The following is a 136,372-nucleotide window of genomic DNA, read 5'->3' on the forward strand; positions in this document are numbered from 1 at the left end:
TCAGACTGCATTCTAAATTTAGAATCCTATGAATAATTCTTCTATAACAGACAAAAGGTAAACATATCAAGAATTAAACATATTTAGTTATTTACCTTTCACGACTTCTTCGCCTCATTGTTTCTTAATCTTTACTTCCAAAACTATGACGAGCCGTTTTAGTAATCTTGAGATATTTTCGGGTATTAGAAAAAGAGTTGCTACTAAAATATTAAAAAGTAATTTGTGAGATCAGAAATTTGATATTTTTATATTTTTTTATTTCAAAAAGTCATTTTTGATAACCAAAAAAAAAAAAAAAAGATTTTTTGGAAATTATTTTTATTGACATGATTTTTCGACATCAACATGAAATTCACGATATCAGCAATTAAGTCAAAAATACAAAATGACACCTCATACAAAACAGTTGATAAAGCTACATATATCATGTGACAATTGATATCTTTTTATGGTCAGAGTGGTGGTTTCTGTCCAGAGCGACTATTTCAGATAGGCGAGTTCATTTATCAATAAGTCGGGCATTGTTTTAGAACATAGAGTACTGTAATATATACTCGGTATTTTATTTTAGAGTGAGTTGTTTAAATATATTTAAGGTGTTCATTTCTTCTTACCTAACACATTCATGCTTGGATGCTTGATTGTTTTATTTGTGAGTGACAATATAATGTAGGCAACATTAGTATTAAGGACAGATGATACAAACAATTTTTTTTCTTTGGAGGAGACTTAATATCATGTCACAGCTTTAGAAAAGTGGATAATTCTTTGAATTTTTTCTCCCTAGACTTGGAGAATGAAATACCTTCCATATTTCTCCCCAAAAGTACACAACTAGAGTAATCGTGGTAACACTGTTTAATCTTCATTCATTTACCCTCTTTTTTCTTCATTTTTTTTTCTAAAGGAGCACAGAGTGAACTGATATTATATTTACTCAATAAAGTGTTGTATTCTCCTGCATAAAAGAAATGGCACTTGGAAAATATTAGTTGATACTTCAATAAAATTACAAATATGGACAAATCACACTCAGTAAAGGTTTACAGATGAAAATAAATTTCAGAATATGCTAGCTTGTTGCTAAAAGTGTAATATAAACTTTAAAAAAATATACCAAGCCAGGTGAATTTTATGAGGAAAACAAAATGGTAAAAATCACATAGGCTGACGGTTATCTGTTACTTTCTAAAGTTAAAAGATAACATTCAACGTTTCAATCAAATCTCTGATGCTTTTAAATCATGCTTTGCCTTACTGTTAAAATCTGTGTTAATTAGTGAATATCATAAGATTAAAAAAAAAGAAGATATTTGTAGCTAACTGCTTGTTGCGTTTATTTTGCTTGTCAGTATACATACATCAGTAAAATAAAACACATCCACTGGATGTAAATGGAATATCTCTTTTTTTCAAATCCTTGATAGCAACTATTCTTTCAAAGAATAGTTGCTGTTACGGGTTTTAAAAAAAAAGAGTGATTCTTCTTTCAGCCAATGGATAAGTGTATAATTACTCAAGTTTAGAAACATACTTCATTGTACAGTGCTCTACTTATTCCATGATTCCTAAGCATCAGATTATATGCGCACAATGAAATACACACATAAAACTCTGTACGATATTCTAAACATAATTCACACAATAGAACTTTAGCCAAGACTTTCATTAAAAAATCATTTCATTTACAAGTTCTTTCACAAATCAACTGTTACTGTTGTAAATGCACAATATATATATTTATATTGATGTGGATTGTCCATCGGAACTTTCAAACAAAATACCCGGATCAGCTTCTACAACCTGTTGATAATCATTTACAGGGGGTTTACATTGTAGATCCTCTTTATCAAATCCGGTCACTTTTACTCCACTGCTAGGATTATTGTATATGTTTGGTTCTATCCTTACGGAATCACGTGATCCCATTGCAGGGTCTTCTGGGAAATAATTATACGGTAACAGAAAGAAACTGAGGTCCATGCCTGGCGTATGGGTTACCGGGAGATCCTCTGTATGGGGGATGTGCTGGACTCCCATACTCACCCAAGCAACCAAATCCTGCAAAGAAACAGCAATAAATGTACTTATGGAATTACAAATTTAAAATTTACAGCACGTATACAAACGCAGAATGATATTTGGACCCTTCAAAATTATGGGATTAAATATATTCTATAATAAGGTTAAAATTATTTTATAATATCTGTTTAATTATTTAATTTTATTAGTCAGTGCAAGTGAACTATGAGATACGGCCTTGCCTAAAATCATATGATTTATCTGTAAGTTGTCAACAACAACCATTTGGAAAATAGAATGTACAGTTATGGACATGCACAACGTGGTTTTGAACTTTATTTACTTATTCCCTGTTTAATTTAAGAATTCCGATAATTGAAGGACTGCTTTATTAGTCCCCTACCGGTGAAACCGGAGGGGACTATAGGTTTCCTCTGAGTCTGTCCGTCTGTCTGTCTGTCCGTCTGTCTGTCTGTCTGTCTGTCTGTCTGTCTGTCTGTCCCTCTTTCTGTCTGTCAGTCTGTCCCACTTGGTTTTCCGCACTTTTTTCCTAAACGCTTGCAGATATTGAGCTGATTTTTGGTATGTGAGTGTATCTTGATGAGTTACAGATCAAGTTTGCATTTTGTTCCGCTTCATTGATTTTTGACGGGATTACGGCCTTTTCAATTTTTAGGGGTTTTCCGCAATTTTCTTCTAAACGCTTTCAGATATTGAGCTGATTTTTGGTATGTGACTTTACCTTGATAAGTTATAGATCAAGTTTGCATTTCGCCTCGCTTCATTGATTTTTGACGGAATTATGGCATTTGCAATTCTTAACGGGAACCAGATTACACTTGCCGGTTGGGGACTAGTATTGCTAATGCAATACTTTCAGAATGCTTGTTTTATTATGCATAATGATGCTACAAATTTTGAGGAAAAACTTGTTAAAACTTGTTAAAACTATTTGTTTGATTAAGTTTTCTTTGAAAATCACAAGGATTTTCATCATTTGATATTTTCAAAACCCCTGGTAATGAATGTTGATTTTTTTTAATCTAAGAAAATCTAATTGTACTATGCTTGTATATCAAAAATATAGTTAAAAATTATCGGTGGCAAAGGTATATAGAAACTCTAATTAAGGCCCGGGAACGATTTCAAAATCTTACTATGAGTGACCTTCAATTTTGGGATATGACATTCAGTCTAGATTATAACTCAGCTTTGAGGACATGGGCAGCAACAGACAAAACTATGAATTCTTCCAGTAGCTTGGGAGTGAGTTTTTATGAAACAGACAAGTAGACAGGTAGACAACATGGAGAAAGTGATATGTCCATTAGTTTTGAGAGACATACGACCCAGACAAGATTTTATAGTACAAAACCATGTAAAATGCAGTGTTTTTCCTCCCGTATTGGGAAAATCTAAATTCTGTAACATTCACATGTTGTTGACCAGTTTACTCACGTGTTTCCTAAGGCATATGCTATCACTAATTCATGATAAAATACTTTATACCTAAAACAAAAACTCACCTCATCTACAATATTTTCATTGTCATTTAAGAAGTCGTCAAAATTGACAACTGGTGATTTGGCATCCAAATCACTATATATAGAACTGCATATCCTTTCATTTTCTTTCCGTTTGGTGACTGCCATTTGATAGCGCATCCAGGCCATCGCCGGTTCATTTCCCTCGCCTTCTGGTAGCAGTTGTTTACTCATTCCTCTACTCAATAGTCTGTATGATCTAGGAACGCCAAATTTGTTATTTTTCAAGTTGGTGTAAAATAAGTGGTACTTTGGGGTTTCAAAATTAAATTTGTATGCAGCTTCTCTTTCCGTCTTTTTCTCAGAAACCACGAACTGACCTTGAACAATTTTTGCATTAGGGTCTGGATTGAATCGGTTGGCAGAAGCTTTAGTGGAAATGTCCAGAGTTCTATAGCGGTTGTGGGGCCCCTCAATATCTATATCTACTTTATAGCTAAACATGTGATGGTGTAGGTTACCATTGATGTTTTCGCTCACCTGTACACCAAAGTTCGCAGCGTTGGTGGTAAACGGGGTGGCTAGTATGTAACCAGTTGACACTATTTTAACTTCCACTGCCCCGGTATGGTAGAATATAAAGTCAAGGAGATAGCTGTAATTGACCACTGTAAGGATTGATCTCAGTATAAGAATAGTATTTGGCAGTCCTTCATAAAATGCGCCATGGAATGGAGAGAAAGAGTGATGTGTTCGAAGAGGCATCCCTGTGTTGATTTCAAACACACAAAAAGAGTTTTTGTATGTGATCATCTTTTCAGAGGATTCCAGTACATGGGAAGCAGGCATAAATGTGGCATGGGAAGGGCAATCTACGCCTGGAACCAACCCTTTATCCTGGGGACCAATTAAAGCGGTCGAATCAAAATAATTTCCAAACATCTGTGTTGGTTTATATCCGGAGTAAAAAACACTTATTTCTTGTAAAGCAAGTTCGTAGACAATTCTTTTGTTTTGAAAACGGATATCATATAGCTGTGGGCCCCGAGTACTAGACATTCTGAAGTCAAATTCCCAGTTCATGTATTTCACATGCTGACCTTCTACACTGTATCTGCGACCATCTGGTTCGATAGAAATGGGTGGACGTTGTGATGTTTGTGGGAATTCGGTACCACGTCTGTATAATCTGGAAAACAGAGTCTCGGACAGCTCGGGAAAAAGTAAGTGTTTCTTTTGCAATTTGTCCTCATTGTATTGTTTAACAAGAGAGTCAAGGGTGTCAAAAGAATGGTCATTGTACCATACTTTCACAATCGAATAATTTGGATCATCCATATCGACTAGCACAGCGAAGTCAACAGGATGGAGAATGTAAAATTCTACAAACTGAGACATCCAGAACCAGTATAAACGTCGTTCTTGTCCACTGACTGCAGATGACATCATTGATACATATTTATAAGCAAGACAAGTTTCACCACAATTTGTAAGTGACCCACCAAAGCTTTCTTGTAAAAGTTGGCGCGCTTTTCGATCAGTCTCCAGTGTGATTTTTTCTATAGCACCACCATAATCTGGACCAGTAATAGGGCGGTACTGGAAAGGAATGTCATCCTTCCAGATCGTGTAATGAGTGGGATTAGGGAGCGGAGTGACGACTATCTCCATAATTTTTGGTATGAGTAAGTCTCCCCGAAATATTATAACCCGCGCTTGTCTTGGTGGTTGCCGCTCAGAATCACTATCAAGAAAATAAGTTGCGTCTGCTTTATCAGGTAGATGGAGTTCTGCTGTAAATATGTACGACGATCTAACTTGGGCTTCTGCAGGTCTTGTTAAATTAAGATCTTTTTGTTCAAATAAGAACCCCATCATTCCTTTAACTTCCTTGGAAGTTAAATCATGAAACATTGATGGATTACTCGGCTCCGATAGATCAACAGTCTGGCCTGATGAACAAGGCGGAATCTTCTCAAATTTCTTCATGACACCCACCACTATAACTATGATTAACAGAAGAAGTATTATAATTCCTGCTGCAAACACCATGATGCGGAAACGGCCGATTGCCCGTCTGTGTTTTTCAGACTTTTCTTCATTGTGTACCTCTGGTTTGTCCTCTTTCTGATTGTCAAGAGGAACATTTTCCTGGTTGTTGTCAATGTCGGAATCAGTGTTTCTGCAAGACAAGAAAATAGAAGTATAAGAAAAGGCTTCTGGGCTTCTGGGCCACAATGCTCTCCTTAGTCACTTTAGTCGTACTGTTTTTTTTTCAAAAGATTCTTAACTGAGATGAGATAACTGAGTCACCCAGGTGGCCTTCTGTTATCTGTTTTTGTCCGTTGTTGTGAATTAATATTTGAAATTTCAGCTTCTTCTCTGGAGCCACTGAACTAATTTTAATCAATTTTGGTATCAGGCTTGGGGTAATGATAAACGTAATGATTATGCATTGCAACGTATTACTTTAAATCGAAGTAATGCTAGTTACGTGTAATGACAAAAATGTGCATTACATTTAATGGTAACGTTACGTTCTAAAATTTAGTGTATATATATTTCATTAAATTAATTAAAATGAATTAAACATTTTTATTTACTTATTTACATTCAAATACAGTTTTACTTCAATAATATCTGTTTGAACAGAGACTTAACAGTTATTTATTTCTCTAATTCAATTTACTAGTAACCGCTTGGCATTTAAATTTTCATGCTTATTTTAGGCAGGCCTTGTTTCCAAAGAATACTCAATAGACTTTAAATATTCTTTAAAATTGCTATGAGGGTTATACTGATTAAAGGTCCACTGTATCACAAGACACACGATGCCTCAAGACTATGCAACAATCCAAATAATGTACATGTACTCTTTCGAAAAGTGCTCAACATACTAATCTTTTTCTCCTTACTGTATATTCACTTGGTCACTTGGTATATTCATTTGGTTTCTTTACAAATCTTCTTGACTCCTGAACATTAAGCAGTAAAATTGTTGTCATTATTATGATGAGCATTGAGTCCTCTACCAAACAGGGGCGTAGCTTGACTTTAAATTCTAGTGAGGCAAAACCATAGAGGCAGGGAGTATGGGGCGAAACAGGTCCAGGGCAGTGCCATGATGGGGGGGGGGGTTAGAGGGGGAGCACCACACACCCCTCCGGACATAAAATGGATTTTAGGGTTTAAAATGCAAATATCAGACTTGTCCTGCACAGAATTTTAGTTAATTTTACCGGTTTCATATCGTGGATATGATACCACACATTATTAAATTATTTAAAAGAGCATCGTCAGAAACCCACGAGGTAGAAGCTAGACCGACCGCAGGTTTCTGACGAGGAAAATGAGTTAATAACTATGTTTACTAAAACTTGTAACACATTTTAAGATGAATGCACGTTTTCTTTAACTTTGTTTTTAATTCGTCAAAACTATAACTGTCAAACATTTTTCAATCTTAATATTTTCCAATCATTACCTACTTGAAGTTTTCAGTAATGGAGGAAGAGCCCGAACCTTGATGATATGAACATACATTATAAAATTGGTTAAATCATAATTTTTACAAGATATTTTCTGCAATGTATTATTAACTATGGGAGGGAGTGGTGGTGGTGGTTAAAAATCTAGTGAGGCAGTTGCCTCATTGCCACAATGGAAGCTACGCCCCTGCCAAAATTTTGAAATTCATAGCCCAAAGATCACGGGGTGGGCTCTATAGATTTATAATGAAAATGCATTAATTCTTTGAAAATCTTTTCTTTTTCTTGATATATAGCAAACAAACTGCATGGTCATAATGAGCAAGAGTGCTTCTTTCAAAATTGTGAAATTCGTGGCCCCAGGGTCAATGGTTCTGGAATTAGAGTGTTATTTGTTTGTAAAGTTTTCATCAGTTTGTAGTGGGTTTTATGTAAAGGGTCTGTTCTTCATAATTGTGCATTAATTAGATGATTTTTTATAACCTAGAAGGAAGGGGACACAGAGTATATGTTGCATATCGTGTTAATTATGGATATTTGCAAGGAATTTGGAGTCCCATTGGCTGATGAGAAAACCGATATTCCTACAACGGTTATTAAGTTTTTACTTTCGGTGATTGACAATAATAAAAACAAATCAGGATCACAAAGGATAAAGTAGATAGGATATCAGTTGCATTGTTAAAAATACTAAGAAGAAATAGGTTATGCTTAAATATTTGCAGTCTTTAACAGGGCTACTTAATTTTTGTTCAAAGGTGTTTTCTTCAGCAAGTGCATTTAAAAGATAGACAGGGTCAGTAGGGATATGAAGGAAGAGATCAGAATTTGGTAAATTTCTTCGAGAATTTCAGTGATGACTGTTACTTTCAGAGTTAGATTCGTACTCTGATGTAAATTTGCATTTGTATACTGACAGTTTAGAGTCTTCAGCTATGGGTGACTTTACTTTTTAGGGCTTTGCAAATATTGGGATCTATGTCTGCTTCAATCAGATTATGTAGATTGAACAAATTCCCTAACAGAGTTCTTCTTTATCTTGCTTCAACAATTGTGCATAAATAATTTAATTGAATTAAAAATTTGATTTTTGATCAATGTACAGCAAACCCAACTGAATGATGTTGTATTTATGTATTGAATAAAATATGATTTTAACCCCAGTAAGAGTTATTTAAATAAATTTTAGACTTGCCTTGGGATAAGTTCATTTCACTCAGCGCAACCAGGTTACTTTGCTTGTACTATATATTTGTCTTAAATGTGTTAAAATACTTTGTTATTTAACTTGAGTATCAAAAATATCAAATGGATGGCACCTTAATATCAGCTATTTGAAGATAGCAGAATTATAAATGGCTTATATTATAAAGTTGTTTAATTACATATACATGTATATTTTACTTTTACTAGTATTTTATTTGGCTTTGAATTACCCTAACAATGTTCCCCTAAATCTATTTTCTCCCATTTTGATAATTCATTGCAGTTTAAATGATTTGTAAGCAATTGTCATAAATAACCTAGCTGGTTCAAAATGTTCTCTTGATATTACATGATATGATATTGTTAACCTAACAACAAAGCTTTATGATAAACGTGATGACTTCAACTTTTTAATCGTCAACTTCCCTTACTTATGTAGCAATATACCCTTATCACCTGCATATGGGGTTTATGTCTCTTAGTTGATTCGATACGCAAGAGCATGCTCTACGTATGAACAATTTCTAAAACGAAGCAAGCTATTTACAAACAAGTTGACGAAATCAGGATATCAACAGTCATCTTCTCGCAAGTTTTTTGGTCGATACAATGACCTTGTCAGCACATTCAGCCTATCATTGGGTCAAATACTCACTGACGTTTTTCATACTAATTGTTAGGCCATTATTTATACACTGAACTGTCTACGGATTTTTCCGGTTTTTTGTTTCCCGATCATGAAAAGAAGCACACGGCGGTTGTGACCGGTCGGCAGGGGATGCTCACTCCTCCATGGCACCTGATCCCACCTCTTAATTTTGAGATCCGTGTTTGCTTTCTTCCAAATTTGTATCGTTTCATTGGATTCTCGAGATTGGATACTGTTCGTTATCTTCATATTTCATTGTACAACAATTTAATTTCCTTGATGAAATATCTTTGTTTTTTTGTTTGTTTGTTTGTTTGTTAAAACAGTTTTTGTAAGTTTATTTAGTGTGCAAATTTAGAACTACTGTATATGTAAATGTAGTGTTGAGTCCAAAATAATGTTTTGTGATATTAGTCCCCTCATCCTGTGATTATGATTACAATGATTTGTTATGTTAGTTCCCTCATTTTTTCACATATGAATGCAATGATTTTTAATACCAGTATTAGTCCCCTCAGTTCGTGACATATGATTGTAATTATTTAACAATTCATTATGTTGTGCATTAAAGATAATGGCTGATACCTGAATTTGCTGATATTTGAAATTAAAGGATTATGCAAAGTTACTACTAAATGATATTTTTTATATTTTTTATTTCTTCAATTTTTTTAATGATTACAGGAATATTTTAGTCTCTACCCAACAAATGTTTTGAATATTAAACTAATTATTATCATCAAACATATTAAATTTATATATATGTAATTTCGAATTCATCTTCAAGAAGTATTGCAGTAGTCTTTTGTGAAAAAAAAATCATGAATATATTTACCATGTTCTACTGTGTGGATATAGAAAGAAGTCTTTAAAGTTCACTGACCCTCTAATAAGAGAGATAACTCTCATTATCAAGTTAAAGTGCAATTCCACTCAAATTTTGCCCGGTAAGGTATGCTAAAATTGTGTGAATTTTACTTGTATAAATTTGATATCTTTAGGAAAATTGTTAGCGATAATTAAAAATTTTATATAAGGGACGATGAACTCAAAAGGTAAACCCCTCACAATTTAGATTTTTCTATTGATTCCATGCAATGACATAATTTTTGTTTCATATGCTGATAAAAAGAGTTTTCTGTAATATTTGAAAGTTACATTTTTAAAAAAAGTGATTATCTTAAAATATGCAATATTTTGGAAAGAACATAAACTGCAATTTGATTAATTGATTTTATTTTTTTTTTTCGTTGATGACATCGCTAGTTGATCGACCTTTACAATTTAAACTGCGCAGTTGATAACAGAAGTCCTGTATTTTGCCAGTATCAATAACTAATCCAACCTCAAGTATATGATAATGGGAAGAGTATAAGATTAGAAATATTGTTGCATCTTTTAATTCATTTTTTGCAGAGGACAGACTTCCTATTCTTTAATTTTCTATCTGCATATAATGCCTGGGTGACTCAGTGAACTTTGTGGCCCTTGGGCCTCTTTTTAACTACTGTTTTCTAAAAGTCAAAAGAACGACTTTTCCGAGTCGTAATAACCAATCTTATTTAGTGATTACGACTTCCTTCAGTCGCAATAACGATTTTTTTGTGTAACTACTTTCTTCAATCGTAATAACTTTTTATATCGTTATTACGTCTTTTATTTCTTAATTCCTTAATGAATTATATATTTTTCAATTGTGCTTTAAAATTCCAATTATAGATTCAATAATGGATTCGTGAAGAATCAGAACTTCATATAGACACTGTACGGAGCAATATTGTGCTGCGATATCTCTTAATTAAATAAGTCAAGAAATCTGATGACGGAACTGTTTTAAGATATGTAGGAAATCTTTAATTAATAAAATACAAAATATGAAAAAAATTCATAGATTTTTTTTCCAGCTCAAGGTGTTCTTCCTCCTTAAAATGGTTGATATGACACACATTTATTGTATACTAAAACGACTATCTTTACTTTATGAGATACTAATTTATACATCAGCATCAAAATAGCCAAATTTCTATAGGATTTTTACATTGTCGTCAATCGCAACTTCTCGAACATTTTTGACCAACAGAAATACATTTCTGGGCTTGTCGGAAAAGGCAGAGATGATGCCATTGACCTTTTAAAGAACTATCAACGTTCATTTAGGGGCTTATATAATGTTCACATATGTAAAATCTTATGTGTAAGAATTTAATGGGAGATAAACTCTCTGCCAAATTATCTGACAAAATTTTAAGTGGATCTAGGTTTGCGGTTATAAATAAGATCAATGATAAAGGGGTTATCATAAGAGATGTGGCTTAAAATTAGGATAACTGTTCTAAACAAAAAATATTTAACAAAATTTTCATACTTTTCAAATTGTTCTAAAGAATTGACCCCTTTGAGCAAAAGAATTATTCATCTGCAAGTTAAAATTGTATCGACGGCGTAAATTTCATCCTTGTTTTTCAGAGGGAATTGCTATGGCCTTTACGTTTCTCATTCATTTGCGAATTTCTGATATGCTAAAGAACATTAAAACAATAAATAAAAAAAATTGGTTATAAAAATTATTTTCAATGGAATTCCGCATAGGGAGAGAGGGCTACGTATACCCGTTCCATCGTCGGATACATACGCTTGATCTTGTCTTTAACTCATCAGCTTATTAATGAGTAAAAGATGAGATTCACGTTGGTCTCTGACGATGCATCCGTCAATAAGAAAATATTTTTTTCAAAAAATCTTGAAGGTTGAGCTACTAATTGCGACTCTAATGATATGATTTAACTGACTTTTCATGTTAAGAAAGGAGTTCTGGAAGTATCCTTAAAGGTTTTCATACGTTACAATACACACATGAAATTAACCGTTCCTTGGGTTGCTATTAAAAATCTGATTGTAATCTGAACGTAGATTCCTATGAATAATTTTTAATTGTTTTGAATCCCGAGAAAAAAATTATATACATGAATAATTAAGCAGATTTACCTTTCACGACTTCTCCGCCTCATTGTGTCTTTATCTTTACCTCCAAATCTATGAAGATCCGTTCAAGTATTTTTGAGTGGTTTTTTTTCTGATATAAGGAAAAAAAAGTTTATTACATGTAATACAAACAATAATTAGTGATATCAAGGATTCGATATCAAGAAGTAATTTTTCTGATGGTTAAAAAAATCGACTTTATGTGAAAAATATATTTTCTGAAATTATTTTCCGAAAAAGAAATGAAATTTATGATATCAGCAATTATGTTTTTCTAAAAAAAAAATCAACGTTAGATATATATATATATAAAAAAAACCCCAGTCTTTAATATCAGAAAATGTGTTAAAAATACTACAACTGTGCCTTATCAAAAACAGTTGATAAAGCTACACATGTCATGTGATAAATGATATCTTTTATGATGATGGTTTTGTCCATAGTGACTTATTGCAGATAGGAGAGATAAATTCTCAGTGCATGAGGTACTATAGTTAGTACTTAGAATTATGAGTTCCTTTCTGTAGAACATACTCAGTAACTTATTTGAGATAACGTTGTTAAAATATATTTTAAGTTGTTTATTTCTTTTCATCTAAACGAAAATTATAGGGAAAATGTAAACAACGAAGAAAAATGTTCTTCCTCCGAAATAACAATAAATGCTTGCCTGAATGACAGATATACAGATATATTTGCAATGTTTTGTTAAGTAACACTAGAATATTTTTTTTTTACTTTGATTTAAACTATATCTAGCTGATCAATCAATTTTTAATATATATCTGTTAAAATGAAACATAAATCGTATCAAAATTAATTGTGTGATCCTGCAACATATGCAGATAATTTTGAGCCCTCTTCAAATTTTCATTCTGTTGTGAAGGCAACGATCAAGGTTGCAACACTTCATCAATTCATGCCATTTTTTCTGCTCATGAATTTTAGGAAAAACTCATCTTTTATATTGTACCCATTTAGTAAATATCTTGTTTAATCTCAACGCCTCCATGATTTCATATTTATCAAATATATATTACACATTTTTGCATATAATAATAGAATATTTTTCTTTTTATTAAAGGAATTTTTAAAATGGAGAAGTTATTTTGATTTTCTTTCTGAAAATGAGCATGCCTTCCAAAATTCTAAATTTTTGCTCGATCATAACAAAAAACAAGGGCGGGTGTGACTGGTCGACAGGTGGGGATGCTTATTCATCTATGGCACCTGATCCCACCTCTGATAGTTTTAGAGGTCCGTGTTTCCTCTGCTTCCCATTTGTATTCTTTCAATAGAATTTGGGTTCGATATGTGTTCGTTTTCTCCATTTCCATGTGATATTCTTTCAAACCTTGACAAAATGTCACTTTATTAAAAAATATACTTACATTATTCCACTGTTGAAAATATTATAATAAGAAGTAAACCATAGACATATATTTTGAAATATCAAGAAAATGTCTCATTATTTGTCATTTTCCATGCTAGTCTTTTTATGAGTTTTCTAAAACTTTGAAAACAGTTTTATAAACATTCCATTCAATTTGTTAACTTTGGTATACAGTTAGGGGCTTGGCACTCCATTTTTAAGAAACGCACTAAAACTGTCAATCTGTTTTTCAACATGAAGGGAAAAAGTTTTTTTTTTTACTATGATCAAAATTAATCAAGAGTTTTTGTGAGAAAAGCTTCCGAATCTTACAATTAATGGGAAAGTATGATTCGTCATTTATCCTTTATTCTATCGTTAAATTTTTAAAAGACAAAAGATGATTGTCACACTTAAGACAATGAAACAATTTAATTTTCTTTCAAAATGACCGGAATTGTTTTTATCAAATTAAAAAAAAAAGTTCATAATTTTTGTAAATATTAAACAGTGAATCACTTCATTATTTGTCATTTTCTATACTTGTCTGTTAGTATAAAAGGAAACAGTCTGCATCGAAATACATTATTATGTAATTATTTTAACATTTTGTTTTCTATCATAAACTTTTCCAACTAAAATGTCAAATTCACACATGTAATGTTGCAGTTTGTCTGTGCATTAACTAACAAAACTAATATTTTGTGAATTTATATTTGTTTCTTATGGTTAATTTATGTTTGCTTTTCCAATTGTTTTTCTTTGAACGTTAGGTGAGTTGATTTCTCGATAATTACAATTGAATGTAAATTTCGCCAAGTGAGTCAAGTGCCTAATATGCATGCAAATCTCTCGCGGCTGTGTGTCTGACGTTAGGGGGGGGGGGGATTTGGAAATTAACATGGAATGTCTGATACATTTTGAATCTATTAGACAGCATTTTAAAATTATATTTACACTTTTATTTCACATATAAATGTAAATATAAGGAATCACTGTCTTCTTTTTTTTTGGATACTGGTATGCCAGGGACATCAACGACAGTTGGAAACGTGAGATAATTTATGCATAAAGGGCGAACAATCCCATTTTTCCAACCATCGTCGATGCACTGGCATACACAACAAACTAGGCAGTGATTCCTCAATTATACATAAAATTTCAGTTATTTTAACATTTGTTAAACTAGATGCTGTCATAAGACAGTTATACATGCAAAAGAGTGTTTGCCTCTAAAACATTTTCTCCGTTTTTTCTCCAGGGTAACTAGTGAAGAAGTAATAATACTTTTTCCATAATTAATTTAAATATATGTGTATCAAATTGAGCATAAAATGTTCAGGTGAGTTTGCGGCCCATGGGTCTCTTATGTTAGTGTTCCATGCGATAAATTCATTACCCGTCTGACACTGAAGAATTTAATAAAGCATAAGTTCTGTTTAAAAAAAGGAGTTTTATATTTTAAAAAAAGTTTAAAAAGAAGTTGTATTTTTACCCCTATTGGCCCCTAGATGACAATGAAAACTCCGAAGCCTTATTATTTATGGGACACCATCAAAATTGTTCTAACAGTTGATCTGGCTACTCAGTAAAATGTAAGAGAAATTCCAGGAACATGCTTTTGTAGAGGACTTCCGGGGAACCAGGGTTTTGCAGAAAAATTTCGTTTTTGAAACCCGTTCCCCTATAAAAATGAAAATTTTGAAACCTTAATGTACATCTACAGGACACCACCAATCATATTTCAAAAGTTAAATTGGCTATTGCGTAAAATATAAGATCTCTTGGGACAGGTTTTCGTAGAAAAATGACGTTTTGTACGCCAATTAACCCCCAAGGTAAAATGAAAATTTAAATACCTTATTGTACATCAACAGGACACCACTAATCATATTCCAAAAGATTATTTGGCCACTGCATAAATTGTAAGAGGAATTTGAAGAAGATAGTGTTACAGACGGACGGACAATCCATTAGCTAATCTCCTGAAATTCTTATCAGAGGGAACTCAAACTACATTGCTGGAAAAGAACTTCAGTCTCTGAAGGTAACTTAATAACCGAGGAGTTTCCAACATCACAATCAGTATATGTATACATACATACCTAAACGACTCTTCATTTATTACTGCTGCTGGGGATTGAGTTAAAATCTAAATACACGTACCCACTGATTTTCTTTTCTTTTTTTCAAGCAAAATATTCGCACCAAAACAATTCTCAATTTACAAAGACGACTCACAAAACATGTTTTGACATGTTTTCCTTAGATTTCAAACAAAATACCCGGATCAGCTTCTACAACCTGTTGATACTCATTTACAGGGGGTTTACATTGTAGATCCTCTTTATCAAATCCGGTCACTTTTACTCCACTACTAGGATTATTGTATATGTTTGGTTCTATCCTCACGGAATCACGTGATCCCATTGCAGGATCTTCTTGGAAATAATTATATGGTAACAGGAAGAAACTAAGGTCCATTCCTGGGGTGTGGGTCACTGGAAGATCTTCTGTATGGGGGATGTGCTGTACACCCATACTCACCCAAGCTACCAAATCCTACAAGAAAAAGCAACAAGTTCACACTTTATAGAAATTCACACCGAACTCTATATAATTTAACAAAATATGTGAATTAACCAAAGGGAAAGGGAGAAAGATCATTAGCAGATCTATAGACCAGTTACTACATGTAACTGGTCTATAGATGTATGTGTTTTAGATTTAAAATCTGATGCTAATTAATGACAAAAGATTACCAGTTTTTGTTATATTTGCTCTCCGTTATACTATGATAAACTGGTTTTGGAAGAAAAAAAAACTTTAGGGAAAAAAAAGAAATAAGAATTTCAACCTGTATAAGCTATGGCTCAATGAGTCAACACCGGTAGACAAAACACAATGTTTATTTTTGAATCTATCAAATCAAGAGTCTGACAGTTAATAGGTATGGAAATGGTTTGTGAGTGAATGTCGGACAAATAATTAAAAGAAATCAAACCAATATATTTTCTTGTTGGACAAACATCAGACCCTAACAGTATTTTATTACAGACAACCAGATTCTAACACATTTCCCTTCAATGTGAGACATATTTTAGCTTTGATTTCAATTTTTTCATACCATTTTAATGTCACTTATTTGTAGTAATAAAACGCTCACCTCGTCGACAATACTTTCATCATCTCTCAAGAAGTCCTCAAAATTAATAACAGGTGATTTGGCGTCCAATGCACTATATATGGAACTACATATTCTTTCATTTTCTTTCCGTTTTGTGACTGCCATTTGATATCGCATCCAAGCCATGGCCGGTTCGTTTCCCTCGCCTTCTGGTAACAGTTGTTTACTCATTCCTCGACTCAGTAGCCTATACGATCGTGGAACACCAAACTTATTATTTTTCAAGTTGTTGTAAAACAAATGATACTTTGGGGTATCAAAATTAAACTTGTATGCAGCTTCGCTTTCGGTCTCCTTCTCAGAAACCACGAACTGACCCTGGACAATTTTTGCATTAGGGTCTGGATTGAAGCGGTTGGCAAAGGCCTTTGTGGAAATGTCCAGAGTTCTATAGCGGTTTTGAAGACCTTCAATGTCTATATCTACTTTGTAGCTAAACATATGATGGTGAATGTTACCCTTGATGTTGTCGCTTACCTGTACCCCAATGTTTGAGGCGTTGGCTGTAAAAGGGCTGGCAAGTATGTAACCTGTTGACACTATTTTAACTTCCAGGGCTCCGGTATGGTAGAATATAAAGTCCAGAAGATAGCTGTAATTGACCACTGAAAGGATTGACCTCAGTATAAGAACAGTATTGGAAAGTCCTTCGTAAAATGCACCTTGGAAAGGAGAGGAAGAATGGTGTGTTCGAAGCGGCATTCCTGTGTTAAATTCGAAAACACAGAAGGCGTTTTTGAAGGTAACTATTTTTTCAGAGGATTCCAATACGTGGGAAGCGGGCATAAATGTGGCATGCGAGGGACAGTCAACACCAGGGACTAACCCCTTATCCTGAGGACCAATCAGAACAGACGAATCGAAGTAATTTGCAAACATCTGCGTAGGTTCATATCCAGAGTAAAACACACCTATTTCCTGAAGAGCAAGTTCATAGACAATTCTCTTGTTTTGGTAACGAATATCATAGAGTTGTGGGCCATGAGTACTAGACATTCTGAAGTCAAATTCCCAGTTCATGTATTTCACGTGTTGACCTTTTACAACGTATCTACGACCGTCTGGTTGTATAGGAATGGGTGGATCCTGTGACGTTTGTGGAAACGCATTACCTCGCCTGTACAACCTGGAGAACAGAGTCTCAGACAGATCCGGAAAAGGTATAGATATCTTTTTGAGTTTGCCTTCATTGTATTCTTTCACAAGAGAGTCCAGGGAGACAAATGTTTGCTCATTGTACCATACCTTCTCAATGGAATAATCTGGATCGTCCATATCGACTAACACAGCGAAGTCAACAGGGTGGAGAATGTAAAATTCTACAAACTGAGACACCCAAAACCAGTATAGACGTCTGTCTCGTCCACTGACTGCAGATGACATAACTGTTACATATTTATAAGTAAGACATTTTTTGCCACAAAATAGTAATGAACCACCAAAGCTCTCTTGCAAAAGTTTTCGCGCATTTAGTTCAGTCTCCTGGGTGATTTTCATTAATGCACCACCATAATCTGGACCAGTAATAGGGCGGTACTGGAAAGGAATGTCGTCCTTCCAGATCGTGTAATGTGTGGGATAAGGGAGTGGAGTGACGATTATTTCCATAATTTTTGGTTTGAGTAAGTCTCCCCGAAAAATTATCACCTTTGCCTGTCTAGGTGGTTTCTTTCCAGAGCGACTATCAAGAAAAGAAGTGACATCTGCCTTGTCAGGTAGATGGAGTTCTGCAGTAAAAATGTAAGATGAACTCACTTTGATACTTGCAGGTCTTGTCAAATTAAGATCTTTTTGTTCATATAGGAATTCCATCACTCCTTCCACTTCCCTGGAAGTTAAATCATGAAATATTGATGGATCTATTGGTTCTGATAGATCAACTGTCTGACCAGAGGAACATGGCGGAGGCATTTTCTGTTCCATTTTCTTCATGACACCCACAACTATAACTATGATTATTAGGAAGATTATTATTATCCCTGCTGCGAGCACCATGATGCGGAATCGGCCGATGGTTCGTCTGTATTTTTCAGATTTTTCTTCATTGTTAGTTTCTGGTTTGGCCTCGTTCGTGTCATGAAGAGGAACAGATTTCTGATTTATATCCATGGCAAGACTGGAGTTTCTGCAAGACAAGAAACCATTTACAAAAAAACCCCCAGTTTTTATTCAACCATAAAGTCTCCTGCTTCATTGTTATTTGAATTGGTTCTATTAACCAGTGACCTTCGATTTACCCAAAATAATTTTTTCCATGGACTAATCACGGTCATCTTTTAATCAATATTTTAAATAGCTCTGGAGATCATTTATTTAAAATGATCGGAAAACTAACGACGTCCTAGGGGTGACACAAACTGTATTGAATATTCGCCAGTCTAATGTATGTAGGTGATTGGGAGGCAAAGTGTTCTCTGATCGGAAAACATTTGATCTAGGAACATAAAAAAAGACTACACACGTATTTCTATTCTGTACGGATACAAAAGCCTAGGTTAAGTCATGACAAGTTGATGTCCATTGCAATTGAGGCATATTATCATTTTTATTGTCGGTCTAACAGCATTTGTTTTACACATTCAAGGTACTTTGGATCAAATACTAGTTAAAGAAATATTGACATTGAAAGAATTACAAAAACTAAAAACTTATTTAATTCATCAGGAGTTTTTTTTTTAAAAAATCTTCATCGAACTAGTTAAGTTTGAAAATTTTGTAAATCTGGCAAGGCAACTCGCTTTTTTCAGATGATTGAAATTTTTAACACATTTGAAAGCATCATTGATTCAAAATTACTGCAGTGTATGTATGATGAATAAGAATTTCTTTATTCATTTCATCGATAACAACAGATAGATTGGTGTTACTTTTCAAGAATCATTTTGTCCGCTATTGTTTTCATTTTAAACATAATTTTTTTCTACTTTATGAATGGACATCTACGTGTTTTATGTCTTGTCTCTGTGCATTTTTAAAAATTCAATTCTGATATTGTATTCGTCTCTATGTTTTTTTTCTTATAAAATATAAATAATCGACAGCAAATGAAGCAGTTATAAAGTTTATCGTAGGTTATTATACAATATGTATTGTCTTATCTTTGTGTATACATTTTACTATGTGTGCTTTTCTGTATTATTACCTAAAGAGATATATCAAATCAAGTAGCATGGAAATTGTATTTAAATATATCAACTTACCACCAACGTCCGGGAACAGTTAAAAAAAAAAGATCGAATACAACCTATATAAAAATGGAGAATGGTGCTTTTTTAACAAATAGGTCACAATGTCTAAAATTCAGTGTTTTTGTTTATATGCTGACAAACGATAGTAAACGCTTTATGCGCCACTGAGCAGAAGACACACATTGCCATATATTTCAGAGGTCATCAGCTGTAAATCTGAAACGCCTTATACATAGGTACAGAGGACAGATAGTAATAAGAAATTCTTCAACGGCGTTTTCAGATATTGTTTCTGATTGGACCCGCTCCTTTTACTCTTTGTTATTTTTTTGGGGGGGGGGGGGGCAGTAATCCATTGGGGCACAGTTATTGCCAATTTGGCATTCAGAAGTTTGGTAGACAGTGCAAATGCAGTTTCCAACTTACCGGACGATAATTCACTTTTCAATTTTTTATTTGCAATATCATATAAATTTAAGGTTAACAGCCAGATATTTAAAGTGACACCGTGACGGAAAAAGCGAAAATCGACAAAAGTAGAATTTGTGCATGACACATGCAAATTTTGTTCAGTTCTTGAAAGTATTAGGTTTCAGAAAATTACAGGTTTCAGAACCTAAAAATCTTCTTTAATGCAGAAAAATAAAAGTTAAAAAAAATCTTTATTTAACCCAACACAAAAATATTGCTTCACTTCTTCATCTTTATTGTACGCATGCGCTGAAAAGGTGAAGAATTGGTTTCAATTCCATAAATATAAATGTCGGATGACCGAGAATTTTTAAACAATCTTTAAAAAAGATGATCAGAACTTACTTAATTCTCACTTCTGCTTGCTCCAATTTAATGTTGTTTACAAGTTTCACGGTAAAAATAAAGGACGCGTGTCCTTGACATTGTGGACATTGACGATAAAAACAAAGCGATAGTTACAACATTTGTTTTTCCGGCACTTACATTTTGCAGCTTTTTTCTTGCTTTACAGTGCAGTTGAGTTGCCAAAACTTCACTATATTCATATTTCACATAAATCTTTTGTTTTGTGATTCCTGATTATGATTCCTGAGAGGCAATGTTGTTGATTGCAGTTAATCATATGCTGGTTCTTTCTTATGTTCATTTATGTAAAAATGAATCCTGTATATCGGAAAAATTTACGAAGACTTAATTCGCTAGCATCACCATATATTGTACTTATTGCATTAGGATTTCTTTATTGGTAGGTCTAGCGAAAGATGCCGTTGCTAATTTTCAAAAGAAAATCATACAGAGAGGGGTAACCCTTTGTATTCAATATTTTTCAAGTGTAAATACTTATGCATTGGGGAGTCAATTAAGAAATAAGGTATCATTTTTAAACATCTATCGGGATATAAATACGGGTTGGTCACGAGATCAAATTCCATAAAGCCCGAAGGGCTTTATGGTAAATTTGATCTCGTGCCAACCCGTATTTATATCCCGATAGATGTTTAAAAATGATACCTTATTACTTATATTTACATTTGTCACTTATTTATATTTTATATTTGCCTAATTATAATTTTTAACGTGTGAAGTGTTTTAATTTTCAAACTCAACGGCACGTGTCTAATCCACTGATTGCGCGTCGACCCTTTATGACGTCACTGAGAAATTACGTCGAACGTTTATGACGCGAGGAACCCGTGTTTATACGGATATAGATACGCATTGCTTTCAATAGTGTTATATAAGGGAAAGCATTTGCAAATGTAAATATATGAATTATAAAGAATAAAAGGGAAAAAGATTACTATCAAAAGTCTTGTCCTTTTTATGCACACCGTGCACAGCGTGGAAACAATCTTCACCAAAATATAGATACCTACAGGGGTTCAATGTGCCCCTGTCAAGTAACATAGGACAGATACTACAAATACTAGGAGTTAAAAACCCAATTCTGTGTATTAAACATACATATGTAGAACAGTAGATATGCATATATTTTACAGTCCTATTTTAATCAGACTGCAGAAAAAGTCAGTCTGAATTAAATTCAAAATAATGTCTTCATTCACTAGTATTTATTCCATGAAAATACTTTTATAGGCGTTATTTGATGGGAAGGATCCTCAACCCCTTCCATTCCTTTTGCTCTTCTTGGTTTTATTAAAAAAAAACTAGTCCTGTTTATAAATCGCACCTAGTCGCCCGCGTGGCGCAGTGGTTAGAGCGTCTGCTCTAGAGTCGCGGAGCAAGGAGTTGATCCTTACGTCGCATGTTCGAATCCCACTGCGGGACGTGTAGACCGGTCCTTCGAATGAGTCCGTATAAACTGAGGTCCCGTGTCGCAGTAGGTGCTGACACGAAAAAGATCCCTCACTGCTCAATGGCCCTGAGTGCCGAGTATAGGTCAAAATTTGTAGCCCTCCACCGGCAAGTGGTGGCGTCTCCATATGAGTGAAAAATTCTCGAGAGGGACGTTAAACAACAAACAAACAAACAAACAAATAAATCGCATCTAAAACGTGTCCGAAAAATGGAAATTAAAGTAAAATGATATAAATGTGTACTCTATTCACCACTGACTAGTGGTTGGGTTTCTATCATTTGTACAAACACAAGCTTGTTGTTATCTGTAATTCTATTACAATAAAACACAGCGATTTAAAATTCCTTAAAGACATACCATGAGATAAAGAAAGTGACGTAACAAGAAATTGACTGATAATTTTGAACCGTTTAGTGAATGTTCCGCACAGCAAAATTTCCCTGGAATAAAGCAAATCTTCCTCCCAGATACGCTACTAAAGAGTTAATCCCTTTATGCATATAGAATTATCCCATAGGATAGGATTTTATTAATCGATTAGATTGATTAATTGTATGTTGTTTTACGTCCCGTTCGAAAATTTTTCACTCATATAGAGACGTCACCATATACCGGTGCAGGGCTTCGAATTTAGACTTCACTCAGCACTCAGGACCATTGAGCAATGAGGGTTCTTAATCGTGCCAACGCCTACTCAGGTCAGTCGCGGCCGTCATTCGAACACAAGACCTTCCAATTACGTAGCGAGCGCTCTACCGACTGAGCTACAGTGACGGCTAAATCGATTAAATACATTCATCATGTTATGATTATTGATAACAATCAAAATTTAAATGATGGATGCACAAGATTTCGAAGTTAAAAAATGGTGTAATACTAGTATATTGCCTAAAATTCTGGTATTGAAGTATGGTTAAAGAGGTGTCAATATGTACCATATGTAAAGTTTTAACATCTACTGATGCCAATGGAAATATATTACATTTACGGATAAATGGTGGGTGAGAAATACTATTTAGCTAACTTCTTCCTCCGTGAGAAAAAAAGATAATTACTATCTAATCATAGTTTATAGTTAAAGTTATATTTATATATTAATATTTACATTTCCAATGTCTTTGTCTGAGATAAAATTTCAAATAGTAAAAATACTTTATTTCTACATAAATCTACTGGTTCATCGATAGGCGTAGTGAAAAAAAAAATCACGTGCGGGGCGGGACAAATAGAGACAGAAGCGGGGCTTGTAGCACGTGAATTTGCAGAATCAGGAGCATGTAAATATAAGGAATAACTGTCAGATTTTTTGGTTTCATGAAGATGATCAATCGATTGGCTTGCGTGATAATTTTATGCATAAACGCCTTCGGCGTTTATGCAAATTATCACGCAAGCCAATCGATTGATCACATCATGAAACCAAAAAATTAGACAGTTATTCCTTAAATAATGAATGTACAAGATTCCAAATAAAAAATATTATAAAACTAATATACTGCCTAAAATTCTGGTACTGAAGTATGGTTAAAGAGGTGTCTATATACCATTTCTAAACTTTTAACATCTAAATTATGATTTTAAGGTTTCGACTGAAACACCAAATATCCCAACACAAATTATGTACTAATACTAAAATATAAAAATGGGAGATACTTAAATCGAATGATTAAAGTTACTGACACAGCAAGATACACAATAGCTGTTGACCTTGACCTTACAGGATTTTACCTGAGTGGGGCACCTTTATATTATTAAGAACATTATATTCAAGTATGAATTATTACCATGCAAGTTTTCTTAAGCCTAAACATGATTTCATTATCCCATAGCCCAATGACAGTGACCATTGATATGTATGATTTGAGGCAACAACATAAAACATCTATGCATTATCAGTTGAACAATTTGAAATTGGAATCATTACATTCTACGGTCCCAGAGTTACAGTATGAACACCGTTTCAATTTCTTATTTTGAAGTGACAGTGATCTTTCAGATTTGACATTGACGCAAGATTAAGACACATCTTTTGATCATAGGATACAACATTCTAAAGTTAGATACCATTTTAAGCAAGGGTACAGAGCATCATTGCCGAGATACAAATTTGAGAGAGGCACAATGTTAAAATCATTACGTCTTCTTCAATATATCGTCAAACGTTCTATTACATGTAAGTCTCCTAAAAATCAACATAACTTTTACTGTTAGACTTATTTCCATGGAGTATCATACATCTCAATAATGTATGTCTATAACTTACTCCTTCCAAAACATCTCTCGATTTAAAATTCTAAGAACATCGATCTGTCTTCCTTAGGTTTCAAACAAAATACCCGGGTCAGCTTCTACAACCTGTTGATACTCATTTACAGGGGGTTTACATTGTAGATCCTCTTTATCAAATCCGGTCACTTTTACTCCACTACTAGGATTATTGTAAATGTTTGGTTCTATCCTCACGGAATCACGTGATCCCATTGCAGGATCTTCTTGGAAATAATTATATGGTAACAGGAAGAAACTGAGATCCATGCCTGGTGTGTGAGTCACTGGAAGATCCTCTGTATGGGGGATATGCTGTACACCCATACTCACCCAAGCAACCAAATCCTGCACGAACAAATCAACAAATTTATACTTCATTGCATTCCATACTAAAAAATCATTTGATTTGAAAAATAGAATATAAAAACCCATTGTAATAATAATAAAAAAAACAATTAAAGACTTAATTAAATTGAATTTTTTATATACTTGTTGATTTTAAGACAAAACAAGGCCCATAACTCATCGGTAAAGTTTAACTAGACTTTTTCTTCTAAGCTACATTATGAGTTCATTTTACATGGAACATCTTCCTTCACAATTTTTTCTCTTATCTTCACTGAATGACCCTGAATTGTCTTGAATCAGATAAAATTGTTAAAAACATGTAATGTTATTTACAACATTTCTTTCACAGTTCTATATATTTTGAAGTATAAACCTTGCACGAAAGACATGGCAAACCCTTGGTGATCAACAACCAATCAAATCAAGGAATAAAAAACATGGACTATACATGATTTCTATATTTGCCCATTGACCTAATTTACATGTATTAAGGAAGCTCTAAACACAGCACAATAAAAAGTTCTAATTGGAGGGTTTCTTCATGCAGTTAGAGTGATAAGCCTTTGGAGGTAAGATAGAATAAATTGGAATAACCAGTCGACAACACAATTTGTAATGGATTAAGGTATACTTAACATTATATTAAAGCAAATGTAAGTTATTAAATTCATTGATTTCCCAATGTAATTAAACAACAGTGTTTTCTGTTAATAATAGTTCATTGTCTTCATCATTTTTCCCGGGGAAAATAAGGCAGGTACCCTTTGTTGAAAATGAACTATAGAACTCAGTCTATAGACCTTTATATGATAGGATTTTTCTCGAATTCCAAAAGCATTTTTCATTATTGTTTAGAGCTTCCTTTAAGATATTACTTTGAGTCAAACCTACAAAAACTTGATGGATATTTAAAACATCAAACAACTTTTTTCTGTCAAAACAAAACACAGACTTGAAGGTTGACACCGGACAAAGTCGAGAGGTAAATTGTCAAACAGATAAGCACAACAAAAGCATTACTTCTCCCTCTTTTGGGGGAGACAAATTCTGCCAAGACACCTAAGAAAAAAATCAGCTTTAGTTAAGAAAGTTCTGATTTTTATCTTTTATGTTATCTTGTTCAACCCTTTAAGGTATCCTAATTTTTAGCTCACCTAGGCTGAAAGCTCAAGTGAGCTTTTCTGATCAAAATTCGTCCCCCGTCTGTCGCTGTGGGTTTTGTGGTTTTCGTCGTCGTCGTTGTAAACTTTTTAAAATTTCATCTTCTTCCCCAGAACCACCGGACCAATTTTAAACAAATTTGGCACAGGGTATTACTGTGTGAAGAGAATTCGAGTTTCTTCAAAACAAGGGACTTAAAAGGAGGAATAATTAAGAAATAGTGAAAATTGTGTGAGGTCTTTTAAAAATCCCCTTCTCAAGAACAACTGGGTCAGAAAAGATTTTTAAAAACTTCAGTGAAGGCTTCCTGGCATAGTGTCAATTCAACTTCGTTCGAATCATGACCCCCGGGGCTAGGTGGGGACACTTTGGTTGATCAAAGTTTTATATAAGAATATTTAGTGAAAAAAAATCTTTAAAAATCTTCTCAAGACTAGCAAAGCCATGATCAGTCAATTAAATATGGAAGTATCCTCAAGCAGTGTACATTCAAGTTTGTTCAAATCATGTCCCCCGGGAGTAAGATGGGGCCACAATAAGCAATCAAAATTTTACATTGGAAAATATTGGAAATCTTTAAAACTCTTATAAAGAAAAGCAAAGCCATGATTAGTCATTATGCACATGTATATGGAAGCATCCTCAAGTAATGTAGATTCAAGTTTTGTTTTCAAATCAGGATAGGGTCAGAATATGTTATCTAAGTTTTACATAAGAATACACAGGAAAAAGAATCCGTGGATGAAGAACAGAAGGTCATAGTTACTCCGCTGAGCGTTGTGGCCCATGGGCCTCTTGTTTGCTATTATTATATTCAGGATTTTTAAAAAAAATCCTATAAAATTGGAAAACTCACCTCATCAACAATACTTTCGTTGTCTCTCAAATAGTAATCAAAATTAACAACAGGTGATTTTGCGTCCAATGCACTATAAATGGAACTACATGTCCTTTCGCTTTCTTTTCGTTTGGTGACTGCCATTTGATAGCGCATCCAGGCCATGGCCGGTTCGTTTCCCTCGCCTTCTGGTAACAGTTGTTTACTCATTCCTCGACTCAGTAGCCTATACGATCGTGGAACACCAAACTTATTATTTTTCAAGTTGTTGTAAAACAAATGATACTTTGGGGTATCAAAATTAAACTTGTATGCAGCTTCGCTTTCGGTCTCCTTCTCAGAAACCACGAACTGACCCTGGACAATTTTTGCATTAGGGTCTGGATTGAAGCGGTTGGCAAAGGCCTTTGTGGAAATGTCCAGAGTTCTATAGCGGTTTTGAAGACCTTCAATGTCTATATCTACTTTGTAGCTAAACATATGATGGTGAATATTACCCTTGATGTTGTCGCTTACCTGTACCCCAATGTTTGAGGCGTTGGCTGTAAAAGGGCTGGCAAGTATGTAACCTGTTGACACTATTTTAACTTCCAGGGCTCCGGTATGGTAGAATATAAAGTACAGAAGATAACTGTAATTGACCACTGAAAGGATTGACCTCAGTATAAGAACAGTATTGGAAAGTCCTTCGTAAAATGCACCTTGGAAAGGAGAGGAAGAATGGTGTGTTCGAAGCGGCATTCCTGTGTTAAATTCGAAAACACAGAAGGCGTTTTTGAAGGTAACTATTTTTTCAGAGGATTCCAATACGTGGGAAGCGGGCATAAATGTGGCGTGCGAGGGGCAGTCAACACCAGGGACTAACCCCTTATCCTGAGGACCAATCAGAACAGACGAATCGAAGTAATTTGCAAACATCTGTGTAGGTTCATATCCAGAGTAAAACACACCTATTTCCTGAAGAGCAAGTTCATAGACAATTCTCTTGTTTTGGAAACGAATATCATAAAGTTGTGGGCCATGAGTACTAGACATTCTGAAGTCAAATTCCCAGTTCATGTATTTCACGTGTTGACCTTTTACAACGTATCTACGACCGTCTGGTTGTATAGGAATGGGTGGACCCTGTGACGTTTGTGGAAACTCATCACCTCGCCTGTACAACCTGGAGAACAGAGTCTCAGACAGATCCGGAAAAGGTATAGATATCTTTTTGAGTTTGCCTTCATTGTATTCTTTTACAAGTGAGTCCAGGGAGACAAATGTTTGCTCATTGTACCATACCTTCTCAATGGAATAATCTGGATCGTCCATATCGACTAACACAGCGAAGTCAACAGGGTGGAGAATGTAAAATTCTACAAACTGAGACACCCAAAACCAGTATAGACGTCTGTCTCGTCCACTGACTGCAGATGACATAACTGTTACATATTTATAAGTAAGACAATTTTTGCCACAAAATAGTAATGAACCACCAAAGCTCTCTTGCAAAAGTTTTCGCGCTTTTAGTTCAGTCTCCTGGGTGATTTTCATTAATGCACCACCATAATCTGGACCAGTAATAGGGCTTACTGGAAAGGAATGTCGTCCTTCCAGATCGTGTAATGTGTGGGATTAGGGAGAGGAGTGACGACTATCTCCATAATTTTCGGTTTGAGTAAGTCTCCCCGAAAAATTATGACTCGCGCTTGTCTTGGTGGTTTCTTTCCAGAGCGACTGTCAAGAAAAGAAGTGACGTCTGCTTTATCAGGAAGATGGAGTTCTGCTGTGAAAATGTACGATGAACTCACTTTGATACCTGCAGGTCTTGTCAAATTAAGATCTTTTTGTTCATATAAGAATTTCATCATTCCTTCTACTTCCTTTGAGGTTAAATCATGAAATATTGAAGGGTTATCTGGCTCTGATAAATCAACTGTCTGGCCCAACGAACAAGGCTTAATTTTTTCCATTTTCTTCATGACACCCACAACTATAACTATGATTAATAGGAGGAGAATTATTATCCCAGCTGCAAACACCATGACACGAAATCGTCCGATCGTCCGTCTATGTTTCTCGGATATGTCCTCATTGTGAGACTCTGGTTTGTTCTCGTTCTTTTTGTCAAGAGGAAAAGATTCGTGATCGTTGTCCATGTCGGAATCCGGATTTCTGCAAGACAAAGCCATATTCGTAAAAAAAAAATAATGTTTCACATAATACATTCCCTCCCCAATCCAAAATTAAGTTGATTTCCATTACAAGTGTCTTTACTCCTCCTACCTGAAGCTCTGTAGTATTTTACACTAATCACTTCTACGCTGTATCTTATTTTTATAATTGCGAGGGGATCATTTAATGGTCTGAAAACATAACTATCAACTTTGTCTCTGCAATTGCTCTACAGCTTTGAAAAGAAGATATTGAATATGTCCGAATGTTTGTAAACCTGTTCACTTTATGCAGTTTTATTGTTGTGAAACAGTATTCTCTCATTTGTCAGAAGGCATTTGGTCTAGAGACATCAAATTGTTCACAATTTTGTATTCAGTAGAGGGATCAGAGTCTAGGGTTATCAATGACCATATTTTTGTTAGGTAACAAACATGTATTGAGTTATTGTCAATCAGACAACACTTGTTCTTCCTAAGCTTCCTAAACGTTTGCATTAAATAAAAATAATTATAAACGCATCACCTGGTAGCAAAACTCCATGTTACCTCTTAATAAGGGGTAGAATTTACGTTGAATTACCGGTATTTTAGCAAAAATTTGTTAATGTGTGTAATGTTTACAGGCCTGTTGGCCGTCAACACCTTTATTTTTTTAAGATGATTGAAATCTTCAACACCATGATTCCAATTACAGTGACCATGTGCCTTCTCTCAGAAATGTCTTGTGAATTAAGGATTTTTGATAATACACATAATTGATTTCATTAATAAAGGGGTCAGAAATAGATGAATATAGTCATCTCTCTTTGGTAGAGCTAAACAAAAGTAGTGAAATTTCAATGTTATCTTTCTGTTATTTGCTTTAACATTAAATGATTCGTTGTTGTTGGTTTTTTTTGTTTTTTTTTTTACACTTTATGGTTCTATAAATCACATGGATGCGCAACACACATTGAAACACATCATTTTGCCTTGTGAAAGTTTTTTTTTTTTTTTGGGGGGGGGGGCATCTTTTTGATTTATGGCACCATGGACTTCAAAAATGAAAAAAAAATGTTTATACGTGTCATTTTTTCAATCAAATTTAGCCAAAGATTTTCTTCATTCCCATAGCATCAGTTTTACAGTTGCATTATGACTTGGATGTGTCATTAGTGCTTAAGAAGTTTATATGGAGATGAAAAGTGAAATGTAAATATAAAAATATGTTAAACAAGCTTAACGTGGGTGTTTAAATGGGAAGTAAAAGTGGAGTGTAAATATGAATAAAAAATGTTTTCCAAAAAGTTGAAAGTAGGTGATGTGCTGTATAATCGAATTTAGCACTACTCTGTTAAAAGCTCTTCTGACTTATTTCTCTCTGGATTTTTTTTTTACAAGTTTTACATTCTTCTTGACCGGGTTCTTTTTTTCAATTTTGTGAGATAGTTTGGCCTTGCTATATTTTTTAATGTTTTTGTGGAAGACAAATTTTACCTGATGCGACTGTTCAAAATGTACCATCCATTTAGCCTGTAACTTTGTAAATAAAAAAATTACATAAGGTCATGCATTTAAATGTGCAGCATACGGATAAAAACACAAGGAGCGACACTTGTAATTTCAGTTCTTTAAAACACTGCGTCAATTTTTCCCCTGTATGAATTTAAAAATACTTTTTTATTTTAATTTTGTCATGCAAATGGGATTAAGATAACAATGCCGTGTACTTTCAGACTGCAGTCATTGAAATGAACATTTATTGTTCGTAAGTCCAATTACATGTGAATTTTGCATTGGTCGAAAGTAATTCGAGTAATGTCTATGCTTTTGCAAATAGAAAGGAAATGAAAAAAGCCACCAAAAAAAATATCGGATCGTCGCTGTTATGTTTTATGTAATAAAGACCTATTAATTTTGAATAACCCAGTAGCAGGGCAAAGCAATCGCTAATTATGTTCCCCAAACGAAGTTTGGGAACATATTGTTTTTACTCTGTTTCTTATTAGGGTCTTCCGAGCTTCCTTCGGAAGACCCTACTGTTATTCTACTGTTTCTTATTATTATTTTATTTTTTTTTCCCGCCGATTTTCAGCAGGCGATTTCTCGGAGACCTTTTGTCCGATTGCTATGAAACTTTCAGGGTAGATACAATGTATTATTGCCTAAAAACGGTTTTTTCAAATTTTTGATATGTACCTCCGTTCATGAGTTATTGCCCCTTAATCGATATTTGGAGGGTCTCTTGTCCAGTAGAATTCTCAATAACGACACATGATATTTGCATGAAAACTGGAGAACTTGTAACTAATACATTGCAGATGCGCAGAACATTAAAATTGTAGGCTAATTTTTTTAAGTTTGGAAGCTATGTGACGGCAAGTTTTAGGAATTATTTTTCCATGAAATTTTGCTGCTTTTTGTTTAATAACTTTTAAACTGATAAAAATTTGGTAAGACATATAGAATGAAAGTTGTGTGTAATTACGAGAGCTTTCAGATAACATCAAGAAAAAGGGGCTGGTTCCTATATTCAGGGGACAGCAGGTCATAAAAGTATTTTTTTGATAGCTAAAAATATTAAAACATTATGAAAAAGTTTGAATGACATAATTTCTAACATATTAAATCTTGTCATGTGGTATAAAGAGAAACAAGCTCCGTGCTATATTTTATTCTATTTTATATAATAATTATTCGAGAATCGTACAGGAACAAGTTGTCTACAAACCAGCCACGCCTTTTAGAGCATCGTAACACGTGCTTGTACGGTTTTAGATAGTTGTTGTGTTTTAAATAAATTGTTTTGATTCGATTTCTCTGTTTTCTGTTATCTAAATCGTTTATAAATGCAAGTTATTTACACAAGTAAAGGTAAATCAACATTTACAAATGCATCCGTATAGAAAGAGTCCTAATCGGGGCCTCTTGTTTGTAACCTAGATGTAAACAATCACGAGCGGCATTGTGGGAAGAAGACACTAAAGACCCGATATACGGAAAACGTGATTTGATCTGATGCTTTGTTGGCAAATATTTTAAAAAAAAGTGTAGTTTAGTATAGCATAATGCTTCATAATCAATAATTTTTAAAAAATAAATCATGTATAACACTCAATCTGATTATTTTATTTTTTGAAAAATCATCAGGTCGAATATCAGGTTCTTTAGTATATCAAGTCTTTAGTACGTCCCCGGAAGTAGCCATGCAAGTCGGAATTACAGAAAATATGATTATATGTGAAGTTGACAGTTGTACATTTTCTTAACGTACGAGCCGTATGTAGAAATGCACGTTTAATCCACATCTACGAAGCACATAAAATCCTTGGTTGCGTACAGGGAGCATTAGTTTTAAAGGGATATATATATTCTTGTGCAAATTGTTTACGAGGAAATTCTGACGATCACATTAACAGCGATGAACAGTCTTGTGTCGGAGTTTTCTGTGATAAATGTAGCGAGTGATGAAAGAGTTCACGGTGACATTTTAATATATGATTGGCGTGGACCATGGAAATGAAGGTTAGAATTTTTCTTATCTAAAATTTAACAGCTGCTTACAGCACTGATGTTTACATGTATATGCCAGCAAATGTATAAATGTACGCACAAACACTGAAGTATGTTATCTATTTTATGGTTCAGTCTCTGTCTGTTAGCCCTGACATGACATTGTCAAATCCCCATTGCTTTTCCTTATATTTAAGTGCATGAGAGCATGTAATTTCACCAATTTATTTTGAATACTGAATTTCATTTCATTTGAATAAAAACTTTATCATATTTTTCTTAAAACTAGACAACAACTTAATAAAATAAAATTTGTAAAGTAATAAACTGGGAGAAGGTATTTTTTCCTGAATTAAGGGGGTTGGATGGTCTTTAGCGATTTGAAAAAAAATGTCGATAAAAAATCTCCAGCTTTGAGACCCAAACTCCAGCTGAAAAATTTCAAATCTCCAGTTGTGGTTTTTCAGTTCTGTCACATGTATGGAAGCCACTACAAAATACATGTATGTCAAACAAAAAAAGAAAGTAAAAGATATAACAAAACATTTATTGACCATGTTCTCGGGGTAAAATGCAATTTGCTTACCCCTTGAACCAAACTGTTTCCCTTCGGCCTAATGGCCTCAGGCAAACAGTTTGGTTCTTGGGTCCGACAAAACACATGTTGCCCTCGAACCCAGTTAGTAAATGTGTATTATTATTGGAAAATCTCAAAAATGTCACTCAGTTAAATTGCAAAAGAAATTTGGAAATATATTTATACATAAAAGTTTGAATTATTTCTGTGATAAGACTGCAGGATTGATTTGTGTTTTGTTTATTGCCCCTTCAAATTTTTTTTAGTCATATTATTATGCCACCACTTGCTGGTGGAGGCCTGCAAATATAGACCTGTACTTGACACTTACGGCCTTTGGGAAGTGAGGGATCTTTTTCGTGCCAGCACCTTCTGTGACACAGAACCTCGGTTCATACGGTTTCATCCGAGGAACCTATCTCCACATCCAGCTGTGGGATGTTGTTTTACATCTTACTTGAGAATTTTTCTCTCGTATAGAGACATTACCACATACTTGTGAAGGGCTTCAAACATAAACCTTAATACTTGGCACTAAGGCCCATTGAGCAGTGAGGGTTCTTTATTGTCCCAACATCTACTGTGAGGTTTTTAAGGTCTCATCTGAAAAACCTTTGACTTTCATTCTAATGCTGGGCGCTTGGTGAAGGAACCTTCATTACCTGTATGTTTATGTCTTAGGTTTGACACAGCAAATGAGAATCAAGCCCAGGCCTCCTGATTACAAAATGAATGCCCTACAACTAGGCTACCATTACAGATAATGAACTAGATTAATTACCGTGTAAAACATTGTTTAGTAAAAAATTAGTTCTTGAAATTAGAAAATAGAATTTTTTATGATTGGGGTATGTAAACTTAGAGTGGTATTTGGGTTATACAGTAAAACACGCTTACTGCGAACAGACTTAAATAAGGAATTGAAGCATATAGTGAAGTGATTTTCATTCCCTGTGGTTTTAAAACATACTGAAAACTAAACTGAAAAATGAATACATTTATAATGAATCAAAATTATTTGTCCCTGGCACTTATAAGCATGTTTTACTGTAATGACAAAATAATGGGGATTTGTTTTCACAGTGGCTGTATATTGTGAATAATTTAATAAGTCGATAGCAACTTTTCAGTTTTAAACTAATCTTGTTCAAGCAGATGCTTGTCTGTCTCCGTAAACTCCAATGAGCAGGAGTTTATGGAGACAGTTGAGCATCTGCTTGAATGAGACTAGTTTTACACATGCTATCTACATGATCTAAGTGGTAATTTTTTTAAAAAAAAATATGTATACTGGTATATTATTTAAAAAGTACATATTATACAAAAAATACCAACTAACCGGTTATGAAAATCATAACCCGTCATCCCATACTAAACCGGTTACTATATTTCTGACTGATTAGATGGTTACCCAGTTGATCATTGCCATCCCTAATAAATTTTTTACATGTATAAGTTATGTGCATTTCCTTTGTGAAATCATGAAAAAAAACTAACTAATCCCTATTTATATTATATTTTGTAATTACATCCTCAAAATTGACTGCATGTAAACATCTATTTAATAGAGTACTTTTTACAAATAATACACGGAAAATGTGACAGTATCTTTGAACTCTGTTTGATGGTTTCATTAGGGGTGTCAATGAATTAATATTCGAGTCCTCGACTATCATTCAATCATATTGACTATTGACTAAAATTTGTTAAGTCGGTTGTTCGTTTAAAATTTGTTACTCTTAAATTCAATGTAAAAAAAAATTGGATCTGCTCAGTTCATTTATTAACGTATAAGTGTTCAAACTCAGGGAAAGGCTTAACCAGTCTTTGTTAATTGTTCAAAGGAATTTTGTTGTTCGACAAACATGCATTGGCATACTTTAAAAGATGTCGGATCCAAATTGTAAAGTTTCAACCTGCAATTTCGTAAGATCTCAGATCTCATATAATGCAACTACCAATTAATGAAGAATAATAAAACTTTATAAATACATGTAAATTGGGGAATGGTTATGAGCATAATTCAAAGGTGTTTCTTTCTGATATTAATATCAATCATTTTTAAATTGTATTGATTGAATGCAAAAATCTCATAATTAAAATTTTTGTTTTTATAAGAGTTACACTTTAATTGTTCAACAATCACGGGTCACTGACAAGACACATTCAAATGGCTTCAGGTAAGAAATCAAAAACGGGTACATGTACTAGCAGCAGGAAAAGAAAGGATAAATACGAGCATTTGATGTTCTGTATATAGATAAAATGTCCAGTCAGTGATTTTTTTAGAGCCGACTTGGGGCCGAAATTCGGCCCCAGTCCCAATTGAAAATATGCCTGTATTTTCCCAAAATGTAATGGAAGTTTTCCCAAAGAAAAACTTACAAAATATGTGATCAAATTTAGTTTGTTTATTGCATGTTTTTCAAGCAGGTTTTGTTGTTCAGGTGGCAGGGGATAGTTTCGTACTAAAGACTCGGTCAAATTTCTTAAAGAATTGAGATATCCCTTGTTTGATGTGATATTTTATGTAGAAAAATGATTAGAATAATTATGGGACACATTTGCAGTGTAGTAGAGTGCTTGCTGAAATAAATGATGTGCAACTTGTAGGTGTCACTATGACGCTTATATACAGAGTTGTAAATGCGAACCTAAGACACATGGTCAGTTGCAGAGGAAATTCACTGAAAAGCTGTAGGCCATAGAAGAAGGTGTGTATCTCAGAGGGAAGATGAATGGCCCCATATGAATTGGTGAATTTTCATTAGGGCATGCATTGATTTACAGAGTACTGGGTGTTTTATCCTGCTCGCTCGGGCCTGGGGGTGGGTTGTATGGGTACGACTGAGGCCCAAATCTTGGAAAAACAAGCCAAAATTTGGGGAGACCCCAGGTGTATTTTTGGTACATGTGCACTCTACTAGGCAAATTACATGTAATTTGTTGACATAATTTGTGAGCCATGGGCATATGAAGTGTAATTAATTAGCCCCTGGAAAACTGTCCCCATGTACATGTTTTTATGGATCGCATGTATGTGTGTACCCCCTCGGCACATGTTTGGCATTTAAAAAAACTATCCTCTGCCACCTTCAAGAAAACACCAATTTTCAGAAATATGTTATCTAGTCTAATTCTTACGATGGCCGATATCAGCCTGTTTGAAATAAAATTACACGGCCTATAATTTTGTCTTTTGTACATGTACATTTCTTGAAATTTGTACATGTACAAAAATATAAAAAGTTACAATTTTGCTTAAAGACAAAATGTACATGTACAATTCTTTAAAATTGCACAATGTACAGACAAAAAAATCTATAGCAGTATATAAAAGAACTTCTTGAGTTCAGATCACACCTTCAAACAGAGAATAGGAGGTAACTGAGACTGACCCAATTATTAATGAATCCTTGGCTTTAAACAGAGTCATAACGCTACATAAAACCAAGAAAACAAAGGAAATACCGAATGTTCCAATAACAAAGTATGACCCAAGAATCAAAGGTCTGAAATCCAAATTATCAAAATACTGGTCATTGGTTTTAAAAGATGAAACACGCAAATAAATCTTTCAAACAAAATTAATGATTGCATATGCTATACATAAAAGTATTGGTAATTTGCTGACAAAAGCTATTTTGCCATATAGAAATTACGGTTTGATCCCTGATGAAGGCGGAACCGTGATATATATTTTTAATACACCATTACGATATCAAACCGCCGAAACACATTGTTGTCACATAACAATTAATACAGTCAATATAAAAAAGGAAATAAAATAATCGCAGCACTGTGTCGGGTCCTCTAAATTTTGAATGGCGTGGCTGATGGATGTTGCCTAAATGCACCTGCTACAGATTTTTTTGTCTGTACATGTACAAATTTAAAGAAATGTATATGTACATTTTGTCTTTTTGCGAAATTGTAACTTTATATTTTTGTACATGTAAGAAATGTACATGTACAAAAGACAAAATTATAGGCCGTGTATTTTATTTTAGACAGTCTGATATCGGCCATCGTAAATTCTTCTCTAAATAAGTTTATTGATGTATGCCATTTTCAAAACTCACCATATTTCTTTTATTTGACTCTTATTCATTTAGGTAGAGAGACCTAAACACAAGGGGGGTAAACCTTTCCCAGTACACATTTTCTCAGAGTTTGAAGCATCAGCATAACAAATCTTAACAGAGTAAGGCAATTTTTGTCTGAGAAAAATTTATTTGTTTGAAAATAATAGTTTGGGCACTGTCACATATATTTTATCAAATTTTGATGCAATCACTTAGTATTAATTAAAATTAAAGGGGCTCAGTTATTGCCATATGACTGAAATTACAAATTATAAACTTGCTCTTTTTTACATGTATTTTCACTAAATATCATTATTTTGAGAAAAGAATGAGTCAGTATGCAAAAAATATCAGTTCACAGAACCACATTTATTCAAAGAATTGCTGTGCTTTAATTTTTTTTCAAATTAGACCCATCTTACTATTGATAATTACATAAAAAATAATACCCCCCTCCCTTTCATTTTCCCCCTCATTTGTCTTCTATAATGTGATAGAACTTAAACTTTTCATTATTTTCATATAGATTATATATTTTTCTTTAAATTATAACAAAACAGATGGTCTTTTTGCATATTTAATGAACAAAATATCAGAAATATGTACATTTTCATGTAATTATTGGATTCTACTTAACACCTGAAATTTACTCACAAATGCCAAGTAAGGACAGGATGATCACTTTAATTATTCAGGGGAATCAAATGCATGTATTTGATCACTCAGGTACATTGAAATTGAATGGAAATATACTCAGAAAAAGGACAGTCAGTAAAATCAGATTTCCACAGTATATTTTCTATAGAATCAGGTAATGGTTGGAGGGGCAGGGTAGATAACTGCAATTTTCAGGACACTTCTTCTTGAACCTTTGATGCAAGAGGGGTTTTTGTATATTACAATAAATATCCTGAAAAATAGATTAGGTTTTCTTTTTGGAAACAAGCTATAGATGTATAAATTCAAGCAATTAAGAGGTAAAATGGGATTTCTCAAAACATCAAAAATAGGAGAGTATGTGTTTCATGTGAGTACATTTCATGAAGGCATGCAATTCTTATTGAATTTTTTATATGTAGCTGCATTTGAAATTGATCAAAGTTACCATTAAACACTGTTTGGATAAGAAATAGATTCTTTTGGATTGTAGGAGTTGGTCATTTTTGAAGTAACACAAAGAATATGGGGTTAAGGTGGTTGACCGACAATTGATGGGGTCACTTATTTGCCTCTAACATTTTTATTTTTCATTGAAATAAGACATATTTAGTATATTTTTACTCAGAATTGATTGCACTTTCTAAATATGGAAAGTTATTTTAATTAAAAAGCAAACTTTGAAAGTTAAAGGTGGCAGGGGATAGTTTTGTACTAAAGACCCGGTCAAATTTCTTAAAAAATTGAGATATCCCCTGTTTGATGTGATATTTTATGTAGAAAAATGATTAGAATAATTATGGGACACATTTGCAGTGTAGCAAAGTGCTTGCTGAAAAAAATGATGTGCAACTTGTAGGTGTCACTATGAGGCTTATCATATACAGAGTTGTAAATGCGAACCTAAGACACGTGGTCAGTTGCAGAGGAAATTCAGCTGAAAAGCAGTAGGCCTTAGAAGAAGGTGTGTATCTCAGAGGGAAGATGAATGGCCCCATATCAATTGGTGAATTTTCATTAGGGCATGCATTGATTTACAGACTACTGGGTGTTTTATCCTGCTCGCTCGGGCCTGAGGGTGGGTTGTATGGGTGCGACTGAGGCCCAAATCTTGGAAAAACAAGCCAAAATTTGGGGAGACCCCAGGTGCATTTTTGGTACATGTGCACTCTACTAGGCAAATTACATGTAATTTGTTGACATAATTTGTGAGCCATGGGCATATGAAGTGTAATTAATTAGCCCCTGGAAAACTGTCCCCATGTACATGTTTTTATGGATCGCATGTATATGTGTACCCTCTCAGCACATGTTTGGCATTAAAAAAAACTATCCTCTGCCACCTCAGCCAAGTTGGATTTCTTCATAATTAGATAATTCATACCACTATTGTTCTTGATGCAAGTAGGTAATTAGATAATCCATACCAAGAATAGTCTTGATTAGATATAACAATTGTTTGTTAAAGTAATACAAAGACAAAAACAAAGCTTTTTGACAATTGATTTTTAAGTGATTGGGCTTTCTGGGAGATTCCCAATTTAGCCTAATTGATGCTGAAATTCCCAATTCTGAGGGCCCCAGCCCCCAATCCCAAAGTCCTGTAAAAAAAACACTGGCAGTAAAAATTATATTTGAAATCAAATACATTTGATACATATATTTATTACTACAAAAATGTTAATGATTCAATAATTTGTTGTATAATGGTTATAACGTAGCTTAAATATTGTACAGGCTAGCAGTCTCTTAAAGACAAAAAGGAAAATGACATGAAAAATTAATTTAAATTTCAATGAGTACTCAACTTTCATTTGACTAAAGCCTCTGACTGTGCGACTTAGCTGTCCGAGTAAAATTAACATCGCTATTTATCATTTATAAGTTGTACAGTTTTTTTTTAATTTTAAATGAGAAATTTCAATTTCTTTTGGATAGGTGTGACTGCCATCTGATAACTGAAATTTGATACCAAGCATGACCATATTTGCCAGAAGAGCATCTGTTTGGAGATGACGAAGAATAAGCAGCATAGTGAAATTTAAACAATCACACAAGGATAAAAGTCCTTCCATCTAGGATTATGGACACATCAGGCCTTAATACATTAAGAACTTGTAATATATGTATTTTTACAAAAAAATTTAGAGAGAACTGCTATTTTGGCATATACAACAACAAATGTTGACATATGTGCATATTTCAAATGACTTCAGTGCTAAGGGCATGTACATGAACGAGGATTGTTAGAAAAGTTTGCGGACACATTGATTTAAGGAAAATTTACTGTGCACTTTGAAAAATGACCTGTCTGAAGAAATAATTTTTTAATAGCTCGGTGTTCTCCAAGACTTTCAATGACATTGCAATTTTCAACTTTGTGTTTTCGCATTGATCATCTATAATTAGCGAAGAAACAGTCATAACCCCTCTAATTTAATTCAAAATTTTGCAACATGCCCTCTTTGAATATTGTAGCGACATGTAAAATATCATTAATTTTTTTGCACTACAACAGTGCAATTTTTTATTTCAAGAAATTGGTCTGATTTTAATATAGCTTTGATTACAAATAGATAACTCTAAGATACATAATTCTTTTTTATCTTTTTAGCTCTTGTGAGCCAAAGGCTCAAAGAGTTAATGCTATGGCCATTTGTGTGGTGTACGTAAACTTTTTAGCTCACCTGAGCTGAAAGCTTAAGTGAGCTTTTCTGATCACCAGTTGTTCGTCGTCTGTCCATCTGTGTAGCTGTCTGTCTATCCGTCTGTAATTTTTTCATACTTTCATCTTCTTCTCAAGAACCACTGAGCCAAATTTAAGCAAAGTTGGTACACAGCATCCTTGGGTGAAGGGGAGTTTGTTAAAATGAAGGACCAACCCCCTTTACAAGGGGAGATAATCAAGAGAAGACAAAAATAGGATGGGGTCATTAAAAAATCTTCTCAAGAACCACAGGGCCAGAAAAGCTGAAAGTTATGTGGAAGCATCCTGGGGTAGTGTAGATTCTAAATTCTTCAAATCATGGCCCCCAGGGGTGGGGCGGGGCCACAATAGGAATCAAAGTTTTACATTGAAATATATAGGCAAAATCTTTAAAAATCTTCTTCTCAAGAACCGCTGGGCCAGAAAAGCTGAAACTTATGTGGAAGCATCCTGGTTTAGTGTAGATTCTAAATTCTTCAAATCATGGCCCCCGGGGGTAGGGCGGGGCCACAATAGGGAATCAAAGTTTAAAATATATAGGCAAAATCTCAAAAATCTCCTTCTCAAGAACCACTGGGCCAGAAAAACTGAAACATATGTGGAATCATCCTGGGATAGTGTAGATTCTAATTTTTCAAATCATGGCCCCCGGGGGTAGGGTGGGGCCACAATAAGTATTACAAGGGAGGGAGGGTCTGGTGAAGAACAGCAGGGCCAAAGTAACTCAGGTGAGCGTTGATAGAATATGGGCCATAACTCAAGAACCCCTTGGCCAATTATTGTCAAATTTGTCACAGTGTATCCATGGCCCAAGGGCTCCCGTTTATAGTAAACTTAGGATTGTGACCCTTAAACAAGGGGAGATAATTAGGTAAATAAAACCAAAAGTACTGGTTGCTAAAAAATCGTCTTCTCAAGAACCACTGGGCAGATTATCACCAAACTTTCACAAAAGGATGAGGATATATTGTAGATTAAAATTTGCACAGGGAATCGCACTGGGACAAAGGGCTTGGTCTCAAGGTCACTTCAAAGTTGACCAAAAATTACATTTATTAAAATGTTGATATTTTGCTTACTATAAGGACTAGGATCATCAAATCTTGTCAGTTGATGCATCGAAGGACCTCGTGTCATGTTGACTCAAAAGTAGTTCATGGTTACCTACTTTTTAAATTTTGCAGCCATTCTTTTTCAAAATGATTTAAAGGCATATTTTGAACAGTTTCAGGCCTATTATCATCAAACTTTTTTAGTTGACAAATGACAGAATGAGACCACTATTCTTTAAATTTGCTTGTTGTGTCTTAGGTTCATAATTCACATTATATCTACTGCAATCAACTTCAATGGATTCAAATATTTTTAATGAATTCTTATTAAAAAAATTTACTTGAATATATGTGTAATATACATGTACATGTAAAAGATTATTTTAACATGTTACAAAAATTAAATACATGTGTCTTTTTCCCCCCTTGTAAAACATTTGAATAAATGAACCCAAGAAGTACAGTAAAACCATTTTTTCTCAATTTCAACTGGACCAAGATTAAACATCAAGATACCCAATGACTCCAGATAACCATGCAGGGTAAAAAACTAAAAGAATAAGGGGTTGGGAGTACCAACTCACTTCACCGTATAAATGGTACATGTATTTAAATATCGGTTTTTGAGATAATGAAGTTTAACTTTTAAGTTAAAGGCTAAAAAACATGTTATGTTAAAATTTTCCACAAGTGACACCGTGTCTTACTGAAATCATCCCTGTGCATTTCTTGTAAGAGTATTTTTCTACTTACTGATTGTCAAAGAATGGATATCCTCAATCAGTAACACATTTGGATTACTTACTATGTAGTTATGCTGTGTAAATGTTTTGTCAAGCAATTATTATGACAGTGATGTAGCAAAACACTGATGATTCTGTAGTATGACACATGTTACTAACATGATTGCATCAGAGATGTTAGATGAATAGAAAAGTCTAGAAATTAAAAATCAAAAGTCAAAGTTCAAGAAATGAGGGTCTGGGAGTATTAGTGTTTTGGATACAATTTCAGGAGTACTGTTGGAGAGAGTACAGTTGAATTGTATATCCTCATGCTCACTCCAGATTCAGAGATCAGGAGATGAGGTCTCTTGATATTTTGGTCAAAGAAGAAAGAGAATGTTAGCAAAGTTGACAATCTAAACAGAAACATGTAACCTTTAGGTGGAAATTAAACAAATATTTATCCTTTTATTACGACGTCAACTTACAAGCTAAGAAGGAAGACCCACTCGTTGCTTTGCAACGAGCTTTGCTCTAGTTATTATTATTATTATTATTATTATTATTTTTCTTCCTGGGTACTTTTTTGTCCGTGAGTGATCTCCGAAACTACACATCCGATTGAGATGAAACCTTTTTAGTGTTAATAGGAATGTTATGTAGATTTGCGGAACGAAGGTCATTTTGCGCGCACGCGCATGCACGTGCGTGCGCGTGCGATGCGTAAAATGACCAATATACTTGATATAGCTGTAACTTTTACATTTTTTGATGAAATGCTTTGATACTCAGAATATAAGGATATATTAATAGTGTAGACAAGATGACATGGTCAGAATGCGCATGCATGCACGTGCGCGCATGCGCATTGATTGAAATAACCAATACAATTGATATAGAATTAACTTGTACATTTTTTGATGAATTGCATTGAAACTCAGAATATAAATACATATTAGAAGTGTACACAAGAAGACTTGATCAGCGCACACATGCATGCACGTACGTGCTCGTGTGCGCGCGTGCAAAGAGTAAAATGACAGATATATTTGATATAGCTATAACTTTCATATCTTTTGATGAAATGCCTTGATACTCAGGATATCAGGATATATTAAAAGTGTAGACAAGATGACATGGTCAGAATGCACATGCATGCACATGTGCGCATGCGCAATGATTGAAATAACCAATACAAATAATATAGACTTAACTTGTACATTTTTTGATGAATTGCTTTGAAACTCAGAATATAAATATATATTAGAAGTGTACACAAGAAGACATGATCAGCGCACACATGCATGCACTTGCAAGCACGTGCGTGCGCGTGCAATGAGTAGAATGACCAATATACTTGATATAGCCCAAACTTTCATATCTTTTGATGAAATACTTTAATACGCAGAATATAAGGATATATTAAAAGTGTAGACAAGATGACATGGTCAGCGCACACATGCATGCACGTGCGTACGCGTGCAATGAGTAAAATTACCAATGTACTTGATATAACCATAACTTTTACATTTTTTAATGTAATGCTTTGATACTCAGAATATATAGACATATTACAAATGTAGACAAGACGACATTGTCAACATGCACATGCATGCACATGCGCGTGCATGCAATGCTAAAATGACCATTATACTTGATATAGCTGTAACTTTTATACTTTTTGATGAAATGCTTTGATACTCAAAATATGTAGATATGTTAATAGTGTTGACAAGATGACACGGTCATCATGGACATGCATGCACGTGCGTGCGCTTGCAATGCGTAAAATGACAGAAATACTTAATATAGCCGAATTTTTTTTATCTTTTGATGAAATTTGAATATAAAGATGTATTAAAAGTGTTGACAAGTTGACATGGTCATTTTGTACATGCATGCCCGTGCGCGCACGTGTAATGCGTAAAACAACCAATATACTTGATTGTCTTATTTAATGAAGCTTACAGGGAATAAGACACCAAAAGAAAGTTGGGGAGCGTTTGGGGAACATCTGTAACGGTCCCCGTTACAATTAATACTAGTTCTTGTTCTGCTTTACTATTCAGTGGGTAAACAAGGTCAAAATTAAAATAATAAAAAAAATTCCACTTTGATAATTCATGAATTTTTTTATGAATTTTAAGCAACTAAAAGTTTAATGCTCGTTTCTTATGTTAATTTGTTAGTTTTTTTTTTCAATAATATTTTGAAAAATTAATGAAATGTAATATCTTATTAGTTTCAAACTCAGTTTTTATTTTCACCTTGATTATGTTACCGTAGTTTAAGGTAAAAGTATCAGACAGATGTCTTAATTAGAACTTACCGATGTTCGGAAAGGTGATCACTCTTAATTCAAAAAATAATGGTTGACAAGTTTAACTTCATCAATGAAAAACAAATTATAAACCATGTAGTCAATACTAAAATCATCACCACCTTAACCGTCTCATTTGAGACAAACATTTTAAGTACGAGAAAATTGAAAATATGACGGAAATAACTGCGGTCAGCTCACTGGAATGAAACACCAGTTGTATTGTTCGTTGTTGGTAAGTTCACGATCGCATATGAAATATTGCATAGGGTACTTCAAATGATATGGAACGCCTGGACTGTCTAATCATGGTAAAATCATATTTATGATGTGCAATTATCGCTATATGTGATGTGCTTTTATTATTATGTGATGTGCTTTTTTCATTTTGTAGTGTGCTTTTGTTATTTTGTGATGTACATTTGTCATTATGTGATGTGCACTTGTCATTATGTGATGTGCATTTGTCATAATGCGATGTGCTTTTACCATTATATGATGTGCTTTTTTCATTATGTGGTGTGTATTTGTAAGGCACGCCAAATTCACAAAAATTAGATAAACATAGTTTAACAGTTGATAAACTAGGTTTATCGATCGTAAACTATAGTTTACGAACTGTAAACTATAGTTAATGATTCGTTAACTGTAGTTTGCATTTGTAAAACTATATTTAACGGTTGTATAGTGTAGTTTACGAATGCTAATCTATATTTATCTGTCTGTAAATAAACGTTAACAATAGATTTTGTTGATTAATATAGATTCTCATATGTAAACTATAATTTGCATTCGTTAACAATAGTTAAGAGTTGTTAATCAAAGTTTTACAAATCGTGAAACTATATTTATCAAATAAAATATGTTTTACATTCGTTAACTATAGATTTCGGTCGTAAACTATAGTTAACTGTCATTTATACTCACAAACTATATTTAACAGACGTAAACTATACTTATCGATCGTAAACTATAGTTTTGAGAGCTAAACTATGATTCACATTTACCAATCATTTACTGTCATTAACTATAATTCACACTCATAAACTATAGTTAAGAGTTGTTAGATATAGTTCATGAATCTAAACACCTGCTAACCGTTAACGATATATAGTTTTCAATTCAAAATTTCGCGGCACCAATCGCGAGAAGCAATAAGGGGTTTAGGTTTTATCATTGCGGAGACACGTGTTGGACATTATCTAAAGCAAAGACCAAGTTATATATAATCAATATTACTTTCTCTATTTAAACAGGATTAATTGTATTTGTTTTAAAATGTCGTGTATATATACATTTCTTATGGGAAATCTTTAAAAATGTGATAAAATTTTAATTTCTTAAAAGACAGAATATTACGAGATTTTTGCTCAAGCAGAGGAGGGTGAAGCGTGTTTTACAATATGCCAAGCATTTTCCCGCCACATCTCAGCACCAAAACAAAGAAACTGAAAGAGAGGAAATGCAGTGGCGGATCTAGATGGAGTTGTGAGGATTTCAACGTCCTCCTTTGAATTTGAGAAAGAGAGAGAGAGAGAGAAAGAGAGAAGTCCCAAATATTTGTTGTGTTTTTACTAAAGTAAATGTTCCGTAAAAGGCCACTTTTATTTATGTATGAAGAAAATTCGGTTGTTGAAAAATAAATTCCGCGCCTGCAATGTTACATGCACTGGGACTGTGTTATGTCTATATTTACAGATTAATATAAAATATACATGTATTTTTTTAATAACAGGCTCCGGGGCCATAAAACTTAGACGAATTCACTTTTGATCTCGGTCTCACTTTTACTAAAGGAAAATATAAGGGGAAAGTGAGACTGAGATCAAAAGTGAGATCATCTAAGTTTTATGGCCCCGGAGCCAGATCATGCATTTCAATTTGTTGCCTCATAAAAGGAACAATTGGCCGGTTTTGTGACCGATTTTTGACGCTTGCGTCAATTAAAATATGTGTCTTGTTCATTAATTATTGTTTGATCAGCATAGAAGGTTGGAAAGACGGCAAGGATAGATATCAGCATTTCTCTCTATTTTTCTCTTTTAAATTAAAAAAAAATTTAATCAGTAATTTTCCTGTCATTTTTCTTTTTATTTCCAACTAGATTTGCTTTAAAATAATAGAACATTTACTTTTAATCCCAACAAGAAATATACATGCATATATATTTAACAACAATTGCCGTTACATAGCAAAATCTTATACTGCTGTAACTAGGATTAGCCGATATATAATTTACAAAAACTATTGTTAACTATAGTTTTGATTGTAAACTATGGTTTAAAGTCGTGAAATCTAGTTTCACAGAAAATTGTGAAATAAGAGATTCTGTTCCTAAACTGTGTCTCTCAAATGTAAAACTATGTTTATCGCATTTTTGTGAATTTGGCGCTTTGTATGTCTGTAAAGTATACTTTACAAACTCTAAACTATAGTTTACATTTGTTAAGTATAGTTTAGAGTTGTAAATCATAATTTACAAATCGTGAAACTATATTTATCAGATAAAATATATTTTGCAGTAGCAAATGATTGTTTTCCGTGTTAATTATAGTTTACGCTTGTGAAATATAGATTATCGTGTAAACTATAGTTTACAGATGTGAAATATAGATTATCATTGTTAACTGTAGTTTACGGTCCGTAAACTATGGTTTACAGTCGATAAACCTAGTTTATCAACTGTGAAACTATGATTAGCTCATTTTGTGAATTTGGCGTGCCATATACATGTATTTGTCATTATGTGAAGTGTTTTTGTCATTATTTGATGTGCATATTTCATAAGATCATGTACTTTCAATAGCCATTATGTGATAATAAAAACACATCACATCATGAGAAATGTACACCACATAATGACAAAAGCACATCAAGAATGATAAATGCACATCATGAATTTAATTTTGTCATGATAAGACAGTCAAGGCGTTCCATACTTGTTATTCACACCGCGGCCATTTTGAATCCAAAGCGAGGCTGGGAACGCAAACATGGCAGCATGGAGTAAAAACCTACAGTTCGTCCCACCGCTGACACAAGATAAAATTGAGAACTGGGCCAATGAGACGGCGAAAATACCTCGATCAAAACAGAAAAAGGGTTATGGCAACTTCATTGAAGGATATGTACATGAAGTTGAAAGTAAGTGCCTGCTCTTGATCGTGTTTACAAGCATCATAATCATGACAATGTTGTTGTAGGCCTTATTAATATAGTTGGATGATATTTTTTTTCAAATGCATAACTTAGCTAATATGATAAAACGAAAACAATGTGCATTGTTATTTATCGGCAATGCTTAAAGAAAAATACAATTTACAAGTGACGAGCATTTAACAGGGTACACTGGTATTGACCGAATTTCCTCGGGAAATGTTCCGCTGGAATATTACCGCTGATCTGCTGATGGTGTAAACATGCATTGCATTATCGTATTTATTTTAGGTTAAATGTAAATCTGTTAAAGTTTTTTTTAATACTTTTGTGTCTTGTCTGTAGTACAAACATGCAAGGATGTTGTTCGTGCCAGAGCCAAGGCATTCCCATCCATGAGAAAAAATAACCCACCATATAAATTGATGGTTGGCTAGTTCAGAAGTTTAATTGTTATCGATTGTTAGTTGGTTGGTTGGTTCTTTTTTTTTTTAATTGCCTTATTTTTTTCTGTTGCAGCTCAGAGGCATGTTATTATATTATCTTCCTTTTCCTGAATAATTTGAAAATGTTATGAAAATAATTACTAAAAAATATTCAAAATTTTCTAAGTAATTAAAAAAGAATATGATTTTGACTAAGAATCATTGTATTTGCCAATTGTCATTTAAATTGGGTTTTGTTTTTTTTTTGGTTCATCATGCGTTTCTTTTATTTCAATCTATGAAATACAAATATGTATGATACTCGAGTGTACTTGAATGCCAGGGAGATTAAATTGGTAAATAATTTGTTGTTTATATTTTTAAAGATCATGAACTGAATGTTAAATATTTATATATTTTTAAATATAAATATTTAATACTACTTGATCAATGAATGGGGCCTAAATTACATTAATAACCACTGTTTACACTGTGATTGGTCTAACTGATATATTGCTACTCTACAATATCATTTATGTTTTTTTTCTTTTTTGTTTGTTTGTTTGTTTGTTTGTTTGGTTTTTTTTTGGTAGACAAGTACAGTCTGTACATATATTGAAATTCTTTTTAAAATAAGTTACAATTTTTTTTTTCTTTTATAGGTTGAATTGTGTAAAACATCCTCAGTCATTTTGCTTTCACAGTGTGAGTGTAAAGCTGGAAATGGGCACTGCAGTCATTGCATAGGAATACTGTACCTTTTGTGTCACTACCAAAGGTATCAAATATGCAAATTTCTCACATGTTGGAGTAATTTTCATAAAATTACAGTTATAATGACAACTTCCATCTTTTAATTTATCAAAACCATGCTTAACTAAAGTGAAGAAGCTTATAATAGAAATCTTAAAAATAATCCTGGTAGTTAATCTGTTTCAATTACACCAATAGCCTATGAAAATTAGTTTTGAAAAATTTAATTGCTTGGGGGAAAAATTGGTTATTTTTATGCTTTAAGACTCGGATTGAAGGCTGTACCACCAATGCAGAGTAAAACATCTTTGCCACAGACCTGGCATATTCCCCAGAGAATAGAGGGATTGGAACCAAAGCCAGTACATAGTTTGGAAATTTGCAAGGTATTTTTGAATAAAATATATAATTAATTAATTTTATTTTAAATCATATAAATATTGCATGTAGTTAAGATAACATTGAAAATATTCACCCAAGAAATCTATTGTCAACAAATGCTGTACCTGGCTTTGTTGACAATTGAATGGTTTTTGAGGGGTAAAATTCTCAATGTTATATGTATAAATATTAATTATGTTAATATATATATATATATATATATATATATATATATATATATATATATATATATATATATATATATATATAACATATACATGTATATCTATATATATACAATATAATATATTAATATTATAAATATTTATAAATATAACATTAATTTAATTTATATTATACTGAATGTTTTTTCAAATACATATAGCAGAGCTATGCACACATAAATTCTGCACATTCTCAGCATTTTTCCTAATGTCACCTTTGTCAAGCAATGTTGATTGCAACGTTCAATCATGCTGCTGGGCCTGGTTTCATTGTTTAGAGGGTAATAGTGTTTTTTAACAAATTGTCCTTGGCGAGACTGATTTACAGAAAAGTATATTAGTCAAATATTGTATATTGGTAAATGTGATATTTTTTAAAATAATTTTACAGGTGAACCCTAAAAAGGAACCACCCAAGAAGAAAAGGCGAGTAACCGAGGGAGTCTTACCAAACCTTTACTGTCCAGTTCAGTCGATTCCAAGTGCACAGTTCACAAGCACACTGCTTGAGCAACTCTCGGCAATGAAAAGTGATGCACAGATTTTACGCACGTTATCCCATTCAGATGTCAAAGAGTCGCCATCCAAGTTTGGAGCAGTACCGAAAGGATCTGTGCTTTCTTACCAACAAAAACCACTTACTGAAATTGGTGATATAATCAATGACAATGAACAACAAACTTTCCCAGAATTTTTACTACCAGAACAACCTGATCACTATAATAGAGTATTGAACTGTGCTGAGTATGACATTTTCATGGGCATGCAGACTGATCGAACTCATGCACTAGAATTAGAAGAGCAGACTCGCTCACAGAGTGCTACTAAATTATGGCATGAAATTCGATGCCACAGGATCACCTCTACCATGTTTAAAGACATATGCGTCAGGAGGGCAAATCATGAAAAACTGGCAGTGCGTCTTTTAAAGAGCAAAAATATTCAAACTGCAGCAATGAAATTTGGCTTGGAAAATGAACCTGCTGCAGCTAAATTGTATTCAGATATAACTGGAAATAATGTTTACTTGTGTGGTTTTGTAATTAACCCTAGTTCTCCATACCTTGGAGCATCTCCTGACAGAAAGATTTTTGATCCAAATTCTACACCACAGTTTGGGCTTCTGGAGATCAAATGTCCCGACAAAGATTCTTTCCAGGAATGTCTATACCTTAAAATTACCAATGATGGGACTTACAAACTGAAGCAATCTCATCAATACTATTACCAAGTGATGGGGCAGATGGGTCTTACTGGACTCCAGTGGTGCGACTTTTTTGTGAAATGTAGACATGATTACCATAAGGAGAGGATTAACTTTAATGCAGAGAAGTGGGAAGAAATCAAGTTGTCTCTGGACAGATTTTACTTCAGTTATTTCTTGTCCGAAATTCTTAAAATGAAGTAGTCTTTTTTTTACTTGACATTAATGACAATAAATATTGTTCAGAATTGATTGAACATAACAATAAGAATTTAACAATGCTTTTGTGTGTAATTACACATACATTGTAAATGCATGTACATGTACTACTGTAACAGTTTTGTTTAATGCCTGAGAAACTGCCATTTATTGTAAAACTTTTTTAAGACTACATTAATATTAGTATTTCAATAGATGCCACTTTGATTTTTTTTTGCAGAAGTGTAACAAATAATTTTCAATTCATATTAAAATTTAATCATTTCAATTTAACATACCTATCTACTCCTGGCAGAATAAATTTTAAAAAATACATGCACATTTATCATTTATTTCATTTGAATTCATATGAAAAAGGTTGTATACAAAGTAATATACATAATTTGCACTGAAAAGCTGTAATGCTACACAATCAGTAGTAACCCTGACTACAATACTTGTTGATGACCACTGTCTCCAGTCTAATACAGTAATACTGAATGTGAAAGAGCATATCAAATGCAGAGTAGTATTTACATTTCAACATAATCAAACAAATTGCATATATTGGATTGATGTAACTTTTGAACTAGAATAAAGGCCCCCTGAAATTTGTCAGTATTGCACAAACTGTCCATATCTGATTAATGGATGCAGCTAAATTTAGAGGGATGACCCCATCAAATATGTGATACTCTTTTATACGCCTTATGGCTCGTTCTACATGAATACGAAGCCGTGCTATTTCATGTGTTTGTGCTACCTCACTAGCAGAAAATTTACCCTTTTCACCGAGAAAAGGAGGTATTATCAAAGATGCTTGTTTTTTGTCTAATAAGTCTTCTATCAAAAACCCTTTGTCAGCCATTACTTGGTCGTTAGGCTCTAACAGGTCCAAAATTCCTGACAATGCAGTTATAGCTTTATCACTAATGCTACCTGTATACAATGAACTAATAAATGCCACAGCACCACATGGAGTTATCCCAATTAAGCTCTTAAATGTTGTGTGACTCTTGTAATTAGAGTAAGTTTCAGAATTTAACACTTTTGAGCTAGGAGTTTGAACTTTAATTTCTGTACAATCCAAGATGACTCTAACATGGGGATAAGACTCCTTGAAACATTTAGGCATGTTACTGTCAATCACACAACGAGGTGGCCAAATGGGTAAACTACCCAGCATCGTATATAAATAATTAGACCAAGTTATTAAAATTCTACTAACTGAAGGTTGAGATATGTTAAATCTAACAGCCAAATCCTGTTCTGGAAATCCCTGTCGCACTCTACAAAGGAACATAAAGAACTGATCTATGAGAGGCAATGCTTCATTACGAATAGCATTCAACTTCATGTTCTCTGTATTTGAAGAATGTCTTTGCATTTGTGTCCATCTAATCATTGTTGCTGCTGTTGGCTGAAGTGCATTATACAAACATTTTAAGGTTTCATAATCTTTAAAACCAGTATAAAAGTTTATCAATTGGGGATCTGTAGTGAATCGTTCCAAAGAAAAAAGTCTCCTTTCCACCGCCACAAGTTTTCTTTGTAAATTCACGATTTCTTCTTGGGCTGCCTGCAGTTGGTTGTTGACTGAAGTATGGATTATGTAGTCATGGTCATTTGACACAGGTGGAGTCTGATCCACAGAAATGGACAATAATTCAGGTGCTTCCTCAATGCTGTCCTCTGCAGACTTTGCTGGTGACCTAAATGAAAACAATATCAATGTTGAGTTACAAACCTAAGGAAGCAGCACAAACATATTAGAGGGGAGCATATATGGGGAGGGGTGAAAACCTAAAAATTGGGGAGGTGCTAACATACTAAAAACATAAATCAATAAAAACATTAGAGACTGGGATACTAGATTCAATTCAATCATCTTCTGCCTGCTCTTTCTCTGTACCATAAATATTTCAAAAATGTGGGTGGGGCACTATTCTCTGCCCATTCAGCACCCCCACACTTGATCGCTCGAATGAAGATGACAATACATGTCAACAAATTTTATCGTAATCAATGTATCACTTTCTTTAGGTATTTTTAAATTTCTAAAGTATGTCAGTACATTTTAACAATACCTTCTTGTAATATTATCACAACAGTTCATCTATAAACTTCTAACATTTTCGACTTATTCTTTAGAACCAAGAACCATATCAACTTACATGTTTTTCAATGATCTCCTTAGTGGCCTGATTCTTTTTACTGGGGAATTCCAAGCAAATATACTTGGTACACTCCCTGGCTTTAGAAGTCGTTTACCATTTAAGGACCGACGTACTTCGGTTTGTAGAAAATGTGCTGAACATACCCTGGTAGCATCGGATATCTAAGAAAAAAAATCATACGATAATTTAACTGATTTGTGTTCCGAATTTGCTCATTACAAATACATAAATGCATATAAAATATCGTAATTATCTGCAAATGAACTTATGAAATATGCTTACAACAATCCTCGAACTTTGATTGAATGGTTTAAAAGTTGATCTATCTTTTGTTTTTTCAAGCATTGATTATTTACGAAAGTCAACACTTGTCAACTTCGTGGCATACTTACTCTGAAGGTTTGACCTACATCCCTTCGAATTTTAATTATCCACTCTTTCCTTTTAATTTTATCGGTAGGAAACTTATGGAAGGATAATTCTCTGTTGCTGTCATACCGGGAATCATTATTGCACAATGGGACACAACAATGATAAGCTGTACCCGTACAGTTCGCACATGCCTTACTCGAACTCGCCATCTTGTTTGCGTTCATAGCCTCGTTTTGAGATTAGATGACGCAATCCGTGAATAAGGAGTATACAATGATAAATGATTACGCTTTTGCAGGCGACACAAAATATTAAGTAGCCAATCATCAATTTCAACTGGAGTGTAGTCATTTATCATGATATCGAAATCAATATAGATCGAATGTCTCACGAGGTCAAAAAGAAAATATGCAGAAGAGCGGACACGCTTAGGTTGCTACGTACACTGCCTACAAGCAAGAGTGTAAAGATCGGTTACGGGTAATTTTCTGTGCAGAAAATAGTATGCCACGGGCACAAGGCAGATTCTGTGTTCGTGCAGTCTGTGAAGCAAATAAGATTAGAATTTATAACAGTTCATATTATATCATTTTTTGTGTAAAATAAACCCCAGACCCATGTAAAAAGGATGCATGTGTATGTAATTATCTATAGATGAGCCTAGAGATAACCCACAGCCTTACCTTGACATGTTTCAGGTTTAAACAGTTAACAACTGTCATGCGCTGTTATCAGGGTGTCAGGAGAACTCGTCCCTTGGAGAAATCTTTGTTGTTTGATTAAAGCTTCCTTTCGAGATGTCGTAAGCATGGGTAATTCATAATCAAAACGTATTTTTTTTAAAAAGGATAATCATGAGGTGGTTAAGAAATTGAAAACAAAGTCTTGTTTATTTTATATAGGCATTGTTATCACATCTATGTATAATCATTTGTTCTTTAATTAACAGTATTTGCAAATAAAATTTCATTTTTCAGTGCTTTACTTCTGTATAATTTTACGCATTATACTAAAAGCATTTTGAATGATTTCTTTTATTTATTTTTCAATATAAATGAAATTTAATTTATATCATTTAATTTATACTATTTAGTTTCAAGTTAAGTTAAGAATTTATTTACCCGTTGGTTGTCTTACCAGCTTATCAGATTACCGATTATCGGAAAAGGGACTACCCCTAATGAAAAAGGTAAAGATAAAGATCGATCTCAAAAATCTTTTAAACCATACAAATCTGTGAACAGGGCAAACACAAGGCCCCTGGAAATTCCAGAGGTGGAATCAGGTGCCCAGAAGGAATAAGCATTCCCTGTTGACCGGCCACACACACTGAGAGCCCTATGTATTGATCAGGGAGATGGAATAATACGCATTCAAATTTAGTATAAAACAATGGCCTACCAATTGGCATGAAACGTATCAGTCGATGTATTTGCAAGCAAGGTTATTATAACGACCATAGAATTTTTTAAATGCTCACTTTAAACGAGGTTTGAAATCCATGTAACATCAATTTATTTTGTCATTCGCCTGCCTCGATTATAAAATTGGTCGTATTCAGAGCATGCTTTTGTTTAGGCCTTATCGAATAAATTTGGAAACGTAAACACTATATGCAGGTGATAATAGAATATTACTATGTAAATAAGGAAAATTGACGATGGAAAAGCTGAAGTCATCTCGTTTGTCGTACAGTTGTGTTCTTAATACTTTTTATTTCCACTCAAAAAGAGTTATTGCCCTTTGATCGCTCTTTAAAATCGGAGAGTGAAAACGGTACAAATCTCGCGAGATTTCCGGGACAAACATTCTAGACGTAGTCAATGACGCTGAAATGCCTGTTCGACATTGTATCGCTGTTGGCTGCACTGCCGATAGCAGGACAAGTACGGATTTAAGTTTTCACCAGCTCCCAAAAGTTGAGAGTGAGCTGAGGAAGTGGCTTAGTTTAATAAGGAGGGAGGGGTTGAGAGTAGATAGAACGAGTGATATACGGCATTACGTTGTATGCTCAAAACATTTTGTAGACACCCTACCAACTCCACAAAACCCTTATCCAACACTGTTTGCGTATAATAATTACAAAAAGTCAACCCCAAGAAAAACGAAGAACTCGAACTTAGGTAGAACTTCAACAAGCACCATAAGTCAAGATTGTCCAACCACCAAAAAAGTTAGACTTGTGAAATGTGATCCAAGTACTGATAAAACACAGATATGCTATCCCTATGTTGTGGGTGAATTGGACATCCCATTCATGGATTGTCTGGATATCAACAATAACAACAAAAGTCAACCAGGTATGTTGAATAAAAACTTAATATATAAGATATTTTAAATAAATACATTTATGATTACCTCTACCGTACATTTATTTATATTCAACATATACTTCACCAGGGTGTTCATGTTGTAAAACTACTTCCTTGTTTACTTTAGAGTTTGAATGTGACATTCAGTGCCAAAACACACAAGTACATCATGATCATCCTTATATCTGCTGTAGTCCAAAAAAGAAGTATAGTGGGGAACATGATCTATTGGAGAAAATTACACTTTTAGAGGTGAGTTGGCACTGACAAAATGTATTACTTGTCTATAATGCTGTCCTTTCTCAACCCTACTACCATGATGGATCATTCACACTACAACACAAACCTATCTTTAAAATATATATTCAATTTCTAAGCTACCAAATAACCATTGATACTTATACTGAAGGTTTTAATTTATACTAGGCTAGATGTGAGAAGCTAGAGAAAGAAAACAGGAAACTAAAAGAGGAGAATCAAGCACTCAAATCACGTAAAGTTGATTTCCGGGAGAACCTTATGGGGAAAATACTACATGATGATAACAACGTCAAGCATTTTCTGGGACTGCCTTCACTTAGTTTTCTTACATTTTTCCTTCAGTTTTTGGCCCCTTTTTATGACAAAGTTTCATTTTGGAAAGGAGCTGGGAGGTCAGGATCCAAAAAGTGGCAAGAAAAGATTCAAACAAAACCAGGGAAACAGAGAAAACTCACTATGAAGGAGGAGTTTGTCATGACCATGTTGAAACTAAGACTTGGTGTAGACAATACAACTCTTTCCGTTTTGTTTAATGTGTCAATTGGATATGTCTCAAACCTATTTAGCACATGGATAAATTTCCTAGCTCAAATTCTAGACCCTGTTATTAAGTGGCCAGATAGTGAAAAGATTCGAAAACACATGCCATTATCATTTAAGCTCAAGTACCCCAATACAACATCAATAATTGACTGCACAGAAGTGTTCATTCAAAAACCAAAAAATTGTTCTGCACAAGCAAGTACTTGGAGTAATTACAAGTCCCACAACACCCTGAAGGCACTGGTTGCTATTCAACCAAATGGAGCTTTTACTTTTGTTTCCAAATTCTGGAGTGGCAATGTCAGTGACCGAAAAATTACAGTTGACAGCAAATATATTGACCTCATTTCCCCAGGGGACGAGGTCATGGCAGACAGAGGATTCCAAATTAGAGATCTTCTTACCCTGAAAGGAGCATATTTGAATATGCCGCCTTTCACCAATGAGAGAAGAAATGGCAGAGGGAGAGTGCTAACATCAAAACAGATTATTGAGACTCGTAAAATTGCTTCACTACGTATCCATGTGGAACGAGCTATCCGCAGACTGAAATCTTTCAAAATGTTAGGAGGCATTCTCCCTCTGAAAATGAAAAATTTGTCATCTGCAATGCTTAGAGTAGCAGCAGCATTTTGCAACTTTATGCCACCTTTGTCAAAGAAATTTAAATGAAGGAAATTGTTTACTAGTATCATGGCAAATTATGTTCATTTTTATTATAGAAGAGTATTCGTTTTTATGCAGCATAAAATTTATGCTAGTAGATAACTTGCTAGTTTCATACATCTGAATCAATCCAGCTTTGTACTTATACTGTCATTGAGTACAAAAATGAAGTCAGTCAAAGTCTTTAGAGTGGTTTTAAAAATTGAAATATTGTTTGGAACATGTTATAAAAATAATGAAGTAAAATGGAGTGTATAAATAAATTCAAAGAACTTGATAAAGTTTCTTATGACAGAACAAAAAATATTGAAAATGAGTTGAAGTGACATACATCACCTTCAATTCTGCAAAGTATTACAATCTACAATAGTCAAGGTACCTGACTAAGGTATATATGATGTAGATACATTCTATGTACATGATATACTCAAACTAAGTTTGGCAAAACGTACTGCATATAAAAACTTTTAAGCTTTTCAGATAACAATTCCCAATCTGCTTTTGAGAAATGAATTCTCTCTACATAGATATCTTTTTGAGTAAACAAAACAAAATCACAATGTGAAAACTTGCATACTGCCATTTGACCAAGCATTTGGACATAAAATGGGGAGGACAGACTCTTTTTCAATTCATAATTTCCATTGACAATTGCACATGATGAATTTTTTGACATAGCAACCTGAGATGTTTCATTTCTTGAACTGTAAGGACACTTAATTTCAACAAGTCCTTTTCCACAACACTTGCATTCAGAAATGCCATCAGGGGATGCAGCGAAGAAAGGGAAATCTTTGTAAACATAGATTCCAGTCTCTGCACACTTGAATGAAGGGTGACAACTTGTCATTTGATCAACATATCTCTCTCGAGCGACAGATTCATTTCGTTTTCCGTATTCGACTGATTTTGAGGTGAAATGATACTGACCCATAATACTTCTTACAATGTAGTTGTCCGCTTTATCACCTCTGTAGTGATAGGCATTGAAGAAGTTTGAAGCAGTCAGTCTACCTTTTCTCTGGTACTGCCACATAAGGTTGATGGATTGCCCTTTAGTGAATTCATTTACTTTTTTAACATAAGAATCATCTACTTTCAAATTTTCTTGACCATGCATTGACATTAAATCAATAATATTTTTAGGTGTGTCCTCAATACCCATAGACACATCATTGTCATCATCAGAATCTGACAATGTATACAAGGCCACTGCTAGTGTATTGCTCTTTTTGAGAACTTGAACAATATTCTTCTCCAAAGACTTTAAATCCAATGCTGATGACTTAAGTGGCAAATATCCAGAATCTTCCGACGGTCGTGGTCTATCTGGTTCATTCGTGTCAATCCTATAATCATTAGAAATATCAAATATATAAGTAATGTTAAAAATGCTTAGATAATGCACATTGTCACTACATATATTCCAAAATGGTTGTAAGATTGGGAGGGAGAGATTTTGACTTGATTTTAAAATATACCGGTACATATTAGACAGATAGAAAGTGGATTCAAGATATTCCCCTCTGAAGAAAAAGTACCCCTCAAAAGTGAAAAAGGGTTTAAACAAAAACCAAAAAAAAAAAAAAAGGCAAAAAAATTGACAGTCATGAAGGAAAGGGATTTTACATAAATTCTTCATATAAAAACATCTAAACTGTTATTTTTTCATTTCACATGTATTTTTCTTCTAATCTATATAAATAACTCTTAACATTCGAAATTTAATAATATTCAATTTTTAATAACATGGATGAGAACCAAATTACAATTTATAAAAGATGATGTATGAATACATTTATTTTATTTTTTTCTTTGTGTTTTATATAGTCATCTTTTTTTTCTTCATTTTCTTATTACTGTTGTTAAAGTATAATTCTAAATGACAAAAGATATAAAACAATTTCTCTTTTCTCAAAGGAGAACTATATTTCCCTGCACTAGCTCAAGTTTGCTGTGCCATGATGTCATATTCCATTATGGTGGAGATTAACATCAGTCCTCTATTCTATACAGTGCATACAAAGGCAGATTGGCTGCATGTCATATTTAATTTTAAAACATGTAAAGATATACATGGTCCATTTTCATCTGAGAAGATAAATATATAAAAGCAATGAAATAATACTTTTTGACATGCTTTGTATCATAACAAAACACAGGTGGCTGTGCTGACAAATTTTCATAACAATCTTAGGTGTGTTATTCAATTTGTCAACACAGCCATCCATGAAACAATGCATGGCAAAAAATATTAACTCAGTGTTAAATTGAATATGATACATCCACCAAACAGCATTCTTTGAGGAGAACTCGGTACAGTATGGCCAATACCTGATATCTAAGTCATGAACAGCCACTGGCCTGCATACTTTTCTTGGTTTATTCCAATATGCTGCAGTATCTGTGACTCCAATGGTACTTCGGTCTTCTATGGATGTGACGTGATCAATAATGCCAAATAGTAGGGCGACAACATGTTTGCAGGACCCATCCCCTCTGTTTAAGATTATTTCTTACAATTATATTTTTGTGTAGAATAAAAATAAATCAGTTCACTTCAACTTTGCTTGTATACACATATTTAATATTCACAAAAAACTTAAAAGCAGAAGTCTCATAAAATTTAATCAAACTTTTAGCACAATCAAGAAAATAACATTTCAAATGTGAGAAGAAGAAATTGAAACTTACGCAACACATGTGCATTCTGCTGAAAATATGTGTCCAGACTTTTCAACCAGAATCCACGGGATATAGGGATCACTGGACTGCCGTGTTTCAGGAACACACTTTCCCTTGATAAAACACATATCATCACCTAAAATTTAAATTGTAAACAAAATTTTCAAAAACATTCTTATTTGCTGTAATTCTAAATAAATAAAATTTAGGAATGGAGTTATATTTAAGTATAACGTCAAGTGCCTGTGAGACATACTTGTTTGTTTCTTAGGCACAAAAAAAAATCCAAAAAAATATTTGATATACCGTACATACAATCTGGTGACAGCAGATGGTTAAATGTTGATGAGATATGCATGGTTGGTGAAAGTTCATGGACATGGATGGAAGGATGATGGTGATGACATGATGATTAAACAAGTAGCAAAGGATTGTAGTACAAAAAATGCTTGATTTTATAACCAAGTCAAATTATGTACTTCAACCAGTAGCCACTATAATCTAAAGCTAGCAGTAAAAAATCCTAATGTCAATTCTAAAAAAAAAAAAAAGACTTGACTCTGAAAATACCAAATATTACATAATATTTATTATCTGTATTTACAAATTTAGGTGAATTAGATTAATCTGGTAATTGCACACACCTTCCCGACGAAAAAATCACTTTAACAAAACAGAAGAAATGTTTCATACTCATCTTATCAATAAACGTTACACAATGCAGTATTCATGTAAGCCTACCTAACAGAGCCATGACGACATCATAAATGTGACCAGAGCAATGAAGCTTATATCCACTGTCGGATTTCCTGTTCCGTAAGCGTTCTTCAGACCACCCACAGTAGTTTTGAAGAAAAGATGACACGTCAAAGGCATCTATAGAGGGTATAATGGCAAGATTCGGAGTCCAAGCGATGCTACCATCATGATATGGGTGTGGATATGTTTTTCCACGAACCGTTCGTCTGCTAATGGAGGCCTGTATATCACCATCATAATGACCGATATGTGGCAAATTTAACGCCTCTGCTCCCTCGCATAAATCAACCAAGTCTTGCTTATTTCTATTAGAAAACGGAATACCTTTCGATTTCAATATATTCTTCAGATCGGTGCACTGTAAACTCTGATAATTTACAGAGTTAGACGCCATCACAGCCAAATTTTGTCCCAGGGGACCCTACTAAACGCGCCTCTAATTTGAAGAGTGCCGTAATGGAAATATCAAGTATTGGCAGGCTCTGTGGTGTCTTTTATTCCGAATTCACTGAAGTATATCAAATCGACATATGAATAAAGGTAACTATTGTTAATTGATAAAACGTCATCTTTATATCTAAATGTCGAACTAAAGGCCACAGCAGACTTTTTTCTCGAGTAGAAGTTCTTAATAAATTCTGCTTCATGGGAAAATAAAAACAGATTGGCTAATAAAGAAGCACAATGAGTGCCAATCGGAATTCCAACAGTTTGTTGAAAGACTGGTCTTCAAAGACTACAAAGATGTTGTCAATGAGGAACTCTTGCATAATTTTAATATCAATCTCAGTGCACTTTTGTATCAGAATGATTTTTAACAATTTTGTAGATGACCAATCACAAGATATGGAAATTTCAGAATCCCATTTCTATTAAAGAAACTGTTGTCTGTGATATCAAAAAGCCTTGTATTTAATTTATCATCAGAAATGTTTCATAAAATGAAGAAAAGTCATACGTTTTGTGATTTTATATTTTCTAAAAGTTCTTTGTAGTTTTTAAGAATTCATTTTTGATTTACACCACTTCTAGAATATGTTGTAGCACAGTACGTCCGAAGTTTCTCGAGATGTCAGGCTTCTTAGTTGCTGCATTTGTCTTGCAAAGATTATAGAGTGCTTGATTTCGTTTATTGTATTTGATAAACTAATGCGGTGTTCTTCTGTTGCGTTACTGAATAAGTTCCCAGGTATACAATAGTGGGGGGGGGGGGGGGGTCATACCAAAAAATATAAGTCTTTATCCTAAAGCTTGAGAAGGACATTCTATATCAGAAGATTCAATGGGACACAAATAATTTTTTTTAAAGTTTCATTTGTGATATTTCGCAAAAATTTCAGATATAGATATCAAATCTTAATTTATGACAAAATAGGCGATTTTTACTAACTCGTTCACTTTTATTCCATATGAAGTCTACAGACTGAACATTTCTAATAGGAGTAGGCGTTGTTACTTTACACAAAAATAGTTATCAATATCAGCCGTACATTTAGCCAAGAATTGATTTGTAATTAGATATTTGTTTAGATACATACATAACTAATTCGAAAACTTCAATTATTTACAAAAATTATTCCTAGACAAACTGTGATATTTCTCTCCAACTGATCCCATAATCACAAATATTTTAAATAACAATGTTAAAAGGTTCACATGGAAATGAACTTGGATGGAATGTGATCAAACCTACTGAGAAGCCAACTCCCAACAAACTTTTTTAAACTCTTGCATGTGAGAAGTGACCATTTTTTGCTTCATTGTCAGGTGTATATAGTAAAACTATCGGTATTTCCATTACAGATAAAAGTGTTCTGTACATTAATCAAGTGGGACGATTTGCCTTTCACACTCACCCCCATCCCTTTAACAAAGAACATAAAACAAAAACAACAGATAAAATTTAAAACCTTACCTGTATAATTAACATACCTTTTATTTGAAATGGACTTCATTTTGTATAGCAACACGTATTTATTTTGGAAATCGCGACTTCCTTTCTATTTATTCAATTTTGGTTTGTTGAAATATTAGAGTTCAAATCTAATTTTAATCTTTGATTATGCATCAAACCATGGTGTTTTTCGAGATATCCCCTCCCACTGTAAGTATTAGATTCCATTCTATTGTGATAACACCGACTGAAATTGCATTAATTTTACAATATATTAAATTCGTCTAATGAACAAAGTTTCCTTTCAGGATACCCAACTTATAAAATATTCCAAAATGTTCTGCCTCCATCAATGTGCTGGATGGAGGACAAAGGTTCCTGTCATATCAAATATGTACACACACAAAAAATATAATCGCACTCAATAACAAAATAAAATATTATTTGAATAATTAAAAAAATAAATAAAATCTTCTTAGAATTTTTTTTTCATTTTATTAATTGCAAAAAATAGATGTTTCTCTTTTTCTCTATAAATACATCTGATCATCACTATATTACATTGAAGACGTGTCCATAGATCAATATAAAATTATAGGTACAATTAACAATACATGTATACATAAATCAAAAAGATAAAATTTAACTTGCCGATTAAAAAAAAACCTTCAGTTTTTTACCTTGAACTTTAAGATATGTTTGATCAACAGCAAAATATTTACTTTTAAAGTCACTGTAATTAAGAATTCTAAAGTTAAGGCACGAATCCAATTTCCAGTTTTTTGTGATGATCAAGTCATCACCAACACTAAACTGTAAATATTTCAACTCGTTTCAGTCAGGAGTTCCCGGATTATGGTCTAAATCCAATTCACTTTCTTTCTGAACAGTGACCTTAACCCTTTTGAGAATTAATTGAGTTTGTTTCGAAATCAAGACCCCATAAGATGTCAACAATATACTTAAGTTTGAATCCGTTTTAGCGAGTAGAGTTATACCCTCGAATCTTCATTTTGTAACAGATAGATAAACTGCAAAAAAGCAACATATCTCTCCCCCTGTTGTTGGAGATATGATTGACGATCATGTGATGCAGGACAATCATACATCTTTATATCATATATTTGGTCGATATCCTTGATCCCTTTTCTGGTGAAATTGAAAATACATAGTTATCTTTGCCTAGATTTTGACAATACCTCAGCTGCTAGATAAAATTCCTTAGAGTATCCAGCAGTACAATAATTATATACCCACAGTCACGCTCATTCTTAGGAAATGTAAAACATTTATCACTTCACGCACATGGCAAACTGAACAGGTTTAACCTGATGATGTCATTATAAACATTTACAAACATTGACTAGGTTTATAGTCATTACCATTTTTTTTTTAAAAAATGGAGTTTAAAATACATATTGATCGCATTTTCTTATTTTTCAAACAAAATACCCGGATCAGCTTCTACAACCTGTTGATAATCATTTACAGGGGGTTTACATTGTAGATCCTCTTTATCAAATCCGGTCACTTTTACTCCACTGTCAGGATTGTTGTAAATGTTTGGTTCTATTCTTACGGAATCACGTGATCCCATTGCAGGATCTTCTGGGAAATAATTATACGGTAGCAAAAAGAAACTAAGGTCCATGCCTGGTGTGTGGGTCACTGGAAGATCTTCTGTATGGGGGATGTGCTGGACACCCATACTCACCCAAGCAACCAAATCCTGAAAGAAGATAACGAGTCTATTCATTTCAAACTCACTAAACAAAAGACAAGTTGGAGAAGAAAAAATCGCAATGCAATTTGGAAAATTATTTAGTTAAATATGTGAAGATAGTTTCTTTTTATGTGACAAATACAAAATAAATCTCTTGTTAAAAAAAATTAACGGAGTATCATTACTTAAAGAATAGTTCTAAACGCTTACCTGATCAAGAATATTTTCGTTGTCCTTTAAGAAGTGGTCGAAATTGACAACAGGTGACTTTGCGTCCAATCCACTGTAAATAGAACTACATATTCTTTCGTTTTCTTTCCGTTTTGTGACTGCAATTTGATAGCGCATCCAAGGCATAGCCGGTTCGTTTCCCTTTCCCTCTGGTAGCAGTTGTTTACTCATTCCTCGACTCAATAGCCTGTACGATCTTGGCTCTCCAAACTTGTTACTTTTCAAATTGCTGTAAAATAAGTGATACTTTGGAGTATCAAAATTAAACTTGTATGCCGCTTCGCTTTCCGTCTTTTTCTCAGAAACAATGAACTGATTTTGGACAATGTTTGCAGTTGGGTCTGGATTGAAATGATTTGCTGACACCGTTGTTGAGATGTCCAGCGTTCTGTAGCGGTTCTGTGACCCTTCAATATCTAAATCTACTTTATAGCTAAACATATGATGGTGAAGATTACCACTGATATTGTCGTTTATTTGTGTTCCAAAACTCGCAGCGTTAACTGTTAAAGGGGTGGCAAGTATGTAGCCCGTTGAAACTACTTTAACCTCCAAAGCTCCGGTTTGGTAGAATATAAAGTCCAGAATATAGTCGTAATTGACTATTGTCAGGATTGATCTAAGAATAAGAACAGCATTGGACATTCCTTCATAAAACGATCCGCGGAAAGAGGCGAATGAATGATGTCTTCGAAGTGGCATTCCTGTGTTGATTTCAAAAACACAGAAGGCGTTTTTGAAAGTGACTATTTTTTCAGAGGACTCCAATACGTGGGAAGCGGGCATAAAGGTGGCGTGGGAAGGACAGTCAACACCTGGGACTAACCCCTTATCCTGGGGACCAATCAGAGCAGTTGTATCAAAGTAGTTTGCGAACATCTGTGTCGGTTTATACCCAGAATAAAACACACTTATTTCTTGTAGAGCTAGCTCGTATACAATTCTATTGTTCCTGAAACGAATATCATTCAGCTGTGGGCCACGAGTACTAGACATTCTGAAGTCAAATTCCCAGTTCATGTATTTCACATGCTGACCTTTGACGCTGTATCTCCGACCATCTGGTTCGATGGAAATGGGCGGACGCTGTGATGTTTCCGAGAACTCTGTATCTCGTCTGTTTAACTTAGAGAACAGAGTGTCAGACATGTAAGGAAACAGCAGTGGTTTCTTTTGCATAGTGTTCTTGCTGTATTGTATAACAAGAGAATCGATCGTGTCAAAAGCATGCTTATTGAACCAAACTTTCTCAATGGAATACCTAATATCGTCCATATCGACAAGGACAGCAAAGTCAACTGGATGAAGAATGTAAAATTCTACGAATTGATACATCCAAAACCAATACAGCCGTCTGTTCCGGCCACTGACAGCAGACGACACTGGAGTCATAAATTTAAATGCGAGACAAGCTTCACTGCAGTTTGTAAGTGTCCCGCCAAAGCTCTCTCGCAAAAGTTGGCGTGCTTTTTGGTCTGTTTCCTTGGTGATGCTTTTTACAGCATTATCGTAATCTGGTCCGGTGACAGGGCGATACTGGAAAGGAATGTTATCCTTCCAGATCGTGTAATGAGTGGGATTAGGGAGCGGTGTGACGACTATCTCCATAATTTTTGGTACGATTAAGTCTCCGCGAAAAATTATCACTCGCGCCTGTCTGGGTGGTTTCTGTCCGGCGCGACTATCTAGGTAAGAAACAGCGTCTGCTTTTTCAGGAAGATGTAGTTCTGCTGTAAAAATATATGAAGTTTTCACTTTGATCTTTGCAGGTCTTGTTAAATTAAGCTCTTTTTGCTTATATAAGAATTCCATCATTCCTTTCACTTCCTTTGAAGTTAAATCATGAAATATGGAGGGGTTATCCGGTTCTGATAAATCAACACTTTGACCCGACGAACAAAGTGGAATTTTCTCCTTTTTCCTCACGAAAACTAATACTACAATTACAATTAACAGCATGAGTATAATAATCCCCATAACAATCAACAAGATGTGCAAGCGCCCGATGGTCCGTCTGCCTCGCTGTTTTTTATTCCGATTGTTTGGTTTGTTCTCTTTACTTTCGTCCAGAGGAACAGATTCATGATTGTTGTCCATGTCTGACCCTAACATTCTGAAAGATAAAGATCGTATTTCAGAAAAGGAAAGACCGTTTACGCTATTCTCGAAGAATATATTGAAGAAGATGTGTTTTTGAAACACTGATGCCCCGTATGGCAACTTATATCAAAGGTTAAACTTTCTCAAAGGCAAATCAAATATGTTGGTACCCAAAGTAAGGTCTTGTCCCGAGGAATAAACCTGTGAAATAGGAAAGTCCTAGCAGCAACCATTGAATAGATATGGAAAAGGTTAAAGTTTTATCAAAGGTATGTCAAATATCAAGGTCAAATCGTCAAAATTAATGGTGCCCAAGGAAAGGCCTTCTCCCAATACAAAGGTGAAATTTGAAAGCCGAAGGGCCATTCGTTCAAAAGTTATATCAAGGTTAAAGTTTTTCAAAAGTAGGTCATACTCCAAGGTCAATGGATTATAATTGTTGGTATCCAAGGGAAGGTCTTGTCACAAGGAATACACATGTGAAGTATGAAAGCCCTAACACTAACCGTTCAAAAGTTATGGTCAAGTTTAAAGTTTTTCAAAAGTAGGTCAAACTCCAAGGTCAAAGGGTCAAAGTTGTTGGTATTCTAAGGAAGGTCTTGTCACATGGATTACACATGTGAAGTATGAAAGCCCTAGCATTAACCGTTCAAATGTTATGGCCAAGGTTAAAGCTTTTCAAAAGAAGGTCAAACTCCTAGGTGAAGTACAAAAGGTCAAAGTTGTTGGTATTCAAGGAAAGGTCTTGTCACAAGGATTACACATGTGAAGTACGAAAGCCTTAGCACCAACTGTTCAAAATTTATGGCCAAGGTTAAAGTTTGGTAAAATTTTGCAAAAGTGGGTCAAACTCCAAGGTCAAGGTCAAATATAATGGTACCCAAAGAAAGGTCTTGTCACAAGGAATACACATGAAATAAGAAAGGTATATCTCCAACCAATCAAAAGTTATGGGCAAGGTTAAAGTTTTTGCGGACAAACAGACAGACAGACGGACGGACAGGACAAAAACTATATACCCCCGAATCTTCGATATGGGGGGGGGCATTGAAATTGACGTAGGGGTGTGTGACGGTACATATTGTCGTTTTGCACATATTTTCGTCGACGACAATATGTACCTACCCTCACGGCACAAATTGTCGTTCATCGGTACACATTGTCGCCGGCGACGATATGTGCCGAGACAAGCCTTATTTTCTTCTGCATAATGGACGACCAAATGTGCAGTCAAGCACCAGCACATATTGTCGTTGGCGACAATGTGTATAGTCAAGGTCAGCACATAATGTCGTCGATATAGTGTTTTGACGAATATTTAATTGAGTAAGGAAAGAGAGATTGACAAACACACACATACGCACGAAGGGAGACAGACAGCATTACTAGCAATACTATAGGGAGAAAACGTTTTGGTCAGAAAATTGTGTCCAGGATTGATGTACTTCACTATGATTGGTCAAAGATTCCGTAATTCTTGAGATATCTGAAAAATAAGCCTATACATTTTTCTTGTACTTTATACTTGGAGATTGAATACATGTATTAGTTTTTTTTTTGTTCGGTAGTATTGATTATTTGGAAATCAATTTTGGCGTTATTCTTATACAGTCAGGTGCCGTTATAATTGGTGTTGGGGTTAATACTTTTAGATCACCTGAACTGGAAATTCAAGTGAGCTTTTCTGATCACATTTTGTCTGACTGTCCCTTTCGTCTGTAAACTTTTCACAGTTTCAGCTTCTTGTCAAGAACTACTGGATCAATTCCAACCAATCTTGCGACAAAGCAGCCATGGATAAGGGGGATTCAAGTTTGTTCAAATGAAGGACCAAGTCCTATTTCAAGGGAAGTTGATAAGAATTAGTGATAATTTAGTGACATCTTTTTTAAAAAATCTTCTCAAGAACCACTTTGTCAAAAAGTTGAAACTTATGTGAAAGATTCATTATGAAGTGTAGATTCAGTTTTATTCAGATCATGTCCATCGGGGGAAGGGTATGGCTACAAAAGGTGATCAAAGTTTTTCATAGAATATTTAAGAAAAAGATCTTTCAAAATCTTTTTTCCCAAGAACTACTGGGTCAGAAGAGATGATACTTATGTGAAAACTTCACTACATAGCGTACGTTTAATTTTGATGTGCAAGATGACACGAGAAAGATCCCTCACTGCTCCATGACCCTGAGCGCCAAGTATAGGCATCATTCTGAAATTTCTGGATCCACCACTGAGAAACAGCAGTTGGCCCTTGATTAGTGATGTTTATATGGAAGCATCCTCAGGTAGCGAAGACTCGCGTATCTTTAAACCGGGACTAGGGTGGGACCACAATGGGCGACCAAAGTACATAAAAATATATGGGAAAATTCTTTAAAAATTATCTTCTCAAAAACAGGAAAACAATGAGTAATCATATTTAAATGGAGCATTGCCGTGCGTTGTCTTGCGACATGTTCTGATGAACAATATGCGCAGTGAGGGTAGGTACACATTGTCGCCTGCAACAGGACGACAAAACGTACCGTCACAATCAGGCTACATGAAATAGCAAACGAGACAGGTCAGTGTGATTCACACACCAATTACATTCACAAAACTATCAAAACACAACAAAAGAAATGTTTAAGCAACAATATCTGTGGGGCGACAATATGTACAGTGAGGGTGAGGCACATAATGTCGCCAGCGACAATATGTGCATATGTAACTTTTCAGCCGGCGACAATTTGTACCGATGGACGACAATAAGTGCAGTGAGGGTAGGTACATATTGTCGCCGACGACAATATGTACAAAACGACAATATGTACCGTCACAGGGTGGTTACGAATGGTATCAGAGTTGTTGTCAAACGAGTATCATTCTTATCTGTGGCGATTCTTCATATCTCACTGAATAATAGTTGAGATTAAATGCCCTTAAGAGGTTGGAAAATTGGTGTATAGCTATCTCTGTGGTGAACTGAGGATCATTAAAATTATGAATAATCTCAAAATGCATCACAGGGATTCTAGGAGCTAGGTGATATATGGCTTTGTACACTTTTTAAGAATTAGTAAAGCATTCTGAAAGCTTACTGTAACCACGGTTTTGTTCACGTTTAATGTTAGCATAAGCCATTCAAAGAATGGCCATGATTTTGTCCACGTTTGATCACGAATAAGGCATTTTAACTAAAAACTAAAATAAATCAAATCAAAATTAAATTAAAAACTAACTGTATCTATGGTTTTGTACAGTTTGCTAAGGGTAAGGCATCCGGAAAGCTTTTAGTAAGTTTATTTGATGCAATTGTACATGTATTCTGAAATATAACTTTAACAAAGATTTCGTCTGTCGGAACACTCTGTTTTCTTCAAAAAGGGCAGAGTGATGCGTGTCCTGCTTTTGATTCCAGAAATGCTTCATTAATGTCATATATGATGTTTCCATATATTCAAAAGATTATATATAAAAAGTGAGGGAATTTCTAGAGTGGTTAGAAATGAAGGTACATGTATTTTTTAAAATACTCATGCTATAACACATTTATATTTTTACAAGTCTTGGGGTTGCCTAGATCATGTTCGAAAAGATTTTGGTTTTGCTTGACAAATCAAATGTAGAACTGAACACAGTTTATAATTATTTTTTCCTCAGAAGGTGTTAACAAGACAGCTTTGGTTGCATGGTTTAATTCAATATGCTCATAACTTTTTTTCAAATCCTTTCTTGTGAACCAGTAACTAAAATCCTAAATCTACAGAACAATGAAATTCTAAATTATCATATAATGCTTCTATTTACTGTTATATTTAGTATGAATTAACAAGTATCTTATAAATATTTCATAGGGAACCGTAACGAAATGGCAGCATTAATATACATTCCAGTGAAAACATATTTGAAAATTCAATTTTAGTCAACTCTATTTTTGAGAAATTTGGCTATATTCAAAATTAAAAGAAGTTGACGAAAACTTTGGAATGTCACAGTAAATTCTATCAGAGCTTGGTTGTTCCTGTTTATTTAAAACTATCATGCATCGACGTGTAAGCTTCGCCTCGCCCATGTCTGGTTATAAACTTTCTCTGAAAATAATTTGTTTACGAAACCATATGCCATAAATAAGTCCAATAGAATAACATACTAAACCTTCAACAAATATTGTTTTGTCAATAACATTCCACTGCATGCTGTAAATTATTTTAACCTTGGCGACATGAGTATATATGCAAATGAACGTAGGTATATAAGCATTTTTCTGTCTTACCTTGAGGCAAATATGAATTCAATTGTTACGTTCAGGACAAGTATTGCTTAGTCATCATTTCTATGTAGGGAGGGAAACTGTCCCATCGGTAAAATATTTCTCAAAAAATGCCATGCTTCTTCTTAAGTTTCCATCGACCCCTGGTGGTTTTAAAACAAAACAATCACGCTGGTTACACCTAAGAAATATTTAATATTCATCTGTAGGTTGGTTTACGGACGAATTATTTTACCATTGTTTTGCCGTGGGAAATTTAGCCTTCAAGACCTCTCATTAATTTTTGATGTCTTCTAACTTTCTATGCTAAAAGATATAAATGATTCAAATATATTGGAGTAAATTATGTAATTATCTGGAATTTTAAATGAATATTCAAGCTACGTCTTTTGATTGCGTAGTTATTGTTAAAACAGTATTTCACACGAGCACATTTATATTAATGAATGAATGAACTCAACGCCTTCATTTTCGATAGAAGTTTGAGCTGCCTCTCTCAGAAAACAAACAAACGAAGAAAAAAAAACACTAAACAAAACGAAGAAACACACACACACACACACTGCTTATAATATTAATTGTATTTTAGGGGTTGCGCCAAGGTCTTTGCTTACCTGTTGATATGCATTAACGAGAAATAACACGTGAGCGTTGGAATACCTTAATTTTGACTATAGATAACACAGTTTATGGAGAAGCTGCATTCAAGATAATGTACCTGGAATGAATAGATATTAGACTTTCTAATTATCATTCATAATACTGATGAAATAAATTCCCTGAAACACTGTTCACTCTGTGTGTGTATTGATATTAATTTTGAGGAAATACATGTATCCTCTGCTCTGAATTATTCAGATTTCTCAAGATGTTTATAAGTATTTTTTTTTAAATCCTCACAATGTAGCTACATGTATCCATGTATCGTATTCCTTTGTTTTCATTTCGTTCGTATTTTTAATTATTTTATATATATATATATATATATATATATATATATATATATATATATATATATATATATATATATATATATATATATATATATATATATATATATATATATTATAACAATTAAAACAGTTTTGGAAAATCACATTTAAGGATACGTATCCAAAGAAAACTAAAACTTCACAGATTTTTTCATATTCTTTCATATAATTTTTTTAGAATAAGTTTAGAACTTTTCTAAATTTAGAATTTTAGACCAAACCATTGCTTTGAAAAATCGCTTTGCAGTTATATATTTAAAAAAAATGCCCTGTAGAAAAGGGAGAAACATATGAAAACATACAGAGATTAATCAGAAATCCCTTCTAGGATTTATTGCCATAGCAACCGTTAAAAAATCTTAAAACATGTTACAAGGATCCTTTTCTACTATTTATTTTGGAGATATGTCACTTTTTAATTGCTCTTTTTAATTTAGGCCTAATGTATGTGTGATCAAAACGAATGAATAAAATTATATATGGCTTTTAATATTTAGTTTACATGGTTACGTATGTAACATGTTTTCCGAAACAATTCTATCATTCCAATTAGACAAAACGTTTTTAACTTATGGACACGGCCGCTTTCACTTTCCTACATTGTTGCTAAAGTTAGTTATGGATCTCGAAACATGCTCGAAAATGTTTTATTTTTAATCTTAGGACAAGTTGCCATGGTAACCATGATAACATAGCAAACATCTTTGTCATTTAGGTCTAGATTATGTCTGTATAAGCTGGTATAAGGGTCTCACAAAATGTTTGGGAAAAAAAGTTACATGTTTCACAAAATAGAATGATACGCTTTATTTTGAAATTACTTTGAACTTTAATCCGAGACAGAGTTTGTCTTATAAAGATTTTGAAACTTCTTTTATCCAGGTGTAAATGTAATTTACCTCGGGATCGGGATTATCTTGCAAATACGAAAGTAGATGTCAGCAGGATACAGAGCACCTGTTTTGACTTTTGTTAGACTGGTAATGGTGTTGCCTGTCTCTATCCTGTCGCGCATATCAGGCAGTCAAGGCCAGTATACTGTTTTGTATGACTTATCGCCTTTGTCTACTAATGGAAACTACTGACGACATTTGTAAAATATTCCATAGCTACAACTTTGAGGCTGATAGCGATTTTCAATCTGGAATTCAAACTATATTCCAACAATGTGAAAAGACGACAGAAAAATTACTTCAAGCTCAGTTGTTCTATTTCTCTAAGTAAGTTACTAAACTGCTATTTTTATATTAAATCTGTATATACCAACGATTAACATCAAAAGATTAATTTAAGTCTGTAGATAACGAGTTTAAAAGTAATTCTTAACTTATGTCTTAGAAAAGTGGACAGGCTTTAACTATGGGAATACCTCAGTTCACTTTGGATGTCTCATTTTCACATAATTGGGCTATACTGTCTCAGTATATGCAAAATTTGATCCATAATACAAAAATTTTCAGTATTTTCCTCGGCAAAAAGATGTAAAAAAGTGCAATATAATCTGAAACTCTGATTTATTTATTTAGTTATTATTTTTTTGAAAATATTATAAACCATGTACATGTAGTTTTCATATCATGCACATCTAAGTTAGATCCATTTCATTTTTAAAGGAAATATGGGAAGATTACAGACGTTGATTATAGAGGATGGCTGAAAGATAATAACCTGGAGAATCAGATAGGTGTAAACAAAGGTACAGTGTTAATTAATTCTTCTACAATCTACATGTATGCATTTTAATACAGTTTTTCAAATAAATTAAATGCAGATTTTATAATTAATTTTAAAACGCAAGTCTTTGCTTAAGGTATTCCCTCTCTGATAGCCTCAACTTTCTTGTTAAAAATTGTTTTGAATCTTTATTCTATTCAAAATCAATCTGATTAATCAATTTTTATGGTGGTAACTTTGAGGGAATATGGTTCCAAATGATTCTCAAAATTATGACTATGTGTGTTTGCATGGACTTATAGTTATTCTTTAAATATTATTTTTATGAGTACAGAATTTAAAGAAAGTATAGTAGTATCAAAACTTTCAAAACTAAATAAAAACAAAAGTACAAGTTTAGTTATGTTTTATTTCAGATCAGAACCCAATTGAAGAGAGTAAAATACACATAGAAAAGGAACAATCTAAAGCAAGTACTGAAAAGTCACCTAGATCAAATGTTTGTGAAGCAGGCGATATGGGCACAGATGGAACTAACGCATTAAACAACTTGGAAACTGTTGATTCTTGCCAACAATTAATCTCTCAAATAGTGCTGTCAGAGAAAGATGATGAAATCAAGACAGTTTTGTCTGAAAAAGAAACTGATGAGATGCCAATAGCTAGCTTTGGTCAGGTGGTGGAAATGATATCTAAGGGCCTACCCTTACCTGGTGTTACTGAATTGGATATAAAACCATTGGACATTGAACCAACAGTGACCAGAATGGAGCGGAGGCTCAAACCCTGGGAACAGGGATAACTTGGAGACAGAAGGGGAAAGGGGGGGGGGCTGTGTGGGTTTGGGGGGGGGGGGGGGTTGGAGAAGGAAAGAGTGTTGTCTTGAAGAACATTGTCAAACTAGGTAGAACAGATTTAATTGTAAAAAAAAAAAAAATGGATACTCACTGTATTTATTTATTCAGAATCTGTGTAATTTTTTTTTTAAAATGAATTCTTCTGTATAATCTCCTCAATAAATCGTGGCTAAAAATAATTTCTTGTTTGTAATAGTTAGTTCTTGTGACTAGGTCTGGGATGATACATACAGTTTTGAGATGATATCTGGATGCAATTACTTTGATACCAGACATATGTATCTTGATATTGAATAACTATAAAACTGAGAAAGAATCACTATTATCAATGTTTTTAGCTTAATTTCAGCAGGAGAAGGAAACCAAAATACTCTTGAAATCATGGTTTTATTTTCCACATGTATGCACTAGCTTTGTATAATGTTTTGATTCAAACTTATATTTTTGATTCAAACTTATTTTAATATTATTTCTTTTACATGTATTTCATTTTTATATCCCCCCCCTTGAAAAGGGGGGGGGTATATAGTGATAGGGGTGTACATGTACATCCATCTGTTCATTACACTTTGGGGTACACATCTCTTATCCAAAACTTCCTAAAATTTAATGATACTTTCACAGAATCTTTGTCACATAATGCTATTGTGCACCTCTTTTACTTTTTGATTGGACACATATTTTGGGTTTCCAATTGCAAACCATAGATGCTGCGATTCTTTCCATAATATTGAGGGGTACCCATATCTTATCTGCAACTCCTGTTATAACACTGAATAAAATTTAATGATGCTTTCACAGAATCTTTGTTACATAGTGCCATTGTGCACCTCCTATTTCACATTTTGATCAGACACATATTTCGGGTCTCCCTTAGCAAAACATGGACTTTGCCATTATAATCATATGGGAGGCCGGGATATCATTTTTTGAGCTCAGTGCTCACAGTACCTCTAGTCTTAATACTGTATTGTCCTTTTAGAAATTGAACTTAAACAAAATAAAAAAAAATAACAAGGTATTTAAAATAATTTAATTTATAAAAAAAAATTTTGTTACAAATGTACCTTTTTTGCCAATATTACTGCAATAATACAAGATGTGTTTGTGAAACATTGATGTCCCAAAATCAACGGTTAAGATCATGAGGTCATAACTGTTGGTACCAAAAGAAAGGTTTTGTCACAATGAATACACATGAAATATGAAAGCCCTATCACAAACCATTCAGGAGTTACAGAAGTTTCAAAAGAAGGTCAAACTCCAAGGTCATGAGGTTAAAAATGTTGGTCTAGTCACAAGGATTTGATTAAAACACATTTTATTGATACATAATCAACTGGAGTCCCAAGGATTACACTTGTAAAATATGAAATTCAAAAGTTATGGCCAAGGTTAAAGTTTTCTTTTCAAAAAGTGGGGAAGATTTCAAGGTCAAGGTCATAAGGTCAAAAATGTTCGTCTTGTCACTCACAAGGAGTACATATTTGAAATATGAAAGCCCTTAAACACCTACCCTTTAAAAGTTATGACCAAGGTTAAAGTTTTTGCAAACAAACAGACAGACAGGCGGACCAAAAACTGTATGCCCCCGAATCTTAGATTACAGGAACAGGAAAAAACATGATTAATTTTTAAAAAGTTTTGGTTGAAATACGTCTTTTTTTGTAAAATTTTAGCATATATTGTAAAGAATACTAGTATTTTGGGAGAGAAGATGGATATGTATTTGGGATATCATCCCAACACTACTAATTGTGACTAATCAGAGAAACTAGAACTTTCAACTTCAACGTGGATACTCGCGAAAATCCAATAAGGACATTTACTAGCGAGGATTATGTACTTGCGTGCAATGTCCAAATGTAGAAAAGGTTGCTCCTTAAGACCTTAACAGATATGTACACTGTACAGGTCACTGTATATTAATAAATAGGGTGAGTATTCCAAGGTTGGAGGTTCTGGATAGATGTTTTAAACTGCTCCAACGATAGTGAAAGTATGGCTGATTCAGGTAAAGTGTTCCAGTAGTTGATGGTTCTTGGGAAGAATGATTGTTTGTAAATGTTAACTCGGCAGTGGTAAGGTACAAATTTCAGGCAGTGACTGTTTCTAGTTCCTCGTACTGTTGCTAGCGGGGGGGGGGTTAGGGGGTTATGATATTTGGACTGCTATAAGTTGGTTGACTACTTTATACATGAGTGTTACATCAGTCCAAATACGTCTCTGTTCTAGAGTGTTTCATTTGAGTTCCTGCATCATAGATGTTACACTGTCTGGTTTTTCTGGGTTGTAAGGTTTGTTGTTAACGAATCTTGCTGCATTTCGTTGTACTTGTTCAATCTGTTTCTGTTGTGTTTTCTGTTGTGGATTCCATATTGGTGTTGCATACTCTAACTTTGGTCGAACTAGGCTCTGGTATGCCTTTTCTTTGACCTTTGGTGGACAATGTCGAAGGTTGCGCTTCAGGAATCCCAACACACTATAAGCTTTCTTGCAGATGTTGTCTATGTGTAAGTTGTACTTCAAGTTATTACTGAGTTCAACTCCTAAGTATGGATGGTGATCTACTATCTCGAGTGACTCCCCCTCCATGATGTAGTTGAAGGCTTTCTTCTTGTTGATGTTCCAAACTGCATGATAGCGCACTTCTTGATGTTAAATTCCATTTGCCAGGTGTCACTCCAGTTCACTAGTGTATTCAAATCTCTCTGTAGTTGTTCATGGTCTTGTTGGCAATGTACGGGTCTGTAGATGACACAGTCATCTGCAAATAATCGAATAGTTGAAGTGATGGTGTCTGCAATATAGTTAATAAAGATAAGGAACAATGTTGGCCCAAGCACAGTTCCTTGTGGGACCCCAGATGTTACGGATGTTGTGCTAGATGTTGCGTTATCTACTACTACCTGCTGTGTCAGTCTTTCAAGAAGTCGTTGATCCATCTCTGTGTTGTTCCCTGGATGCCGTAGTATTGTAATTTCTTCGACAGTCGTATGTGTGGAACTTTGTCAAACGCTTTTGAAAAGTCCAATATTCCCATATCAACTTGCCTTCCTTGGTCTAGGTGTTTGGCGATGTCATCAGTTGTCATCAGCAGCTGGGATTCGCATGATCGTCTAGCTCGAAATCCATGTTGGTTTTCATGTAGGATATTTCCTCTGTCTAGATGGTCCATGATCTGAGAGACAATGATATGCTCTAGCATTTTGGATATGACAGCTGTGAGTGATACTGGTCTATAATTTGCAGGTGTTGTTCTATCACCTTACTTATAAATTGGAACTATGTTCGCATTTTCCAGTCTGTTGGTATTTCTCCTCTATCGAATGATTGTTGAAATATATGTGATATTGCTGGTGTTATGATGTCGACTGTTTGTTTTAAGAATGTGATGGGTATCTTATCTGGACTACTTGCTTCCTTCTCGTTTAGGCGTTGAATGCTCTTTCTTACATGTACACCTGAGTCCGAGATGGTGATATTTCTCATTTGAGCGTATGGTGAGGACCCTTTTCCGGGATATTGTTTATGTCCTCCTTGGTAAATACTGATGTAAATTGTTCATTTAGTATGTTTGCTTTTTCCAGTGGTGTTTCTGCTATCTTCCCTTTAGCTTTCAGTGTTCCTGTTCCTATAGTATCTTGTTTCCGGGCTTTGATGTATTTCCAGAAGTTTTTGGATGTTGTATCCTCTTTTGGGTCTAATAACGTGTTCAGATATTTATGATATGATGAATGAATCATATTCCGTACTAATTTCCTATATTCTTTAAAAGATGTTGACTGTCTGCTGTTTTTTCCATGTTTCAAAGCTTGTTTGTAAATCCGCTTTTTCTTTCGTATCATTCGCTTTATCTCCCTTGTCATCCACGGTACATCAGCCTTTTTCTTCACTGCCTTTTTTTGGGAATCCATGTGTCCAGAACTCTGAAGACCGCATCCTCAAAGTAGCTCCAGTTTTCCTCTATTGATTGTTTAGCCATATCTTCTGAATTAAATCTATTGCACAAATCGGACGTTACTCTTTACTTCCCCCAGTTAGCTTTTTTATAGTTATAAACTGTTCGATTGATCTTGGTAGACTTTATTGGTTTGAGTGTTGCTCGAATAGCTAAGATGCCATGGTCAATCAATCCGATTGGTGGGCACGTGTAGACCTTTTCAAGAAGGGTTGGATGTGATGTTATAAATAAGTCTAAAGTCCTATCCTGGCGTGTTGGTAATGTAGTGTCTTGGTCCAGCACATAACAGTTCATATTAGTTTATCACAGTGTGATTGATCTCTGGCTCCCAGAGTGCTACAACCCATGGTCCAGTTATTATCCCCAAGGTTGAAATTTCCTCCCGGAATATTTTGCAGTTCTTATATTTATCTGACTTGAATATTTTAGACAATGATAAATCGAGTTTTTGCAAAGCTTCAATCGATGACTTTAACTTGGTAGGTGTCGATGATGAGAATATGTCCCTCGACTAATTAAGTTTTCATTATTTTTTTTAATGAAAAAAAAATCAAGTTGAAAAATAATGAAGGCATTGTAGTTCCATTATCATCAACCTATGAATTTCTTAAAGTCTAATAAATATTGAATAACCCTTTTTCTCTGTTCTGCAATCAGACAATGTTGATAGCAAAAATGGCCAATTTTGTTGTTTTTGCCTGACGCCACGTGCGTCAGGCAGTATAAGGATTAATATTTCAGGGATCCGAAACTAAGCGATCATTCTTAATGAACTAGATTTTGTGCAAGCTGATTTACATCGGAATTTGTTACCTGCATTTAAACAAATACAGTGTGCAGAAGAAAGAATCACATAACTGATGCAAAATGATGATGTGTTTAATTCCTTCAATTTTTTTGCATGTACATGTTTATTCTTTGCGATTCTTTGTACAGACATGTCCGTGTAACATTTTTTCTGCGTTTCTAAACTACTGGATCAGTCCATTTGGCTTCTATGAAAGGGGTGACACAATCATTTCGCACCAAATGTCACATGTAAATTATCTTCGCGCCTTTTTCTTGGGTTTTTCTATTGAATGGGTGTGATAACTTCTATGGAAATAAAGTTTATTCTTTTAACATGATTCTTAAGCTCCAGATTTTTTATTAACAGTAAATTTTATCTCATTTTTTTTTAGAGAACATATTGTATATGGACAGGCAACACTAAAGCAATGGATTTGCTGATTATTCTTACTATTTATCCAATAAGTGGACTAGTCTAATCATAAACAAACTCCGGCCCTCCACCTAGTAAATGGGACATCCCTTCTTGATTCAGTCTGTTTTCCACCTAGCCTTTTTTTCAATATTACATATATTAATAATGTACGTTACAAGGTTAGGTTTTTAAAAATGCTTAGAAAGTCATGACGCGAGTAGCATCTTATTTCATGCTTTGTGATGAACAAGGGTTTCCTTTTAATACAGTGACAATAGTGTAGTCAGTAGCCGTAGCGGAATGGGCTTCACTCCCGTAATGTTCTAAGTAAAGAATCGGCAAAATGAAGAAGACATAATGATCTGTACTGGTTTTCATTTCATAAAAAAGCACGTTATTATAAATATGAGAAAGGTCCTGAAATCGATTGAAAAGAAAAACTAAACAATTTCAAAACTGTATATAAATATGTATTTTAAACTCATTTATAATACATGTATATGGTAAGACCATCATCGTGTGAGTTTTGTCCGGGGAGGGGGGGGGGGTTATTAGTATCTTGTTTTGCGCTAGTTATAAAGTGTACAGGTCATTTACTTGGATTTCTAGAGCAGCATTGAAGCATTTTTGTCTCAAACACTTCAAGACAACTTTCTCAGTTAAAACTGTTCATAATTTACTTCGTTGTCGAGAACGACGGAAAACAGACCAGTCTATAAATAGAGGCCGTCATCACTGACCAGGGAGTGTGCATGAAGAAGCGCGCCCTCTAGTAAGAGAGTACATGTAATATGAATTTCTTTAAAAAGAATCATCTATCTATTTTTTCCTCAGAATTATCAGTGGCGGATCCAGGAATTTCATAACGGGAGGGCGCAGTAGAAGGCAGGGGGTCTGGGGGGCTGTATTGAAACCCCAGTGGGTCCAGGGCAAAGCCCTGATGGGGGTTCGGGGGCGAAGCCCCCGGAAGCTGTCGAATTCTTACAAATAAGAGGTGTTTTTTCCTTGATTTTAGGATAATGAACATGTAAGTTCTACATACAAAAAATTCAAACGGGGGGGGGGGGGGCACGCCCGGCGCGCCGATGCTGGATCTGCCTTTGATTATGATCGACGCTAGCGCACTTGCAGTTTTATCCCAAGGTAACTAGTCAGCCCGTGGGCTAACTAATAAATGACCAAATAGTGGCATATCTTAGATATTCGTTAATCTGTAGTATTTGGTTATGACATTTAAGAAAGTCAATTGTACATCTTGTGTAATGAAGTATCGCAACTATGTCGCTCCTTGATGACGGAAACATTTAGCACCTCTCTTGCATATACGTTCCATAGATATTGACTGATTAGTCAGGAAAGCTTTTTGAAAAGCTATTACTTGTGTTTGTTTTAAAATTTATTTATTTTACAAATGGTTTTTTGGTGTTTTTCGAAAAGATATAGCTTCAAGATGCTATTTGGAAATTTTGAATCATTTCTATATGAAATCAAATCATGTTCCTTTTAAAGCGATTAGGAATCAAATATGTACAACTTACTATTGAAAAACACGGGGATAGTGTCAAGAGTTCATGAAATCCTGTCCTTCTTGTACATTTTACCCGCTTTCCGGTGCATGCAGATGCCTAATGCTACCATACAACCTTTCAAAACAATGATTGTGTATGATCCTGATCACAAAACGTGTTGAGTTATTCATCTCGTATTCAAGCTTTATTTCATGCCCTGATCGCACCCCCAATATCCTGAATTACCGGAAGATGGGCTTTGACTATATTTTCGTATTCTGTATTAATGTGTTATAGAATAAAATGTAAACCTATTGCACACTATCCGTGAAATGCACAAGTTAATTACTTTTACAATTTAAACACATAAATATATATACTCAAATCTCAAGTTTTTTTTCAATTATCCGAAACCATTCGACGAAATTCGGAATGGAGATTTGACAGTAAGTTCGGGAGACTTCAAACAATGCCACTGCATTGCATAGGAGAAAGAAGGTAGGAATGTTTTTACGTAATTGCAATCAAACGTAAAAGAATGATTTTATATAACAAGGAAAGTGATTTTTTTTCACGAAAAACGTGTAGGTTTAGCTAATTATGTTAACATAATTAAGCTATTGCTACATTAATATGATACACTGGACATGCCATTTGTGTTTTCATTGAAATCTTGCGGGCTGTGGGATAAGGCAAGGTTAGAGCATGTGTACCTTTCTAAGTTTTTTTTATCTCTCTGATTTCCAGAAACACTTCTGAAGATGATGCTGACACAACATGTTCAATGTGGACTGATATACCAGAGTCATTACTTCTTCATATATTCTCATATCTAGAGGCAAACCATTTGATTTCTGTGTCTCAGACATGCAAGGTATATAAATACTTATTTTTAATGAAATATTTTGAATTGAGTCTAAGTTAGAGGAGTACAGATACAAAGATTGGGACCAATCGCCCAAAATGGGATATAATGGCTCATTTGGGTTATATAATATCCCAAATGGGATATAAATTTACAGTGCAAAAATGAAATTTTTTCAGTTATCTATAAATATTATAAATCTGTATCAGAATACTTAAAAGAAGCAATAACTTTTGGTAAACAAGTTTTTCTATATATATCCCCACTGTTCAGGAGATTGATCCCTTGGAAGATCCTAAACTTCTTGGGGATCAATCTCACAAACAGATTTCACAAACAGTAGGGTTATAGAAAACCGTTCTTGCCGAAAGTTATTGCATTCATTTTATATTAATGCAGATTTACAATATTCATAGCCAAAATAAATTTTTCATTTTTCTGCACTGTAAATTTATATCCCAATATTATATCCCAAATGGGCTATTATATCCATTTGGGCGATTGGTCCAAACCTGATAAAACCAATAAGATTTGTGTAATAGAAAGAAAAGTTATATTAATTTGACCCCCCTTTTTTTTGGGGGGGGGGGGGGGAATAAATGTTCAAGTTCGGATAAAACGCTGTTTATTAAAAAAAAAATAAGAACATGAACAGATTAAAAAAGTGAAAAACACTACTCAGCATAAATTTAAGAGTATATCAAATTGTTTGTATACATGTATTTAATGGTAAAATTTTATCAAGAACTGTGTTTACAATAATTACTAAATTTATTTAGTAAATCAGTTATTCTTGTAAGATTTTCTCTATAGCCACTCTATACGGTACAACAGTTTTACTAAGAAACAAATGTTGGAGAGGATAGGGACAGGATGATGGGTTTAACTCACTTTGTTAATTTTGTTATTTTGAAGAAATGGTACCAAGAGTGTAGGGCTGCTGGGTCTTTCACTACAATGCAGTGTGTCATGTTTAACTTTCAAAAATAAATATTATTGATGAATATCATAATGAGGCAGTGTTTTAGAATAAAATTCCATTTTTGTAGTAATTGATTGCTTTTCATTTATCCCTTAAGCAAACCACATTGGTTTTAAAGAAAAATGACACCTGCAGGCATCAAAATCAATTACTTGTAGATATGGTGTCGTGTAGCTTATGATGAGAGTCTGTGGAGGGCACTATTATGGAGAACCTGGGACATATATGGAGTGACCCTTCCCCCAGGGAGGGACAGCTGGTACCTAGAGTACAGACGTCTTCACTACAACTGTCCTGTGATACTAACCGAGGTCCTGAAGGATCACAGTGATGAAGTCCTCCATGTCAGCTTCTCACACGGTGGCGACATGTTCTCCACAACATCCAAAGATGCCTCCATTAAAGTAAAATACAATGTAACTGATCAGTCTTATGGTGAAAACTTAGAACTGATAAGTGCATGAATATTGTCATATTTATGTAGTTGATGAAAAATATTGTATTCATTGATCTTTTTTTTTTAATCATTTTTCAAAGGTTTGGCAGGTAGGATATCCTACTATTCTCAAGTACAGTAGGGATTTCCGAGAACTGCTGGCTTGGGACTTTACACAGTTTTCATGCTTCAACAAAAGTGACACGATGCTTCTAGTCTCTAGTGTCAAAACCACAGACTTCTTGGATAGAAGGGGATTTGTGGCCATTTTGTCTCTTGTGCATAGTAAGCTGTTTCTTGCTTCATAAACTACATTTTCCACTTTCATCTAGAAGAAATATATACACAACATATAGTTTCCACATTGGATAAATCCTTTCTTACTGTTTACTGTATTATTATTTCATGAGTGCATATTTAACCATAAAAAAAATTATCACAATCCACATGTTCTTTATTTATTTTCAAGATTTACAGATTTTGAGAGTTGTTTCAATGGATCCATCTCAGTTGTTTGGAGCATGGTTAGATGATAATACATTCCTAGGGGGATACTTAGAAATAAGCCTAGATAGATTTGCAACAACTGTTCAGATTGAATCATTTCAGGTTCAGTATATTTCAGATTGAATCATTCTGTAATCAGTACACTACATAAAAATTTAGTGTGTTGTGAACTTATGAAGCCATAATCTTTATTAACATCTCATTCTGTTTCCTCAGGTTGATAAAAATGTACCATTGCCAAATGATTCTCCTCCTGTAGTGGAGGAAGGTGTTGGACAGAATTTATTCACATTCTCCAGTGAAACAGCAAGTCTCATCAAATTTTTGACTGTAGCTAATATTACAAACCAAACTGCAATGGAAGCAGCAGCATCTCAACCCAAAGAAAGTTGCAAGGAAAAAGACATATACACAGGAAATGAGGAATCCTTAGATACTGAAAATATGTGTTGTAACTGTAACAAAAACCAGAATAATCATAATTTGGGAGCTTATAATAGTGAAGGCAAGTGTATCTGTGAACGGACTTCTTGGGAGGGTTCGAGAAATGCAAAGAGGTCTGAGTCGTGTGTATTATCCACCAATTGTACTAAACTTGAGGGTAGTGGTTCATTATCCACGTGTACCAAAGTAGAGGATAGCAATTCAACACCAGCTGTTGAAGAAGATTCATCTGTTAAGAACTTGATATTTGTGACAGGAGAGTTTGCAGTTGCCCTCCATCAATTAGGTATTAAGAATGTCAGCACAGATACAGCGTTAAAGCAGACATCCTCTCAAAATGAGAAAGAGTCAGAAGAGATGGAGCTTGGTGAGGAAAGTCACCACATGGTGGTCAACTTCAGTAATAATGATATTCATGTGCAACCGGTCAGAAAATCAGACAAACCGGATCATTTAATTGACCTTTTTGGACATGTGACTGGACTCTGTTTATCAAGTGATAATAGGTAAGAATTAATGTGCAAACTTTATGAATAATTCATAATCCCAAATTTTCAAAAGCATTTTACACTGTAATTAGTTTATCAGAGCCAAAAGTTTTGATTGAAGAGTGTCTGTTGTCTGTCTGTCTTGTGTGTCCTCAGTAAAATTTTACATTTTCAACTTCTAAAGAAATGCTGGGCCAATTTCAGCCAAACTTGGCATAAATTCTTTTAATGAAAGAATTACAAATTCTTTTTTTTTTTCAAACGAAGAGCAATGTCTCTTTCTCAAGGGGTTAAAGAAGTGAAAATGGGTGGGATTGTTTAAAAATATTCTAAAGAACCACTGGACCAGAAAGTCCAAGCTTGCTAATGTAGTTAGATTAAAATTTGATCAAATCTTGGGTCCTTGGACTAGGGTATAGCCATTGTTATAGGTATTCCAAGTTTTATATGGGAACATATAGGGGAAAAAACCTTTTAACATCTTCTCAAGAACAGTAAAGCCAATTTAAGCATCGCATATTGTTATATATAAGCATCTTCATGCAGTCAGTTGTAGATTCATGTTTGTTCAAATCATAACTACGGGCTATGGTGGGGTCACAATTAATATAAAGGAAATAATTTATACAAATCTGCTCAAGTACTGTAGTCATTTTGATATACATGATATACAAGCATCTTCTAAAGGACAGAAAGGCTTCAACTTGTCATGTCAATAAAGCATGCCTATGAAGTATAGATGCTTTATTGTTTTAATCATGGCAACTGGAGCAAGGAAAGGTCCATAATAGAGGGTCAAGTTTTTTGTGGGATTGCATAGAAAAATCTTGGAAAAAATCATCGTCTCAAAAAGCAGTACTACAATTAGTCATACAGTAACTCGTTTAGTATGAACACAGATATAGCCAATTCACAGATATAACAAAGTTTTTTGGGATCCCCAGCAAAATTCTTAACAAATACTAGGAAAATGTTATGGTTATAATGAACTCTGATATAACGAATTTACAGATACATCAAACTGATCTTCTGTCCCATAGAGGTTAAAGATAATGCAAATTACATCGTTTATTATGAATTTTCATTATCTTAAACTTCAAAATATTAAACTGACATTATTTTTTTTATAAGTATTTAAATTTGAAATTCAATTCCTCAGAAATATTTAGGACCCCAAGTAAAATTTTAAATGTTAAAATTTTGCATTAAATACCTCCCTGATCATATTTGGTATTCATACTTAAAGGAAAACATGCATATTGCGAATACTTTATATATACTTTAAGGAATTCTTTATACGGATATAATGAATTACTGATATTGCGAAGTAAATTCACAGGTCCCTAGGACTTCGCTATAACCGAGTTTTACTGTATTGGTATGCAAGCATCGATCCCCACATTTTTTAAACACATTGCCTCAGGGCCAGTCCTCAATTTGGAATAAAGAAACATATTGAGATTCACAAGCACAAAAAGGCAACAACATGTAGCCTCAATATACTGGAAATTTAAAAAAAAATTGAGGATTTTCATTATCTTAATGGAAATGTTTATTTGTCATGAAAAGAATGGTGGCTCAGTGAGCATTTTGTGTTTATTGTTCGTGTTTTGCTGTTGCAGATATTTATTCTTAAACTATCGTCCATGGATTGGTAAAGTGGACAGAAATGACCCTTGGGCAACCCCTGACCTTTCACCCTCTATTGAGGTCTTGGTTATTGACTTGTTGACACTAAAGAATGAGGGAGTGCGTTATGTTGGTCACAAGGGATACTCCCCCTCTACTATGTGCTGCTTTGTATTTCTGGATGTTAGTCAGGATTATGTTGGAAGGTAATGAAGACCGGTATTATTAGCTTTGAATGAAAATGTTGTATACAGGGCTATTTTGCCCCATTTTTATTTTCACTCTATCCACTTGGAAACTGTGATGCCTCCTTCCTCCCTTTTAAATTTGCCCATGTGCAATGAGTGCTAAAGGGGGGAAAATAAAACGGGGGCAAAATTTTCTCTGTATACAGTATCCTCAGGTATTACTATTTTAGATTTGTCCACAACATTGCCCTTTGGACAAATTTGGAAATTTGTTAAGGCCCTCAAATTAGTAGATGAAAAAAAGAGCATGTAAAGATATTTCTTTGTGATATTTGGGTAAACAATTGAACAGGGCTCATGGGCTTCTTGTTTAATGTAATGCCATTGGGGATTTGTTCTAATCATTGCACATTCTAAACATTTTATAAACTTTTATGGCTTTTAGCGGCAGTGAGGATGCCCGAGCGTACCTCTGGGACAAGCACTACAGAAACAACATTGCAGTATATGAACATTCTTGGGGTGTGGTGAATGCTGTGGGATTCAATCCTGCCAACCAGGAGTACATGGTGACTGTCAGCGATGATAACACCATCAAGATCTGGAGGTCAAGGTCAGAGGTCAAGAAGCTAGGCCCTCTCTTAGATGGTAATTCCACCACTCAAGTTGAAGCAGACAAATGTGTGAGAAAGACATGGATGTGTGAAAATGCTCATGCATCCCAGGAAACCTGAATAAATTGCTTTTCCAGGACTTTCTGTGATCTTGTGAATCATTGGCAAAAAAAAAAAACAGAATTAGATAAACCAATTAGTCTTTCCTGTTGAATTAATGATGCATGACATTCTTTACTGTGACAATTAATAATTATTGCATCATGAGTTTGTAAGACATGATATCCCACATTATGCCAAATTAAAGGATGATTAAAATGGTCCTGTAATTTTCTCCTTTCAGGTATTCAGCAATTGTTAAATTTCTGTAATAATATAGTGCATACTTTAATAAGAAAAAATATTTCCTGTTTATGAGTTTCAAAAGCCTTCAAACCATGAAATTTTTGTAAAAAAGGGCATGTTAAAGGAAAGATTCAAATCCTTACCCTATGGGAAGGATGAGTCCATGATAAATGATCATTTTTTTTTACAGTGATATTTGTGGGAAAAAAAACTTTTTATGTGGAAGAAGGGCCACAATTTGGCACATTTATATGCAATACCTCATGAGTGTAGATTCAGGCTTGTCCAAATCAAGGGTTCCAGGGGTCAAAACATAACAGAGGATTTAGTAGCAACAGGTCAATTATAAATGTTAAAATCTTATTACTTTAATTTGATGACAGCAGTAACCAAGGGATTTTATTTATGTATACTTTAGTCAAAAAGAGAAAGGTGTATCAGACGAGTTTTACAATCCATGAGACTCTTGTTACATAACATTAAATTAATACAAGTATTTTATTTTTGCTTTGGAATAAAAGCCCTTTTTAGACATACATTATACAGATATATCATGTACGAAATACGTCAGTTTAAAAGGAATTGGTAATCAAGCAACACGTAACTTTTAATGAATCAAAGGTGTGTCTGCTGCTTGGCTTTTTATTGTGGACTCCAACTGAAATTAACAGTATTTAAAAAAAAATAGAGAACTGCCTCAAAAAGCAAGGAGAAGAAGGTCCTAAAACATTCACTCAACCTTTTAAGACATTCGTGATTTCGGCCAAAACACTGTAAAAGTGAAATTAACAAATATAATTTGCAGAAATTTGCTACTTTTTACTTTGTTCTTGTTGATTGGAAATGTTTAGAATAGTTACATTGCCTTTTTGATCGTTATTGTATTTTATTCCACTCGTATCTGTTTTAATTTGTGGGGTGTCTGAGGTAGATCCGTATGTACTTATGTATTCTTTTTCTGGCGTTTTTATCTGGGTATACGCTGACTTGGCCCATTCTTGTTCTTTTCCAGATCCAAATACAGCAAAACATACCACAGCAAACAAATGTATTGATCCTGTAATTACCAATATCCGTGTCCAAGACTCTGCATTCTTAAAGGAAAAAAGTACACTAACTTCAAACAACTTTAAGCTTATACTTAAATTTCTCTCTCTCTCCCCCCCCCCCCCCAAAAAAAAAATACAACAAAACAAAACAAAATAAAACAAAATTCGATGGAAGCCGCGTCGGTGCAGACATTTGCCCCTTTGTAGAATTTTCATGCTGATTAAATTTAATAAAATATTTCCCATCCCCTTTGAAAAATATGTACATATTACGGTTGTTGTGCTATGTTAATTTTTAAAATTCTTTGGTGGTGATGTAATTTTTTTTAATTCATTTTTACCGCCCAGTAAATTCAAAATTTACAAAATGGTAAACGCACTCCGAGAAAACTAAATTGTAATGAATGCATCTGAGGCAAAATAGATTTCTTTTATTAAATTTTGCTTGTTATATACACGTATCAGGTCTTTATTTGGGGAAGGGGGTACATGTAGTTCTCATTAGATATGCACGCGGTCTTTTCCCAGAAAGAAATGTAGATTTCGTGTGTAACAGTAGAGAACACTAGATGAAATCCCGTGCAAGCGCGGGGAATTGAATCTATACTACTACCGACAGAAAATATTTTGTAGTTTCTACTGACAGCCTACAAGCTTATAGCAGGAAGAAATACTTTGTTCAAAATCTCGCTTGAAGTAAATGCACGTCTCCACCCCCACCCCACCCCACCCCCCTTTGTAAAAACTTGAAAATTAACAATTTCATTAATTGACGTTTATTGTGAAACCTGTTATACTATGTTATGGATATTGTACTTCAGATATTCTTATTTCATTTCCGTCAAGTATAAAAGCACTGAATCTGCACATTTTACTGGTAAATTGATTTGGAGGGGGGGGGGTGTTAAAATTCACAGGTACTTGGGTCTTGGTTTATAAATATGTTTATACATTACTGATATTTAGATAATGTACTATACTTTTTTTTACATATCAATAAGGTACGTACATATTTATAAACCAAGACTCAAGTACCTGTGTAAAATTAGCTTTTAACGCCCTATAAATAGGCCGAGTATTTGATACAAAAGACTGTTTTCAAAAAAAAAAAAAAAATTAAAAAAAAATGAAATGTATTGATTAAAGCACACAATTTTACATCTTTAATTGTTTTTGTACAATACTTTATTCAATAATTTTCTCTTTACATGTAAGCAAGTTTATTACGAAGTACAAATTGTACTTCGGGTTCGTTGCCACGACGCTCTCAGTAAGGAATATATACAAATTTTACCGATAAATTTATTAGGAAAACCTACTACATATATGTATATATATGTAATGGTCTTTCGATATATAAATATATTCACAACTTATAGTGTTATCAATGATTTACCATTATTTCAATGACCATTCACACAAAAGCTTTTTTCAGCTATAAGCGCCTCGGTTTTTTTTTAACATCGGACTCGATGCTATATGATGTTCTAGAAGCTTCCGTCAATATTAAGATCGGTGAATGACGAAAATAATTTGCACATTTCCCTTTTTAATCGGTTATCACAACTTATTTCTTTTATATAATTTAAATCAAGTTTTGATTGAATAATTCAGTGATGACGTTTTATGAAATAAATAAACGATTGCTTGTTGTCAGTTTCATTAAAAATTGCCAGTAACTTAGATCCGCCAACCGGAAACGCCACCGTACTCACGTTTTTGCTATTTCATGGCTGTTTATAGAAAATAAAAGTAGACTTTTAATTTAATGTACGATTCTTACTATGCAAGTGAAATCTAAATATAGTTTACGGACATCATCTTGTATCTAGTGTATTGTTAGAGGAGTAAGTAAGAACTCTGGTGCACCCGTTTCGGAGTTTATTTGCAAAATTTATTAATTTATAAGTATAGATAATTAAAATATCAAACTTTAAAATATCAAGGTAAAATTTACGACCTCTCTTTGATTAACTTACAAAAATGCGGAAACTTGTCAGTTGCCATATACACCGTACCTTTTGTCTGAGGGCTCCAGCCATGGCTGTACTTATGGTAGCACCTAACAAACCTAGTCTCACTAGCCCCACCAGAACACTGGAATATTGAGGTGCCAAGTCTACTGGATTTACCTGATAACCTAAGAGTCAAATAGTGCCATTTTTTAGATTGGTTATTTAAGAATTAAATAAAACGACTCTGCTTAATATCAGAAATTTTCACTACACCTTAAATTCTCGTGAGCGTTATTTGGTATATATGCGCGATGAAAATTTTCATAAATTTTGATTATTGTTGATTATAATCCTTTATAATGCGCGAGAATAAAATTTCTCTATCAGATAGGCTCGCAAAATTACGCGAATATATTTTTCTTGCGAATAAAAAATGATATATAATAAGTACCGGTGCGCTTCCTTTACCTGCAGTTCCAAGGCCCGCCAGTCCTTCCCCTATTATTAATAGGAAACTCGCTACAGCATAACTTCTGACAAAACCCAAAACTAAGATGACGACAGCCTCAGATCCAAACCCTTAAAAATGCAAATTAAGTCTTCGAAAAAATAAAACGAAAGATTCTTGATAATGTAGCATTTATTAAATCAGCACAATAATTTATATAGATTCATTGCTTACCTACCGATTGAAATTGCCAATTTTCGACCAAAAGTGACTGATATTTTTCCTCTTTTGATTAATTTGTCGAAAAAGATCCCACTAGATATCATAGAAACGGCCATCAGAATTGGAGGAAAACCTGTTAGGAATCCAATCTGAGAGAAAGATAAAATTGAAACTTGCTTCTTTCACTAATTAACAATTTTCATTTGCCAATGAGTACATGACTAATTGTAATTGTCGTGTATTCATCATTTGAATTTCTAATAATTCAAAAATTAGTAAACGGTATTTGGAAAAACAGTTACATTAGGAACACATAGAATTTGCATTTTGCTTTTAAACTACTGTCGTATGCCTTTATTTTATATTGTTTTACCGATGCCACGTTGAGTCCAAAGACATCAGCGAAGTACTGAGGTATTTCAGTCATCATTGTAGCAAGAACCCAAGACCGTGTAAAATTAAGGAGGAATAATACCCAAACAGGAGGGGATGTGAAGATTCGTGTCCAAGGAACGTTTTTAGCCTTTATTAAAGATAAGATTGTCCAAATTAAGTTTTTTTGATTCATTTCTAAAGTAAGTCGCCACATTTTTTCATTTTGATTTAAAAATAATCTCACCACAGCTGCAGATGCAACTTGAATATGAGAACCTTCTTCCTCGAAAATGCAACTTTCTTTTTTGTCTAAAGAGGGATGAAGTGTTGGACTGTCGTAAATTGTACAGAGCCAAAACAGTGACCACGTGATGCTTAAACTACCTGTAAAACTTTCAAAATGATATGATTTCTATGTATCCGTCCGTCTGTTCGTCCAGTTGCGAGAACTAAGTATGGTAATTTTCGTATCTTTTACACGTAATAAAACGGAAGAAGTATATTGCAGGACTATTCTGAGTTTCTGACTCTGGTAATCAATATACAAGTTCCTTTGGATGGAACGTCAAATTAACATATATATATAAATATTTGCACCTATTTTCAAATATTTGTACCTATCTTCGAATGATTTGAAGAGAAGTACAATTCAATTAAAGTAAATGTAGATCTAAATGAATTAAAATTATTCCTGTTTTAAATAATTGAACCTAGGTTCCAATGAATTACATCTGTATGTTTTTTTAATTCAGTTACTGAAAGGATCAATTCAATTATACTTAAGTTTAAATCATTTGATAATAGGTACAATTGATTTAAAGATAGATACAATAAAAAAATCACCACATTTGACTTGAAGCTAGGTACAAATAAATAATACTAAGGTTCAATTCAATTGCAACTAATTTTAAATCAATTACACCTATTTTTAAATCTTCTTATTTGTACCTATCTCCAATTCTATTAAATCTATCTTCAAGAAGAACAATAATTCAAACATAGGTACAAATATTTGAAGGTAGGTATAAATCAAGTACATGTATTTCTATCTTTCTTTAAATAATTGAACCTATCTCCAAATGAATTGAAAAAAAAAGTTATAATTGAATTAAAACTAGGTCAAATTGAAAAGATAGTTGTAAATAATTATGCCTATCCTTAAATAATTGAACCTATAAGTTCAAATGAATTTTACTTATCTTTAATTCATTCATACCTATCTTGAAAATTAAAGATAGGTTCAATTGAATTATACCTATTTTCTTAATCATTTGAAGATAAGTACAACTGATTTGAAGATAGGTACATTTCAATGAAAGATACGTACAAGATGAAAGATGTAAGCCAAGGATTTTAAGATAGGTACAGTCAATTTATTTATGCTTAGGTTCAATTCAATTGCACCTATCTTTAAATCATTTATACCCATCTTTAATTCTTAGATTTGTACCTATCTTCAATTCAACTATACCTATCTTCAAATCAAACGTGTCCATCTCCAAATGAATTAGAGATAGGCATAACTGAACAGAATCTTCAATTCATATGGAGCTGGATACAACTGATTTAAAGAAAAGTACAAATATTGAAAATATATTTGACATATTTGTAGATTTGGCTTACATATATTTGTAACCCACCATTGAACAAATGGGTAAAATATATATAAAATTATGAACATACAAATTACAGCGAACTTCAGATAAAGTATCCAATGCATAATCCACAAAAATTTCACTGAGCAAGAAATTATTACCGTAAATAAAGAATCCAGCATTCCAGCTGACGTAACACGTTGTGGCACCGGTTATCATAGAAGCTACTGTGATACTTAAGTAGATACCTGTAAGTATACTTCTCAGTTTTTATAATAGATCAATTCTATGTCACTTCCACGTAAAAAAGTCTATTTTTACAGAAAAATCTTCTGCACCTGAGTATGAGAATCCCACAATTCTAGTTCGTTCCGACTTTGGAGCCCAAGCGGACATCACAGAACTCATGGAAGGAAGACAAACACCCTTCAGATACAATAAAAGGATAAGATATTGAGACGTTATTAATATTTAGCTTCTTTGTTTATCAATAGGAAATAAATACCTCTACAAGGCCTTGTATAAATCTGGTTACAAACACTACGACTGGACTATACTTCATTAAAAATGCTAAAACCCAGAAACAGCCTCCGCTGATAAATATTGCACCACCAAACAGTCTACAGCATAAATAACGTTATCATATTGCATTGCAAAGTCAGTAACGGATATATCAAATCTTTTCCTTTTATTTCATTGGTCAAAATTAAAGTCGAAATTCTAAAATACGAATAAAAGACATTAATGACATTATGAAATGATTTAATAAATTTCAAATTATTCAGAAGATTTTATTTAATTGAAAAATAATTTACATACAAACTGAATAATAATAATGATAATATAAATAATAATAATAATGAGAAATTTAAAGTACCCTGAATTATAACTGTGACATAATGTGTAATTTACATACATGTAAATATGATATGAAAACACATTTTTGTGTTTAAATTTAAGTAGAACACTGTGCTTTAACAATTACTCTGTTAGATATTAAGAATATAAAGGAAATGAGGCTTTTGCCGAAAATGCTAGAAACACTTCCCCTCTGTTTTTATTTATTTATTTATTTATTTTTTTATTCGTTTTTAACCTAAAATTCTTCGTTGTCTGTGTTGTTGGTGTCATCGTCGTCGTTGTTATCATAGACTTTTCATATTTGCATTTTCCTTTCTAGAATCACAGGGCTATTTCAACTAAACTTACCACAAAGAATCCTTTGATAAAGAGGTTTCAAGTATCTTTTTTGAAGAGCGGCGCTTACTTGAAAGGGGAGATGATTGCGGAAAAGTGCATGAAAATTTGTTGGTGTCAGTTAAAATTATTCTCAAGAATTACTGGACAAGAAAAGTCAAAACTTTTTTTTCTTTTTTACGTGAGGGGGGGGGGGGGAATTTAAAAATCTTCTGTAGAACAGTAGGATTATAATCAATAATTATATACAAACATCCACAATTCAGATTCAGTTTTGGTTAAAATCTTTTTTCCTGGGGTTAGGATGGGACAACAATATGGGATCAATGTTATACATAGGATTATATGGGAAAATCTTTTCAAGATTGGCAGGGTCAGAAATAGTTATATAACTCAGGTAGTGCAGATTGAAGTTTTATCAAATTGTGGCTATCGAGGGTAGGTTAGACCAAAAGAAGGAATCAAATGTTTACATAAGATGCATGTGTATAAGAAATCAATAAGAAATCTTTCTTGAGTAGCAAGACCACACTAAGTCATATTAATTTGCAAATATCCCCATGTTGTGTTGATATTTTTTTCCCCAAATTATTGATCCTGAAACTAGGGTTGGAATTGGATATCAAATTTGACATAATGCATGAATGTAATAAATCTATCAAAATTATTCTTTTCACAACACCAAGACCATCATGCTGATATTGAAGCATACTCATGTTGTGTGGATTAAAGATCATCTATGTCAAGACCCCCTGGGGCTAGAGTGTGGCGGCAGTATGTGGTAAAAATTTTCATTTGAATGAAGAGAGAAAAAGAGGTATGAAGAATAGCAGGGCCATTTTAGTTTACTCAGCTGAGCGATGTCTTTTTTTTTGTTTCGTTTATATTAGGGAACGAACGATGAAATGAGTTCCAGAACTTTATTTTTTTAAAACATTTTCAGTGAACGGAATAATGACCAGTAGAAAAAGCAAATGCATAAATAAAGCAATTTATTTTACTTTTAAAGGTATCATTGTCAATGAAGTTTTATTACCAGGCTATACGGAAATGTAATGTCACAAAATTTACCTTCATAAATACTCTTTGATCTGGTGTACTCGTGTATAAAAAATCATTAATGTGACATCATTAATGACAAATATATGACGTAATATACCAAAACACTTTAAATTAGATATTGTCGAAAATGATGACGTTTGGCGATACTGTGGAACACCAAATTATTAAGGAGTACTGTGTTGAGAGGGATATGACTCCTATCCATGCGATAAAAGACGATGGAACAACAGAAATATAAATCTTGGACACAGGTTTATCTCTAGTTGAAGAGGTTTGAGGATGGCTTGACTGGTAATCCGATAGAAGAGGCGTTTTGTAGACCAACAAAAAATGAAGACAAACTGAAAGTCAGGAGCTGGACGTCATAGGCCTAAGTGAAGTTCGCCGTTAAACAATGCTAACTGTTAGGTTTATTATCGGAATTGAGGAATTGTCTATATTAAAAGAATTAATTCCACAATCTTTTGGTAACACTAGTATTTGAGATGTATAACTTATATATGTAGTAAATAAAAGAAAATTAAATACATTGCCGAATTTATGCTAAAACGAATTTTATCAGAAACACTTTTCCAGAACAGATTCACAAACGCCACGAGCTACGTTTTGACGTCGTCAGTGTTGCACCGACAACCGATTTGTAAGATTCGTTTCTACCTGAGAGAAAAATGTTATTTATGGATATATTTCATTGACATTTTTAGGCATTATTAAAAAAATGTTGATTATGATGTATGCCAATTTTTAGCTTTATAGTATTAGTGAAACAAAAGATATTGAAAATGTTCGCGTATTTCTGGGACAACCTTTGTATAATGACCTCATTTGCAAAAACAACATATTGTTTTGTCGTATTATGACTGGCATGATTCCCACCAACTGTTCGTTATCTTACCCTTTTACATCAGACTCTCAGAGAAGAAAAATAAATAATGAACCTGAAAACTTTGTCATAAAGTTCACTCGTGAATCTTGTAACCTTATATAGCTTTGTTGTTAAACAAACCAGCAAAATTTAGCGATATTATAAAAGATGGCCTCAGAATTTTAAAGCATTTATAACTAATTTTGTAATCTTTACAGCTTCATTATGTTACATAATTTGAGGGGGAAAACGACAGGACAGATCGAATACACCAAATCAGGCTTCAATTTAGATAATGATTTTAACCTTTAAGCATATACTATAGTAGGTCAAAATTTCGTTTAAAGACATCTGCACAGACAATATAATTACAATGTACTTCAATGTAATCACTCGTAATTTGGTATGAAAACTTGATAGGTCATTATTTCAGTTGACATAATTTCAGCGGCAAAGCAAGTATAGCTTTTAGGATTGACATTTTATTCGGAATATCTTTAAAGATTGAGAAATGTTAAGCACTATCTTGATCTACATTAGATTTTTAGTAAAATTTTAGTCGATAGTCGGTATGATCGAACGATAGTCGAGTACTCGAATATTAATTGACATCCCTACTAATCTTATATTGTAAAAATGTAGTGGTTTTGAACATAAGAATTATCTTTATTATGACTATAGACTGAACAAAACAAGCATCACTGACAGAGAGATGACTTACTTTGTTGGAGAGAATCGGGCAGCTAGGATTCCTCCTGGTAGCTGGGAGATGACTTGTCCCATAAAATAGGCGGTATTAAAGTACTGGGAAATGGCTACACTCCAATCTAATTGGAGGTCAAACGCTGTTCCATTGATGGTGCACTGAAAATTCGAATTTAATAGTTTTTTAATTTGCATGCTACAGTTTATTCGAAATAGATTCATACAATATAAAAGACCATAGCCTCATGCATATTATTTTCAAGAGTTTTACTAATAATTGCAAAATGGAACCCTGCCGAAAGAAGTGTTTTACCAACTGACACATGTTCTTAGAGAATCAAAACGCTCCTAATATGAATTATAGTGACCAATGTAACTGTATTGAGAAATCGATTTAACTACATGTAGCTGTGGAAAACAATCAACAGTTTCTCACCTCTTTAAATAATGTTGCCTTATTATTGTCGTTGTCTTTTATGACGTAGATCATTATTATGGTGATAACAGTCCTATATCCATAGATGATTAGGAAACCCAGAAAAGACAGGAGGGAAACGGTGATTCTTTTTGGACATCCCATGGTACAATTTAATTCTCGCTTTAAAAAGTTAAAGTATAAAAAATCAGCAAAAGAATGCACATGACATTGACATATGGATAAGCGTTTGCTTGCTCACCCCCCGCCACCCCCACCCCCTCCCCTTTAGCATCCCTACGAGAAATTTTCACTCATATTGGGACGCCATCATGTGCATTAAGAAGGCTGAAATATTGATCTGTACTCGGTACTTATTCGAAATAAATTTATACAATATAAAAGACTATATTTCTTTGCATTTATATATAATTAATTTTAGAATTAAGAACTAATACATGCAGTAAGTCCGTAGGCTATCATTCTATGGATTTGAATCGCTATAATTTAATTGAGTATTACTTTTCCTCTTGGGATTCGAAGAAAACTTTTTAAGAATATAAGTTATATAACTATACATACCTGAAAGCTCTGTAACAAAGTTGTATATTATCCCTGTCTGGAAACTCCCATTATACAATTGTATATATCGTACACTGGATGAATGTGTCTGTGGGTGGGTGCCGTGTGTACGCAGTAGCACACTAACCTCTGGTACAGAGAAAGGAATCCGGATATTGAGCCGAGATATAGGATGTGGGGCGTATAATATATTATTTAGATTACAATAAACTAGTGTATCTTATTTTAAATGTGTTTATTTGATATTAACCATAATAGTACTTTGACATCCTGAAAAACTTGATGTTAACAAGTTAATTTTGAAAAGCATTACTGGTTGGGTTTTGATACTAATAAACCCTGGCATCTAGAGAAAAACAATGTTTAGATATAATGAAATATATGGAGATAACGAACAGTATTCAAGCTCAAAAGTCCATTAAACAATACAAATTTCGGAGAAAAGCAAACACAGACCTCTAAAACATCAGAGGTGGGACCAGGTGCCATGGAAGAGTGAGTATCCCCTGCCGACCGATCACAACCGCCATGTGCTCCTTGTCATGATCGGGAAGCTTCGAAAAGAATATCGTGCTTGAAACAAAGGTGTCAAAAGAATTTGATATAGCCTTTTTTCTGTTTACTTTGTTATGCATTGTGTGCAAAAGAGGCCCATCCTAATCGATCCTTAAAAGATTTTCTGCTCCTGTCTTATCAGTGAAAAAAATTGACATTATGCGCAACACAATGCAGATTAAGAGTTTTGTCTCTACATTATCGTTTAACCGTTTATCTGAACCACCTCTTTTCAAGTAAAGGTAAACCGTATCTTCCTAAATTGAGTACTGTATTCTAGATTTTTCAATACATGAGCTCATTAGAGTTTGAGATTTACATCAGTGAGAACAGTCGATTTCGTGAAGTTTGCGTAGCCATTACATGTCATATGTACCATGAGTCCATGACTAGTGATGTTACGATAATTATCGCCGACTTTTCGCGCGAAAACGGAGTTCTTGGAACCGGGTTTGTGTAGAAAAACGCCATTTTCGACCCTCAGTAGGACCATAGAGTAAAAATGAATATTCTGATTCCTTAGTTCTGTTTAAATGTTGAATACTACTATATTAGATGGGAATAAACACAATTTAATTAAAAATATCAACTTTTTCCTGTTCTAAATTTTGTATTTACCCCATTCGGTAAATTCAAAATTTAGTTCATGACATAGACAGGCATCAAAAATCATAATTCAAAAGATGTTTTGGCTACTGCGTAAAATGTGTAGAAATTAGAGGGAATAGATATTGTGACGGATGGACCAGGATAACAATAATATATCCGAACATTCTGTAGAAAGTGCGAGAATAAGTTTTATCAAGCAAAACTAGTCATATTAATTTGCAAGCATCCTTTTTAAAGTAAAGACTATAGTTCGTTCAAATGGTGGTCTCTCTGGGCTAGGGTGGAAGCAACAGCAATAGGTACAGTTTCAGGTACAGTTTTTCAAAACTCTTTTTAAGAACAACAGGCAAAAAATAATCAGATTATATCAGCATTCTTGGTATTATGGTGGCATATTTCTGCCACCACTTGTCAGAAGCTGTTTGTATTGACTTGTCAGATATTTACGTCAATTTGTCAGATAACTACAGTGTATGTCGACTTGTCAGATAAAAATCATTACGACCAGGAATTCGGTATCTTGTTATTACAGCAAGTTAAAGCCACGAACTGAAATCTACTTGCCATCATAATATCTGACAAGTCGATATGATTTTCTGACAAGTCGACATACTTTTCTGACAAATCGACATCATTATCTGACAAGTCGACATAATTTTCCGACAAGTTGACTTGTCAGGTGTAATGTCGACTTTTCAGAAAATTATGTTGACTTGTCCGATAATATATCGACTTGTCAGATCTTTATGTTGACTTGTCAGGTACTTTTGTCGACTTGTTAGAAAAATGTGTTGCCAACTGATGGCCTTAATTGGTCATGGACACATTTTCATGTTGAATTTTCAAATACGTGAATGAGTGACGAATTAACAAAAAGATCTGACAAGTCGACATAATATCTGACAAGTCGACATTATTTTCTGACAAGAGAGGGACAGAAATATGCCACCATATAATATGGATTCAATTTTCTTGAAACCATTGCCCCCCCCCCCCCCCCCATCGGGCAATAACAATTATTTCTGATAACAATGTCGAAAAACCTTTTCCAAGAAATCAGGGCAAGCTGTATAGATATGTCATGAATAGCATTCATAGATTTGAAAGTAATGCATAAAACATATGCCTCTCTACCGTTTGATTAATTCTGGGAACGTCCAAATAACATTAACGTATTTTAAAAAAGAGGAAGAAGACTAGAGAACTCTGTCAAAAAACAATGAAATGAAAAAAGAAAAGAAAAGGGACGTCCCTAAACTCGTCAATTCGTTTGAAGGAAAATTAATTTCCGTCAAAATACTGTTAAAGCAAAAACAACAAAAAAGTACAATAGCTACTATTTACTGTTTGATTGTTGACTGGAATTGTTTAGAATAGTTACATGACCATTTTGAGATTTGCTATCGTTGCTGTATATTATTCCATTCATATCTGTTTTAATCTGTGGGGTTTCAGAGGTAGATCCATACGTGCTTATATTTTCTTTTTCTGGAATTTTAATCTCGGTATACCCTGACTTGGCCCAATCTTGCTCTCTTCCAGATCCAAATATAGCAAAACATATCACAGCAAACAAATGTATGGATCCTGTAATTACTAATATCCGCCTCCAAGACTCCATATTCTTAAAGGAAAAAACATATAATATATACATATTAACTTAAACTTATTTCAATTTTTATTTTTTATGAAAAATTAAATTTCTATATATTTCTATAAATATGGAATCTATATGCAAGGCCCAGACACTCTTCATCCTCTTTAGAATTTTCTTTCTATTTAAATTTAACCCCCAAACCACCCACAAACATATGCACATTTTGTTTCCCTTGAAAAATCATGAACAAATGTAATTGCTGTGGCATGTAAATTTTGAATTTCTTTGGTGGTGATGTAAATTTTGCAACCACCCAGTACATTCTAAGTTTATTAATAATCATAGGTGAATAGAAAGGGGGAATAACTTCTATCAGTTGAGTACAAATTTCACTGCAAGATCAATAGAGTCCTGTCCAATACCAGACCTTTTGACCCACTGGTCCAGAATTTCACAAATCTGATAAAAATACTCTTGCTCATTACAACTTTGTACTCTATTTCCCTTCTAAGTGCCAAGTAGCACAGAAAAGGCTTTTCAAAAATTAATGCATTTTTACTATATAATCAATAGAGCATCGCCCTAATACCAAATTTCCCTAATACCAAATCTCCATACCCAACGGCCATGGATTTCACAATTTTAGAAGAGGCAACCATGCTCATTATACTAAGTTACTATGCACAAAGTTTTTTCTGCTTTTCAAAGTTTTTCTGCACAGGGTAAGAGAAGAGGACTTTAAAAGAATTGATGCATTTTTTACTATATGATCAATAGATCCCTAACGCAAGAACCTCTCACCCTGGGGCCATGAAATTCCCTAATTTGATAAAGGACTAATTGCTTGTTATAATCATGCCAACAGTTTGATTAATTGATTTCCAGGAGTAAAGAAGATTTTTGAAAATTGCATTAATTTTGATGGTTTTGGCCCCACCCCTTAGGCCCCTAGGAGGGGGGGCAGGGACAATGAAATTCACATTTTGTTCCCTTTTCCCCATAGATGCTCTATACTAAAATCGGTTGAAATTGGTTAAAGGGTTCCAGAGAAGAAGCTGAAAATGTTCAAAAGTTTACAACCAACAAACGACGATTACGACTTCAAACGAAAACAGATACCAATTTTATTATTAAATTATAATCTGTCTGTAACAGAAAAGATATTATAATATCAGAGTAACATTCAATTTTTTGTCTTCTTATTGATAAATTTACAGAAATGCCGTCATTGGAAATATTGCAAAATAGTCTTATTAAGCGTACCTTTTGCCTGAGGGCTCCAGCCATCGCTGTACTTATGGTAGCACCTAACAAACCCAGTCTCACTAGCCCCACCAGAACACTGGAATATTGAGGTGCTAAGTCTACTGGATTTACTTTATAACCTAAGTATTAATATGTTATTTTTAAATGGCCAATTTAATAATGAAAAAAATAGTACATTTCTGTATTATAAGTACCAATGATCTACATGTAAATGTATATCTGAAAACATATATATATATATATATATATATATATATATATATATATATATATATATATATATATATATATATATATATATATATATATATATATATATATATACAAAGTAAAATATTTTTATGACAAAAGAATAAGTAAATTTAATCACAATTTTTTAAATAATACGTTGCGTTCTAACATTTTTCTTTTTAAATGCAAATATAAATCATTGGCTTCTTATGTCTAATAAAATTGTTAAACATTTACTTTTTGACAGTGAAAATGTTCAAATATTATGGAAAAATCTGGGTTTAGTATTACATTTTGATGCACAATGTAATCTTAGGCTTTTATTCTGAACAGAATACCAAGATACAGTTTTTAAATACTTTTGTTTTTTCCTGGCAAGTAAGATATACAAATTTAAAATGTGTCGTAGATATCAGAACAAAACTGAAACAAATAATATGTTTCTTTCTTATGTAAAAAATAACCTTAAAAAGAATATGGATTTATTCCTTGAGTTATCAAATACACTGCACTAATATGTTTTAAAAATAAGATTGTGGCATTTGTAGAAATGTTACAATTAATATTTTGTTATTCTTGTTATGCTAAGTATCTTAACCCGGAATAGTTAGAAAAAATAAATGGGTTTGCACTATGATTAATAAAAGATTAAAAAAAAACTCTACCTGGACTTCCTATGCCCGCCATTCCTTCTCCTACAATTAATAGGAAACACGCTGCTGGATAACTTCTGACAAAACCCAAAATTAAGATAGCGACAGCCTCAGACCCAAACCCTTAAAAAAAGGAAATTTAGTCCGAACATTATTTCTAAAATAATAATAATGAATTAGCGAGAATGTAGGACATGTATATCTAAAATCAACACAACACATGGCATTCCTTACCTACCGATTGAAATTGCCAATTTTCGGCCAAATGTGACTGAAATTTTTTCTGTTTTGATTAATTTGTCAAAAAGGATCCCACTAAATATTATAGAAACAACCATCAGGACTGGAGGAAAAGCTGTTAGGAATCCAATCTGAGAGAAAGATAAAATTGGAATTTGGAAACAAGCTGCACCAGAGATACGTAATACTTGAATCATGCTTTAAACTACTCCATTTTTGTTGTAAGCGTATTAAATAAGATATGAATAATAATATAATATGTAAAGTTTTACCGATGCCACATTGAGCCTAAAGACATCAGCGAAGTACTGAGGTATTTCGGTTACCATCGTAGCAAGAACCCAAGACCGTGTGAAATTAGCGAGGAATAATGCCCAGACAGGAGCAGATGTGAAGATTCGTGTCCAAGGAATGTTTTTAGCCTGAATTAGAGATAAGTTGTTATATATTTAAGTTTTTTTGTAGTTGTCAATATATTTTTGGATTTTAAAATCATCTCACCACAGCTGCAGATGCAACTTGAACATGAGAACCTTCTTCCTCGAAAATGCGATTCTCTTTCTCGTCTAGAGAGGGATGAAGTGTTGGACTGTCGTAAATTGTACAGAGCCAAAACAGTGACCACATGATGCCTAAACCACCTGCAAAACTATAAAAATGATGATAACTTTGTTAATCCAGCAAGGTTACCTGTCCATCCAGTCGCCTGCGTGGCGCAGTGGTTAGAGCGTTTCCACTAGAGTCGCGTAGTAAGGTGTTGATCCTTACGTCGTGGATTCGAATCCACTATATGACATGTAGACCGGTCCTTCGGTTGAGACCGTATAAACAAAGGTAGCGTATTGCAGTAGGTGCTGGCACGAAAAAAACCCTCAAGGGACATAAAACAAACAAACGTTCCATCCGTTTGTCCAAGTAGGAAAACAACTAAGTGTGGTTATCTTGCACCTTTTACACATAGGACTAAAACAGCATACTCAGAAAGCAGCACGAAGAATTCAGATTGATTGTTTATGTAAGGGATATAAGCCAAAAACTGTAAATTCTGTGAAAAAAGAACTGATTACAAAACATGATTTCCATTATGTTAAGATTTAGTTTCAGCTTTTGTATACAGTGATGACCTTTCCTATGGGCAATTGTCATCATAATGTACTCTCCAAGGTAAAGTAAAGCTATTCTTAAACAATAAAACCGGTTTCTTTTGTTCACTCATTGGACATTTTGAGGTAAGATTTTTAAAAAGGCTATAAAACTTGAGTTTCCTCAATCTTCAGTCACTTTCACTATTAATTAAGCCATATTGACGTGTCTTCCTGTGATGGTGAGAGCATTTTTTATTCTATCATAATTTAAAAGTCCAAATACTTAGATTTTACTAAGTTATATTATGGATGTGGAGAGTGAGTATGCTAGGAACCAAATTTCAGTCTAAAAAAGCGAAATCTTTTATGGATATATCTGATGAAGAAATACTGTACTTCGCGCAAGCCAATATGTAGAAATCATGAAAAGATTTTGTGATTCTAAGAATCAAAAAGTTCTTGATGATTTGATACAAAATGGGCTATCTAAAAAGACGGAAAACAGTGCAGATTTTTCTTAGACTTTTCGTAAAGTGCCTCAGAATTAAATGAAATTCATGTAAAGCATGGGAAAAAAGCCTCAAATTCTGATGTGATGTGCAGTTGTGTAAAATCACAACAAAGGGAATTAATGTGAAAAGTTAAAAAATGTTATAGAATTCCTAAAAATTCATTGTGAAAATGTGAACTGTGAATCTAAAAGTTAAAAAATGTAATTGGAATTCCATTGTGTTCATTGTGTTGGTGATGTTACATTCATTAATTTTAAAATTAAATTTTTGCTTCTGTTTGACAAATGTATTATTTTTCATAAAATGTTTTCTTTTCACCTGGCACCATCCAATAAGGTCAAAATAAATGTCTAATAAGTTTGGACAGATTTCCAAACTTATTGGACAAAATTAGGGTAACTAATTGGGGTGTTTTTAAACTTAAAATGACTTTCTATATAACAACCGAAAGTAACAAAGAATTACATAACAACCATGTTTTAATTGCTGTTTGATGCCAAGACCGGAGTATTATAGACATATTTCAGCTGAAATCCAGACCGATTATGGACAAGCTACTACAATGACTCATCAATGACTCTTCTGAGAATTTATTACTCTGGGTCTCAAGTTACAAGGTCATTTGAAACATACACAGTACAAATTTTGAACAAAAAAAAATGAAAACAAACGTCAAACATAGTATCCAATACATAGGCTACAATAATTACATTGACCTAATTAACAATAATTTTGTGTCACACTACAGAACTTTGATCTTTGCAAGGATATTAACATTCAATGATAATGGAGTCTTAATAATGTATAAATTATTACCGTAAATGAAAAGTCCGGCGTTCCAACTGACGTAACACGTGGTGGCCCCGGTTATCACAGAGGCGACTGTAGTACTTAGATAGATACCTGTAAGGGTATTTCTCATGTTATAAAATAGTTCATTAATGTTTCAATTAGTATATTAAAATTTTGATTTTACTGGAAAAAAACTTTCTACACCTGAGTAAGAGAATCCCACAATTCTAGTCCGTTCTGACTTTGGAGCCCAAGCGGAAACAACAGAACTCATGGCAGGTTGACATACACCCTTCAAATACAAAAATAAGATATTCATACAGTGATGTCTATTTATTCCTAAATATTTTTTCTATGAATAATTAGTTTCTTTATTCATTTATGGACAATAGATACCTCTACAAGGCCTTGTATAAATCTGCTCACAAACACCACGACTGGACTATACTTCATTAAAAATGCTAAAACCCAGAAACATCCTCCACTGATAAATACCGCTCCTCCGAACAGTCTACAACATAAATAACGTCCATGTATAACTTTATTATATAACATACATAACATTTATAAATTTAGTTTAATGTAATCCCCGAAAACATCTGAAAATATCCATTTTCAAGTAAGCAGAACACTGTCTTTTAACAATTAACTCTATTATCTATAGGAAATGAGATTTTTTCCGCCGAATATGCATAAACCATTGCTGTATATTTTTTTTCAAATAAGGAACAAACAATGAAATTCATTTTGAATATTTTTGTGTTGATTGAATGATAAAGAGGAAGTGCACATTTGTCAGAACCCCAGAGATAAAAAAATAGTGAACATGAAAACTTGTCAGGATAGTCAGTGCTGAACGTCAGGAAAGTTTCGCAATATTAAGAAAGATTGCCTTTTTGTTTAACATTTATATCTTATATTAGTATTATAATATTATATTTGTGGAGAATTAACGGTAGGACAGATCGTGTGAGTCAGATGTCAATCTAGATTTTATGATTATTAATGATTTTAACCTTTATGCAGATGCTTTGGTAGGTTAAAACTTCGTTTAAGATAACTGCGCAGATGATGCAATTCCTATAATGCTATAAAATATAGTTTGGAATGGAAACGTGATCATACCAGTTTACAATGATTCAGTTGAAAAGCAAGTGGAGAATCATGAAAAGTATAACAAGTATATACTCTTAGGATTGGAATTTTATTCAGAATATCTTTAAAGACTGAGAAATTTTATACCCTATCCTGATCTAGATAAAATTTTTGTTTAAAAGCAAGTTATGACGCCTTCTCATGTGCCTGTATTGTAAAAATATAATAGTGACATAAGAAACATTTCCATAATGACTTTTGAGTGAATAAATTAGCATCACTGATAGAAAGTTCTCTGACAGAGAGATGACTTACTTTGTTGGAGAGAATCGGGCAGCTAAGATTCCTCCCGGCAGTTGGGAGATGACTTGTCCTATAAAGTAGGCAGTGTTAAAGTACTGAGAAGTGGCTACACTCCAGTCTAAATGGAGGTCAAACGCTGTTCCATTGATGGTGCACTGAAAAATTCCATTTTGAAACCAGTTTCTTTTATCCCTTATGATATAAATTAGGGCCTTTTTCTCAATTGTTTCTCTGTAGGGCTACCAATTTGCATGCTACAGTTTAAAAGACATCATAGCCTCATGTATTTTAAAAGATTTATAGTAAGAACTGCACAATAAAACTCTTCTTTAAGGGAAGTGTCTTACCAAATGCTAGTATAGAAGGAGAGTCAAAATGTGCATAGAGTAATTGATATGGTCAACAATTTCTCACCTCTTTATATAATGTTGCCCTGTTATTGTCGTTGTCTTTTATGACGTAGATCATTATCATGGTGATAACAGTCCTAAATCCAAAGAGGATTAGGAAACCCAGAAAAGACAGGAGGGAAACGGTTATTCTTTTTGGACATCCCATAGTACAATCTAATTCGTGCTTCAAAGATAGTATATATAAAATTAGTTCTAAAATACCCTGGACATATGGATAAACTTTATTTATATGTTTTCTTTCTTGCTTTACGCCCCTTCGAGAATATATTTTATTTACGTAATACACCACATTATTACAATTGAAGGCTTTAAATTCTGACATTTACTCTGCACTCAGGGCCTTATCCAAAATAAATTCATACAATATAAAAACCATAGCCTTTCGGATTTATATAGAAATTAATTTTAAAATTAAGAATTTCACATAAAATCTCAGAATACTATTCTTTGGAATTGAATAGCTATAATTGTAAAATTAAATGCAAATGAGTATCATAACATTGATATATATCAAGATTATCTATATGTATTTATACATACTTGAAAGAGGATGGCTTTTCAACAAAGCTGTATATAATCCCTGTTTGGTAACTTACATTATGCCATGAATGACTTTGATAGCGTCTGTGGGAAGGTGTCGTGTGTATTGCAGTAGCACACTGACCTATGTCAGAGAGTACGGACTAAAAAACCCGGATTTTGACGAGATATAGGATGTTAAGCGGTTAAGTAATATTTTGAGTATCGTTGGACGAATATATCCTATTTTAAATCTGGTAATTATAATCGTTAATATATGTATTAATCCTAAGTGCACTTTGACAACTGAGAACACTTTGTATTGAAAAGTAAACTTTGCAAAGTATGGCCGGATGGTTGGGTGTAACTTTTTCATACTAATACATGTAATGCCTTGACATCTAGAAAAGGGTTAATTAAAAAAATGACCAAACACATATTTATCAACCTGCACTAAAAATACAGGCAATGGGAATAATTTTTTTTGTCTCAGCATATGTCTTTTGATAATGTCTAAGTACCTGCCAAATGTCTCATTGATATCTCAATTCACAAAAAAGTTATGCCCAAAAATAATGCTAAAAATGTCAGGAGTGCAACACCTTTTTGTGACATTTTGAAAATTCAATATTTTTTGAAGATCTGTGAAATTAATAATAGTTTGTGTTGGAAATAAAGACTTTCCTGATAATATTCAAAGTATTGAGCTTTAAATGTACACTGTAACAAGTTCTGCTTGACCAGAAAGGTGCAGAGTTATCTTCCCGGAAATGACACACACATTTGAACGTTAATTTGAGTGGCTATCTAAACAAAGAAAACACAACAAGCTAAGGTGATGTATCAATGAGAGTTATGACAACCCAATTCAAGGGATAACCAAAGCGAAATAGTGAAATACGTGAAAGGGCATCTTATTACTGCAATACATTAAAGGTTTGTTTTCTTTTCTTTGCATTAATTAACCACGATGAAAGATATAAATAAAGTTGACTTTGGATATCTTGAATTCGTTCATAGACTTGCAGGAGAGGAAATAATATTAAATGTCATTAAAACATCTATACTTATATCAGTATAGTTTCACTAAAACTTGAACAATTTTGTTTTTCTATCAGTGTACTTTTACTACAATCTGACTTTCTTTCCTACAGGTACTGTAGTCCAGATCGAGTATCAGAATACCTGGTGTTATCTTCAAGTGCAATTTTGTTGTTCCTTAATCAACACTTTGAAACTTCATTTTGTGAAGACTACCGAGTTAATTCGACAGTGTTTACAATTATCCTCGTGCATTCGAAATGGATTACTTTCTGGCAGTTATTGATGGGATATAGATTATAATATGTGGTGCTTTGGGACTTGCTGAAAATTAATAAAATTTGATATTTTTGTGATTGACAAGAGGAAAACTCTGCAGTCGATTCAAATTATAATGATTATAATAAATATATGTATAAATATACATTCTGTATTTCTAATTTAAAAATTCTTTAATAAAGCCTTTAGAAATATATATATTCAATGAAGTTTTGATTTTAAATTGTCAGATTAATATTATTCATTTAATAATTTTGAAGATTAAAAGTTTGTTATCTATGTGCACGTTATAAATTATGTGTCGTTCTGATTGAATTGATGAGACTTATCAAAGCTATTCAGTTCTATCTCCTACATTATTTGTGTAAATTGAGTACATGTACATCGCACAGTGTCCATTATATTGTATAATTAAATACATATCCCAGCCTTCAGTGGCTTTATGGAAAATAATTAATATGGATTACATATTTTGAAAATTTTGACAATTATGCGCATTGAAAAAACTAACTTTTTGTGCCTAAATTGACGAGAGTGTTTTGTTTTTCTGCAGGTACAAATCATACTTATGATGTGTTTAGATATTAAACACTTCTGCTGTTATGTGTTTAGAATTTAAACACTTGTGTTCATGTGCTTAGATATGTTTAATTTTCTAAGCACACAAGTGTTTAAATTCTAAACACTTTTGAGAAATTTTACATGTTTAGGAATTAAACATATAAAAAAAGGAGGTGACAACAAAGTGTTTAGAGAAGTGCTTGAATTGTAAACACACTTTTTACAGTGTAGTTTTTATTTTGGAAAATAAAGAACAAAGAACATTTTTACCAAATAGATTTATCAATTATAGGGTCTGTCTATGCTTCAGATCTATATATCTAAGGTCAGGAGTACAACCCGTATTTTTAAAGATTCAAGTTATATGATGAAAAGACTTCTATTCATACTAAGAGATATTCTTTAATTAATTATGAGCTATTTGAATAATTTAGTACTAAATTATTGACAGTTTTATTATTAAAATCCTTCTCTTTTGATATTTTATCAATTTAGATGTGTTTTTATTATTTTTTTTAAATTATTTTTTATGAATTTAAAAAAATAAACATACTGAAAAATTGTTATGAAATTCAAGTAGTTTCACCTCAACTTAACTGAAACAACAGATCAAGTTCTGATGTAATTTTCGCTTCACAATTTTACTTTAAAGACTCCCATCCTCTTGGTCAGGAATGCAACAAATGTATTAGAATTATTGCTGATCAAATATGAATAAATATAAAGAACAGAAAGTGATTTACAAACTAAGAATGTGTTATTGTGTTTCATATTTTTTGAAACAATGTTAAATAAAATACATATCTGATGTCAGGAGTGCAACACAATAATGTAAAATGTGGTCACAAAATCTTGTATTTTTTGTAAGAAAAGTTGTATATCCAAATTTCTTTTGGCTTAGTTTTAAAGAATTGACTTAAATGGACAAGTGATTTGGGGGGGGGGGGGGGTATGTTTTATATTTCTTTCATCTTAAAACTTTTCAAACCAAAATTGAAAAATAATGTAAAATAACAATCAAGAAACCAGTTTTTTTTTCACATATACAAGAGAAGAAACTCAATCAAGGTTGAGATCTAATTATTTATATCCCTGATACTATTTTGAAGCATTAAAACTATAATTTCTTTTGATTATGTATTTTAGAAAGTCTTTTAGGATGTAGTGATATTTATAAGTGAAAAATATGTTATGGGTAGTTAAATTTTATCAAAAAATTTCAATTTGGTGGTCATTACTTTTTAATTCACCCAAAATCTTAATGTTAAAGTAAAAAATCAAACTCTGAAATAATTGTGCCAAAGAAATTTACTCCAGTCTTTCCCCTTTTCTGTAATCTTTGTTAAGCAACTGTGCACAGAAGAAACCCCTGGCTATTGATGCCTCAGATCTCTTCCTCTCACGTCACGTTATATCAGTAAAATTAATACTAAGAACATAACAAGATCTCTGCCTCTACATCATCGCTTGTAAACCCGTGCACATGAACCACTCTTTTTAAATAAACATAAGATGTATCTTCCCAAATTGTGTATTGTATTATATATTATACTTAAGCAGAATTCGAGCTTTGCAATCAAAATCGAGAACTGTCGATTTCGTAAAGCTTGGGTAGCCATTGATAAAGTTTTATTTGAAATGATTTTGGCTACGTATGTTGCCCGTACTTCTTGCTCAAAATGTTGTTTCACTGTCTGTTGTAAAGGTGCTGACTGATAAAAGTTATTATAAAATATTTACTTTGTCACTTAGAAATATTAGCCAGTCATTTATGTCAGTTATGTTGCTCTTTTCAATGTCCAATACAAAAGAGAAATATTTGTAATGAATCTATAACATAATAATGGTTAAAGTGTCTGAATTGTATTACATGTAAATCTAGTTGAATGAATAGATATCAATACAACTCGATCTCATATATCACAAAGATTTTCAATATTCAGTTTTCAACAGAATACTGCAAACTTAGAAAAGCTTGTCTTGGCTTAAATATAACAAAGTTTTGATGTTATATAAAAAGCACCAACCTCATGCAATGTAACACAGTGTACGGATACAAAGGAAACCAATACAGACACCTGGAGTTTTTTCTTCAGGATTGATTCTTCTCATCTTTATTGTATTTAATAATTAATTATATTTTCACAGATTCAAGAAAACAATATCCCAAAATGATGTTATTAGTTCGTACAAATCTGACCTCTTATTCTAGTACCAAGGTCAGGTTAAGGTCACAATCTTATTTTTACTTACCTCAAAGGATAGAAAGGGATAAAAAATTATAACAAGTCATAAGATAACTTTTATTATCATAAAATATTAAAATGTTTTTGTTTTTGCATAAAAAGATAATAGCAAACAAGTTCTATTAGATAATACTCCACATAAAGATAAACTGTCCACATTGACTGGCAAGATTATAATTGTGAAGTGTGAATAATTATAATTTTAGGACAAAATAAAAATAATGTGTACACGTTTGACAGACAAGATTATAATTGTTGCAGGAAAAATAATAATGTTGTCAAAAAAGCAAGATTTTTATTTTTGGATGAGATAATTATTTTCGGTATAATTATATAGGAAAAAATAATTATAATGTGGGGGTACTCTACGGCTTTCCATAGATATGCAATATATGTGATATTTTCCTACTCTGTTGTTCTGCCCAATATATTGGCTCTGCTACATTTTCATCTCTGTTTATTTTTCTTCTATGTCAAGTAGTACAGTTGTAGGAAGGAAAGACAAATATTATCTTAAACTATGGAATCATCATTGTTCGTGGGGGGGGGGGGGGGGGGGGGGCAATGTTCATGGATTCGTGGGTCACCCTTACCCACGAATTTCCATCCAATTATTTTGTCAACATTTTTTATTGGTTTTTAATATATACGAGTTACCCATGCAATTACGTTCCACGAACCAATAATTTTCTTTTTCTTGCCCATGAACACAGACCTCCACAAATTTAAAAAATGATTCCACGGTTTATTCCTAACATCTCTATATAAGGACATTTATGCAAATATACTTTAGTAGTTTATTCAGTCAGAAGCCTGACCAGAATCCATCCTTAATGTAAAAGAAACACGTTTGATCTACGTAAAAAGCGCCCTTAAACCTTTATGGTTTAATGAGACGCTGTACTGCTAGTTTACTGTTTGTAATATCTTTTGATGTGTTGTCATTCTGTATTTCTTCATTAAAATTATAAACGATTCCTGTAAGATCAGAACTTTTTTTCTCCTGTGTTGTGTGTGTAGAACCATATGTCAATTTTGATTCCTCTTTTGGAGTCACTAGTGTAGTATATGCTGTCTGGGCCCATTCTTGTTGTTGTCCGGATCCAAAAACAGAATAAAATATCACAGAAAACAAGTGTAAAGATCCGGTGATAAAGAAAATTCTCTGCCAAGATTGAACGTCCTAAAAGAAAAAAAATCTCATCAAAATGACTACTCAAATGCTTTGATTAACATTTCAAGACAGATATTATTTTTAATTTACTTAATTAACTTGCGATTGCAAGATCATGGATACTGAGATAGTATTCCTTGAAAGCAAGAGGATGTTTGTGCATTCAAGGTCCAAACACATAGAGTCCTTGCGCAGTACAATGTGCCCAAAACCTTCAACAATCTTAATTCATAGAGAGTCATCTCTACTCTTTTGAATCTATCATCAGTATTGTTAATTTATTTGTATCTTCATAGAGACCATCTCATTTTAAGACTTGTGAAATTCGCGACCCCCGAAAATGGAAAGGGGGAAAGGCAAGACACAGAGTTGGTTTGAGGAGTTTAAATACTGAAATAAAACTACAGAAAAATCTGAGACATCTTAAATTGAATATCAATATTTTTACAAGAATGAAGTATCCATTAGACTGAATCTGTATTTGAAACAAGGACTGTAATTGCATAATAGTTCTATATTAAGCCAACTTAACTAATTCTATGAAAATCATTGAACAGTTTGTAACATGATAAACATGAAACTGTTACAGATCCTGCTCTGTTTATATACACATATTGAGCTTAAGTTTACTATTTTGGTTTCAATTTTCATTTTAACAAAATTTATTGTTTATCTGGTAGTATTCTTTTTAACCTTATGTCTGAGGGTTCCGGCTATCGCTGTGCTAATGGTGGCGCCTAGTACTCCAGACCTCACGATCCCCGTCAGAACACTGGCGTACTGTGGAGCCAAGTCTACCGTGTTTACTTTAAATCCTGCAGATAATTCTTCATTGTTTTTATCTTTTCTCTAGATTAAATTAGACTTACATGAATTAACAAATTTAATTGTTACTTTGCTCTGATCACATTGAATTTACCTGCTGTAGAGAATCCTGCGAGTCCTTCAGCAAGGATGATTATAGCTGAGGCAGTTCTGTAATCTCTGACAAAACCCAAAGCTAATACACACATGGCTTCTGATCCAAAACCTAAAGGTAGATTATTTAAAGAAAAAATATCAATCGAAGCATATTTTCAAAAATCTCAGTTTTAATTTTATCTTGATGACTACGAATTAAAGGTTACCTATGACCATGGATAATTTTCGACCAAGAGTAGTGGACACTTTCTTTTCTTTAATCATTTTGTCAGTAATGATGCCTCCCAAAACCACAGAAAATGTCATTAAAATTGACGGGAATGATGTCAAAAATCCAATCTGAGAAAAAAAAAAATACGTACGTCTGCTTAACTCCATCAGTATTTCGTAATATTATACAAGTATTCTGCGTCAACAGTATACAAAATGCAGTGTAACATGTACATGTTTAATAATTCTTAACAATATTTTCAAATACCGTTGCAACATTTAAGGCATACGCATCGGCGTAATACTGGGGTATCTCAGTAATGATCATGGCAAACACCCATGATCGGGTAAAATTGGCAAGGAATAAGGCCCACACCGGCACTGACGTCAAGATTTTTCTCCAAGGTATGTTTTTAGCCTGTAAAAAGTGAAATCATATGTTTTAATTTTAAATCGATTTGCAGTTATAAAATTAATGCATTTTAGTTACAACAAAAGAAATATTACCACATGGGCCGATGCTATAGTCACATTTGAACCTTCTTCGTCGAAGATGCGCCTCTCTTTTTCGCTTAATGATGGATGCATCATGGGACTATCGTATACCGTACAAAACCAAACAAATGACCAAAGAATACCCGAACCTCCTGGAAATATGATAAAACGATGTAACTCAATGGCATGACAATAGAAAAGAGGTGTAAGGGAAGGGAACATTCCATCTTGCTTAATCATTCTAGAACCTGTGAGTTGGATGAGGTAATGAATAATCTACTTTATACACTTTCATATTTTTTCTCTGAAAGTTAAGTCTGTTGATCTTGATATTTACAGTTGAATATAAATTTCGCCAGGTGAAGGTCAAGTGCTTAATATGTTTGTTAATTTTTCGCGGCTGGGACTATGAAAATTAACAAGGAAATTTACAAGGAAAGCCTCGCTTATTTCATATTTATTAGACAGAATTTTTTTATATAACATTTATTCAAATTTGAAACATAAAATTGTAAATAAGGGGTCACTGTCTACTTTGCTGGATGTGCCAGGGCATTAACGACAGTTGGAACGGGGAATAATTTGAGTTACAATCGAAGCCTCTTATGCGTAAATTATCCCACGTTTTCATTTGTCATTAATAGCCCAGGCATAACCAAAAAATAAGATATGGATTCCTTAAATACATGTATATGTATGGTTTAGGCATATGATTTTATATGGTTGACAAACATAGGCTAAAGATTGATACACATGTTGACAATTGGACATTGCTAAATAATATAACGTTCAATAAGTAACCCATTACAGGTTGTTGCAAATGATGTTAATATTTTCAACAATTATTACCGTAGATGAAAAGTCCTGCGTGCCAGCTAACATAACAAGTGGTAGCCCCCGCTATGACAGAGGCCAGTGAGGTACTTAGGTAGATTCCTGTAAGGAAAATGATTAATATATTTTTTTTCAAATATTGATTTTCTGAAAAGTAAATCGAAATTGAGTGGTCCATTCTTTGAATAATACTACGTACCTTCTTTCAACTTCCTTTTTAAAAATAACAATTGTACGTGAAATATAAAAAAAACAACTTTCTGATGTAAGAAATAATTAAGAACTGAATAAAAGTTTTGAGAGAAATTGTGACCTGAGAATGAGATTCCTACTATCCTAGTTCGTTCTGACTTTGGAGCCCAAGCGGAAACCACGGAACTCATTGCAGGTTGACTCACACCCTTAAAATATACAAGGCAGTGAACATTATGCTTATATTTTACGTTGTGTATCTTCTAATAGGCATATATAGTTATATATATATATATATATATATATATATACGCCGTTTGAAAAAATATAATTAAACAGAAAAATACCTCTGCCAGTCCTTGAATAAATCTGATCACGAAAACTATTATTGGACTGTACTTCATGAAAAATGCTAGGACCACGAAACAAGATCCACTGATAAAAATTGCTCCACCGAACAACCTAGAAACAGAAATATATAATGTGTTAAGTGTCATTCCACTATGCTTTTTTGATCAACTATATTTCTGGTGTTGTCCAGTTATAATTGCTGAAACATTCTACTATATTTATCAGGGTTTCTATATCTAGATAAGAATCAGGTAACATGATGAGTACACAATGTAAATTTATGCCCAAGCTGCTACTTACATAATTCAGAATTTTAGTCATCAATAAAAGGTCAAATAGACAATTCATGGTACTTTCAGATTGATTATTAACTATGTTTTCATGTACTGCGACAATATGCTCTTGTACGGTGACTGCCGAATGACGTGACACCAATTAAGTCCATCTAATACATAATATGGTTAGAAATTTCTGACATTATCTCAGTTATCGTCCAAATTGCTGCTAGTAATTTGAGGAAAGTGATTGTATCCAGAAAAATTTGTAACTTCTGATAACGACAAAAATTTGTGCTTTATTTAGGATTTTTTGAAGTTGTGGAATTCATTTTAGTTGAATGAGATGTTTAAAGTACTTAAAACTAAAACGATTTTGTTGAATTTTATCTTTTGAAAGGGAACTGTGAGTATGAATTGGATTACCGGATGTGGAATTTAAGTCAAGTTCTAAAATGCAGTTGTAATAATGGTCCTTACAAAGATTATATTGTTAAGGACCTTGTCAACTGAAACCATAACATATTGTTCATGTATTATTCTTTTGATGAACGAATGAATGAATAAGGAAATAGATCTATAATATTTCTATAATATTTTATTAATATAGTGATATTTTAGATTTTTTTTTTAATTTCCAGTTATCAAGAGAATTAAAATACTTATTCTATGAGTAAAGCATTTTTAAATAAAAAATCGCAAGTGAAAATTGAAGCTGACTTACTTTGTTGGAGAGAATCGGACAGCCAAAAATCCTCCTGGCAGTTGAGTGATTACGTAACCCACAAAATAGGCAGTGTTAAAGTACTGAGAAGTGGCTACACTCCAGTCCAATTGTAGGTCAAACTCTGTACCATTTATAGTGCACTAAATTATATTTAATATTTTAAAATAACATTTAAAAAACGTGATATCAGATGGACCAACAAGAAAATACATGAGTTGAACGAACATACACTCACTGTCAGGTAGAAAAACTGTAGATTTCATTAAAAAACAACTCACCTCCTTAAAGAGGCCAACCCTATCGTTGTCATTGTCTTTGATGACGTAGACCATTACTATGGTGATCACCGTTCTGAAGCCAAAGAGTGTCAGAAAACCCAGAAAGGACAAAAATACAACATTGGCCCTTTTTGGACATCCCATGGCACAAGGTCACCCCAAGCTTCAAAGAAAGCATTGATTTGTAGTCAAGAAAATTTGCTCCAAGTATCACATAGTATGCATTGAAAGTATTTTATTTGTTGTGAGAACTTCACACGGTAGAAAGATTGTATAAAATCAATTTTTACAGATATATTTTCACAGTACCAGCACATCAAGTATCTCCCTTTGTTTAGACCACTTTATAAAACATTTCAATGCAATTTCTTCACTAAATGAGTTCACATTGTATCTTTGAATATACATGTATTGTGTTGCAGACAAAAATAATTTGGACCCTGACAATTATATAATTGGAATTTTATTGTTTCCGTAAAGTCTAATGTTGGAGTTATTTAGGACGGAAATTACTGATAACTGTGAGACTGCCAACAACAGATTCCAAATAAGGCTTATTTCGGCGTTGATAAATTTAAATAAATTCATGCACATTCATTTCTTTCTTGTAATTGATATTAACAATTATTTAGAATTAAAATACAAGTATGATTGTTTCTTAATCAAAAAATTTTAATTAAAAACGTGAAGATATCGAACATTGAAATTAAGATATTTTGATAAAGAATATGCATATCTCTATATACAACGTACCTTGATGTCAACGTAATCCCTGACTGTTTATCATAATAAGTATCGTTATTAAATGAATTCCCATGAAAGTGTCCGTGCCGTGTGCATTTAGCTGTACACTCACCGCTGAAACAGATGTGTAAACATATAGGGCAATGGACAATGGGATAATTATGATGCTATAAAATATATAAAATTCATATGAGCCAAATTAAAGATTACAAACATACTGTAGGACACAATGCTTCAAGACAAATTCTTGCTTTAACTGGTAAATACATGAGTTATATTATCATTGATTGTCAAAAGATGTTGAACACATATGCATTTGTATACTTCAGGAAACGGAACCAGAAGACCAAACAAACTCTCTTCTCTTTCTCTTAATTATTGAATATGGCTTTCTTTTTTTTAAATTGTATTCTACGAAAGCCCATCTAAGACATATCAAAAAATATATTTCAATTCGATATAACAAATTGTCGAATTTGAAAAAACGGATTTAATTCGTAATAACAATATTTTGAATTCCTTATTACGAATTCAAAATTTTGTTAAAACAGATAAAATTTTTTAACAAATTTCTTAAATTTGTTCTAGTCGAAAAATTAAAAAAAAAATTAAGAATTTGTTTAAATTTAATTCGTTATAACAAATTTTAGATTTCGTTTAACCGAATTTAAAATGATATACCGAATTAGATTCGTTTTAGCAAATTTGACAATTCGTTATGTCGAATTCAAAAATTAAAAAAAATAATTCTTGATGGATCCTAAATGGGCTTCCGTAATATTCTTAGTTAATTATCAAAATGGTGCATAATGTCAAATTGAGGCCAACACAGAATACACCTCAATGAATTTTCTCCGTTTTTCTTAATTGAGGGAGAGGGAAGTAAACTAGCATGTAAATATCAATGAAATATATATAAATTACTAGATTTATAATAAAAAGGGAGCAATATTTGATAAATACAGTCAGATAAACAGTATCTTTTGTACAATTCCAAATAGCAACATATTGTTCTGGATGTTAAAAAGTCATAACTTAATTATATTACGTTCTTTCAACTAAGCTTCAAATTCATGTCAGTATACAGATGGGAAAGTGTTTTGAGGCCAAATTAAAATTCGAAAATTTTATTAATTTTTATTTGTGTCATGCCTATGTGTGGAGTGTGGTATTCGGATAATATAGCTCAAATGTGGGAAAATGTAAATGTAACTAAGAACCAGATCTGTAAATGATTTAAAGCTTCATCTCAGTTCAAAATAAAAACTACAAAACTCGGCGACAGTAACGTAAATGTCGATTTCTGATATAAAATTTGATTGTCTTCTAAGGCAATCCTTGAAGTTACGACAAACAATGCAATGTTATATATTCCGTAAATTAAAGTTTTTTGAGACTACACTTTGAGAATTATCGTTATAGACACCATATGTTTGAGCAACACAACATAACTGATGCACAAAATAAATGGATTCAGTTGTCATTTTCTAGAGCATGTACACAGGTGTATTAAATGTGCATTTGACCCGAATTGACCGCTGTTTGACACGACGGACAAGCAGCGGCGAATAGGAAACAGCTTACTCACTATCAGTAAGCTGTTGTATGTTCATATTTTCAATGAGACTTTTTACCAAAAAAAAAAATCATTAGTTATCTAGCAATATAAAACATAAATATACATTTATTGACTGGGGTCGAGGGCAACATGCGTTTTGTCGGACCCAAGAACCAAACTGTTTGTTTTAGAACAGTTTGGTTCGAGGGGTTGGCAAGACGAGGAATCGATGTCAATATTATTCAACATAAAGTCATTGATTTCTAAATTATTAATCTATTGTACTACAATTTTTGCTGAGATCAAAGAAATGCCACGGACATTATTCTCCAGTAAGTCATGAGCGTCATTCAAATTAAACATGTACGGGTGACATAAATATATAATTTTAGAATGTAATACTTATTTAAACCATATCGATGTGTCGTCTTTTGCAATCAATTGTTGTACAATGTATATAGAACAGTTGATAAATGTCGAAATTATAGCTAAATTGGGCTGTTCCTCGGACCTCCCTACAAAATTTACACTCGGCGATTTTACCAACTAAAGAAATAAAATTGACATCGGATTTTTGCTATTTTATGATCATAAAAATTCATCAATATATAATACAAACAAATTTATGAATCATTAAAGGAACTTTAATCCAACAAAAGTTCAAATCGTCTACATTACGTTGCAATACGCAGCAATTACGTTGCAATTACGATATACAAGTAATTGAAGTAAACAAACAAATGACCCTCTGGTGTTAAATGGAACAGCTTAATCGCGATATGGTGACCTAAATCGTTTTTCTATAGAGGAAGCAATCAGTCGTGTTTTAATTAAAACAGCTAGTAGAATAGAAATAAAGTTCTTGTTATCGTGGATAATGCAGAATAACCTCATCGGTCTCGAAATGTTGTTGGAAACATAAAAACCCCGGCTCTCATACCGGTATTTCGATGCAAAATTTTTAGACCTCGGAAGTTATCCTGCAACATTCACGAAATCGCGAACTTTTTTCCTTAAGTATTTTTTCACAAAATTATGTAAGAGAACAACACTGTTTCTTGATGTTCAAATTGACGCTCAAGCATGAAATACCCTAGTATAATTAACAGTGAAATATATAAACAACGATAAAATTCATAAAAATATTTACATTATATTTACGTTACCATGCCGGTTTTAAATTTAGATTCGAATTAAATTCTAAAGCTTTTTGAACAGATTTGCAAGTGAAACTTTATTATGTAAAAAAAAAAAATTACGTGTACATGTATTGTTTTCTGCTGCTGGCATTTGCTTTTTTGTGGAACAGAAGTGCTGAGGTGTAAATGGAAATGTAAAAGTGAGACATTTTTACTCCTTTTTTTGGGGGGGGGGGGATCTGAAAATTGAATTGACGTAAGCCTTATATTATTCACAGGTAGAATTGTGGTTTGAAAACTAAATGTATCCATTTTAAACAATTTCTTTATTTTGTACAGTTTTAATTGCGAAGTATTTAAAGTTACCGTACCAATCGTACCGTAAGAATGAAACAAAACCGTTTTTGCTTCTAAGAGTTTGTTTGAACTGATAATATATCATCAACTTGAAAACGGTTACACACTTTAATTTTGAGTAAACATCATTACCGCACCGAACTTTTATAATAATTTATAAGAGTGCAAATTTTAAAATTTCATCATTCCGAATTTTTACCTTACAAAAGAAAACGGGACTTTAAACAATGCAATTTGAATCGCTGTTAAGCAAAGTATTTGTTAATGAAATTGCATATTTTTCGAGAAAGAATGGGTAAAATAACAATGATGTGTGCTCTTTAAATGCATTGGTACTGTAAAATTTTTATTAAATACGTAAATAAGTCTGTTATAAAAAAAAAATTACTTTGTTAAAAATCACTCTGATTCTACACACAAGTACTCTGAAACTAATATCATAAGGGTGATGGAGTTCCTCATTGACAATATATATGTAGTCTTCAGAGACCAGGTCTTCCAACAAACTGTTGGAATTTTGCTGGGAACTAAATGTGTACCTTCATTAGCCGACCTGTCTTTCTATTCCTATGAACAAAACTTTATTCAAAAACTTCTACGTGAGAAGAAGATAACACTTGCTGTGGGCTTCAACCCGACATTTAGATATATCGACGACGTACTAATCCATTAACAATAGTTACCTCAATTAATATGTCGACTCGATATATCCCAGTGAACTTGAAATAAAAGAGACCACAGAATCTGACACACCTGTTCATAGTCGAATGACCGTTCACGGTAGCTCAGTCGGTAGAGCGCTCGCTCCGTGATCGGAAGGTCGTGAGTTCGAATCTCGGCCGCGACTGACCTAAGTCGATAAAAAAAAATAGGTAGCAACTGTTCCTTCGCCATGCGCTCGGTACTTTGAAGTGAAAGTTGCGGATCTTTCGGATGAGACATTAAAAACCGAGGTCCCGTGTCACGACAGGCTTTGGCACGATAAAGATCCTTCACTGCTCGATGGCCCTGAGTGCCGAGTAAAAGTCAAAATTTGAAACCCTTCACCGGATATGGTGACGTCTCTATATGAGTGAAAAATTCTCCGATGGGACGTAAACAATATACAATCAATCAATCATATTTGAATGTTTTACTTCATCACTCCTCAACTTTCCTTGTTTATGTAGTAATATCCCGCTATCACCTGCATATGGTGTTTATATGTCCTAATTTATCGATATTCAAAAGCATGCTCCGAGTACGATGAATTTTTACACCGAGGGAGGCTACTAACAGATAATTGATGTTACAGGGATTTCAACATCCTCATTTAAAGTTAGTATTTCGTAAATTTTATGGTCGTTATAATGACCTTGTTAGCAAATATTAACCTATTACTGGGTCGTATTTTGGCTGAGGTGTTCCATACCAATTGTTAGGCCTTTGTTTTTATAATGAATTTTACTACGGAATGTTCCGTCCACCTGATCAATACATGGGGCTCACTTTGGATGTGACCGGTCAACAGGGGATTCTTACTCCTCCTAGGCACATCATCCCACTTCTAGAATTTCCAGGGGTCCGTGTTTTATGTCCTGTTCACAGATTTGTATTGTTTGAAGATTTTTTGAGATCGATCACTGTGCGTTATCGTCACCTATCTCATCTGAAGTCAAACCCTATCTAGGAAGCATGCATTTTTTTATTCTTGTATCTATATTTATATTAAACTGTCATTTGATTGATAAACATTTATAGGCGTTGAATAAGACTTCATGAGCAAAAATATGGAGAGGGACATGTACAAGCTGTAGTCCAGGAGAATAGACACTGTAGAGAGAGAGAGAGAGAACGGAATACCACGGTCTAGTCAAAAATAAGTGGTTTTGGATGTTGGATGCCGAAAATCGGGACAAAATTTAATCCATTTCCTCTTAATTGCTTGAAAGAAATACTAAATTATTGACCTGTGGCAAGTGACCAATTTAAAGACAGGTGGCTGAAAAAAGATTTTTTTTTAAATCTTTGTTTTCTTCAAAACAACTCTGATGTGGCCATTCCGCTATATATTATAAAATATTCTTAATGTAAATCTTACAAGCAGTAATGAGAATTTAATTTGCTCAACTGAACACAAATAAATTTATTTATTTATTTAGTTTTGATGCCTATAACGTTTTTTTCTTGCATTATTCTTTTAAATATAAGTATATACAACGACTCCTTGATAGTAAAAAACTTAGCAAAGGGGAGTACCAGGTAATCGTATCTTGAATCCGCCTTCTGATTGTTGATTTAAACAATTTGAAATTTCAAATCTCGTATTTTGAATTTTCGTATATCGGATCTCGAATGTCGAATGAACCTTCTGGGCTTTCGTATACTTACCCGGAGACATACTTTATGAAACTTAGTTGCTTGTTTACTTTGAAGGAAATGTGAAAATTATAACTACAAATCATAACTGTATTCTGATGTCTAAGCATAACATTGAATGTACAATATTCAACGCTTTATCATCTACTGAAAGGAAGTGGGGCTCTTCCGCATTATGTAGAAAACACCCTGTTGTCCAGCATTTTGTTTAAACCAACAAAAGTAGTACATGCATATGAATCAGTTCTTTGTTTTGGAGAGAGTATTTGTGGTTTAAATGAATATGGCTTGAAGTGAAAATTTAGAACTTTGTTGTACATGTTATAGGAGTGATGTTGCCAACTGTCATTTAGCACGCTCCTCTTTTTCCTTCTTCTTCTTCTTTTTTTTTTTTATTTTTTTCTTATTTTCTTCGCTGGATAGGAGTAATTTTTGCAAAGTCCTTCAAGCTATCCAATTAAACAGATGTATTCTTCAAATCATGATTTCTTTCTTACTATTAATGGCGTGTTAAAGGTTGCAATATTAATCAAATCTGCCTGTATTTGATTAAAAAAAAATTATTCTTATTCCAAAACTTGCTATTCATACTTATTATTTGTATTCATAAACTTGTGATTAAAAAATTCTAAATCTTTTGATTCGTATTTGATAATTGTTATCGATATTCGGTGTCGTGATTTATATGCGATCTTGAGATTTATATTCGAAAAGTTGATAATTATTTTCAAAAACTTAATTGATATTTATGCTCAAAAAGTTCAAAAACGTTTGATTCATATTCGATAATCTTGTGATTTATTTGCTATTATCTTGCAATTTATATTTGATACTCTTATGATTCATAATGCACATTGATAACAATATTTCGCATATAAATTGCAAGATTATCGAATATGAATCACAAGTTTTTACATATAAATAACAGGTTTTCGAATATGAATATCAGCTTTTCGCATATACATATATAACATGATAACTGACTATAAATTACAGGTTTTATCAACTACTATAAGATTTGTATAGTAATGCAACATTTTGCATGCCATAGGCTATGTCTTGGATTTTATTTGTTTGATTACAAGAACCCTTACAAAAAAGTTGTGAGTGCTGTTGATCGATTAGTACAGATGACTAGTATGAAAAGAATTTCAAAGGAGGCATACAAGCAGCCTTAGCTCAGAGTTCTAAGGTTCAGAGTAATAAAACCTATTTATGTACTTTATTATGTAAACTCGAGGAAGATAATAACATATTGATGATTACTGAAATTAAATATGCTTACTTGAAACACTCGAAATTAAATCACTTGTAAATTTGCATCATAAACACCATTTTATAAATTCACTTCGCTACAACGTTAATTAACGAATGTCAAATTAATACCTTAAGACATGGGTCTTTTTTATCAAATGTGAAAAAGACTGTGCATATTTCCCCTTCATTACTTGTTATTATCAGTGTACATTTTTAATCTCTAATTAAAAATGTAATCATAAGTGAACGTTTCCTCATTGGTGGTTATGATTGTCATCATTAATGATGTTTTATCATCAGAGAATCATTCACTAATTTATGAACGCCCCATTTTATCATCAGTGGACTTTTTTTTAATCAAGGGCTGCTACAATGCACCGACCTTTTTAATACAGAAATGATTAAATCAGGACAATGGGTCAGGATACTGATTAATTGATAAAACGGTCTTTTTAACACCGTAGAGTTTGAAAGGCTAATAAACTTTATGTATAGTGAAACTATATTAAAAACAAGATGTGTTTGTGAAACACTGATACCCCCGTATGGCAGCTTATGGCGAAGGTTTAAGTTTCTCAAATGCAAGTCAAAACCCAGGCCAAAAGATAAAAAATGTTTAATTTGAAAGCCCTAGCTGCAACGGTTCAAAAGTTATGGCCAAGGTTAAAGTTTTTCAAACGTAGCTCAAGGTCAAAAGGTCAAAGTGGTTGGTATCCAAACGAAGGTCTTGTCATAAGGATTACATATGTGAAGTAGGAAAGCCCTAGCTCCAACCGTTTAAAAGTTATGGCCAAGGTTAAAGTTTTTCAAAAGTAGGTCAAATTCCTAGGTCAAGGTCAAAGGATCAAAGAGGTTGATATCCAGAGGAAGGTCTTGTCACAAAGAATACACATGTGAAGTTTTAAACCCCTAGCACCAACTGTTCAAAAGTTATGGCCAAGGTTAAAGTTTTTCAAAAGTAAGTCAAACTCCAAGGTCAAGGTCAAAAGGTCAAAGAGGTTGATATCCAAAGGAAGGCCTTGTCACAAAGAATACACATGTGAAGTTTGAAACCCCAAGCACAAACTGTTCCGAAGTTATGGCCAAGGTTAAAGTCTCATAAAATTTTGCAAAAGTGGGTCAAACTCCAAGGTCAAGGTCAAAAGGTCAAATATGGTGGTACCCAAAGAAAGGTCTTGTCACAAGGAATACAGATGTGAAATATGAAAGTCATAGCTCAACCAATCAAAAGTTATGGGCAAGGTTAAAGTTGACAACAGACAGACAGACAAACAGATTAACAGACAAACAGACAAACAGATAAACAGACAAACAGACAGACAGGACAAAACAATATACCCCCGGGATCTTTCGATCCGGGGGCATAAAAATACAAAGCAACAGTCATTTTCCTAAGTTTTTCAGAAAAGTTAACAAAAAGCATACTTAGTATACAGAAGAAAATCTTTTAATCTCAAATTATCGTTAACTTTATAACAAAGGCACTTGAATTGGTACACAGGATTTTAATCGGTACAAAGATATTTCTGCTGACGTAAGATCAGTGGACAGTTGCCATATTGTTTATATTGTTTGTACGTAATAAGACGCTCTTGCAACTGAAAGGGAGTGGAACTGCACACCAATAAGACTTCTCTGACGGTTTTTAATTGTCATTTATGTAACAATGTTTTAATGTACATTTACTAGTGTATGGTTAACAAAACATTGATTATTTCCATATGACTAGGACCACACAACTTTACAAAGCATACATGTACGTGTTTGATACATAATGAGAATTTGTAAAACGTAGTAAACAGGAAGTAAATAAAGACTACTACGTGTCCACTATTATTTTTCTTTTTTCTCAGTAGTTAATGCTTGAATATATATATATATATATATATATATATATATATATATATATATATATATATATATATATATATATATATATATATATATATATATATCAAGCTACTGACACCCTTGCACTCTCACCTTGTGGTCAGGAAGAATGCAAGATGAAAATTGAAAGTGAGGGACCGTGCGAGATAATTCAATCAGCATACTTGAACATTATTTTCATTCCTTTACCCTTGTGTTGAAGCCTTGCTCTCTCACCGTTAAGGTACGTGAGTAATCATATGGCCTTAGTACACATAATTAAGCGTAATTATCTTCTTTAAAAGTTTCTCTAACTAATTCTCTCCTTCAAATGTTTTATGAGAATGTAATGAAATTTTTTATTTATCGAAATTGAATAATCCGAACAAAAGGGATGGATCTGCTTTTTCTCAATAGTTAATTTGATTATGATAAGAACAATAAACATATGAGGCGCCGTTTTAATATTTTTAAGGTATTTTCTGATATCAAAAAATGATTTTTTGATATCAGAAATTCGAATTTTTTATATCAAAAAATCATTTTCTGATATCAGAAAATATATTTTTTGATATCAAAAAATAAGCGAGATTTTTTTATATCAAAAATTCGAATTTCTGATATCAGAAAATCATTTTTTGATATCAAAAATTCCAATTTCTGATATCAAATAATCATTTTGTGATATCAGAAATTCAAGTGGATTTTTTGATATCACAAAATCAATTTTTTGATATCAGAAATTCAACAAATATTAGTGTTTAGGCTCATACAGATAATCTATTCTCCCCAAGATTGTTTTCACAGAAGTAGGGCTCCCCTGTGTTTGGGTTTTATACTATTATCTATAGAATTAGTTGAAAGGCGAACTTGTATATGTTACAAAATGAGGGTTACAAGTTTCGGTGTTTATGATGTAAAGAGAACTTACTGAATGCATAAAGTGTTAATTACTCTATTCATTTTTACTGTCATTTCCTACGAATCTCTTGTCATTACAACTCAAGGAGGCTTCAAGACTTATTTGGAATTCGGACATTTCAAACTTATCAGCATTGTAAATGCATGTACGTATCAATTTATGTATATTCATTTATTTCCTTGCATTATTAATCTATACAAAAATTTTATTAAGAAAACACAAGGCTTTAGGCTAGACAATCAACTATGAATTGATAACACTAATCAAAGTTAACAGAACATACAATGTTGCAGCGGGATCGGTATTCAGGATGACACTAATACGAGTAAACTAACCATTGATACGGAATAAGGGAGCATTCATTTATGTAAGTTCTATTTATTTCACTCATATTTTCTGATATCAAAAAATCGATTTTTTGATATCAAAAATTCGAAAGCATTTTTTGATATCAGAAATTTATTTTCTGATATCAAAAAATCGATTTTCTGATATCAGAAAATGATTTTTTGATATCAAGAAAATGATTTTCTGATATCAGAAAATCTACATTAATTTCTGATATCAAAAATTTGATTTCCTGATATCAGAAAATCATTTTTTGATATCAAAAAATCGAATTTTTGATATCAGAAAATCATTTTCTGATATCAAAAATTCAAATTCCTGATATCAAGAATTATTTTTTTGATATCAAGAATTATTTTTTGATATCAAGAATTCGAATTATTGATATCAAGATTTCTTTTTTTGATATCAAAAAATACCTCAAAAATATAGAAATGGCGCCTCATATAAACATGACAAAAACAGAGAATCGACACATGGTTAAAATATAAAACATTTAACACTTATCAAGGAACAACATGCTATTTTTTTTATCAATATTTAACAACTTAAGGCCCTCTAATGAAGAAATGAAGGTCTAAATGACAACATAAAAAATGTCATGCATAAAAAGGCGAAATTTGAAAGACAATGAGGAAAAACAATTTAGGAGATCTATAAAACTATAATTTATACTGGAAACAATTGTATTTTCTGAATGAAAGTCATACAACTTGAGACAACTGAAGCTGCACTTAATCTTTATCTGTTAAGAGCAGAGTTTGACTTGTAGTCTCTTGGCCTTATACTTGAATAATGTACTAAAAATGAGAGCTTTGAAAGGAATAGTACATTGTATTAACACTTGTAAAGTGAAATTCCCTTGTCCGATTCATATCTTGAAGTAATGCTATACTGTATTTATCAAATGAATAATTTTACAAAAAAAATTCTTTCAAAATTATTGGGATTTGTTTTAAATTAGGGATCAAAATTTCTGAGGAGCAAGTAACAGTTATGTATAATTTACATAATTCAAAAAATAGTGATACTTTGAAGTCATGCAGTCTAAACAAGCATAAAAGAAAAAGGGAAATGCACAGTTTTCAAATTTCATTTCCCTGGCATTTTTTGGATTTACTTATACCCATCTGCAGGTTAACATGATTTCATAATTTAAACTCATGTCCATTAGATTGTAGGAATATTAGTGACACTGAATGCTTTTCTTTTTGATAAAAAAAAGCTTTGGAAGCATAAGCAGAAGATGCACTTCATATGACAACAAGAAAAAGTACATTAGCTTAGTTTTTAAAGATAATAAGTGAAGTCAAAACATTGAAAAAATATTTTATTCCTTGGTGTATGGGATAACTAGTTATTTGCTGCCAGTAATATCGTATGAAATGATGCCACTGTGATTTTCCTCTGCAATAGACTCCTTGATTCCTGAGAGGTTTTCTTTGGTTTTATCGAGTGATATGACGGTAGACCCGTATGCTGAATCACCTTTTGGTATATCGAGCATAGTATATTCTGTCTGAGCCCATTTTTGTTGTTGTCCAGATCCAAACACAGAGTAGAAAATAACAGCAAATAAATGTACTGATCCGGTGATGAAGAAGATTCTGTACCAGGAATGTGCATTCTAGAAAGAAAACAAGATGTGTTTGTGAAACACTGATGCCCCCGTATGGCAGCTTATGGCGAAGGTTAAAGTTTCTTCAAATGCAAGTCAAAATCCAGGCCAAAAGATAAATAATGTTGATACCCAAAGAAAGGTCTTGTCTCGAGGAATACACCTGTGAAATTTGAATGACCTAGATACAACTGTTCAAAAGTTATGGCGAAGGTTAAAGTTTTTTAAATAAAAGTCAAACGTCAAGGTCAAGGTCAAAGTGGTTGGTATCCAAAGGAAAATCTTGTCACAAGAATTACATATGTGAAGTATGAAAGCCCTAGCACCAACCATTCAAAAGTTATGGCCAAGGTTAAAGTTTTTCAAAAGTAGGTCAAACTCCTAGGTCAAGGTCAAAGGGTCAAAGTGGTTGGTATCCAAAGGAAGGTCTTGTCACAAGGATTACATATGTGAAGTATGAAAACCCTAGCATCAACCATTCAAAAGTTATGGCGAAGGTTAAAGTTTTTCAAAAGAAGGTCAATGTCAAAAGGTCAAAGTGGTGGTTGGTATCTAAACGAAGGTCTTGTCGCAAGGATTACATATGTGAAGTATGAAAGCCCTAGCTCCAACCATTCAAAAGTTATGGCAAAGGTTAAAGTTTTTCAAAAGTAGGTCCAACTCCTAGGTCAAGATCAAAGGGTCAAAGTGCTTGATATCCAGAGGAAGGTCTTGTCACAAGGAATACACATGTGAAGTTTGAAACCCCAATCACCAACTGTTCAAAAGTTATGGCCAAGGTTAAAGTTTTTTACAAAAGTAGGTCAAACTCCAAGGCCAAGATCAAAAGGTCAAAGTTGTTGGTATCCAAAGGAAGGCCTTGTCACAAAGAATACACATGTGAAGTTTGAAACCCCAAGCACCAACTGTTCAGAAGTTATGGTCAAGGTTAAAGTCTCATGAAATTTTTCAAAAGTAGGTCAAACTCCAAGGCCAAGGTCAAAAGGTCAAAGTTGTTGGTATCCAAAGGAAGGCCTTGTCACAAAGAATACACATGTGAAGTTTGAAACCCCAAGCACAAACTGTTCAGAAGTTATGGTCAAGGTTAAAGTCTCATGAAATTTTTGCAAAAGTGGGTCAAACTCCAAGGTCAAGGTCAAAAGGTCAAATATGGTGGTACCCAAAGAAAGGTCTTGTCACAAGAAATACACATGTGAAATATGAAAGTCATAGCTCCAACCAATCAAAAGTTATGGGCAAGGTTAAAGTTGACAACAGACAAACAGATAAACAGACAAACAGACAGACAGGACAAAACAATATACCCCCGGGATCTTTCGATCCGGGGGCATAAAAATTATCTATCATTCATAAAAAAAAATATGTTTGATTTACAAATTATATTTACTGTTATGACAATTACGATGAGGGAGATTGAAAACAGGTGCGTGGAATCTTGTACATTTGTATCACGTTGTATAATCCACCGTTGTCTCATTTATTTTAGATTAAAACAAGTTTAAAAAGGGTTGTAGCTTGGTATCTGTGAAATGCTTTTGTCAGGTAACGGGGCATTTTAACTAGAATATTACATTTCGCCCGTGATTACATTATTTTCAGTTTTATATTAAGCACTGTTAATAAAATTTATTCTGGAAAATAATCGTGTAGTAAAAAAGTAATTATTTACCTTCTCTCTGAGAGCTCCAGCAATCGCTGTACCAATAGCGGCCCCTAGCACCCCCGACCTCACTATACCCGTCAGAACACTGGCATATTGAGGGGCTAAGTCAACAGGATTTACTTTAAAACCTATAATAGAATTATTAATATATTTAGTCAAAAGAATGTGGATGAAAAGAATGTTTATGAAATATGAAGATAAAGAACAGTAGTCAACCTCAAATAAAGTAACTCTGAAATGCTGTTACTGAACATACTTGCAATAGACAATCCCGCAAGTCCCTCCGCAACAACTATGAGAACAGCGGCTGCGGTGTAATCTCTAACGAAACCTAGAGCTAAAATACACAACGCCTCGCATCCGAAACCTTAAAGATATATATGAAAATATTTAGGAACATATTTGTTATTTGTTTGGACGAATACAATCACACGGTTTATTCACCACAAATAAATACCTACCTATAACGAGAGAAAATTTACGCCCAACAGTAACGGAGATTTTCTCTGTTTTCACTAATTTGTCAACGAAGATTCCTCCAAATACCACAGACACGGTCATAAGAATTGGAGGAAAGCAAGTCAAGAATCCAATCTGAGGAGAGAAGAGGAATGCAATTTTTTAACACGTTACCTTTAAAATTAGTTTAAACATTATTAACTTAACGTTCTAGATGCGTTACTCATAAATCTTTGATACTTTCGATACTAATTTTAATCACTTGATGAATATAATATTTCCTCTTTACCGTTGATACATTAAGAGCAAATGCATCCGTAAAATACTGAGGTATTTCGAAAATGATCATAGCAAAGACCCAGGATCTTGTGAAATTTGCCAAGTATAAGGCCCAAACAGGAAGTGACGTCAATAACTTTCTCCAAGGAACACTTTTAGCCTTTGGAAATATAAAATACATGGGTTTCAGAATAATATAGATTTATTGAGAATATTTTCTTTGATCAGGATAAGTGTTCATCATAATATGAAATCTTACAAGATCTGAAGAAGACTTTAAGATATTGGAACCTTCTTTCTCAAATATTTCCCTCTCCTTTTCGCTCAGTGAGGGATGCATCAATGGACTGTCATATACCGTACAAAACCAAACAAAGGACCAAAGAATACCCAAACCTCCTGCATAAAAAAGTGTACATTTGTATTAAAATAATTTAATTCTGGTTGTAACGCATCGTTTGATTGGATAAAAAATTTACTTGATATCGTGTAAACTATGTTACCTACGTCACAACGACTTCTCATAAACGTCAAAAATGTATCAGGCGGATTTTTGCCTGACGTTACATTTAAATTTTGTACAAATTAAAGTCACTTTTAAGGACAATCATTCTTATGAAAATTAGATTATAAGGTTCACGGTTTATGAAGCGTAAACTTCCCCAAAACAGTTAATACCGTATAAATTGGGTAGATATTAATTCCAATCCTTAAGATATTTGAATATTGTTCATTTCTGTTGGCAAAGAGTAATCTTTTGTAATTATAAACCCTTATTTTGCTTCAAATGAAATTGCCTGCAAATTCACCAACAGAGCCTAAGCGTTATACCATAGATAAAGAGTGCAGAATTCCAGCTGACATAACACGTTGTGGTTCCCGCTATAGCAGATCCCATAGATGCGCTCAGGTAGATACCTACAAGGTATTAGGATTATAGTTAAGATGTAACATTCTCACGGGCAACTCTAGAAAAAAAATATAATATCAAGACAGTGTGATTCTTCCGGTATCTCAGAAACAATTTCTGACAGATTCTGCATGTAAAATGATAAAAACAAATCCAAAACTGATTTCCAATTATTTTTTTTTCAATTACTCTCTCAATGAAGTACGATATGAAATGGTTTAAAGTGTTAATTTATCTTTAGTGGTCACCTCTCCAGTTGATCTATACCACATCAAAAAAAGATTTCATATATACTAGTATGTGTCTTGTCTGGTTTCTGACTAAACAATGTGTACACAGGTCACGTGCTACCCACAGTGTTGGTTTGATGACGCAACCTCTATATATGATTGATTGTATGTTGTTTTACGTCCCTTTCGAGAATTTTTCACTCATGAATATAGAGACGTCACCATATACCGGTGAAGGGCTTCAAATTGTGACCTTTTACTCGGCACTCAGGGCCATTGAGCAGTGAGGGATCTTTATCGTGCCAACGCCTACCGTGACACGAGGCCTCGGTTTTTAAGGTCTCATCCGAAGGACCCGCAACTTTCACTTCAAAGTGCCGAGCGCATGGCGAAGGAACAGTTGCTACCCCTTTTTAACGACTTAGGTCAGTCGCGGCCGAGATTCGAACGACCTCCCGATCACGAAGCGAGCGCTCTACCGACTGAGCTACCGTGAACGGTCCAATTTCTATATAGTTAATGCTGACTTAAATAAATCTTCAAAGTATAATTGCTTATTATAAAATATCTTATATATTTAGATGTAAGGGATTTAAAAGATCATATTTTTCTTTCCTCGTCATAATTGTGCAAATTTAATATAAAAGGTGAACTGAAATTGAAATCTAGCAGGGACTATATTTAAGGCGGAACGGCGGCGTATGAAAATACCTCCTTTTCTGCTTCTCAAAATTACTACAGAACAATGAATTTAGGTAAAATATTTAAACAATCACAGACTTATAGAAATTTTCTCTTGAAACTAAATTTAATAATAATAGGCTAAAGTTTTAAAATATATCAAATAAATATGACTTTCCAAAAAACTACAAGCTTTTTGAAAGCATCAAAGCTTTTGAAAGCATCAAAATTTAATCTAAGTACAGATTTGAGCAAAACATCATTAAAAAGTGTTGTTTTTTTTCTCTCTTACAGTGTAGTAAACGGTCAAAACTTTTTGTCATATTTTGTATCTTTATATGACTACTTTGCCATATCAGAAAATAAGAAAAATTTAAATACACGAAGCATATAAAATTAACTAATATATCCTAAAAATTTAAGAGAAATAGAGAAAATTGGGATTGACCAATATCTATTTTAGGTGAATCATCTGTGTCAATTTGGTAGTATCTTCTGATAGACCCTAGATAATTACATCTTTTTTAATGCAAAAAGAAAAAAAATAATCTTTTGAAATAGAAGAAGGCATCACATGATTGGCAACAGTAATTTTTTTTTACTCTTAATGTCAAGGAAAAAGATAATGACCTTGACCAGAATATGCTTCTAAAATAAAACGGTCAAATTTAATCTTTTTGATACCATCTTTTAGACATAATGTTTATTGAATCTATGAAAATTTCATGAATTTTTAAATACACGAAATATGAGAAGAATCCCCCCCCCCCTCAACGTAAAATTAAATATCTATATTTATGAATTTTTGAAGAGACATCTGAGTGACTGAATTAAAAAATTAGAATACCAGAATACGATAGTCCCACCATTCTTGCTCGTTCCGATTTTGGGGCCCAGGAGGACATTACAGCACCCATAGCAGGTTGACACGTGCCCTATGAAAATAAGTACCGATATTCAGGAAGATTTTTAAGAAAATATCATTTGATTACCAAAGTAGCAAAGCATCTTATATATTATATGTACCTCTGCAAGTCCTTGGATAATTCTAGCAGCATAAGCTATAATTGGACTGTACCTCATGAAAAATGCCATAATCACAAAACAGGACGCACTTATAAGAATGGCTCCTCCGAACACTCTAAAAAACAAGATATTAAGATTTCATAATTTATTTTGTCTTTACATTGTTTATTTGCAGAAAATACTTTTGAACTATTTTTCCAATATGAGATTTGGTTTTCATTAAAAAAAAAAGCATACTTTGTTGGAGAAAACCGGACAAAAACAAAATAGCATACTTTGTTGGAGAAAACCGGACAGCTAAATATCCTCCTGGCAATTGAGTTACTAAGTATCCCAGAAAATAAGCCGTGCTGAGATACTGCGACAGTGATACACTCCAATCTAATTGTAGGTCATTTGAGGTTCCATTTAAGGAGCACTTGAATAAAAAAGTGATAAAGAAGTAATCATGAATAATAATTGTAAAGAATCATAGAAATCCTGTTTCCGTTTTCTATAAAATTCAAAAATTATTTTAAAGAAAGTCTTTGACTACTTTAAAAAAAACCCAGCTACTTGAAATCATCAATTCCTTTGGGGTAGATTATTTTTGCCCCTTTGGAACTCTTGATGGATTCTAAAAAGATTCTGCTTTAGTAGCGTACGTTACGGATGGTAACCCCTAAATCCGCAAACTCTGGTCACCCATAAGCAATGATATTCCACAGTATTCCAGTATATTTATTCTCACCTTGTCAAACAAGGAAACACCGGTGTTGTCATTTTCTTTGATGACATAGACCATAACCATGGTAAACACTGTCCTGAAGCCAAAGAAAATGAGGAATCCAAGAAAGGTTAAAAAACCAACAATGATTCTCTTTGGGCATCCCATGACGCACGATTGAGCACACCTCTCCTTGAAAAAGAAGAAAAATAATTCAAACATCGAAAGTCGATCGGATAAAGAGATTTTGGACCCTGATTTGTGGTAAAAAGTGGTTCCAGCCAAAATTGATTTTTCTTTGTGATAGCCACCACCCTTTCCCGTTTTATGATTGTTGATTTTGTTGCTGTTGTTGTTTTCATTTTGTTTTTGGTCCAGTCTTTCAACAGAAAGTTTGAGAATTAATTGCAACAGTTACATTTAAATGCAAATTTGTAGGTAAACCATAGATGACACATGTAAAAAGGATAGGAAAATGTATGAAAGGGAAATCTATGAAATTCAAAAGTAAAAATTTTTTTAAAAAAATCAATATGAATTCGAAGTAACTCATTTGCACAACGTTATCTTCCTGTAACAGGCAGCATGTAAACAACATCCATTTAACAATTGTATTTGTTATATTTTTCTGTATTTTTGTAATCTAATCACATTTAAGTAAAGATTTGATTCATTTGATTCCAGCATTTTCAAAATAAACAACTCTGACTTACACATATCAATCCATCTCTACTTCACGTTATCGTGTAGATTATTCTTCGAATACATGCAATCTACGTTTTTGCACTATTTTTCATCTCCACTTGTGTTTCAATTCAATATACATGTACATGTATAAGTATAATGACTTAGGAGGCCAAGTGCATGTTTCCATAAGTATCTCAAACCTGTACTGTCAATGGTATTATTTTTTGTCAAAGTTAATTAAAATGGACAGAACAATAAATAGATCAATTTCTGAGTGAATTGTATGGCATGTCAAACTTTGCAATATTCGATCTTTTCCATCTGTATTGTATAATTTTCTATTTGTATTGTAAAATTTTCTA

The 136,372-nt window shown here is 33.4% G+C and overlaps 13 protein-coding genes and 1 pseudogene across 13 annotated transcripts; 4 read left to right on the top strand and 10 right to left on the bottom strand.

Moving 5' to 3' along the window:
• Positions 1-1,457: 1,457 nt before the first annotated feature.
• Positions 1,458-11,927, bottom strand: LOC133172594 (putative amine oxidase [copper-containing]). Its single transcript, XM_061307524.1, has 3 exons — positions 11,838-11,927; positions 3,552-5,691; positions 1,458-2,064 (listed from the first exon to the last, which is right to left on the bottom strand). The coding sequence occupies exons 1-3, from the start codon at positions 11,858-11,860 to the stop codon at positions 1,744-1,746; spliced, it is 2,484 nt and encodes an 827-aa protein (XP_061163508.1). The 5' UTR covers positions 11,861-11,927; the 3' UTR covers positions 1,458-1,743.
• Positions 11,928-15,314: 3,387 nt separating this feature from the next.
• LOC133172612 (putative amine oxidase [copper-containing]) lies at positions 15,315-20,458 on the bottom strand. The gene is made up of 3 exons (XM_061307548.1): positions 20,398-20,458; positions 16,373-18,518; positions 15,315-15,768 (listed from the first exon to the last, which is right to left on the bottom strand). Exons 2-3 carry the CDS (start codon positions 18,500-18,502, stop codon positions 15,472-15,474), a joined length of 2,427 nt encoding a protein of 808 aa, XP_061163532.1. The 5' UTR covers positions 18,503-18,518; positions 20,398-20,458; the 3' UTR covers positions 15,315-15,471.
• Positions 20,459-23,998: 3,540 nt separating this feature from the next.
• On the bottom strand, positions 23,999-44,358 carry LOC133172623 (putative amine oxidase [copper-containing]; annotated as a pseudogene).
• Positions 44,359-47,256: 2,898 nt separating this feature from the next.
• Positions 47,257-50,719, top strand: LOC133177962 (uncharacterized). The gene is made up of 5 exons (XM_061312778.1): positions 47,257-47,407; positions 47,765-47,847; positions 48,507-48,622; positions 48,863-48,983; positions 49,594-50,719. Exons 1-5 carry the CDS (start codon positions 47,257-47,259, stop codon positions 50,608-50,610), a joined length of 1,488 nt encoding a protein of 495 aa, XP_061168762.1. The 3' UTR covers positions 50,611-50,719.
• Positions 50,720-51,022: 303 nt separating this feature from the next.
• Positions 51,023-52,939, bottom strand: LOC133200491 (uncharacterized). The gene is made up of 2 exons (XM_061336283.1): positions 52,779-52,939; positions 51,023-52,316 (listed from the first exon to the last, which is right to left on the bottom strand). Coding segments are annotated over exons 1-2 (1,125 nt in total). The 5' UTR covers positions 52,781-52,939; the 3' UTR covers positions 51,023-51,193.
• A 2,048-nt stretch (positions 52,940-54,987) lies between these two features.
• LOC133177973 (uncharacterized) lies at positions 54,988-56,941 on the top strand. Its single transcript, XM_061312785.1, has 3 exons — positions 54,988-55,453; positions 55,593-55,717; positions 55,892-56,941. Exons 1-3 carry the CDS (start codon positions 54,988-54,990, stop codon positions 56,939-56,941), a joined length of 1,641 nt encoding a protein of 546 aa, XP_061168769.1.
• A 14-nt stretch (positions 56,942-56,955) lies between these two features.
• LOC133177989 (uncharacterized) lies at positions 56,956-60,773 on the bottom strand. Its single transcript, XM_061312789.1, has 4 exons — positions 60,362-60,773; positions 59,630-59,756; positions 59,270-59,434; positions 56,956-58,284 (listed from the first exon to the last, which is right to left on the bottom strand). The coding sequence occupies exons 1-4, from the start codon at positions 60,771-60,773 to the stop codon at positions 57,363-57,365; spliced, it is 1,626 nt and encodes a 541-aa protein (XP_061168773.1). The 3' UTR covers positions 56,956-57,362.
• Positions 60,774-62,811: 2,038 nt separating this feature from the next.
• Positions 62,812-70,706, bottom strand: LOC133172603 (putative amine oxidase [copper-containing]). The gene is made up of 3 exons (XM_061307535.1): positions 70,582-70,706; positions 64,207-66,340; positions 62,812-64,002 (listed from the first exon to the last, which is right to left on the bottom strand). The coding sequence occupies exons 2-3, from the start codon at positions 66,337-66,339 to the stop codon at positions 63,706-63,708; spliced, it is 2,430 nt and encodes an 809-aa protein (XP_061163519.1). The 5' UTR covers position 66,340; positions 70,582-70,706; the 3' UTR covers positions 62,812-63,705.
• Positions 70,707-72,495: 1,789 nt separating this feature from the next.
• Positions 72,496-74,064, top strand: LOC133200501 (uncharacterized). The gene is made up of 3 exons (XM_061336292.1): positions 72,496-72,790; positions 73,184-73,266; positions 73,661-74,064. Exons 1-3 carry the CDS (start codon positions 72,618-72,620, stop codon positions 74,044-74,046), a joined length of 642 nt encoding a protein of 213 aa, XP_061192276.1. The 5' UTR covers positions 72,496-72,617; the 3' UTR covers positions 74,047-74,064.
• A 7,134-nt stretch (positions 74,065-81,198) lies between these two features.
• LOC133172632 (F-box/WD repeat-containing protein 5-like) lies at positions 81,199-87,250 on the top strand. Its single transcript, XM_061307568.1, has 8 exons — positions 81,199-81,275; positions 81,525-81,651; positions 82,783-83,028; positions 83,162-83,345; positions 83,530-83,669; positions 83,784-84,517; positions 86,122-86,334; positions 86,762-87,250. The coding sequence occupies exons 1-8, from the start codon at positions 81,247-81,249 to the stop codon at positions 87,048-87,050; spliced, it is 1,962 nt and encodes a 653-aa protein (XP_061163552.1). The 5' UTR covers positions 81,199-81,246; the 3' UTR covers positions 87,051-87,250.
• An 837-nt stretch (positions 87,251-88,087) lies between these two features.
• LOC133178001 (vesicular glutamate transporter 3-like) lies at positions 88,088-97,341 on the bottom strand. Its single transcript, XM_061312799.1, has 11 exons — positions 97,185-97,341; positions 96,765-96,907; positions 93,425-93,539; positions 93,258-93,345; positions 93,081-93,167; positions 91,569-91,708; positions 91,323-91,472; positions 90,966-91,098; positions 90,748-90,858; positions 90,343-90,464; positions 88,088-88,369 (listed from the first exon to the last, which is right to left on the bottom strand). Exons 1-11 carry the CDS (start codon positions 97,326-97,328, stop codon positions 88,088-88,090), a joined length of 1,515 nt encoding a protein of 504 aa, XP_061168783.1. The 5' UTR covers positions 97,329-97,341.
• Positions 97,342-100,245: 2,904 nt separating this feature from the next.
• LOC133178015 (vesicular glutamate transporter 3-like) lies at positions 100,246-107,253 on the bottom strand. The gene is made up of 11 exons (XM_061312800.1): positions 107,098-107,253; positions 106,696-106,838; positions 105,682-105,796; positions 105,490-105,577; positions 105,310-105,396; positions 103,398-103,537; positions 103,169-103,318; positions 102,895-103,027; positions 102,669-102,779; positions 101,770-101,891; positions 100,246-100,533 (listed from the first exon to the last, which is right to left on the bottom strand). The coding sequence occupies exons 1-11, from the start codon at positions 107,239-107,241 to the stop codon at positions 100,246-100,248; spliced, it is 1,521 nt and encodes a 506-aa protein (XP_061168784.1). The 5' UTR covers positions 107,242-107,253.
• A 4,929-nt stretch (positions 107,254-112,182) lies between these two features.
• Positions 112,183-117,393, bottom strand: LOC133172639 (vesicular glutamate transporter 3-like). The gene is made up of 11 exons (XM_061307582.1): positions 117,200-117,393; positions 116,919-117,061; positions 115,916-116,030; positions 115,690-115,777; positions 115,392-115,478; positions 114,555-114,694; positions 114,316-114,465; positions 114,044-114,176; positions 113,836-113,946; positions 113,610-113,731; positions 112,183-112,925 (listed from the first exon to the last, which is right to left on the bottom strand). The coding sequence occupies exons 1-11, from the start codon at positions 117,341-117,343 to the stop codon at positions 112,623-112,625; spliced, it is 1,536 nt and encodes a 511-aa protein (XP_061163566.1). The 5' UTR covers positions 117,344-117,393; the 3' UTR covers positions 112,183-112,622.
• Positions 117,394-129,101: 11,708 nt separating this feature from the next.
• Positions 129,102-135,491, bottom strand: LOC133172650 (vesicular glutamate transporter 3-like). Its single transcript, XM_061307592.1, has 11 exons — positions 135,348-135,491; positions 134,893-135,035; positions 134,618-134,732; positions 134,439-134,526; positions 132,602-132,688; positions 132,030-132,169; positions 131,781-131,930; positions 131,494-131,626; positions 131,289-131,399; positions 131,039-131,160; positions 129,102-129,378 (listed from the first exon to the last, which is right to left on the bottom strand). The coding sequence occupies exons 1-11, from the start codon at positions 135,489-135,491 to the stop codon at positions 129,109-129,111; spliced, it is 1,503 nt and encodes a 500-aa protein (XP_061163576.1). The 3' UTR covers positions 129,102-129,108.
• Between the last annotated feature and the right edge of the window lie 881 nt (positions 135,492-136,372).

The sequence above is a fragment of the Saccostrea echinata genome, unplaced genomic scaffold, assembly GCF_033153115.1.
Source record: "Saccostrea echinata isolate AGI-Se365-2 ecotype Australia unplaced genomic scaffold, CSIRO_AGI_Sech_v1 ptg000002l, whole genome shotgun sequence".
In the NCBI taxonomy this organism is placed as follows: domain Eukaryota; kingdom Metazoa; phylum Mollusca; class Bivalvia; order Ostreida; family Ostreidae; genus Saccostrea; species Saccostrea echinata.

What these genes read in the sequence shown, in the direction of transcription:
- LOC133172632 (XM_061307568.1), top strand. Translation starts at nt 81,247, where the DNA reads ATGCCACTGCATTGCATAGGAGAAAGAAG. An exon ending in CTGTGTCTCAGACATGCAAG is followed by an intron (nt 81,652 to 82,782) that starts GTATATAAATAC and finishes AATTACTTGTAG; the next exon opens with ATATGGTGTCGTGTAGCTTA. An exon ending in CCAAAGATGCCTCCATTAAA is followed by an intron (nt 83,029 to 83,161) that starts GTAAAATACAAT and finishes CATTTTTCAAAG; the next exon opens with GTTTGGCAGGTAGGATATCC.
- LOC133178015 (XM_061312800.1), bottom strand. Translation starts at nt 107,241, where the DNA reads ATGGGATGTCCAAAAAGAATAACCGTTTCCCTCCTGTCTTTTCTGGGT. An exon ending in TTATACAAGGCCTTGTAGAG is followed by an intron (nt 105,578 to 105,681) that starts GTATCTATTGTC and finishes TTGTATTTGAAG; the next exon opens with GGTGTATGTCAACCTGCCAT. An exon ending in AAAATTGGCAATTTCAATCG is followed by an intron (nt 102,780 to 102,894) that starts GTAGGTAAGGAA and finishes CCTTTTTTTAAG; the next exon opens with GGTTTGGGTCTGAGGCTGTC.
- LOC133200501 (XM_061336292.1), top strand. Translation starts at nt 72,618, where the DNA reads ATGACTTATCGCCTTTGTCTACTAATGGAAACTACTGACGACATTTGT. An exon ending in CAGTTGTTCTATTTCTCTAA is followed by an intron (nt 72,791 to 73,183) that starts GTAAGTTACTAA and finishes TCATTTTTAAAG; the next exon opens with GAAATATGGGAAGATTACAG. An exon ending in TCAGATAGGTGTAAACAAAG is followed by an intron (nt 73,267 to 73,660) that starts GTACAGTGTTAA and finishes GTTTTATTTCAG; the next exon opens with ATCAGAACCCAATTGAAGAG.
- LOC133178001 (XM_061312799.1), bottom strand. Translation starts at nt 97,328, where the DNA reads ATGGGATGTCCAAAAAGAATCACCGTTTCCCTCCTGTCTTTTCTGGGT. An exon ending in TTATACAAGGCCTTGTAGAG is followed by an intron (nt 93,346 to 93,424) that starts GTATTTATTTCC and finishes TTGTATCTGAAG; the next exon opens with GGTGTTTGTCTTCCTTCCAT. An exon ending in GGCGGGCCTTGGAACTGCAG is followed by an intron (nt 90,465 to 90,747) that starts GTAAAGGAAGCG and finishes TTTGACTCTTAG; the next exon opens with GTTATCAGGTAAATCCAGTA.
- LOC133172650 (XM_061307592.1), bottom strand. Translation starts at nt 135,491, where the DNA reads ATGGGATGCCCAAAGAGAATCATTGTTGGTTTTTTAACCTTTCTTGGA. An exon ending in TTCTGCACTCTTTATCTATG is followed by an intron (nt 132,170 to 132,601) that starts GTATAACGCTTA and finishes TTTTTTATGCAG; the next exon opens with GAGGTTTGGGTATTCTTTGG. An exon ending in TAAAGTCTTCTTCAGATCTT is followed by an intron (nt 131,931 to 132,029) that starts GTAAGATTTCAT and finishes ATATTTCCAAAG; the next exon opens with GCTAAAAGTGTTCCTTGGAG.
- LOC133177962 (XM_061312778.1), top strand. Translation starts at nt 47,257, where the DNA reads ATGGCAGCATGGAGTAAAAACCTACAGTTCGTCCCACCGCTGACACAA. An exon ending in ACCCACCATATAAATTGATG is followed by an intron (nt 47,848 to 48,506) that starts GTTGGCTAGTTC and finishes TTTCTTTTATAG; the next exon opens with GTTGAATTGTGTAAAACATC. An exon ending in CTTTTGTGTCACTACCAAAG is followed by an intron (nt 48,623 to 48,862) that starts GTATCAAATATG and finishes TTATGCTTTAAG; the next exon opens with ACTCGGATTGAAGGCTGTAC.
- LOC133172594 (XM_061307524.1), bottom strand. Translation starts at nt 11,860, where the DNA reads ATGAGGCGGAGAAGTCGTGAAAG. An exon ending in AGGCGGAGAAGTCGTGAAAG is followed by an intron (nt 5,692 to 11,837) that starts GTAAATCTGCTT and finishes CTTGTCTTGCAG; the next exon opens with AAACACTGATTCCGACATTG. An exon ending in ATGAAAATATTGTAGATGAG is followed by an intron (nt 2,065 to 3,551) that starts GTGAGTTTTTGT and finishes GTTTCTTTGCAG; the next exon opens with GATTTGGTTGCTTGGGTGAG.
- LOC133172612 (XM_061307548.1), bottom strand. Translation starts at nt 18,502, where the DNA reads ATGGATATAAATCAGAAATCTGTTCCTCTTCATGACACGAACGAGGCC. An exon ending in ATGAAAGTATTGTCGACGAG is followed by an intron (nt 15,769 to 16,372) that starts GTGAGCGTTTTA and finishes TTTTTCTTGTAG; the next exon opens with GATTTGGTAGCTTGGGTGAG.
- LOC133177989 (XM_061312789.1), bottom strand. Translation starts at nt 60,773, where the DNA reads ATGGCGTCTAACTCTGTAAATTATCAGAGTTTACAGTGCACCGATCTG. An exon ending in TGTCGTCATGGCTCTGTTAG is followed by an intron (nt 59,757 to 60,361) that starts GTAGGCTTACAT and finishes TTTAAATTTTAG; the next exon opens with GTGATGATATGTGTTTTATC. An exon ending in GTTCATGACTTAGATATCAG is followed by an intron (nt 58,285 to 59,269) that starts GTATTGGCCATA and finishes TAATGATTATAG; the next exon opens with GATTGACACGAATGAACCAG.
- LOC133172603 (XM_061307535.1), bottom strand. Translation starts at nt 66,339, where the DNA reads ATGTTAGGGTCAGACATGGACAACAATCATGAATCTGTTCCTCTGGAC. An exon ending in ACGAAAATATTCTTGATCAG is followed by an intron (nt 64,003 to 64,206) that starts GTAAGCGTTTAG and finishes ATCTTCTTTCAG; the next exon opens with GATTTGGTTGCTTGGGTGAG.
- LOC133172639 (XM_061307582.1), bottom strand. Translation starts at nt 117,343, where the DNA reads ATGGGATGTCCAAAAAGGGCCAATGTTGTATTTTTGTCCTTTCTGGGT. An exon ending in CTATAGCATCGGCCCATGTG is followed by an intron (nt 114,466 to 114,554) that starts GTAATATTTCTT and finishes CACTTTTTACAG; the next exon opens with GCTAAAAACATACCTTGGAG. An exon ending in CCGGAACCCTCAGACATAAG is followed by an intron (nt 112,926 to 113,609) that starts GTTAAAAAGAAT and finishes TTTTTCTTTTAG; the next exon opens with GACGTTCAATCTTGGCAGAG.
- LOC133177973 (XM_061312785.1), top strand. Translation starts at nt 54,988, where the DNA reads ATGCCTGTTCGACATTGTATCGCTGTTGGCTGCACTGCCGATAGCAGG. An exon ending in TAACAACAAAAGTCAACCAG is followed by an intron (nt 55,454 to 55,592) that starts GTATGTTGAATA and finishes TGTTTACTTTAG; the next exon opens with AGTTTGAATGTGACATTCAG. An exon ending in AGAAAATTACACTTTTAGAG is followed by an intron (nt 55,718 to 55,891) that starts GTGAGTTGGCAC and finishes AATTTATACTAG; the next exon opens with GCTAGATGTGAGAAGCTAGA.